The sequence below is a fragment of the Uloborus diversus genome, chromosome 9 (assembly GCF_026930045.1).
Source record: "Uloborus diversus isolate 005 chromosome 9, Udiv.v.3.1, whole genome shotgun sequence".
Taxonomy (NCBI): Eukaryota; Metazoa; Arthropoda; class Arachnida; order Araneae; family Uloboridae; genus Uloborus; species Uloborus diversus.
The window spans coordinates 47,814,352-47,958,530 of NC_072739.1; the positions used below are offsets into that span (position 1 = coordinate 47,814,352).

The 144,179-nt window shown below is 32.6% G+C and overlaps 1 protein-coding gene across 1 annotated transcript; it reads left to right on the forward strand.

The window, feature by feature from the left end:
- The first annotated feature begins 2,945 nt into the window (after window positions 1-2,945).
- Window positions 2,946-96,005, forward strand: LOC129229271 (sarcoplasmic calcium-binding protein 1-like). The gene is made up of 7 exons (XM_054863544.1): window positions 2,946-3,130; window positions 59,910-59,976; window positions 65,922-65,974; window positions 72,995-73,108; window positions 74,090-74,219; window positions 75,988-76,091; window positions 94,476-96,005. Exons 2-7 carry the CDS (start codon window positions 59,922-59,924, stop codon window positions 94,599-94,601), a joined length of 582 nt encoding a protein of 193 aa, XP_054719519.1. The 5' UTR covers window positions 2,946-3,130; window positions 59,910-59,921; the 3' UTR covers window positions 94,602-96,005.
- The last annotated feature ends 48,174 nt before the right edge of the window (window positions 96,006-144,179 follow it).

Sequence of the window (144,179 nt, forward strand, 5' to 3'; positions counted from 1 at the left end):
ATCATCTACTTTTGAACTTACTTGCAAAAATAAAGATTTCCTAATTAAATAAAAAAAAATCAACAGTGCCATAAACTTACTTGAATGTTTATATAATGGTTTACTATAATTAAGTTTAAGCTTGAAATATATTTTTACGTGAAGAAGACAGTGGTAAAATTACATCAGTATCTGTAAAAACAAAGAAGCTGTCACCACAGGAACATAAACTGGTTCATTGCTTTAAAATTTTGGCCAAGAAGTAAGACTGGTATTGCCTAAACTGGTTCATTGCTTTAAAATGCCAAGAAGTAAGACTGGTATTGCCATTACTTGATAGTTTTACTAAGATTTTTTGCTAGACGTTATTTTTCTAAAACATACCATGTTCACATGTGCCTCTATCTAGCATGTGCCCCCCTTTCCCATACTTATTTTCTTTTTCCCTAGGAGCATAGAACGCAATTCCTTACTTTCCCTTGTTAACGGGTTACAAGACGTACCAATTCTGAAATTTATCCTTTCAGGCTGGACACACTTTTTAAAGTAAAGTAAAAAATATTGTAGATTTATACTTCTTTTTGTTAGAGTTGAGGAGAGGAGGGGAACTTCTGAAAACGAGGCACGCATAAACCTGATATGTTTTACTAAGATAACCTTAAGCAAAAAATCTTGAAAATTTCTTAAGTATGTACCAGTCTTATTTATTTGCAAAACTTGAAGGAAAAAAACTTGACAATTTTTGAAGTAATGACTAATCTTATTACTTTGCAAATCTTTTAGAGCAGTGAACCAATTCGTGCTTCCGTGGTGACAACTTCTTTGTTTTAGCAGCTGTTGTATCTAATTACATAACAGTTTTCTTCAAGTAAAAACACATTAACTAGATAATAAGGTAAACTTAATTGCTGCAAAGCATTTAATGAACACTCAAGCATATTTAAGGTAATGTATAATTTTTTTAACTGAATTAAAAATCCTTCATTTTTGCAAGTTAAGTCTTAGGCATTTGTGAATGCTACATCAGGCGCAGCTGTAAACAGTTTCCAGATATTCTACATAATATTAATATAAGTGTTAAAAAAGTGTGCAAAAGTTATTAATTACCATTTTTCTGTAATAAATTTATCAATTTATTGTTAATCAAATTTGGTGTGTGCATGTTATTAAACAGATAGTCAACTATTTAGTGTTGTAGAACCGTTGTAGAAAATTTGACTGTAGGGTTATATATTTATAGAAAAAAAATATATACTTTCTTATTGATATATTACTATTTAAACTAAAGTACTGGTTGCAAATCCTTCTATGTAATTGGTATATACTGGAATGTAGAGCAAAGTGGAATAGTGGGGGAAAGTGAAATGGTGAAATATTTACCATGCTTTTAGCTGCAGCAATATAGTGATATTCTAACCATGTACTAACATATGTAGTCCATTCCAGTCAAGAAAAAAATACCTCTGAAAATCAAAGAATATGATAATTCGAGCAATTTTTAAATACTCATATTGTAATATTTTCTTGTAAAAATATTTTCTTTTCAATTATTAAATGATAAAGTTTTTGTAATTAACATTTTAAATATTAATCGCTACCTACTACTATTCAGTGCAGTGTTTATTTGTTTAATGTTAAGCATGTTTGTATTTTAAATGCTTTGTACAGTTAGTCAAGTGCATATGCTGGGCAAAGTGAAATAGTTCATTACATTTACTTACTCAATCCTTTATCAAGTCGCTTACGCATTCATTTATGAAAAATTTCATTTACGTTCCTTTATCTAATAATTCATGTATTTATTCATTCGTTCACTTATTTTCTTATTCATTCAATTATTTATTCACTCATTTATTAGAAAAATATCGTAATTTTCCCTTTTGCCCGATTAAAAAAAGGAGTCAAAAATTCTTCTTTTTTGGGAGGGGAGGGGTGCATATTTACTGCCAAAAACAAAAACTAATGTTTCATGCAAGTTTTATTTTAAATATATTGTTCTTTCTTTATGTACCAAATTTAAAATCTGTTCATTAAAAAAAAAAAGTAAATTATCTTAACTGTTTCAGTTTGCCCCAAATATGTTTACATTCAAGAAATTTTCCTCGAAATATCATGATTGTCCAGTCTTTTAATCTTGCTCATATGTGCCCAAGCTTGTTCACATGTAACCCCTATTGGTGCACATCTGAGCAATTGAAGCCTTTAAAAAAAATATCATAAAGTAAAGGAATAGTTTTATTTAAAAAATCTCAATTCCATCACACACACACAAACAAAATCAATCATGGAATGCGTTTGCTTTGCTAAATAGATAATAATATGTTTTCAAAATAAGGATATAAAAAAACTTCTTATTTCACGCTCTCCCCCCCCCCTGCATTGAGCATTTTTATTCCCAATTATCTGCCTGTCAAAGCACACTAAGTCAGAAACCGAAGTTTGGCATGCAAATAATTAATCTCTATTAGCAAATGATAATAACATTGTCGGGATGTATATTTCTGTTTTGCGAGAGCAAAGGGTTCACCAGAAGCATTGACAAACATAAAATCAAAAAGAAAGCCTCTTCTAAGTTAAGAACATCGTTAGAACATGTCAAAGATTCCATTCGCATTCTGCAGAACTTTTGATCGTTCCCATCAAGCTGAATTGTTCAAAACTTCGGCTGCATTGTCTGAGCCCTGTTAATGGGTTAATGTACTAATTTGAGCGGATTTTTTATGCTACAAACCAGCACTTTTTCGTTAATCTTGGAGCCCCAAATAGCAGGAGCATCCCTGAAAACAGCATTAAGTGCTGACAACAGAGACTGCAAGGGGTGAAGCTTGCAACAAAAAATAAACCACGAGCGAAACAAACAACACCAGGAGCAAAAAGAAAACGACGTCGAAAAACACGCGCGCATGCGCAAACCAGCTCTCGAGTCGCTCCTTGCGACTTGGTTACTTCTCCGTGTGGCTCTGCCAAGGTAAAACGAACACACAGGTGAGACGGTAGCCGCAGACGATCGTTCCAACGCCCCCTCGGAAATTTGCTTTCTGCCTGGGATTTTTCCACCTTCAACAGGTTGTCGGAGATTTCTCTGTGAGCGAACTGCTTTGCCGTGCACAGGATCGGACAAGAAAGCTTGCTTTAAGGCGAGATATAGAAGGTATTTTTTTAAATTATTAATTCTCGGAAATCTCGTTACAGTGACAGAGCTCGAAAGCAATGCAAATGATTTGTGCGAAAAGTTTTACTATTATCTGTCGGAAAATGAACTAAAGTTTTATATGCTTAAAAACTGTCTTGGTTTGATAAATAACTGAAATGTATAGCATTTGTTTGTTTAAATGTAAAATGCTTTTTTTTTCCTACGGTTTGTAGTTTTTTACTTGTTGTGCAAATAATGTTGCTTCCAACCTTCCTTTTTTCGTCTTTTTTTTTTTTTTTTTTTTTGAAAAATGAATTTTCAATGGTTTGAAATATTTTTCCTGCTTTCATATAGTTTTATTTTTGCTGCAAATAAGTACAAAATAGTAATTAAAAAGTGATTTTTTTTTTGTTTGTTTGTTTAATGTCGTAAAAGAAATTTATTTATCTTAGGTCAAAACATAGAAGGTAATTTTTGTAATAATTCTTTAAAATCTTGTTGCAGTAACAGAGTTTAGAAGCAATGCAAATAAAATATTGAAGTTTTATAGTTGTCTGTAGGAAAATATGCTTACGTTCTCCGTAGCTAAAAATTGTGGCTTTGTTCGACGTACGATCAAAAAGTCTATAAATTATTTGCTTAAGTGTCAAATACTTTCCCTACAGTTTATAAAATTTGTTTTTGTTGTGAAAGCAATGTTGTTTTGTTCCTTTTTTTAAATTGCATTTTCAGTTATTTGAAATAATTTTGCTATTGTTCTTGTAAAATCTTTGTCCCCGTATACACGAGTAAAAAATGATTCATCAACAAGATATTTCTTGTTTAATGTAGTAAAATCAAATTATGTATATTAAATTGGAATATAGAAGAAACATTTTCTTTTATTTTCTGAAATCTCCTTGCATTAATACAGCTTGGAAGCAATGAAGTGATTTGTGGAAAAATGTTATTATTATCCGTCGGAAAATAAGCTCAAATTCTTCATAGTTAAAAACTGTTTCCTGGTTCAATATATAACCAAAACTATCTGTAAATTAGTTGTGTAAGTATCGACTACTTTTTTCTTGCAGTTTCTGAATTTCGTATGTATTTGTGGTAAAAGTAATATTGTTTTGTACTCTTTTTTAAAATGAATTTTCAATTATTTGATCTGATTTTATTATTTTTAAAAACTCTTATTTTCTCTGCACCAGGAGAAAAAAAAAGATTCAGTAGCAGATGATCCCTTGTTTAATGTCGTAAGAGCAATTTATTTATCTTAAGTCTAAATACAGAAAGTATTTTTAAAAGTTATTAATACTCTAAAATCTCGCTGTACTTATAGAGCTCAGAAGCAAAGCCAATAATTTGTAAAAACCTTACTGTTATCTGTGGGAAAATAAGCTAAAGTTCTTCAAGGTTAAAAATTGTTTCTTGGTTCCACATATAACCAGAAAAATCTATAACTCATTTGTTTACGTATCCACTACTTTTTATCCTACGGTTCATGAATTTTGTGTTTGTCGTGAAAGAAATATTTTGTTGTATCCTTTCTAAAAAAGAATTTTCAATTATTTGAAACAATTTTATTATTGTTTTTATAAAAATCATATTTTCTACGCACACCAGTAAAAAACAGGAGATTTTTTGCTTAATGTAGTAAGAGCAATTGATTTATCTAAGGCTAAATGTAAAAGGTAATTTTAAAAATTCTTAATTCTCTGAAATCTTGGTGCACTTACAGAGCTCGGAAGCAATGCAAATAATTTGTATAAAAACTTTACTATTCTCTGTCGAAAAATGTGCTTAAAGTTCTCTATGGTTAAAAACGCTGTCTTAGTTCAACATGTATCCAAAATATGTAATATTCATTTGTTTACGTATAAAATGTTTTTAATTATTTAAAATAATTCTATTGTTGTTTCCATAAAATTCTACTTTCCCGGCAAACAAATGAAAAAAATATATTCATTAACAGGAAATTTTACTTTAATGTCGTGAAAAGAATTTGTTTTTTAAATGATGCATTATTAAAAACATGTTAAGTGGGATTCTTGGAAACAAGTTGTGTTTTTGTGATAATTAACAAGAAAAACTAACTACTAGTTTCCACTTAAAAGCATCGGTTTCATTCTGAAATACATGTTTTTTTTTTATTTTAATTCCGTTTTCGGTGCGTGGTAGCACCTACACTTAAATGTGTTCTTTTTCGTCTTAAAAAAATTTTCTTTGCATAGTTTCACTTCACGTTTTTGTTATAGATTGACAGTATTTACCAAAAATGTATGCAATGCTGAAAACATTCAGTAGTGTGATTCTTTCTTTGAAAAATTTTCTTTGCATAGTTTCACTTCACGTTTTTCTTATAGATTGACAGTATTTACCAAAAATGTATGCAATGCTGAAAACATTCAGTAGTGTGATTCTTTCTTTGAAAAATTTTCTTTGCATAGTTTCACTTCACGTTTTTGTTATAGATTGACAGTATTTACCAAAAATGTATGCAATGCTGAAAACATTCAGTAGTGTGATTTTGAAGATACCAAATATTTAGTTTTATAATCTCAATTAAGTGAAAGAGGAGATATGTTGTTTTAAATCAATTGCTGTTAAAAAAAATGCTCAATACATATTTTCAAAAACTGAAAATGTACGGTTGCTAAAAAAAGGTTATTGTGCTATAAAATATTAAAGAAAGTAACATCATCTTTATCCTCCTTCGGATAATGCTTTCATTAAAATAATAAATTTTTTCAATGCATTTAATAGTAGCATAAAGTTTCGATATCAAAAAAAGGAGGGGGGGGGTTCCAAATTGCCATCATAAATGAAAACATTTGATGTTAGTCTATTAGTATAAATTTTAAGAATGTTTTCAAAATAGTTTTTTCCGACTTAAGAATTTTCATATGGTGAAATTTTCTTAAAGCCAATGACTATTTTTAGCATTCTTTATTGACCCTTTATATAAATAGTAAGCATATTTTTTTAATATAATTTAATATTTGTTTTGATGTTTTCTTTACTTTGGACAGCTAAATTAAATATAAGCTATCTTATGAAACCAAACAACTTTAGTTATCGAACTTAGTATATTTTTAGACATCAAATACGATGTAATATCAATTATTGAAAAAAATAACAGAAATAGTCACGAATATGCCTCTCAATTATTATTATTTTAAATTATCTGTTTTTAATCAGTTTATAATATTCTTAATAAATCAAAACTTTAATATAACACTTAAACATAATTTTTTTAAATAATATTCTCATTTAATTTTCTTACAAATAACAGTTCGTCTAGCATAATTTTCATTATAGTTTGAAAATAACTGGTTATGAAAAGTAATTCAAATTATTTTTTAAAACTATATTATACTTTACACATATATCATCTAAAGGGTGGGCGAATGTGGGCCAAAGTGAAATAATTAAAATAAATTGCATTTTTTAAATCAAAAATTTGGAAATCTGTTTCAAAATTGCAGTACATTAAAATAGAACAGTGTAGTTAACTGAAACATTATTTTTAATTTTTTGGCAGTAAATTTGAACCTTAAATGAAATTGAAATTTTTCACTTATTTTTTCATGGAGCGAAGTGTAGCATAAAATATTTTCTTAGGGTATACTTTCTATTCAACTAGTATAAAAACTATATTAATGTCAAATGAATGAGCAAATAAAATAAAACATGAATATAGATTATGAAAAGATAGTGAAAAATAAACAAATAAATTAATGAAATAATTAGTTAATTTATGAAAACAATAATGAGTGAAAGAAATAGAGAAAAATAAGAAAATAAATTATCAAGTGAATTATTAAATGCAGATATGTAAATTAATTATTTAATTTTAAAAAAAACATAGGGAATTTTAAAAATGAATTAAGTAATCAAATTGAAATATTTCACTTTGCCCCATCAATTTTGCTTGGTATGCACTTTACTAGTATTACAAAACATTGAAAATAAAAATAAATTCAATATTGGATAAATAAATACTGCACCGAATATTATTGATCTCAATTAATATTTAAAAGGTTAAGGACAAGAACTCTACCTTCTTAAAGTAACAAAAATAATTTTTGACTTACAAAAAATAGTACAATAAGAGTATCAATGAGATGAAACAAGAATCTAACATATTCTGCGTCTTTGTTTGACGTTAGTGCATCTGTTACCTTGGAATAACCCAGTGGTAAAAAAATAACCATATGTTCTAATCCCAACGTATACTTTACTGAAAAATTGCAGTCAACTAGAGAATTGAATAAGAAAATTTAGTCCTGTAGCAACACATTTCTTTTCATTGAATTATAGCAGCAGTTACAACAAGAATCTAAGAAATAATTTAAAATAGGCGGACACACAATAACTTAAGAATGCTTAAACTCATTGTGAAAACTTCAACAAGCTAATCATAATACTATGACATATTCTGTAAAAATTTAATAGACTTTTGTAGTATGCGTTTACTGGACCTGAATTTTTAATTGTTTTTAGTGAAGCGGATTTTAAGCATTAGAAGAATTCATTTTATTTTGATAAACACGTGACGAATGCCATAATTACTTTTCCCAAAACTTGACATTTATCGAAAATAAATAAATTACCAAAAAATAGCAATTAAATAAATGTTTCAATTGAAACCATTACAAACTTAAACAATTAACTACGTTTCAAAGTTTAGATATTGGGAAAGCATGTTTTATCGGAGAAACTTAGCCCATTAAGAAACGTATAGCAGTAGATAAAACAAACTGCTAAAGTAAATGAATTCAAAACTATAATTAGCTCAAAAGCAAAACTAGATCAGTTTGTTTATTTGTTTCTTTTTTTCCGAAACATTGCAAAGATCTTTTGATATTCCATCCAATACTTAACTTTAGAAATGAAGCTAAATCAGTTTTATTCAATAATTTAAATTCTATACAGCAATTTATTTAAACTGTGCTTGGATTCAATGACTTTGAGCTTTTGTTTCTTCGCTACTCAGTAATTTAGGAATGTGCGGTTAGTTTTTGATAATTTAAATTAATTCTTGTGATTAATTGACATTACAAGGTTAAATAATTGATAACGTAAATTAATATTTTACTTATAACGAATTTTAATTTGACTTTCACTAAAAAAATTCCGAATCGTTACTGATTATTTCTGAGGAACATTTCGGAAATTCACAGGTTTTCATCCACTTCCAGGGAAAATCGAGTAACTTTGTAAAACAGTTTCCCGAATTGCTTCACGTTGCACGAATGCGGATTTCTCAATGTTGTGAAAAATACTTTTAGCTTCCAGTTTAAAGATAAACTGAGCGTATTTATTAAATGTATCGGCTTTAGTTCGATTACAGCCCGTCCAGATTTACTAAGCTCCCAATGAGAGCGAATAAGTCCCTGGATTCCGTAACTTTATTAGAGTTGCAGGCGAGTTCGATTCTTGATACTTACTTGCAATTTTTTCTTAGCTTGGGCCATGTTTACAGTAATGCTTTTGAAGCTTCCTTGGTAAATCAGGAAGATCCGAAGCTAATATATTAAACCTGCCTAATTGTTTTCGGAAGGTTCCAAAGACACGACTGGCTTTAACCAGGGAGATTTCTGAATTCTACAGAAAATTTCAGAAATGATACTAAATTTTAGAATTCTGAAATGATTCTAAATTTTGAGATGATTCTAAATTTAGAATGATTCTAAATTCAGAATGATTCTAAATTCATAAATGATACTAAATTTTAGCAAGAAATATTCCTGTTTTCTTTTTTGTAAGATGTTACTTGCGGAAATTGAACACATTATAGCTGTCCAATGATTTCCAGGAAAGTTTCTGTATTGTTTTTACAATGTGGCATTTAAAATTGCAGAATAAAAAATGTATCTCTTTCGGGCATTTTTCCAAAAAGAAAAAATAACATATAAATGTAACTAGACAATTTTTACGATGTTAAAAGCCAGAGTATTTTAAAAGCATCATTTATTTAATTTTTGAAACAACTTTAGCTGTGTTAGCAATTTTTAAAAAATTTAAACCCAATTAAATACGCTTTTCATTTAAAAGCAGCAAGATAAATGTTTTGCTGTTGCCTATCAAATAATAGCTAACGTTCTAATCTCTGTCGAAACAATTTTATAGCATTGTTAATAGTGAGAACTCGATTCTATTGGAATTGAGACATTTCCATCTCTCGAATAAGATAATAGCGTTTTCTTTAAACACACATATACTTAAAAACAATTAAGAGAAATTTGAAATTAAGCAGCTCTTAAGTGACTTGAATGCGGTCAGCATTTTGTAACAACAGTGTTTCTCAAACTTTTGACATCTAAGCTGCTGGTGGGCACCTAAAGAGCAGTAACGCCAGATTTTTCATTTTTCATATTTTTTTAATTTTATTCCATCTATTGTAAGTTAGACGTTAATCATTTCGTTAACCAAAAAACTGAACACCATACTCTTGGGATACTTTTGAAATAATTAAGAGGCCATCAATTTCATTCACTTCCTTATTCTTTTGACCTTGCACATTTTCATCTAGGACAAGTTATAGCAAAAGCGTTCGTAGTTTTTATTTGTAGGTACATTAGCCAACATAAAATTTCGTAGTAGCCCAAATCTAGTTTTTTCTGAAAATTGTATGAACTTCTTGTTTTCTAGTTTTCATAGAACACTAGAACCTTTTTTTTTTTTTCTGCATTCGTAGAAGTAGGGGTGGGGGATGACACAACAAATTACCGTCCCTGTATCCCATGAATTACCGTCCCTTTATCCCATGCTGGGTACACCACTGTATAAAGTTACTATAATATGAGTGGGACAGTTCAAAATTGGGAAATTTCGGCCCAAAGATACCCTGAATGTACTGTAAATATTTTAACTTTAAGACAAATTTTCATAAGCGCATTAAACGAATGTGTGACATGACGTATACCATTTTTAATTATTCAGATGATTTTGCCGTATTTTTAAATTACAGCAAGAAAGATAAAAACTGAAAAAAAAGTATAGGAATCTTTTGAGAATTTTAAAGGCACTTTCAAAGAATCTGAAATTTTTTACTTCTTCCACATAAAACTTGCGAAACGGCTGTAAAGCGATTGTTTTCAGATTTAGCCTTATCTGCCCACACATACTTAAAGGCCAAATGATCAACCTTCTCGAGCTACGTGATATGCTCTCAGTTACGTCAATAATTCAGAGAAAAACTGAGGCGGATTTTTTTGCCTTTGATTGAGATGTGGCGAGCATTATTAACTGGATATTATCTTTGCTTTTACTGACTCATTAAGATTTTTATCTTGGTAAATTCAATTAGATGACTTTATGTGATATTTCACCAAAATTAATGCTTAGTGAGAATGAAATTTAAGAACTGCAGAGTTCTGCATTCACGTTTGAGCTTAAGTGTACCATGAAAAATAAAAGATTTATTAAAATATTTTTATCTCCTGTAAAAAAATTCAACGTTTCTAATTTAAAAAAAATAAAATAAAATAATAATTCTGATTTTTTGAGGCAGATACCATTCACGTAATCTTTAAAAACGTTTTTGCTCAGTTTTGTAGAAATCTGTGACTTTCAAAAAAATTTTTGACTGGTTTTGAGACATCTGTCTGTAACTTTAAAAAAGGCTTCGGAGTATTTGAAACCATTTTTCGGCATTGTTAAGAAATTCGCAAAACCAATTCCTTAGAAGAACATCTGTTTCATGACGTCGCTTCCGGTTTCACTTTATCTTCTCCAACCTGTTGTTTTGCACGTAATTTCCGTTAAGTAGTTTGAAAATGACAGGAAAGTTGACAATTGATAGAAAAATATGCCTTTACAAGGTTGCTTCTGAGATTTTCGAAAACATTTTTGTTTATTCAAAAAAAGGTTTCTAAAAGTTTTTAGTGAATACACAATTTTTTAAAATGCATATAGTTTTCTATTGTAAATTTTTAACTAATCTTAAAAACTAATTTTCAACTAAGTCAATCCATGTGAGAAAATTTGTATAGCTCGAAGGATTTTTTAGAAACTCAAACTAAACTCTACATGTAAAAAAAAAGTTTGAAAATTGTACTCAAAACTCTGTTGCAACTTTTTACAAAAAAGAGAGAGATATGATATGAGAAATAAATTTAACTTACCTGCAGTGGCTCCCAAAAGTGTTCGTACACCTTGAAATTTTGTAGTAAAACCAAAATAACGCAAAGCTGAGTTCGAGTATGAAGTCCAATTTTTTTTCACACCATTCCTATGCCATTCTGAAAAAAAACCTAGTAGTTTTTTTTTTTAATAGTGCCAGATTTTATTTTTGAAATTTGTCAAAAAACGAAGAGACAAAGAAAAAATACGCTACAAAAGTCATCGTACACTGAAATATTTTTGAATAAATTGATGATTAAAATTATCATATGTGGTTTTTTTGTTATTTTTGTATTGTAATGACACTGTAAAGTCATTTGCCTTTAATTTTTTGTTTATTTATTCCCTAATATTCTGTTTATTATTTTTAAATGGCAGCTATAAGTAGAAAACTACAAACACGATTCGAAATTTGATTTTTTCCCCTCACGGTAGACATAAATTGGTTTAAAATGTCTCTAAATTAGTTAATTTATACCATTCTATAGTGAAGTGCTTAAAAAAATAATTTAATGACAAGAATCGGATCGAAAACAAGGTAAGAAAAGATCAACTGGCAAAGTTAACAAAGTCTGATCGGAGGTTTACAGCTAAAAAATTATGAAAAATACACATTTGGGTGCTGAAAAAGTTTCTGCAGAATTGAATGAAACATTTTATGTTTAATTTTCACCTAAAATTGTTCGTCAAGTTCTCTGATTAGCGGGATCTCTTCATGCAGAAATTTTCTTGTTCGTGAGAAAAACAGTAAGCTTACGCTTTCCGTCGTAAAATCAATGATAAATAAGCTCAAAACGTTTTGGAACAACTTCTTACTTATAGAGGAAAATAAATTCAATATTTTAGGTTAAATTGTTGTATATCTGTCAATAGAAGAAAAAATTAGGAATTTAATCTTAAGAACCTAGATGGATCACTTAATCAGGACGGTGAAAGTGTTCTTGTGTGAGGGTGCATAAGTGCATCAGGACTTGAAAATTTTGAATTTTTAAAAGAAATAATGAATCATGCTGGTCATTTAAATATTTTAAAACACAATTTTAAACTATTAGCCCAAAATTTGGTAATCGGAAACAACTTTGTTTTTTATCAATATAAGGATAAGAAGTTCACGTTTGTGTTTGATGTCTCAAAAATTGTCCTTAAAATTAGAAATATCTCCTAAATTGCCAGAGTTCAATTTAATGTAACATATTTAGAGATATTTGGAGGCTAGATTACAAATATACAGCTCTGAAACGAAAATAAAGCTAGAAACAGTAAAACTCGAAGTGTGGTTGAACACTTACTCAGAAATTGCATAAAAAAAGAAAAAAAAACAATGAAATCTATTCCCACACGTTTAAAAGCTGTTATCCATACTGTATGACATTCTACTAAATAATAATTTTGTAAAAAGTTAGATTATTTGCTAATATTTTGACATTTTATCAAAGTGTACGAAGACTTTTGTGAGATAAAATTTCCGGCACTTTTTGGTTTTTGATTTTTAAAAAATTAAGTTTTAAAGTTTTATTAAAAATTTTCACGTAGTTTTGTTAAAAATAGATCATAGATCTTGTAATTAAATACCTATTCCGAAATATTAATTTTAACCAATGCATGGGGCCTTTTTCATTGAAAGTCGTAGGTGTACGAACACTTTTGGGAGCCACTGTAGATCATTATGAAAAAATCTGTAAACAACACTGAAAAATCGGCATTGAAAAAAAACTGATAAAAGTTTTTATGGATAGATAAAGATTTCAATTATAACGTTTCAGCTCAATTTTATCTTTGAAAAGTAATCTTATATCAGCCACAGCATACAAAATTTCTGTAAAATGAAATCTTGAAGTTAATGAATTTAAAAAATTAGTTCTCTGTGTAACGTTATAACTATGTTACCTTATAAAATAAAATTTACATGTGGCAATTTATGCAAAATATGCATTATAAAATTCTATTGCATAAGTTGTACGTTATAGAGATTCTTTTGGTAAAACTTTTTTGAAAAAGCGAAATTAGTATTTCTCTCTTTCCAACGTTCTTCAACTTTAAATTCTCCAAATCTCCAACTTTAAAAATTCGAAAACGAATAAAGATAAAAAGATGTAGTTCGTACTAAACGGATAGAAAAGAAGCCGGGTTTTGTATGGCAACGAAATAACAATAGTTATTTTTTTCATCAATGTAACGGACAGGAAAACCTTCCATCGAGCTAAAAGATAGAGCGAAGCCTTGCAGGCGTTGCGTTGCAAGAAGAAAAATAATAACTTTAACTTTTAATTTAGAATTCCATAAATAGAAATTTAAAAAAGATAGCGGAATAAGTTTGGTGTAAAAAAGGCGCTTGATATTTTGGTGATTAATTGTAAATGAATGTATTTATTTATGCTTTTTTAATTCTGGGACTTAATATTTTTATTTATTCAACCTTCTGATTAATTGTTTCATGTTCGATGATAATAATATTCAATACATCAACAATCATCACAAATGGCACTATAGCTTTTTATTTCTCCATAATTTTTATAATATAGTTAAGCTAAACGGGCTTTCTCAACTCTGGACAACATTTCGATTGCATATTAGTTTCAACTACCATTACCTGCTGTCGTTGCTCCTTTTTATATCGTTTGTTGCTGGGCGTGATCCTACATCAGAAGTCCAACAGCGCCGTCTGTTGGTCGCCATCAGAACTATTTTTGGGTCTTCACCAGACCGAACTCGGCTTCGTTTCCATCCATTTAGTGCAAACCGCATATTTTTATCTTTATTCATTTTCGAATTATTCATTTTTAAAGATGTTCCTGACATTTGGATCACCCGGTATATATCGAGTCAAAAAACTCTTGTCTTAACTAAATATATGTCAGTATATTTTTGTCAATATAGTATCTGTATTCTTCGTCATGTTAGTTTTTTGTGCAGTGCTAAGACTGTTTCAACTTCTGATAAATATAGAGCCGAAAAAATCTTTCACAATCGACATTTTTCCACCATTATATGAGGCAGTGAGAATCAAAGGGATTAAGTGCCAAAACTAAAAAATTGGAGACAGCCAGTACAAGTAATGGGAGAACCTCTCTTTTGCTTTGAGACCCCGGCTGACTTTTGGATTACGCAGTATATATAAAGTCAAAAAACTCTTGTCTTAACTAAATATATTTCTGTATATCTTTGTCAATATAGTATCTGTATTCTTCGGCATGTTTGTCTTTTGTGCACTGCTCAGATTGTTTAAACTTCTGATAAATATAGAGCCGAAAAAATCCTTTACAATCCACATTTTTCCACGATTATATGGATACCTCAATTGCCAAATCGATTAACTCCACTTTTAAATTAAATCCTCATTCCTGCTTTAATAGTGATTAATCAAAGCTTAGAATGCGAATTTATATTAAACTTTTGGTCCAGTTCATTTCTGATCCTGCGATGGCAGAAAATGTAACACGAGGGCCCATTCACTCCTATGGATAACACTATCTTCTTCATCACTTTTCTCGACTTTTTGTTTTAACGGAGTTAATCGATTTTTCAAGTGAAGCATCCATATGAGGCAGTGAGAATCAAAGGGATTAAGTGTCAAAACTAAAAAATTGGAGATAGCCAGTACAAGTTATGGGAGAACCTCTCTTTTGTTTTGGGGGAATAGATGGTGCTAGTAGCCCTGGTAGTTGCTGCTATACAGCATGATTTAGAAAAATAAATAAATAAATGAAAGTCTACCTAGAATCTGAACTTTAAACGTATTTTACTCAAAACTTTATGAAGTCCACTTATATCCCTTTACTTCTCACTACCTCATATAGCCTCTTTTTTTGCATAAGGTGCGACTTAAGATCTTTTTAGTTCATTACAGCAACAAAAATAATTGCTTTCAATAAGCCCAAATTCAAGGATCACTGAATACGCAAATTATTTCGTATTGCTTTTTCTTCTGATTTTTAAGGATAATTCCTTCATATATTAAATCTTGTCATTTTTTGGGGGGAGAGGGAGAAGTCATCTGTATTATACTTGGTTATTATACACGATCTATGTAGACCGCAAACTCCAAAAAAAAATTAAGAATGCATGAAGTTAGTTTTTTCCGCATCAGTCAAATTTGTTTCATTTTGTAGCCAATAAGACAAATTTCTTCCTAGCTTCACTTCTTCTTTTTTGAGCAATCACATTGCTTATTGTTCTCGTTTTGAATTCCTATGATTTTATTTCCCCCCAGCCTCCCTCTGCAGCATCACCGTCGATCGACCTCACGATGCTGCTCCTCTAGCGAAAACCGTCTCCAGGTTGCATCCATATCATACACACACGCATACATACACACCTAAACACACACACACACATCTACACACCTACACACACATATACACACCTAAACACACATACACACACCTACGCACACACACACCTACACCAACATGCAACCACATACCCACACACTCATGCCTGCTCACAGACACACACACACACACACGCCTGCATAAACACACACGCACGCACACGTGATTGCAAAAAACATAACCTGAATTCAAGATGTCCAAAACTCAAATTAAATTTTATTATTATTATTATTATTATTTTGGTTAGGTGTGTTTGAGTTGTTGAGCTCAAAGTTTAAATTTTCAAGCGTTTTATTATTGCACTTCGTGCATATTTGAATATAATAAATTAAAAACACCCTTTTCTTAACACTATGAATGCGTTGATTTGATACCTTTAACACGTTTCTTTGCCACTTTTGTCGCAAAAAAAATAAAGTTGTATGAGCAATGTGTGTAACTCCGTACATTTCAAACAAAGTTTTATAAGGTGACAGAAGGTTTTCATTCAACTAAATGAATATTTCCGATGAATCCTTTTAACTATGTGCAAAGTGTTAGAGATAGCAAGAAATTCTTGGGGAAATTTCATAACATAGTAACGAAATTTAATGCGGTTGTTTTGAAATTAATGAGATTTTAGCGGAGTTTCCCGGCCCCTGTGAATAAAATCTCAGGATAATTTTATGATTTTAGCTGAATTTTGCTAGATTTTAACGAAATTTCAAAATATTTCAGTGAAGTTTCTTGAGACTTCTACAACGTCCATCGACGTTAACACGATACTAAATGTTGTTTTTCTAACATTGACTGTAAGAAAAAATTCTGTATCTCAGAATCAAAGGGACTTAAGTCACATTATGATACTTCTACAGGAGAGAAGAAAAACTTTTTTCCGGTGCATGGGATACGCGCTCTTTTATCCTTGATAAAAAATTGAAAATAATTTTTTTTTAAATTTCTTTCACATGACTCGATGCGGTTAAGCTTCTGCATACTAATGCAGTAACAAACAGAAAATCGCAATTTTTGGACATACGTCAGTCTGGCCCTGAGGTACAGAATTGATGATGAGTTTCGTCTTAGAAATATAGTTATAAAAATTACTGATTAGACAACATTATTCAAATTGATAGTTTAGTGCATGACTTTTGTCAAAATATTGATAAATTTATCCATTTCTTAATTATTCGGTTAAAAAAGCAACTATATAAATTTTATTTACACAATTTCCATTTAAAAGGAGCTGATGTGTGCATCACATGACTTCCTTTTACTCCAATTTAATGTCATTTCCCCATTACTGGCAATTTTAATGTGATTCAATAGTTTACTCTCTAAATATCACCAACAGTGGCCAAATTGAAATAGATTTTTAAAACAAATTGCCAAATTTGTCACCAAGTTGGCGACAAAACTTGGCGACCAAAATGGCGATGTACCGCCAAGAGTCCGCTAAATTATAACACCACTTGAGTTTACATCGAAATTAGCAATGATGTCCTCCCCAAAAAGGGGTAAAACGCCGCTTTAAAAACACCCGAATGCAACCAAAAGGGGAGGTGCACAATTAGACCCCACTAGGGGTCTACGTACCAAATTTCAACTTTCTAGGATTTACCGTTCTTGAGTTATGCGACATACATACGCACATACGCACATACATACATACGTACATACAGACGTCACGAGAAAATTCGTTGTAATTAACTCGGGAATCGTCATAATGGATATTTCGCGTGTCTATACGTTCTTAGGCACTTATCCACGTGTGGTCGAGTCGAAAAAAAAAACTCAATACTCATTCGGGGGTGAGTAAAATGGAAATTAAGGTCGATTTTTGAGTGAAAATTTTTTTGCGAATACAATACATCCTTTTTTGTAAAAGGAAGTAAAAAAAGCGCAATACTTTTCTTCTAAGACAAATACTATTTTGCGTTGATTTAGCGGGAGAATTACACATTTTCTAACAGTGTTTCCTCAGCTCTATTTGGATAATTCCTAGCTCCTCGTATTTTATAAAATGATAAATAACTCACCGCGAAGAACAGTCCGCTATAAATCATGGTGGAAATACTTTCATTTTCAATTACCGTCTCTAATCCCTCTAAGAATAAGTAAACACACCTGGATGAGTTCTTCACAAAGGTAAACTTTTCTTTCTGTGATCATTAAACCATGAACACTTCAAACGGTCCACTCACCAAAAGAAAAGAGAAACCAGTGTACACACAACTTTAGTTATCGCCATTTTGGTGAACGAACAGCTGTTTAATGTTACTGTTTTTGAGATTTCGTGCTATCAAAATATTTATCCAGTGTTTTAACAAGTAGCATTTCAGTTTGGCTCTAATAAGTTGGCTTCGATCGGCTGAGACAAAATCGATTCCATTTGTTAATGAAAATACTTATCTTATGTTTTTAGTAGGTAGCATTTTAGTTTGACTGTGATCAGTTAGTCGAAAAAACTGGCTGCATTCTCAGCAGTGTTCTTGTTGGTTCATATATGAAGTATCATCACCACAGAATTGACATGCCCCCCCCCCTCCCAAAAAAGGGATAAACCGGATGAAAGTTTATGAAGTAAACCCTATTGAACTGATTAATATTGCCAACACTCTCCACTTATTTTATAACAGACTAATGGTACCCGCACGGCTTTGCCCGTAGAAAATTAAAAGGTCTTTTGGTTCGCCTGTATATTTACAAATAATGTGTGGTGAATTTCTCGCCAATTGGATTGCCCATGTTACGGTTCCACGTTATGATAACTTGGTAATTTACTCGTCCATCTTATGAAATTTTTTCTCGGGAAAATGTTCTTAAACTTGGAATAGAAAACGAACAAAATTGAATTTTTGAAAAATCGCTTCAAGATGCACACCCTCATGCTACGAACTAACTTTGTACCAAATTTCATGAAAATTGGCCGAATAGTTTAGGCGCTGTGCGCGCCACAGACATCCAGACGTCTACACAGATATCCAGGCAGAGAGACTTTCAGCTTTATTGTTACTAAAGAAGTAAAATAAAAGTTTGGACTTATATACTTTTTCAAAGTTTAGAACCCATACCAAATACAAAATAGAACTTTTGAACATGAACACACTGTAGTAACTGAAACAGTCACCTGTTCTGTCCTTTAGTGATTTCTATTTTCAAATTAAGGAAGATACTTATAAGTCCTTATCACCTCCTGCCAGAATATTAAGGAGCTCCATTATGCCTCCACTCTGAATTATTTTTTTAAACTTAAAACCTGATTACTTATAGTTAGTATAACGTATAACTTGAAATAATTGTTTCACACTATAAATTCATTTTCAAAATTTTAACGCAATCGGTTGACGCGTTTAGTACTAAAACCAGGAAAAAATATTATTTTAAATCTCCACAGGAGAAATAAAAATCGTTTAAACCTTAAGTTTTTTTTTTTTGGCATAATATTTTGTTTTAAACTTATTTTAGCTTTTTCTTTAAATAGCAGTATTGCCTAACTATTTCCCAATTATTCACACATAAAAATAACTTGGATTAAGGAACTGGTTTTGAAGTAAATCGTCTTTTTTTTTAAAGTTTTCACTCAAATTCCGATTAAATTCATGTAGTGCTTCAATTTTATACCATTTACAAGCCTGAAACAATAAAAAATGTGACTGGATTAAACAATTTTTTTATAATAATGTTGCTGGTGTTACACTTCCCTTTTTCACAATCGCGATTCCATAGAAGCATGGATAGAGCTGGTTTGTAGTGAAACGAGAACTCTGCAGGGATTTTCAAACTGTTTGAGAAGGATTACTTACAAATCACTTCGATAATATTGAAAAAAAAGTAATAAAATATAAAAATTAAAAAATACTTTTGGAGGTTCTGTATTGAGCTGTATTTGATACTAATGCCTCCTATACTCGAGTTATTCTAACAGATTAAGTCATATATCGATGTAACTGGTATAGCAACGTAATGGATGTATCAGTAATACTAAAATTGCTACATTGGCAGTCATCAAAGTCACTGGTGCCCAACTTTCGGGGCTCGGGCCATATGTGCCCCGCGATGCTGATCTTTGTGGCTCGTAGATATATTAATTTTACAAATTGGAAAAGATATTGGGAACCTTCTATAACAAACATTTTACTTTCGGTGTTACGAATGATTATAGCAAACTTGACGTCAAATAGTCAAAAATTCGTTTCTACAAAAACAGTTATGGACTTTGCTTCAATAAAATAAGTATGTAAGTATAATAACAATTCCTGGTTCGTATTTTTTAAAAAACAAATTTTTAGATTTCTTTCCATTGTTATCTAAAAAGATTTAAATATATTTTAACTTTATATGTGTTCTGGCTAGAGATGTAAAATTTCCGGAAATTTTGAAGTGGTAGAAAAAAAACCGGTTTTTTACCGGTTTTTTTTAGGAAAAATTGGAAAAAATGGAAAATTTGATTTTTTTATGAATAAAATTTGGGTTTCTTAATAGCTCTGTGTTTCTAGTAACATATAAAGGGTTAAGCATTAAAAAATATATGCTATCCACACATCTTCTTTTTCTGCTTGACAGAAATACATATAAAGGTAAGATTAATTAGAAGAAAAAACCTTTTTGTTTTATAACTGAGTAGAGGGCTTTCATGGTCAAACCCAGAAATAAGTCAAGTCGTCACTCAACCAATAATATTGGGTAATGTGTGTCTAATCATAACAATTACATTTTCTATTTTAGATTGCCTTTGAAACTTCTGAAATTTTCGACTTTCAAACATGATTGATGTTTTTTTTTTTTTTTTTTTTTTTTTTGGAAGAAAAATAATACGTTACTGTCTGAAAATGAAAGCTATTGAGTTTTGATTTTTTCCAATCCAGTTTAAGTCCAAATCAAAACTAAATTGTTTTTTCTTAAGCTGAACCAAAATTAAACTGGAGTTTAAGTTTATTCATACGGCTGTGCTAAGCATAGTAGTAAAAGTAGTCATACCAGCCCTTTTGAACAAATTTGAGTTATTATAACCAAGTTGTTCTTTGTTTCGTATTTTACTTAATAAGTAAAATGTTTTAGGGTCATTTGATCAAGAGCTATTGTTTTGAAAAATCCTTTAAAAAAAAGGACATCTGAATCAAATATATGTAAGAGCCACACTTTAAAATACAATATTTCAGCTTGAGCCCAACTGCAAAGTCCCCTTTTTTGCTTATTACTGCAGCATACAGGGTGCGTAAAAAAATATCGGACAAAAATTGTATTATCGAATGGAAGAAAGGTAATTTCATTTTAATGAGTACCTAATTTATTTCTGTTTCTTACTTTATTAGGAAATAATTTACAATATATTACCTAGTTCATGTATTGTTTTTAGGTTTTCTTTAAATTTTAAGCGAGAGAAATAACTGCTATTTTAAGTTGTTTAACCAAGTAGAACGACAATTCGTTTGCTTGTTATGCCTCGACAAACAGTATTTGAAACAGCATGCCGTTCCAAGTGGCTTGGAAATGATAGTCGATGTTCGGAAAGTGTACAAAAATGAACAGTGAACATTTCAGTTAATCGTTAGGTCATCCAAAAGTGAGTTCAATGATATCCTCGGGTTTCCACGAGAGCAGTCGTTTGTGGGAATTTGTAACCGATAAGTGCGACTAAGGGACAGCTCAAACAGAAGTTTTGCAAGTTCCAAAAATTCAGGCATTCGTATGACTCTAAAGATGCCAGAAACGTTTGAGATGGGCCCGCAAGTCCACGCTTTAAGAGATACCTTTCAACCGATACCTTTCAAGATTTACCGTTCAACCGGTTCAAATACCCCAGAATATAGGATTTGGTCTGCAGACACCATAGGCTCCTATATAGGGGGGAAAGTGGGGGCTCAAGCCCCTCCTTTTGTAAAGTAGAACTTCCTCTCCCTTTTAATACTTTTTTCTTTGTAAAAATGTAAAAACAATTTTTCTCCAGTCATTAATGAATTAGTTATCGAAAATTTTATATTTTATAAGCTCTAATCTCTACTAAAGTCGGTTTCCATGGGGAAAATATCCTGCTAAACCATGGGGAAAATATCAGAGTCCCCCTACCCCTTAAATTTTGCATATGGGCGCCCTTGGTAGACACTCTAAGCACCTTAGAAAGTGTTAGATATTGCCAAAATCTGAAGTCAGGCTTGGTCTGAGATGGAATCAGGACAAGCGATAAAAAATCTCTATTTTTTTGTGGATGAGGCCTGTAAAATGAATCAAAAAGTGAACCAGAGGACATTTTAGAAGTTATTGTACTTCTGTGGGCCTAAGAGCACTTCAGCATTGTAGACTGGATATTTTCCTTTAAACGATTAATATGGCCAAAAAGACAAGAGTGGTTCAAAGCGCATTGTTTTTGACAAGATATCTTCTTTTAAGTGGACGATCTACTCGCTCCTCCTCAATCCCATCATAAAATTGAATTCTCTAAACCAATTGCTTTATAGGGAATAGGATTGATAAAAGGACTTGCCGCCCTTGAATGAAAATTTCAATAAGCAGTTGCATCTCTGTATTACTGCAAAAGGCTGCTAGTTTGAAACCAATTAAATTTAATGATTGCTAAAGGTCTTCTCATATTATTATTTTTTGTGTTTTGTTAGCTTATTTATTTTTAATAAAGTTTCTTGGAAAATTGCTTGCCCAGGTTTTTTTTGCCGCACTCTGTACATTTGGTTCACAGTCAGCAGAAACATAGTTTTGTGATTAAAGTTATGCTTGTTTGTTTTATGAAGAAGGAAAAATAAATTCTTCACTAAGGTTATTGTTTTAAGCTTTTTTGTAAAAGTATTAAACATATTTGATCTATATGCAAATTATATAGTCATACAACAACTTGTATTAACGTTAGACAGTATTTTAACATAAAACGGGAGGGGGGAGGAAATTGCATCAGAATTTAAGCGTGAGAAATTTCTAATCACTTTTTGCTGAAAATTTCAACTAAAACCCAGAAAAGTTGAAAAAATTCTTTTTTTTTTCAATTTTTCCGAAGTGAAAATTTATTCCCTCGGAAAAAACGGTTTTTTTTCGGTTTTTTCGGAAATTTTCCGTTTTTTTTCCCCGACTGTTTTCATCTCTAGTTCTGGCACGCTATATTCGTCTTAATATTAGGTGTGGCCTGTGGCATCCTGAACCAAACATTTTGGGAGGGTGAAAATTCTCCATTTGTTGAATGAAACTCCAAATTTTGCCGATGCGCACATTAGTACATCCAATGAAAAAAACCCATCCGGCTTTTTAAAAATTGCAATTATGTCTCAAAATTTGCCGAATCATTAGACAAAATTTTCCGAATAAGAAAAAGTTTGAGAAGGTCACAGTGACATCCTGTGACAAACCATACGGCCACCCATGGACGTGGCCCACAGGCCAAAAAAGGTTGAGCACCACTGATTTTCGTGATACATCAGTTCAACTGATATCAACTTACAATTAATAATCTTGATACTATCAGTTTTTTTTTAAACTATTGGTTGTTACAACTGGTACCAGCCGAAATAAAACTTAAGAAGAATGAATAATCATACTATAATCATACATAAGCAGAAAAAGCAACGTGTCAGAAACTTAAAATGGAAAAGAAAAATTGTAACAAAATGGCAAAACTTTGTATGAAGAAAAAAATCCGATCTTCACGATTCATTTGTAAGGGGAAATAACTCAAGAAAAGTAAAGAAAGCGTTGCGACTCTGCGCAAATCGTTTAAGCCACTGGATGTTTGACTGGATAGGCAAACACATTCATTTTCCTGGCAAACTTCTGTAGTCTTACGCGCTCATATTTGGTAGATGAAGAGTAGTGTAAACAGTTGAGCCAGGTTTATGCGCTCAGATGAAAATAACGGATGTATATTGTCAATACATGGTGCTTTTGAATCGATTTCTGGGACACGTGTATGCTATAATGAAATTACGAAAGATTTTCGGATTTGACATTGACAGTCAAGATTGCTTGATGCTGTTTTTCAGCGTCTCGGTTGGAAAGATATACGCTTAGAAATTCTGGTTTGCTGATACTAATTCTCTTCTAGAATTTTTTCAAAGCTTCTGGTTCTTTTATTGGTCTTCAAAACAGTTTTTTGAAAAATTGTTATTAGATTGCTGATCAATGTGTTATTCTCATTGTTTTATGTTCTTCGTTTAAGTTTATTTTCTCACTTGGTGTTGTTTATTTCCATAGTTCTACGCTTTCTTTTTCGGTGGCATTTTGAACTGCGTGATTAATATTCAGTTGTTTTTCTATGCTGTGTTCCTTGAAAAGATGGACCGAAAGTAAACAAATGGGTTGTTTGAAAGTCTGCCATTTTTGGGGGATGGCTCTGGAATAAAAAGGTATATAAATATTCACCATCTTCTTACACTTATTAGCTATCGCTCATCAAAACACGTGTTAGACGCCAACAAATAGCATTTATTTCTCTTTTTTTTTAACATCTTGTCTACCTTTTCCGTGAACGCAGAATAGAATATAGTCTTTTGAACCAAGATTTTTTTATTTACTTTCGTTAACATTTTCATTGAGAAGCTTCCTCTTTCTACGCAGAGTGCCACAAATGTTTTTACAAGCAAAAAAATGAAACAAACTAAAAATTGAATCATTGCCAAGCAATCAAGTGGGTAAAAATTAAATGATTTGATTGTTTGGCAATGCATTGCATAAAATTTAGTCTTCTCATATTGTTAATAATTAACTGCCAAAGATTAACGCAGCAGTTAGTTCAGGCTTAGTTGGATGAATAATGCTCCAAAATCTTGAAAAAAATTAAATACCTTTTCTAATTAATTTATCCCAAATGTGACCACGCGGAGAACAGAGCCATATAAAACAACTTCTGAATACTAAGTTTCACAGTTCAATGCCTTACCGTTCCCCGTCACTTCGCGATATTGCCAGCCAAAGTAGCCAGCTAACTACTTCAGACTGCGGCCAAACCTCTTGACCAGTTCACGAATTGGTCAGCCGATTTGCTTTTTGGCCAAACTTCGAGTTTCGACCGTAACATACTAATGGAAGTACTCGTGCAATGCATTTCAGCAGAACAGATCATTAAAAGTAGTTTTACAAATCAGGAAAAATTCAAACGCTCAAACTGAAATGTGTTACAATGCCGCACTAGTGACAGTTCTAGTTCAGTAATCGTTATACTTTTTAATATCACGCAGTCAATAATAAAACAGCAACGTAAAGTGATTCTTTAAAAAAAGACATAAACATACTTACAGCATTAAAATGAGGAAAACATCAAAGAAAGTTATCTCCAACGCCACATTTCTTTGATCTTTACTCTGAAAAAGGAGGAAAATTATTCTTAAATGTTGCTAAACAATTATGAATTATTCATTATACAGCATCTGTCTTGAATGATTTTATGATAATCCATTATTCTTTTAGAAATAATTTTTAAATGATGTACCTTTGAACTATCGGAGGTGATACGTTTGCATTGCAAAAGACATTATCGATTCGATAAAAAGAACTTGTATCGCAATCATTCCGTTGAGGTTTCCCTCTGTCGGCTGTTATTTTCAATCTTATTAGCATATTTACTGGCAAATGTCGCTTATTAAAGTGACATTAACTTTTCATTTAGGAGCGGACATAAAACGTAAATACTGTAAAAAAAAAGATACGAAGCATGTGAAATATCCTGCCCTGTAATGCAACTTATTCAATTAAATGAATTGGTATGAAGAAAAATGCAATTATGGATGCATTTAAGATGCATAAGTTCGTAAATTAAATTTATGATGATTTTAAAAATCCCAAAAAAAAGTATTTTTTAAAAATACATTGATAAAGAAAATGTATTTAAAGGGAGGTGTTTCTTTCGTCAAAAGTTCTATTTTTAGTCACTAAATTCGACAGAATAAGCAACAGTAATAATAATTTAACATGGTTTCCTCTTTAATTTGCCAAGTGTATTGTTTAATAATAATGATATATATTACATATAAAAAACTGAAGCATCTTTAACAGTTTGCAAAAAATATTTACTTATTTAATGCTGCAAAAAATAACATGCTGTAAAACTAAACTGCAGGAATGTTTCAACTTCTGGCCAAATAACAAGCCACTTGAAAAACTGAAATAGTCAATAATATACTTCCATGAACTTCAGAAGAAATAATTCTTAGTACTCCATTTTAAATTAAACGTCAAATTCTATTTACTGAATTGACACTAATTTCAGTAACCCTGACAGCTGACAAAGACATTGTGAATGCACTCGCGTGTATTGCAAGCACTTAAAATAATTTTTTTGAATCGCTTCGAGAACCATTGGCTTTCGAAAAAGAATTCTGATTGGTATCTGCATTTGATGTTGCCTAATATAAGAAAACAAAATGGTACTATTCTTTAGAATCAATACTTAAGCAGCTGCAATTTATGGCCTGAGCATAACAAGATAACGTTTTTATCTGATGCCCAACTTTTTTGCTAAAACAAATTTGAAAAGAATTTTGCTTTTGGCATGAAAAGCGCGATAAAAGAAAGGTTTTACAAGAAGTTTGTGACTTTATTTTTCCTCCATTTTTTTACTGGAAGACATGAATACATGTTTATGAACGATGTTGTATTTATGTGTTTTCGATTTTGTAGGAATAAAGGCTTTTATGGGAAAAAGGGAATGTGCATGCTCTATTTCCAGTGTTAAACACTCTATAAACTAGAGAAATGTAAAACAATTCCTTTGTTTATATACAATAGAAATTTGACTTTTTTAAATTCAATTTTGTGAATGAGCGAAATGAAAAGTGTTTAAATAAAACAAAAATATTACGATTTATATAGTTGTTGAAATACAACAGTTTAACGAAAATCTGAAGTCGCGAAAAACATTTAAATAGTGTTAATAACCAATTTTGAAAATGTAATGTTATATTAACGTGCCATGAAATCAGTGGTTCTTGGCGATTAAAATTGACTAAAACTATACTTCACTTACAATAATGAATAATTTTTTCTTGAAGCATTTTCTTCAAAATTAATTACGCATACCAAATTTTTGATTTTGATGCATTTTTAATTTCAACTAAAAATTTCGTAGTTAAAAAAATAAAAGAAAGAAACGAATGCTTAGTGGCCCTTGTGAAACTTTCTTCTTTACACTTCTTAATTATGACTGTTTAGTACTTATCGCAACTATAGTTGGGTCTAACCTAACCTGGCAGTATTGTGGAGGTTACGCTGGTCCTAATCAAAACAGTACGACGCTGCCAGGTTAGATTTGCCCCAACTATAGTGCGCTTCGGCACCTTGATGGTATCTCAAGTTTACGTCATTCAGCAGCCAAGTAGGTGTGGTTTATTCTCTCAGCAGAATTTCAAATGTATATGCATTCTATCGCAACCAAGTTGGCAAGATTTGGTGAATTAGCTACCACTCAAATCAAGCAAGCTGTAGTGTCTCTGATATTTCAGATTTATGTATAAAGGCAGTAAAATTGATATTATCGGTTTTCTTTGCGAAAATGTCATGTATTATCACAGTTGAATTGTCGCGACTCTTAGCAGCAGTTCAAATAAAATCTAAAAAAGTTCGATGGTGCCGGGATTATTGGCTTCAAATGCAAACGAAATACTTGTTATATTACCATGGTGCTCACTTAAAACCACCCCCTTTTTTTCTTTGAAAATCCTCGCATTTCTTCTTGAGATATAAACACTTAGGCTTTGTGAGAAAAACGTCGAATGGTGTCAACTGGTGCAATAAGTTCCAAGAAACAATCCAGCTTATGTTTTCATAGAGGTCCACCTGCATACCACATTTTGTGCGAATCCTTGCAATAGCTGTCAGATTTAGCTAGGAAAAACGTTTGATTGCGATGTCCCCATTGGAGCATCTAGTGGCAAAAACGATTTATTTCTTGTTTCGATTGAGATCCAGCTAAATGTTCTGTCCGAATTCTAGGATTATTTCTCGAAATATTGTATGAAAGCATAACGAGAAATAACGTTCAATTGTGCCACCCTTATGAGAACAGAAGAACTCATTATCAGACCTCCATCATTTTTAACCTCTTTTCCTTTCGACATTTACGTTCACATAGACTATAATTTTAAATTATAAAAAGCAAGAAGGTGAATATAAGTACTCTATTCTAAACATTCACTCTTTGCACTATGCTAAAGAATTTTTGGACGACCGTACTTCCTTCAGACGCCACCCTTGTTTGGAACAGAAGACAGAGGACCAATTCTTTATTAAGTAGTGATGCGAAGATGAATTTTTACATTTCTAGTTCCTCGAATGCAATTCCTTGTAATTGGGAAACAAAACATGTTTTTTTTCCCTTAATGAACGATAAGTCTTTTTAATTAAGAATTTTCCTCGATTACTACCCAGGTGCCTAGAATTTCGGTTTTTCGAATTGCTTTTGGCCCCCGTTAGTTCAGATAAAACAGGTCGTACAGTAGATTGGTGCCAAAATGAAACAATACCTCTTCTCTCCGACTTCAGATTTTATCGGACTCTCAGCATTACTTCTTGAAGTAAAGCAGTCTGGATTAACGAGAAAATCAGTCGATTGCCACTCCCCCCCCTCCCTCCTCTCTTGAACCGACTGCAGTCTACAGCGATTTCTCCTTCTTTTGCATAATGTATGGAAACAACATCCAGACTTTATGAGATATGTACTGTTGACATGTGAAAGAGTGATTCAAATTTGTTTTCCCTCAAGCAAGAAGTTTACTCCTCAAAGTTTTCTGTCGGGTATTAAATGATTTCAGGTAATACGAAATGATAGCAATTGATCATATGTTTTCTTGATGTACGATTCGAGAAAGATCATTAGATAAATATTGTAGGACAAATCGTTTTGGGATATTGATTGGTCAAATAAGATCCAAGCACTCTATTATTCTTTCATGAATATTGATTGCTTTTTTTTTTTTTTTTTTTTTGTAGTTTCAAACAGAACATGAAAAAGAAAAGAGAAAAAAATATTTTTATGGTATTATTAGTTATACTAAAAGGAGTAGGTATTTAAGCTGTTCTTTTTCACTATAGGTACGTCCCTTGGCTATGCAACTTATTTACTTTCTAACTTTGCGAACTTTGAAAAATTACATTTGCATTGTCGCTGTATTTACTCCTCTTTTACTAGTTTTACATTGACTTTGACTGTTCAATGTTTATTTCAGACAGTGAGAAGTAAAGGGATGTTAATGCCAAATTTAAAATTTGGGAGATAACTAGTATAAATGATAGGAGAACCTCAACTCTGTCTGCACTGGGGCAAAAAACAATACCAGTAGCCCTGGTGAGTGCTGCTATGCGGCATGGTTTAGAAAAAAAAAACAATGAAAGCCTATTTAGGATCAGGATTTTGAAAGCGTTTCTCACAAAACTTTAAATAATTAACTTACAACCCTTTGCTTCTCACTGCCTCGTTTATGACTCGTTGAACTTTGTATATTATTTAATACTTTATGTATTACTTAATATTTTATCTATTAATGAAGCATTTAAACCTTTTTTTTCTTTCTTTAACAACAGGAGTTGCATCCACTTTTAATGGCTTAATTTAATTACTAAGCGGCTTATTTTCCATTTCTATGGAACTTCTGGACTTGTTTTAAAGCTTGCTTTGTTAAAAAGCTCATTAAAAGCACAAAATAATTTAACGCTCACCAAATAAGTAGTTTATGTGTAACTTTGCCCAAACAAGGTGGCAATAAATGTTGAAATGAAAAAATAATTGGCGAGATTCAAAATGTGTTGTGACGCATCTATGACGATAAAGTACCAATCAATTTTTAGCTATTAATATTTAAGATGTAAACAAATACCCACTTAATAATTTAAGTACAATACTGTCCGCTGTATATCTGGATACGAATATTGTTACGATTTATTTTCCTCCGAAATTAAAACTGATTTCAAGCTTTATAAGAACTTATTTCAATAAAATTAAAACAAATTATTTAATTATTTACTGACACTGAAAGAAAGAAATACTAGACGTTTCTTAACCTATGGATGATTAAGCATGAAATGTTCATTTTGTTATCAGCGTTGCGTTTTTTTTTAAATCCAAGTTATTTGTAATTATGGTGTTCTTTCTCACTATTTTATCATTTTGCCATGGGAAGGTAAAAAGCAGTATCTGCAGAAATGTGTTTCTGAGATATTGGAAGAAACGCGTTTTGGTTTCCATACTAATGACAGGGAAATTTAATTTGACGTTTTTTCGTGCTTTATGTTCAGCGCAAACCTACTGAGCAGGCTTGTAAAATAAAGCTAAAAGACAATAGGTGAAAAAAATGCAAAAAAAAAAAAAAAGTCAAATGAAAAATTTGCTGATACTGCAGTTTACCTTCACGGCAGTGTTATTGTTGTTTCGAAAGGTATTTAAGAGAAGTTTAATGAAATTTCATCAAATATGCAGTGTAAAATGTCTTGGAGAATGCATCTGCTTTTTTTTTTTAATGTTTTGCTAATTTTAAATCTTTCGTGAAACCATTGGCAACACTTAATATGCTCATATTAAGTTCGCAATTCGGCAGCATTTTCCCCAAAGTTTGGTTCAACCTAGACTAAAATTTTTGTGCAACGAAGTTCATTTTTTTTCTTTTTTTGGTTCATAATAATTTTTAATTTTAAAATTCTATTTTTAGTTTAAACTTAAAACATTTAAGGGCAGTTGAGAAGAAATTATAATTATTTTACTCTAATGCACGCAGTGAGAGTTTAAAAAAATACATCAGTGATTCTGAATTTTTTTGTACTTCCGATGCAGTTATTAAACACAATTTTCATTGTGTGCCTCCCTCTCCTTATCATCTTAATAAAATAACAATATAAAGTTATTCATTTTCTTTCAAAAAAAAAAACCTATTCCAAGTAAGATAACTATTCATGAATTGTTTCATCAAAATTTCTAATGCACGCTGTATATTTTCCAATCATTTTAATTATTTGTGGCCAATAAATTCAACTGGTTTAAAGCGCATAGATAGATATACATAATTAGCGCGCATTTGTTTTTACTTTTATACTGTTTCTGACAAATCTTTATTGCTTAAAAATGCACTTTTTGTTTCGACTTTGTGTTGGCAAGAAATAAATATCCAAGATTTAGTGTTTGATTTTTCCTTTTCGCCAATATTTGGCAATCGTTTTGACTCTTCCATAATATAATTTACCACAATTTCAAGACAGATTTCATCGTGTTAAAACTCACTCCACTTTTAACTCGAAAATAGAAATCGAAGAGCATTTAATAAATGCATAAGAACCATCCCCAAATCGGTCGTTCGAACGCTTTGGAACGTACTATTACATTACGTTTCATTCGATGTTATATCACGTTCTACTTGTGGTTGCCACGACAACAGAGCAGAGGTCTTCTTCCAAATTACGGGCTCATGTGACTTCGCTTCTCCAAATAAAACTATTTGTGTGTACGTTTTTTCAGTTAGGATTGCTTAATATAGCAAATGGCGCGTTGAGCTCGGTACATCATTATCGCAGAGCGTTCGAAATCAAATGCAATCAATGGTTTCTGATATTAGAAGTTGAAGAAAACAAATTGCAGTGAAAAATTTAAAAAAAAAAAAAAGCTGAAACTGTAAACAATCACCGTGTTACTCAAAAAATCAGTAATCCAACGTCAGAAAGCACAAATATTGCAAAATATTGCAGACACGTGTTTCGGTGTTACAAGAAACACCTTTTTCAATGCAAAGAAATGTGAGCTTCTGGATGAAAAGTCATCCGAGAAAGTCATCCCTTAAGAGTCATCCCCCCCCCCCCCCCCCGAAAGAGTCATCCCTTTTCTCGGATGACTTTTCATCCAGAAGCTCACATTTCTTTGCATTGAAAAAGGTGTTCCTTGTAACACCGAAACACGTGTCTGCAGTATTTTGCAATATTTGTGCTTTCTGACGTTGGATTACTGATTTTTTGAATTTTCAGCACAAAGGTATTTATTCGTTATTTATTCGTTAATCACCGTGTTAGTTTCTTTGATAGCTGATGTCAGTTCACATTCATCGTAATGACCATGTTGAAAGATCACGAGAAACGAAGTCGAGTTTTATTTTTAAACATTTTATTCAGCATTAATGCTTAAGAAATTGTACAAAGGGTGGCCCCGAATGCCGTGTACAAAGTCGCAGAATAGGTAGAGAACACGAACTACAGTAAGAATTATACCGGAACACATGGCTGCAAACGCAATGCTGACACACTACGTGCACAGGAAACGAAAAATTATGGATGTGAAAGAGGTTCAAAATTTATTTCACTTAGAATATTTCACACAACATTTTAGTTTTTAAAAAAGGTTTAAAGCAGTTGTTAAAATTTGTGTTCTGTGGTTATAATATACTGCTCAAAACAATTAAAGGATATTGAGGTTTTTGGTTGATCCTGCACCTGGAGAACTTTTTCGACGATTGATACATTACTGACAAACGTAGCAAATTATGTGAGACAAAAATTACACTTGTTTAGCAGAAAAGATGCTTTTTATTGAACTTTTGAGTATAAAAGGAAAAAAACGCACCTTGTGCATATGAAAAAATCAAATAAAATAGGGGTTTCCTTAAAAGAAAAACGCTTTTAGTAGGGGTATGGTAACCCTGGTGGCCTGCAATGTGAAACACCTCAGAGACATGGAATTAATGAGGTTATTAATGAGGGGCTGGGGTATTCTGCCCCACTTCTCCTGAAGAGCTCTTTCCAGTTCTTGGAGAGTTTGTGGAGGTGGTAGGCGTCCAGAAACTCGTTGCCTAGAATGTCCCAAACATGCTCCATTGGGTAGATGTCTAGAGAACACGCTGGTCTTTCCATTCGTATGGTTCCTTCCTCTAAAAGGAAATCATTCACCAAGTTAAAACGCTGTTGTGTGCAATTGTCGTCCATTAACATGAAGTCATCTCCAATTGCTGCAACGTAAGGGACTGTAAAAAGTCTGAGGATCTCATCCCTACTTCAACGACTGGTCAGAGTTCCATTTGGAATGATATGCAGATCGGTGCGCCCATCAATGGAGATGCCAGCATATACCATCGCACCACCACCACCAAATCTGACACTTTCGTGCACGAACGCTGGATTGTTTCTAGTGCCACGTTCCCTCCAGATGAAAATACGCCATTATCAGGATGAAGAGAAACACGGGACTGATCAGAGAAAAGAATATTGATCCATTAATTTCTTCTCCAATTCACATGCTCTGTTACCCAGTCCCTGCGAAGAGACGGTGCCTTGCAGCTAATGTGACACACACCATTGGTCGACCAGCATACAGACCTACAGCGTGAAGGCGATTTTGGACAGTTTATGTCAAAACTGCGGTGCCAGTACCCGAGCGAAGGTGTCATTGTAGTGGAGTGGCATTCATACTTCGGTGCCTCTGAGCCGTTAAAGCTAAATAACGGTCGTCATTGAGCGTTGTTGCTCGTCTACAACCATGTCCTAAACGTTGGCCAGCATTTTCAGTTTCTAAAAAACGTTTCCATATCTTAGAAATCACAATTTGCGAATCTCCAATAGCTTCTGCTGCCTCGGCTTGTATTTGGTTCGCCTCTAACCTGCCAACAACTCTAGAAGGTTCTGATTTCATTAAATGACTTTGTTGAAGCATCGCACTCATCGAAACAACGCGCTTACTGAATGTCGATCATTCTTTTCTGCTTTATCTTACAATAAGTTTAGTGCAAAATCTCATTCTCTGCCACTAAACCGTCTTCTTCGACGTCGAACTCAAAATTTGCATACTGCGATGTTTAAAATTGAGAAAATGTTGTCTTCGTGACTCCTTTCTTCGATTCTATGCAAAATATTATTTGCTAATACCTTTTTTTTTGTACAAGACATACAATACCCTTTCATTGTTTTGAGCAGTGTATAATACAAGCATTACAATAACAACGCTGCAATCGACAAAAGCTTGTGAAAATGACTCGTCCTTGCGACGACTCGTGCGTTGTCATTGAGACGCATATAATATTGCTGCAAGTCTTAAATTTTAGCAACAGCTTTAAGCTTCTCTTAAAAACTAAAATGTTGCGTGAAATCCTCTTTGTGTAGCAAACAAAATTGCAACCTGTTTCGTATCAGTATGTTTCTAGCTTCAAGAGCATGTAGCGCGTCAGCCTTGCGCTTAGGGCCATATGTCCCACTACAATTCCTGCTTGTGTCATCGTGTTCTCTACTTCTTCTCCAAGTTGGTACTCGGCATTTGGGACACCCTTACATCTAAGAGAATATGGAGCAAAGTGAAATGGTGAAATATTTACTCTGCTTTTAGCACCATCCATTTAGTAATCTTTTAACTATGTAGTAACGCATGTATTCTATTCCTGTCAAGAAATGTTGAAGAATATGATAATGCAAGCAATTTTCAAAAATTGATACTCGTGCTGTGATCTTTTGTTGGAAGTCAAAAATTAGTTTTGCTATTATTAAATGACAAAGTTCTAGTTATTAAAATTTGAAATAATAATCGAGATCTACTAATATTTGGTGCAGTATTTATTTGTTTAATGTAAGATTATTTGCATTTTAAATACTTTGTACAGTTCGTGAAGTGCATGCGGGAAAGTGGATGGGGCTAGGTGAAATAACTAATAAATACCTTTGTGCTAAAAATTAAAATAATCAATTATCCAACGTTTTGAAGTATAAAATTACAAATTACTGCATACACGTGTTTCAGTGTAACGAGGAACACCTTTTTTAATGCAAAGAAGTATGAGCTTCTGGATGAAAAGTCATCCGAGAAAAGCACACTGTAAAAACAAATTCAGAAATGTTCCTCGAAAATAATGGGCAGCTGGTTTGCCCAATTTCTGCCGGTAACATATCTCGAAAAAGACAGGAATGTTTTCTGCGAAAATTCAGTAACGTTCCTGAAATCATCCTGGAAGCTTCCACTAAAACTCAGAAATCTTTCCATTTAAAGCCTGTCGTGTCTCTAGATCTTTAGTGTAAACTTAAGTAGGTATAATATAACAGTTCTTATTTTGCTACCAGTTTAAACTGGTAGCAAAAAATATTTTTCACACCAGTATAAAGTCTGCATTCGTGCATCTTTTAGGAATTCAGGAAACTTTTTTGCGAAGATACTTGATTTTTTGGGGAAATAGGTGAAAATCTCTGAAATCACGAAACGATCCACGGAAATAACCAGTAACGTTTCGGAATTTTTTTACAGTGTATAGTGCAGTTCTGGCTAGTTTAGCTATGATCTTGACAATGCGTACCTCTTTTTTCGGGTGACGGAGAAGGGTAATTGGCTTTGAGTTTAGTTGAGTTACTTTCGTAGTAATTTTGCTGAAATATTTCAACTCAAATTTGCGAGAAATAACAGGTTCCCTTTTTACGGAGCTTCCGAAGAAGAAGTAACGTTGTCCAGGTAACACGCGGTTGGAGTCACCACATAATTTGTTTCATTATTTACTTTATTTATCAAGTGCAGCGATTTTCAACCGGTGGTCCGGCGGACCGGCACCAGACCACATAAAACTTTGACCTGTCCGCACAAATTTTTGTTCGTCCACGTTAAAAACATTTCTTTACTCAAAAAACAAAAAAGAAATAATAATAAAAAGAAAAAAAAACGACAATAATAATAATATCCCATACGTCGTCGTGTATGTGATAAATTTTCGTAATTTTTATATTTTTCTGCAACATTTATTTTATGTCTAATAGTTACGAAAAATGCTAATCTTATTTTTATCATTTAAATACTTTTTGTAACTTCTTTAACACCAAATAAAATGTAATTAACATATGTATTAATTCATTTATTATTATTATTATTATTATTATTATTATTATTATTATTAGTTTGTAAAAAAGAAAGAAAAAATGCTTAGCAACTCGCAGAATTTTTTCACGAGCTCTTAACCGTCCCCGAATATAAAGTAGGAAAAAAAGAAAAGAAAAATAAAAGGTAAGAAGCATCACTGATCCATAAAGAAAAAAAAATCTTTTTTTCTTTACTTTTTTTTTCTTTTTTACAAAAAAAGAAAAATAAAGAAAAAAGTAAAACAAGATAAGGAAAGAAAAATCCTCCGGTACACGATTTTTTTTTTTTTTTTTGTCTGCTCTTGCCGGACTGTGGATAAAAAAAGGTTGAGAAACGCTAATCTAGTGGATCCTTTTAGTGAATAAAGTAGATTAACAAGAATAGTCGACTAAAAACCACTCTATCTCAATAACCAGTTTTAATATCTTTTAATCATTAAAATTTCAAACATATTTTGTAAGTGTTCTTCCTCACATTCTTTTTGGTGCATACTTTCTTTATTCAAATTTAAAAATATAGTCAGGGAATGATTTTTTTTTTCAGTTTGAAAGCAATGACGGGAATAATTGCTACAATTACTATTTTTTTAGCAACTTTAATGAATAATTTTCATAAAAATAATAAAGAAATGCATTTTACTTTTTTAGTAGTTCATTAGAGAATTGAAGACCTGTCTGTTTTTTGCGATGAAGGCCTCTAAAACATTGATGCAACATTTCTTTTTAAAAAGCTGACACTTCAACGGATAAACAAATGAGCACACTAAATAAATAAAACAGCAGACTTATCAACAACACAGAATCTGTTTATAAATCAAATAGTTAAACATATCTATTTTTGCAGTTTTATCTTGGGCCGTAAGGATGGATTTTATCATTTTTCGTTGGTACTTTAAGTTATCGTTCTTCTTGTGATAATATCATTTTTTCCCAGTTCCCAAAGGAATTCCAGAATGTATTCTATTTTTAAATAATCATTTTTATCCATGAATCGAGAAGGAAACACAAATAGGTAGACGTTCTTTAACGTGAGTTTTTTTTTTTTTTTCTTTTCGGTTTGAAAAACTGCATTTCAAATTCAGAAAAAAAGAGATCGAGAACGACTGAAGGTAGTTGATCAGTTTCATGGGCGTAAAAAAAAGGTGAACTCTCATTGGAAACAATGTCATATTTACTAGGCCTCCTGACTGCTGATGTAAAGATACCTTCGCATTAAAAACCATTTTACAATTTGTTGTACTTTTCCCAATTTCAGATCTAGTGTGAAATGCATTTGTTCTTCAAATGGCTAGAAGCCATTACTAGAAGCAAGGATACTTCCCAGGCCCATCATTTCGAATTTTTTAGGGAAAGGGGCGCAAATGGTACACATTAAATGCAAACTATATCGGAAAATAACAAAAAGAAACGAGCTTATGTGTGCATCACATGATTTCCTTTTACTCCAATTTTAAGATACTAGTGCCTCGGAGTGAGCAAAGAAACACTTTAAATATTTTCACCCCAAGTTTGTTGCAAACCGAAGCAAAGAAACCGTTTTATACAGATAAATGTTCGCAATATTGGCAGTTTTAATGTGATTCAATGGTTAACTCTCTAAATATGGTCAAATTAAAACCAGATAAAAAAAACTCGCCAAATTCGTGACAAAACTTGGCGACCAAAAGCTTGGCGATATATTGCCTAGTGTTAGCCAAATTATAGCACCGCTTGAGTTTACATTGAAATTAATAATGATTTTGACCCCAAAAGGTGTAAAAGACCCCCTTTGGAACATCCGAGTGCAACCAAAAGAGAAGATGCACAACTAGACCCCACTTAGAGCCTATGTGGCACATTAGTGTCTATCAGCACATTTTTTTTAAGTACAAACTCAGCAGTAAACAACACGTGTAGTATGTTCTAAATTTCGCTCTTTTGTTACTGATAAAAAATAACTTTTAAACCGCATCACTATTTTGTAATTTATAAAATTTCAAAGTTTCCATTCCGAATAGGAGTTATTCCCGTTTCAATATACATAGGAGTTTCAGATGTTTTCAAACTTGTTGCTAACTTCAAATTGTTGCTGTTTTTGAAACCTACATCAGCACTAACGTGTCAACCATTCGTCGTTGTTAAATCGCGTGACTCGGGGTCTTCGCCTCAGCATTTGCTAAGCAAATGACTACTTTCGCCTCAGTTCCGTAGTATTCTCATTCAGTGTAGGAGTAGCATCATTCAGTTTAAGAGTTAACACGTCGTTCAGCGAAAATTGCAAAGATCAGTTCGAACCTCGCTTGTATTGATTCCGTTTCCATTTCCAATGTGAGTATAGGAGTTATTCCCTATCAGTATATAATTTATATTCCTATTAAGTGCACAGGTAGCCTCATTCAGCATAGCCTCATTCCCACTTGCTTGTGTTTCGTTCGTTTCCATTTCACATAGTAGTATAAGAGTTATTCCCTTTCAGTATACAGGGTGTAACAGTACAACTTTTACAGACTTTCAGGGCAGATAGAGTACATCTAGACGATGGTAAAGCACAAGCAATGCATGGTCGGAAACGCTGTCCTGACGCGATAGCGACGGCACAAAGCACAAGAAAGACAGGACAAATAAGGGGCCATTCATTAATTACGTAAGGGTGATTTTCGCAATTTTGGACCCCTCCCCCCTCATTTTACGTAAGATTCCATTTCGTTTTTCAAAATAATAAAACAACGAATCTTACATCACTGGAATCGTTATCAAATTCACTATTATTTTTTTTTTTTTTTAAATCTTTTTGTTCAAAGAAATATTTACTAAAAAGAAGCTAGACAGACTACTTTTACGACAAATATTTTTTGTACATGATGGATACTAATTAAAAATAAGACGTGCCGTAAACAGTGCGATTCCTTTATTATATTTTACACTATTCATTCTTTGAAAAAAAAGTAAAAAACAGATCATCCAAATACTTTTTTTATCTTCCAGAAGTAAATGAAAAATGATCCCTGCCAAACCACTTGACCGCGCGATTTCTAATATAAAATGTCGACTTAAAAGTATTACGTAAGAATGGGTCTGACCCCTCCCCCCTTCCAAGTAACGGTATGTAGAGATATTTCCAACTCCACCCCCATCCCCCTCTGGACCCTTACGTAATAAATGAATGGCCCCTAAGAGAAGAAAACATGCTTATTATTTTTAATACAGCAAAAATGCTGGTAAGTTTTTGTCTGGTGTACATGATAGATATCGTTACGTAAACCGAAGCGCCAGATGACGGTGCATGCGCACACGCTGTTTTTGTTGCCGCACTCGCTTTTTCGTACGATCTTCAATGCGCCGGAAATGTGAAGCATGCATGCCCGGGGTCGTAATTTCGAACACCTTGTGTCGTCACTACCGCGCCAGGAAAGCGTTTCCGACCATGCATTGCTGTGTTTTGCCATTGTCTAGGTGTGCTCTATCTACCCTGAAAGTCTGTAAACGCTATACTGATACACCCATAGGAATTAGCGTGTCGTTCTCCACACAATGAGAAGACCGATTTGAGTCCCAATTGGTCGTATTTCGTTCTTTTTAATCAGCGCAACTTCAAGCAGCAGTCATATTTTTTAATTCAAAACATAACTTTACGGTTATTGTTCTGGCAACATAGATACCTTTTACCCTGTGGTAAAAACTAAGGCGTATCCGCTAACGGGTGCGGTGAGGTGGAGAAATTTGCTTTTTACTTGTAAAATTTCGCGCAATTTTTTTGCAGTTTCAAATTAATAAACATTGAAAGCTCAATTAAAAGCATAAATCCGCCAAATAACAGTATCAAGTCATAAATAATCATTAGGAGTGCCTTTAAAATTTTTAATTAAAGTATGGCTATCCAATATCCCGCCGAAATAATATTTTTCTGTTTTCGCCAAAGAAGGAAGCAAACTGTTTATCCAGTCTCAATGCACTTATTTTCTACACATTTATCCTTTCTTTTATTGAATTCCTACACAAATTTCACATTTTAGCATGACAAGCAAACATGAGAGTGTAAAAAACGAGCTGATGTGTGACTCACATGATTTCTATTTACTCCAATTTAATGTCATTTTCCCATTATTGGTAATTTTAATGTGATTCAATAGTTTACTCTCTAAGTATCACCAACAGTAGCCAAATTGAAACCAAATTTTAAAAAAAATATTAATTTGAATTTTTGGCATCTTGAATTCAAATTATGTTTTTCGCAATCACGAGCGTGTGTGTTTGTGTAGGCGCATGTGTGTGGGTGCGTGGCTGCGTAAGTGTATGTATGCATGTGTGTGAGTGAGTGTTGTGTACGTGCGTGTGCGTGTAGGTGTTCGTGTGTGTGTGTAGGCGTTCGTGTGTGTGTGTAGGCGTTCGTGTGTGTGTGTGTAGGCGTTCGTGTGTGTGTGTGTGTAGGCGTTCGTGTGTGTGTGTGTGTAGGCGTTCGTGTGTGTGTGTGTGTGTGTAGGCGTTCGTGTGTGTGTCTGTGTAGGCGTTCGTGTGTGTGTAGGCGTTCGTGTGTGTGTGTGTGTAGGCGTTCGTGTGTGTAGACGTTCGTGTGTGTGGGACATGGACGCCACCGCCCAGCAAAAGTGGATTTCGGGGGACAGTGCTCAGGACCAGCCGCGCCGCCGCCGGTGGACGGTGGTGCTGCAGGCCTGGTCCAAGCTGAAAAAGGCACGGACGCCAAAAACGGTCAAGTGAGAACAATAAGCAATCGTGATTGCTCAAAAAAATCGTCAAATATTTCGCCAAAATGGCGACAAAACTTGGCGACCAAAAGACGGGCGATATCTCGATAAGTGTCCTGCAAATTGTAACACCACTTGAGTTTGCATCGAAATTAACAATGATTTCCCCCAACAAGGGGCAAAAGACTCCTTTAGAAACACCCGAATGCAACCAAAAAGGGAGGTGCACAGCTAGATCCCACTAGGAGACTACTTAACAAATTTCAGCTTTATAGGACATACCGTTCTTGAGTTATGCGACATACATACGCACATACGTACATACAGACGTCACGAGAAAACTCGTTGTAATTAACTCGAGAATCGTCAGAATGGATATTTCGCGTGTCTATACGTTCTTAGGAACTTATCTACGTGTGGTCGAGTCAAAAAAAAAAAAAACTTCGAGGGTGAGATAAATGGAAATTAAGGTCGATTTTTGTGTGAAAATTTTTTCGCGAATACAATACTTCCTTTTTTGTAAAAGGAAGTAAAAATGGCAATTTATTCGTGAAACAAAAGCTGGTCACATTAAATAATTCAAGTTCAATTAAAAGTTCACTTAAGAAGAGAATGAAGAACACAAACTAAGATTCAAACATTTGCCTGCTTGTTGGGAAAAAGTTAATAAAATATTTACATCTTATCGAACTCTATTGTTAATTAAATTCCTCGTTTACAACTCAGTAAGATTTCTTTGATTACGTGAAATTTGCTTCTTTTAAATTATTTATTCAGTTTCTGATTTTGCTCTACCTGAAAGAAATTTTCTTGAATGATACTGTATCATGTAAAATTAACATGCAACTTAGATCAAATTTTTGTTCTACTTCATTAGAGGAAAGGTTTTTGTTTAAAAAAAAAAAGATCTCTTCGACAGGTTATATGTTTATTTATTTATTGATTTATTTATTTTTTTTTGTAAGCAATCACATTGCTTATTGTTCTCACTTGACTGTTCTTGACGTTTCTATGATTTTATTTTCCCGCCAGCACCCTCCGCACCATCACCGTCGACCGGCTCCTCCCGATGCTGCTCCTCTAGCGAATACTGTTTCCATGTTGCGTCCATATCTTGAATGCACACGCATGCATACAAACTACACACACACGCATATATACATACAGTTTCACACGTACACATATCAATACACTCATGACTGCACAGAGACACAAAACACACGCCTGCACACACATATGCACACACACATACTCACACAAACACACACACATATGCAAACACACACGCCTACACATACATACATACACACACGCCTATACACACACGTCTACACACACATATGCACACACACACGCCTACACACATACATACACACACATATATACACACACACGCATACATACACACACGCCTAAACACACATATGCACACACACACGCCTACACACGCATACATACACTTAAATATACACACACGCATACATACACACATATACACACACACACACGCATACATACACACACGGCTATACACACACGCCTACACACGCATACATACACACAAATATACACACACACGCATACATATACACACGCATACATACACACACATATACACACACACACGCATACATACACATACATATACACACACACACGCATACATACACACACATATACACACACACGCATACATACACACACATATACACACACACACGCATACATACACACACATATACACACACACACATACACACACACACGCGATTGCGAAAAACATAATTTGAATTCAAGATGTCAAAATTCAATTTTTTTTTTTTTTTTTTTTTTTTTTTGAGAACAATATTTTTTAAGGCAATGGAATTACTATGAATGTTTAAATGATTTCATATCTCAAAAATTTAATGTGCAAGTAATTTTTCCTTAACTGAACGTGAAGCTAATCTGTGATTATAATTTAGAAATGTTCCTGGAAAATAATCGGCAGCCAATGTGCCCAATTTCCGCCAACAACATGTCTTGCAAAAAACAGGCCACATTTTCTGCTAAAAGTCGATGGCATTCCTGAACTTATCCTGGGATGTTTCTAAGGAACTCAGAAATCTCCCGGCAAAAGCCACTCATGTCTCTGGAAACTTCAGAGAAAACTTCGATAAATTTCAAATTAACATCTTAAGAGCACCTTCCTAATTCACCAAGAAAGCTCCAAAAGCATTACTGCAACCATGAACAAAGCTAAGACAGAATTGCAAGCAAATACCAAACATTCACTAATATATATATATATATATATATATATATATATATATATATATATATATATATATATATATATATATATATCCGAAACGTTACTGATTATTTCCGCGTAACTTTTCAGGATTTCAATGGTTTTTATCCATTTCTTGAAAAAAATCAAGTATCTTTGTCAAAAGGCTTCCTGAATTGCTACAAGTTGCACGAATGCAGACTTCTCACTGTTGCGAAAAATATTTTTTGCTCCCAGTTTAAAGATAAACTGAGCGTATTTATAAGGAATATCGGCTTCGGTTCGATTACGGCCCGTTCAGACTGATTAAGCTCCCAGAGGGAAGGAATAAGTCAATGACCACGAAGTTTTGCAAGAATTGCAGGAGAGTTAAATTCTTGATAATTTCTTGCAATTCTGTCTTAGCTTTGGCCATATTTGCAGTACTGGCTTTGGAACTTTCTTGATAAAACAGGATGGTGTGAAGCTGTTATATTATACCTACTTAAGTTTCCGCTAAAGTTCTAGAAACATGTCTGGCTTAAAATAAAAAGATTTCTGAATTTTTCAGGAAGCTTCCAGGATAATTTCAGGAACGTTACTGAATTTTCGCAGAAAACTTTCCTGTCTTTCTCAAGATATGTTACTGGCATAAATTGGGCATATCAGCTGCCCATTATTTTCCAGGAACGTTTCTGAATCGTTTTTACAGTGTTTCAATTACTTGCAGTTCTTGTAGAGTTACGAAGTCCAGAGACTTCACTGTAAAAATGATTCAGAAACGTTCCTGGAAAATAATAGGCAGCTGATGTGCCCAATTTCAGCCAGTAACATATCTTACAAAAACCAGGAACGTTTTCCGATAAAAGTCAGTAACCTTTCTGAAATATTAAGAAATCTCCATTATTAAAGCCAGTCGTGAACCTTCTAGAAAAATTAAATAGGTTTAATTTATTTGATTAGAACCTTCCTGATTTACCAAGAAAGCTCCAGAAATATTAGAGCAACCACGGCCAAGCTACGCGAAAATTGCAAGCAAGAACCAAGCATATTCCTTGCCTGCAGTTCCTGCCTCGCAAAGCTATCCAGTGACTTATTTGCTCCCATTGGAAGCTTAGTCAATCCGGACGGGCCATAAACAATTTAAAGCCGATACACTTAATAAACACGCTCCGTCAATGTTTAAACTGGTAGCAAAAAATATTTTTCACACCATTGCAAGGTCCGCATTCGTGCATCTTTTAGGAAGTCAGGAAAGTTTTTTGCGAAGATACTTGATTTTTTGGGGAAATAGGTGAAAACCTCTGAAATCACGAAACGTTCCACGGAAATAACCAGTAACGTTTCGGAATTTTTTTACAGTGTTCCATTTAGCTCTCATTGGGTGTTTAGTCAAACTGAACGGACTGTAATCAAACTGAAGCCAATAACTTTAATAAATACACTCTGTTAATCTTTAAACCAGGAGCTAAAAGTATATTTTTCTCAACAGCGAGATGTCTGCATTCGACCCACTTGTAGCAATTCAGGAAGCTTTTTGATAACAATACTTGATTTTCTCAGGAAATTGATGAAGTCCTGGATCGTTTCTCGAAACTAATCTGTGATGTTTTGGAATTTTCTATCAGTGTAATGAAAAAACCCAAGACAAGCATAAGTATTGTTCAATTTCAACAATATGGTTGTACTTAAAGCTCAAACCGCTCACTTGCTGTCATATTATTAGTTGCAAAAATACATCGACGAAATGGCAAAGTTATGGCTCATTAAGTTGTTTTGTTGTGGAAATAAATAATATGACTAGAATAGACTTTGAGAAACATATGATATTTTAGTAGATTGATCGATTCTTTCCTAATGTTGTTATTCGACTCACGGCGAGCTAATAATTTTTTTATCAGAAAAAAGGTTTGGTTAAAATTTTTACCTTTCCTTTTGTGCAAAAACGATGCCTCGCCAACCGTATTCCGTAAGATATTCAAGGAACGCTGTAACAAGCTTCGTTTCAGGAGAAGTGTGGGAAAACATTACCTGTTTTGAAACTAAATTGTCTTTTATCAAAGGACTTACATTGTTTTCTTGCTAAAACTTTTTTAATTTAAGTTATTATTAAAAATCCCAACTGCATTTGGATTACTATTTTTAAAAAGCCGGACATTTTATTGTGCAAAAAAGTCAGTGCCCCACATCACTTGCTTCATTTGTCTGTTGCTACTTTCGTTATTCTTACATTTTAAAATGTGCTATTTTAACGATAAAATGCTATGATCCCAATATGCCTTCTGCCGAAAACAATGAAATAGAACCATCGGATACCACGTACGAAGGCGGAGTCAAGTGCCTTCTCGGGAAAAAAAGGATAATATTATACCGTACTCTGGCAACAAAAGAAACATAACTCAAAATTTTGGGAAAACATACTAACTATTGATTTGAAATCGAAATTTTAAAGATATTTCTCGCATAAAACTCGCAAAGTTAGCTTACATAATAGGTGCGTGGAGTTGTGAAAAATAATGTAATCGATAGTGACATATCATTAAAATTTCGTAAATTAAAAGAAATGTTTTCGAAATTTTAGTATGGCATCATTAATTTATGCAATAAAAAGTATAACCAGAAAACATCACATTATAATTTTTTGCACGTTTTGTAATAATTGAGGCAAGATCCCTTAAAAGAACTATCATTTCAGCTGTGCCCCTTGCCACTTTTGTTGCCAGGTTGCGATATGTGTTTAAGGCAAGAACGAGACAGCTCCAAGATATAACGATTATTTACAGATACGTAACACTAAATTTTATCAAAACGTCATTGAAATATGTAGGTTTCACAAGAACAGATTCAAACATACTCTACAAAGCTGGCAAAATTATTAGACTAAGACTGTTTTAAAAGCAAACTCTTTATTGATTACATAACTATAGACACATTAACGAACAGTGAAATAATTATCAAATATTTAGTATGCATTCCCTTCTTCTTGATGAGCATTTCAAGTCTTTTTGGCATACTTTTCACAAGGTTTACACCATTTCTTAACTTCTTAAAAAAGGAGGTAAAAATTGTTTATACTCACTATTGTATATACTCACATACACAACCTCACTAATCACGGAAAACTAACTTTAAACATAACTTAACACACTAATAAAAAGAACTAGTGAACTTTTTAAGCTGATTAAGGATATGTTCCTGGTAGGTAGATAAACAAAGAACATAAACAAAGCAAACAGTGCTGCCAACTGCAAACATTAAATTATGCTAAATTAACGTAATAATCAGTGTACAGTATGTACTGTACTTTAACAGTAAAATAAATAGTATTTTAGTACAAATAGTGTACAAAAAACAAAAAAAAAAACACTTTAGTCTAATAATTTGGCCAGCACTGTAAAATGCCACTAACGATCTTTAAATTTGAGTTTTCAAGAAGATTTTTATGGTTCTTGAAGTTTCTAACGTATGGAGCTGTTGCCGTATTGCACCGAGTTCATCAGTTATAAAAATATGATAATGTAAAGTACAAGTTGTGATTCGGCAAAATAAATAATAAAATGAATTTCTCATGGTTTTCTAAGTAATACATAAGTAGACTAAAAGAAAATACGCAAAGTTAAATCGCACGAATTTGCCGAAGAGAGCAGACATTTTTTTGAGCTTTTAAGGAACCTTTTTTTCACTGCAGAAAACAGAGCTTTTGGATGCAGACTCATCGAACAAAAGAGTTTCTTATTGAGACTGATATTTCACTTAGATTCTTGCGGGCTTTTGTAAGATGACTTTACATTTAAAAGCTCACTTATCTGCCTGTAAAACGGGGTTCATTGAAACCCCCGAAACACGTGTCCAAAGTTCTCTACAAATTTGATTAGTTTAACGTAGTTATATATATGTATATTTCTGACTTTTCTGCACAAAGGCACTTCTTTACTTAATACTAGCTGCATTGTATAGTCTACCTCGAAAATAAAAATTGTGTCAAGTGGTGCATATTCAACAATCTAACTTAAAGAAAGAAAAAAAAAGTGTAAAATTTCCCATAAACGTTTAAAAAAGAGAAATTTCATGACTCAAAATTTAAATTTAGACCGCTTAAGATTTTTTAAAAGCCCAAAAATTCATCCAGTATTATCAATAGGCGTAAACACTCCGTTTCACGGATTTTCGGGAGAACTTCTGTGTCAAGTGCAGCAAAGATCCGACGCAAACTGTGGATTTGTATAAGGAAAAGTCCCCCTATAGAGTTTTTTTGCTTGGCATAGGGGTTGAAAGTAACCTATGTGAATTCCTGAGCATCAGAAAACATCAGATTTGGTAAAAATCCGACGTAAACTGTATACCTCACAGTAAGACTGACGTAAGTCAAAAAATCACGATTTTCCGTTTACTTGTGTGTAGAGGCCTATTCCGCATCAAGCCAAGTGAACGTAATTCTTAAAACAAGATCCTTTCCCGTCTTTTACTAGAATTAAAAAAGCGCGCGTTCCATTCTTTGCATGCGCCAGAAAAAAGATTTTCCTCTCTCCTGTAAAAATTACCATAATGTGACTTAAGTCCCGCTGACTCTGAGGAACAGAACTGTGGAGTTATAGAAGAAACATACTCACACACGCGCGCGCGCACAAACAAATAACATTGCTTTTTTTATATGTAAATAGGTAGATTTTTTATTTAAAGAAGAAATAAGAGTCAAAAATTAATTAACCTTGTCCAGCCCCATATGCGTTCATTTATAATGAATACGTAAATGAAATTCTTCTTCGATGAAATAGTTTTTCCGAAGTCTGGTACTATTACATTTTCCTGCGTATATTTGCTTTAAACGAACCAGAAATAGCTGCCAAAGCGGATGTTAGTTCTTTCAAAGCTGTCTGCATTGTTTTCTTCAAATACCAGCCATGGCACGGTTTTATAGTGAGTCAATTTCAAAGAGCTGCTGCAAATAAATGCAACGACAAGCAAAGGCTTTCTAACTAAATTTATTTCTCGTTGCTTACCTCCGAGGCTGGATGGAATCTAAAATAAAATTTCAAAGAAGATTTTTATTATATATGAGGCACTGAGAAGCAAAGGGATGCAAGTGGACATTTTCAAGTTTTGAGTAAAACGCATTTAAAGATAACTTCCTAGGTAGGCTTTCATTGAATTTTTTTTCTAAATCATGCTATACAGCACCACCTACCAGGACTACTAGTACTATCTCTAGCCCCAAGACAGAGGAGAGGTTCACCTACCATTTGTACTGGTTATCTTTAAATTTTTAATTTTGCCACTTACATCCCTTTGCTTCTCACTGCCTCAGATGTTCAAGTGAGCTTAAAATAAATAAGTTAACTTGTCCTCCTTGAGCTCTTAATGACTTCATATTAAAACCAAATTTGGTTGTTTGTTAAATTAAACTATCAATTGCTAAATTATAGCTAAATTAATTATTATAATAAAAGCAAGTATATGGCAGCCAGTAAATTTCAGTTTTTCAACCTATTTGCCCCCTCCCTCTCTGAGTCAAATAATCAAACTTGTATTCACTTTATCCACTCTCTACTCTGTCATATGTCACTCTATATTACATAAATCTTCTTGTCACCTAAAATATTTTATTTGAAATACAAAATGTGAAGTCACTTCGTCTAACCTCCTCCCTTCTCCTGATTTCAAACTCAAAACTTCACGAATACCCCCTCCCCTCCCGCAAAGCGTGGCATCATTTGGACGACCCCTAAAAATAAATTAAGCTACTCGACTAACAGTTTTATGGTCCAATGTACTTTCAGAACTGAAAAATATTTTCTTATTTTAAGACTATGCTTCTCAGGCATTGCATGGTCTACTCTGAAAAAAAAAAAAAAAAACTGTCTTAAACACCGATTGTGCAACAATGGTTTGAATGGGAAAAAAAGGTGTGAAATTTCCAGACAAAACAAGGACAACAAATCTTAAAATTCCCTATTTGAATTTGAACATTAGTCCCTAAAACTTCACATTCAACTGAAGAAACATTGTAAATAAATTTAACGATTCCCTAAAAGTCCTTCCCTAAAAGTGTGGTTTCACGGGTCAGAATCATACCAGGCTCTGATCCGCCAGTTCACACCTCGCCACCTACCTGAATTTTTACCCGAAATAAATAATTTAAACGATTTTTTTCTCTTTTTTGATGAAATGTATTTATTTTGATGCTTTTCATTTACTTATTTTTAAAATATATTAAAATGTTTTTTTTTTTTTTTTTTTTTGATGGAATATATTAGTTGCATTATTTAAAAGAGAATACTACTTTATTTGTTTGAAATTTTATTTTTTTTTTGTACTTATTTCTTCAGATAAGAGGGGCATATTTTATTTTTAGAAATCAGCTTTAAATGATAAAAATAGTATGCTTGACATAATTTTTAGTCTTATCTGATCAAGAGGGATTGATCAGATTCTAGAAAGTGGATGTCGGTACGCAGGAAAGTAGGCTCGCTTTGTTCTAGACGGAACTTCTTGCTTTCCTTAAGTTCTTTCTTAAAAATAGCACAAAAGTATTTTTAAAGGAATTCTTCAGTTATAAATTCATGGCAGTTATAAGTCTATAGCAGTTATAAATCCATGGCAAAACATTTCTTTTTTCTCGTATTTAACTTCGTTTTTTATTTTATACAAATCCAAATTCTTCGAATGTAGACACGAAATATTTAAAAATAATTAATTAGCAGATCCCTTTACAGGATTATATTCACGCATTATATCATAAAAATTCCATCAGAAATAAAATATGTTTATCTTTCTTTGATCATTAGTTTAAAGCTAAGTAAAAAGTAAAACAAAATATTTCTTTTACATCGACGTTGATTTTGTTAAAAAAATTTTGAAAAAAAAAAGCATTTCTTAATTCTAAAGTATTGTAGTTGCTTCTATTTTTTGTAACAGACTAAGTACATTCGTTATTTTTTTCCCACAGAGCTAAAATTTATCTATGTGTGAAATATTTTTTCTTCTGTAATTAAGAATAAAATGAAATTCCGAAAACTAAATTTCATGATAATATAACATTTTTTTGTTAAGAAATCGGTATGATTTTAACTTTCTCATAATTATCCTTTTACCATGGAGTTTTTTTTTTTTAATTATCCTAGGAATGTCTTTTTTTTACGACGAAACAAAGTATTCTAATAAATTCAATTTTAATATAAATAAGTATTAGAAGGAAAATTATATGCATCATTTTTAAAAAAATTGGCTGAAGTTAGTATATAAATAAGCATTAAATATTAACAACTAATTAACATTATTTTTCAGCTAATGAAAGATTGTAACCACAAACTTCATTAAAAACTAAGAATAAAATGAAAAAAATGCACGCGATATTTTTTTAAGGAAAATCATGTGCTGCAATTATTATTTCTATTTTTGTCCTAAAATATTTTGAAAATCGTAATAAGGACGTCCTCCGATCAATATTCTTTAAGTCTATGGATTTTACATTCTCAATAGTTTTATCTTGAATTGAACATAAAAAACATTTAATTCAATTGAATGCATTTTTTCAAATTTTGGCTGAAAATGTCTCACTTTCACTACAAACTTTTAAAATGCATGTAACCTCATTTCTGATTAAATATCTTGGAAATTTGTTTAAAAGTTATTTTAAAGTAGCATGTTTTTAAAGTAAGTACCGTTTTGATATAAAAAAAGAACGAGTACAGATAGAGCAAAGAAATTAATTGCACAAAAATCTACCATCCTTACGCTATTTTTTGACATTGCTCCCGTGATTTTCCAAGCATTTGTCATAGCGTGGTACAGGTTTTTGTATACCTATTCATAGAAAATTGCCGCCTGTGTAGTCAGCCATGGGATAACATGTTCTCTGAGCTCATTATTGCTGTTGTGCCACAGACCACCTGCGAAAGACTTTAGATGCCGAAACAAATAAAAGATGTTGCGAGCGAGGTGAGGGCAGACCAGAGGATGTTCAAAAACGCCCCAGCCAAAGCCCTGTAAGAGTCCTCATGGTTGACTAAACAGGCGGTAACTTTTTACGAATAGGTATACAAAAACCTGCACCACGCTATGACAAATGCTTGGAAAATCACGGGAGCAATGTCGAGCGTAAGGGTGGTAGATTTTTGTGCACTAAATTACTTAGCTCTATCTCTACTCGTTCTTTTTTTATATAAAAACGGAACTTACTTTAAAAACACGCCTCGTATATGATAGTTGCTAATAGACTGAAAAAATAACTTGAAAACTTAAATTTAATTGTATAATGGAACCATGTATAATGTAATGGTAAGTTGGACTTCATTTGTTCTTACATTTTTATGACTACACAGATTACTTTGGGTTGAAAATGAAAAATTTGCATATGTAGTAAAAGTATTGTGGGTTTTTTACGTAAACTCACTTCGCCACGTCTCCTCGAATGTAGAGATCCATTTAATGTGGGGGTGATCGGTAAGCAATTCACACGCTTCTAAAGGAGACAAAACCAGACAACCCTAACTTGGGCGTGCATTTTAATGTGCAAAAAAGTCTTAGTATCCTTTAGATCATTTGCTTCACTTGTCTGATGTCATTTTAGTTATTATTAAATTTTGAAAACTGCTGCTTTTACAATAATATGCTATGATCCGAATATACCTTCTGCCGAAAACAGCGAAATAGAATCATCGGATACCACGTGACAAGGGAGGAGTCAGGTGCCTTCTCCAGAAAAACGGACAAGACTTCACTTGTGTGACCTGTTAAGCCAAAAACTGTTTCGTAATATATTTTGTAACTTTTTTTTCTTTTGAATAAAGTTTACCCGCCACGCTCTGGGCCTGCTTTTGAATATCAGTTTTAAAATTCTCACTTCCAGAAAAAGATGCTACGAATCTATTGATACAATTTTTTAAATATATGTATACTTTACATTCTTGCTAATTTTCTTTTAGCGACAATTTCAAAAATTAAAAAATTTGAGTGCCATTCAACAGAAAATCAGACATTTTGCACTCAAGAACTCTATATTTTATTTCAGAAGTAATATGCAAAAAAATTTTATGTTTGTTATGGAAGATAACAAACAAAAGAACACTGCTAAGTCTAACTTTTTCAAATATTAACTCAGACGTTCTAATTGATTTAGAAAATGCAATTAAAAATTTTTTGGAATGAAGAAATTTCGATTTTTGATTGGCATGAAAATCTAAGCGTTCGATGAACTTTTCCTCACAATTTGCGAAATTTATTTGAAAATCTTTCTGAAACTAGAATAAAAGAGAACAAAATCGATTTTCAATTTTATTTTTTCTTTCTTTTCGCCCGTCTACCGCACAGTACCATTCGAGCGCTATAAGTTTTGTGCCCTTCCTTTTAAATCTAGCGTTAAAAAATGTGAAGAAAATTTTTCACACTTTTGAAAGTGACGCATTAATTTTATAATGGGGTCCTTTTCGAAGTTTTAAAAGTACTTTTTTCTGAAAGAACATGCTTAATAAAATAGGATCAGACCATTTTTTAAAAAAATTGGCAGAACTTGATATTTTTTAAAAAATATTTTAATTTGATGCGCAGATTCAATTTCATTTCTAATGCTTCAGCAAATGACATCACAAGTGATGAAATGCCATTCACCGATGTCATTAGCGCAGAGCCTACTATTCAATTCGCATTTTTACTCACATGTACTGCAATGATATGGTTGATAGCAAGCGTAAAGCACAATATTTAATTCGCTTCTGAGTTATCATATCGTGAAAACAACTCCTTGTTTGAAAAATCGGACATTTAAAAAAAATAATTAAAACTTAAACGTTTTGAAAATAAGAGGTTTTCCTCGCTCCATGTTATTATTATTTATTTATTTATTTATTTTTTTTTATTTATTTATTTACTTATTTATTTATTACTTATTCTATAAACATCAGTGACTAAAAGTAGTACTTTTGACTGATAAAAAGAACCCAATTTTAAAATAAATTTTAATTATTTAACAAATACTCAAAATTGAATAATTTTGAACATTTTTTAAGTACAGTTTAGGATTTTCTGCAAAAAAAAAAAAAAAAAAAATCCAATTTCACCAAAAATCTAGAAGACGTTTCAGGATATCATTTTCATTTGTGTTTAAGAAAAACAATTTTTTTCTTGCATTTTCGCGATTAGTTTCAGCCTTCTAAAATGTGTAAGTAATCTTAGCCATTAAGGATCTTAAAAACAAGCTTTAAGAACAACCGTTCTGAGGAAATGGTAGTGGATTAGAATAACTCAGTCCTAACAAAATAAAATCAACTTACTTCCAAGTTCCAACTAGCTTTTTGTTTAGATTTGTCCTCTCCCAAATACTTTGCGGAAACGATAAAAATAAACATTAACTTTAGTCAAATTTATTTCAGTCGGCGAATTTTTTTCAAACAGGACTGTAGTTCAAGGATGGTGGAAGTTAAAGAAAAAAGGTTTAATTGTGTGTCTGATTACTGTCTCTTAGCTACTGAGCTACGTTGGACTGTTGCCAAATTTCAAAGAATGCGTAATAAAAGCTTTTAAAGAAAAAAAATCTTATAGTTGAGATGAATTAGAAGTCGCGAGAAAATGAAACCATTCTTTCAGACAATATCGATGATTTTATAGAATACTTTACACGCAAGAACCTCTTTTTTTTTTCTCTCGAGTATATATAAATATACAATTAACTAAAAGTCATGTTGCAGAAAAACAATGGTTTCGTTCTTTTGACTTATAAGTGAAGCTTAGTTTTAGATTTTACAAAAGTTTTTTATTTTATTCACTGAAAAAGATCAGGACACGAAGTATAACTTTTCATTAGTGATTTTTTTTTTTTATGACAATGAACAACACCACTGGAATGTTGTTTAAAATGAAAAGGCAAACGAAAAATCTAATATATAAAAATCTCGCGTCATTGTGTTTGTGTAAGTACTCCTCCGAAGTTGCTCGACCAATTTTTATGAAATGTTTTATGTGCATTTGGTATGTATGAGAACTGGTTGTAAAGTATATTTCATACCATTAGGTAATTAGGTTGTCCCTATCCAGAACTTTCTTTCTCTTTCTCTTTATATACAAACATCTTTAAATTTTCCTTTACATGCTAATGATACTTTTTTTTTTAATTTCTCAAAAATATCCTTCAAATAGCTAAATAAAAAAAAAACCTTTGCATGTCCATCATCAAGAGTTTTTTCCAACAGTTTGTTTGAAACAAATCCGCCTTCAAGATCAGTATAATATTTGCCTTAAATCTACCGGCAGGCGCTAATGCTAAGTGCTTTTAAACGGTTCAATATTGAACGAAAAATTGTTCAAATTAAGAAAGGGAAATACGGGAGTAGGTGTCCTCACCGAGATCAAAAAAAAAAAAAAAAAATCAGTTTGTTCAAATCGGATTAAAGATAAACCAAAAGACAAACAAACATACATTTTCCCCATCTCTGAACTCTACTTTCCAATTTATTCTTTTTTATTATTTTTAAGAGTTATTTTGCTTATTATTATTATTATTATTTTCTTTTTACTTTTCACGACGTTTTAAAAATTTGTTAAGTCTTCGTTGAAGCTTTTTTTTTTTTTTCTTTTACTTTCCCGGAAAAGTAGGCTAATGATGTTTCGCCGTTTTTGAAATGCAGTTGAAGTATGCGAGTTTTGTTATGTTTTTTTGTAGTAACGACAAATGACTCTGCTGGGCTGTTTTTTGAAATAGCGGTTTGAACGTGAGGACGTACAATCGATAAACCGAGTTGAATTTCTTATTCGAAGATTGAATATTCACGTAAAGGTTGCAATAGATCAAATTCTATAATTTGCAATAGATTTAATACTAAGAATAAGTTTTACTAAATTGTTCGTTTAATGGTTTTTAATTTCACAACCCTAATTATTGGAGTGGCACTGTTGCACAAATTTGTTTCAAAATACGTTTGCATCAATCATTGCCCCACTTAGTTCTTATAGGCCGTGGCAATCGCTGTAAACCATGGCAACAAAGAGTGCGCTACAGGGTACCCCTGTTTCCATTACTTTGTCGGATGCAGGGATTCCCTGTGGCGCCTCTTGCGGTCAAAATGGGCGACGTCCAATCAAAAATAAAAAAACTTTGAAACATTGACATCGATTGGTGGATGCATGAGCTGCATCGGTTTAATACAGAAAAGTCAAAAATTGTCAAGACCCCTAAACGTAGCGGAAATTTAATGGGGCCATGCATCAATTCAACAAAATCATTTGAAGTTAAAACGGGCGCCAAGTGGAGCGGAATATTTGGGTACTTGAGATTTTGACTCAATGGCTAAATCTTGCACAACTACCGTTCCTTCCTGAAGAGAGCGGCGAGGTTGAAAGCAATTTCATGTTCAGAATATATTATTTATTAGCATGCAATTGGAACCAGAACCCAGTGACCCCGATGGGAGGTCACTGTGGCCTCCAAAAAAATTTCCTCATTCTCCCAATGGTTCGGCAAATTTGAAGACAATATTGCAACAGTAATATTTTGTTTCCTTTTTTAAATTATATTTTAATGATGCCTAAAGTTCCTTCTCATTAAATGTAATGTATACATGATTTGTGCACAAGTTCGTATTTTATCATTCGGTAAAACTTGAATTTCATTCGGAAAATTAAGAATTTTCCCCCTCCAAAAAGTTTTAGTTCGGCGCGTAGTGAACGACTGCGGCAAGGCAGTGTTTGCAGTTCCTGGTGGTTGGTGAACGATTTCGAGCAGGGGGCGGTAACCCCATAGTAAGTTTGTAAAAAAGCACTCAGTGATAAAAAGATTTTAAAATGATGACTTGAGCCAAAAAAAAAATCTTGAAAATCTGTTTTACCTTAAGAGTTTCAAAGTCATCAGTTCTATGCTTGGTTAAGTTCAGTTTTGAAATTAATTTGTTAACATTTTGAATAATTAATTTTTGTAAAATACGAATGCATTTTTCTCCTCCGAAAGTATCTTAGCTTCACTAAGAGATGTTAATTATCGCTTGCAAAGAATTATTTCATAGAAATGAAAATTTCAGCAAATAAAGAGCAACATATAATTCTCACTACACATGAATTATTACATGCAGTTTGCTGTTTAAGTGAAGGTAATAAACGGAAAAAATATTATGTCCGGATTTATTTCTTTTTATCATGTTTCAAGTAATATTTATGGTAAAAACATTTACAATGAATATTTTGAATAAAATAGGGAATCATCTGATAGTACAAGACAGCAAGCACGTGAAGAGCGTTTTATACAGCGTAAGGAATAATTTACAAGTAGACGAACGTTTTCTTTTTTTTTATATATACAGACGATTTTTGAAGGAGCGGTCAAAAATATTTTTTTCATATCTTGAATTTTCTGTGGCTTTTTGGTTCTTATTAACTACAATATGCGTGCATTTTTTTTCAACTGCAGTATAGCCGTCTACTTTTATTTTTATCAACGGATTTTAGTGCAAAACAGTAGTATAAACTTCATACCGACGTTAAAAACCATTGTAAAAATTTACAGATAACCGTTTTGCCATGATGCCAAATAACACCAAAAAGGACGCTGTTTTTTGTTTTTCAACTGCAATACAATAGTCTATTTTTATTTTCATTAACGGATTGTACAACAAACCACTGTTATAAAATCGATGGCGAACTAAGGTATTGTCGTTCAAGTTCACGGATAGACGTTTTAACATTCGGTGAAATAATGCCAAAAAACACGCTTTTTTATTATTATTATTTATTTTTTTATTTTATTTTTTTAGTGGCAGTACAGTGGTCACTTTTATTTCCATTAACCAACTCTACTAAAAAGCAATATTATTAACTCCACGCCAAAGTAATGTGCTATCCTAAAAGTTGACAGATGAATGGTATATTAACAGAAAACTTTTCTCAATCCCATTTCAAGAGTATTTTTATCAAAACGAGCAGTGTAAAAGCATGCACAACTTTCAATTTTCCGCATTTTTTTGTTTCTAAATAATAAGAATTACTCAACAACACAAATTAAGCTGCAATTGACATTACCAATAACTCTTTTAACAAGGAAGTTGACAAAAGAAGAATTTAATACCAACACTTTCACCTCTACATTCTCCGTTTCACAGAAATATATAACATCATTTTCTTTTATTTGCTCTTTTCTTCCTTTACACTCCGGGCAAATTTCTGGATGTTGAGTAAAAAATATGAGATCAATACCACGAATCATTCCGAATTTTTATTTCTCGAATTCCCAATTTCCGCTCTGATAGATCGAAAATATTTGTTGTTTTCGGGATCTGAAAACATTACGAATCATTAATGAAGAGGAATTATAACGTGTAACATTTGGCACGTTTTCAAAGCATTTCGCATAACTTGGTAATAATGGTTGGACGTAGTTTTTGCAATCTAAAATTGAGTGCTTCAATATATGCGAATTTGTATTTACTAAAACCGAACAAAAGGGTGTATTTTTGAAAATATATGATAAGTAAAAATTATACTAAAATGTAAACAACAAGAGTGAAAATTTATGCAAAATTAAGCCTAACTTGGGGATGAATAACAGGTACGAGTAACGTTTTCGAACAACTCAACAATGGGAAAGTTTTCGACTTTTCGCCATGATTCACGCAAGCAAAATTATCCAATAACTAAGAATAGCATGAGGGCACATAGAAAGCATGGTATGAAAATTTATTTAGCTTCACATAAGTTGAATAAATTGGTCTACAAATCAAACTTCAAACATATCGCTCATACTCAGAATCCAGTCTATATAAGGGTACATCAGTTTTATCAAACAACGTTTATACTTATGATAGGGAATATAAATGAATGCTCGTTCAAAAAATAGCACGTTACTTAATTGCAGACATTACGACGTAACTAGTTAAAAAAATATTTCAGGGAATTAAAATGTATGCTAAAATTTGTGGGACGCTTCTTATTTTTGCAATATTTCCTTTATTTCAGACAAGATAGTGCAAGAAGCTCCGTCCAAAACTAAACGAGCCTATTTTCCCGTATATCAGCCTCTAAATTCAAGCATCTCATCAATATTCTCTTAATTAGCTAAGACTGTATATTATGTCAAACATACCCTTTAGCATTTTAAGCCCATTTCTAAAAACAAAATAAGTCTCTCTCATCTGAAGGGAAAATACGCAAAAAAAAAAAGAAGTAAAGGCACCTTTTCAACAATGCGGCTTATATATTTTCTCCAATAAAAAAATTCTAATCGATTTCAAAAAAGAAAAAAAGAGAGAATTAAAAATAAAAAGCTTGTCAAAATGAAAACGAGAACATTTTATCACAAAAATTCGACTGTAGCTCTTCAGACTTAAAAAAAAAGAGAAGAAAAAAAGCGCATTGGAGTTTCTTTTTTCATTTTCGCCAAAAGCGAAACAAAAAATATACTTAAAAATTAATAAGTATACTTTAGAAAAAATTAAATAAATAATAAAATGTTCTCTTCAATAAATAGTTTTCATCAGAAAAAAAATCGCTGGCACAGCTTTTCCTTTTTGTTGAAAAAAATTCTGAATTTGCTTTTACTTCCCGTTGCCAAAACTAAAAAATAAATAAATAAAAGTAGAAAATTAAAATAAAAACAAATTATCTCAACAATCATTATTTAAAAGCAGAAACCAGATCATCGGAGTCAGAGTCGTGAAATGGAAATTGAACTGGTTTCGTGGTATAGGAGTCGAGAGTCGATAGTTTTAAAATTCAAACAGTCGGAGTCACTCAGTTTTTTTCTCCGAGTCTGTGTTTCTGCCAAGGCTGTCGAGTTGCGTGCAGGGAATGAAGTCGTGAACTTGGAGTCGGACTGATTTTGGAGAGTAGGAGTCAGAGTCAGGAGTCGAAGGCTTTAAAATTCAAGGAGTCGGAAGCGGTCATTTCCCTCCGAGTCTGAATTTCTTTCTACCAAAGCTGCATAGTCGGACTGATTATGAGGCACAGGAGTCGAAATCGAAGGTATTGGAGTCGGAGTCGGGGGTTGGTCATTTTCCCACTCCGCAGTCCTGGTAAAAACATTTGCGCTTTGAATTCATTTCGTTTTGATTCAGTCGCAAGTTTACAAGATATGGTATTTCGATTGTTATTAATAACTTCTTTTCTATTTCTTGAAACCAAAAAATTTGAATATATTCAGGATCTGCTCAATTGTTTCAATTTTTCGGTGCCAAAATATAATTTTTCGTTTTGTGGTTAGTATTTTAAAAAAATGAATTGCTGAAAAATACTCTAAAATTGCTAAATCAAAAAAAAAAAAAACTTTTCTGTGCATGCTTTCCCTACTCTCCAATTTTTAATTTTTCAATATTTCTTTCATTATGTAATTTATTTTTGACTTTTTTCGTAGCGATATTTTTGGGGATAATTTAAGCTTTCTCTCGTGCATTTTTTTTTCTTTTACTTTTAAGTTAAAGTTGACTGGTAAAAGAAAATAAATAAAATGTCTTTATAGTTCAAGATTTTCAATACAGAGACACGCCCTTTGACAGTACATGGAGTTGCTTTTGTCATCAACTAAAAACCTACTGGAAGGAACAGTTTATGTCTTCCGAAAATTATTCATATTTTATTTCTTCATATCACATTTAATGAAATTTGATTTGTATAGAAGATATGAAAAATACAAGTTAAACTCTATTTCCTTACATTTCATCAGTATTCATACACATTAGTGCAGATGTTTCTTTATAAACATGCACGGTTAAAAGCCAACGAGTCATTGATAACAGCATCGGAAGATTTAATTCCGCTAAAAAGCTTTCTAAGGTCCAAAAACTCCGCCGAAACAAATACAATAAACGAAGCAGTAAAATCAATTTCCGCACCATCGCAAACGTGCGAAGAATAAATTGGTAACCTAAGTGATTTTAATAAATAAGCGACGATTCTGGTAATCTGTGCTAAACAACATCAATTTTCTATGCATTGGGAAGGAAAGATCCGTAGTCATGATGTTCCATTAAGAGGACATTACCACTATATCATGTCACAGCGTCTGCGCATGTTTCTAAGGTAATGGACACTTTTTCTCTTCGACAATTGTGAGTTTTCATTACCTAACAACTGCTTTCTATTCTTAGAAAGTTCCCCCTTTCTTGCCGATTGGAATAATTTTTAAATATCATTTACTTCGTGGATTTTGATCGTACTTTTTGTACCAGGTCTTTGAGGGATATCTTAAATAATTTTTGAGAAAAGGTTTTAGTTTTGAGATATTTACTACATTATGTTGAAAAAAAAATAGGGAAAATATTCTTATAATAAGATGGTTAAAATTTCTTTATTGTGCAGTGAATACGAAATTCAGAAGCTGTCAGTTGTTTCGTTGAATGTTTCTGTATCACGATTTATAGTTTGACTATGATAACAGAATTTGAAGTAAATAATGTTGTGGTCAACGTTCTAACGTCAAAAACTGGAGAAAAATAATTGCACTTGTTTCTGTGCAACTTCTGTGCATCAACACAAAAATACTTATATCCAGGAAATTGCTCATATACAGAGCTGTAGACTAGTTTAATACTTAAAGAAAAAATCTTCGTTATAATTCTATACATTCAGAAATGTTTTAAATTTTTATATATACCTTTTTAATATATCATATATGTTTATAAATTTTTAAACGTTATATGTATTATTTGAACATTTTACAGCAAGATTTTTATAGCATTATTTTTATTTTCTAGTTTTAACAAATAATGGATCCTTATAAATGGGACAACAGAGTACGATTCGTTGTAAGGCATATGTATGGTGAGTTGCTTTATGTTATTCTTGTCAAAACTGTTATAAAATACAGTATTTTGCGGATTTTATTTTGGATGAAGTGTGTAAAGATCATGTAATGTTTAAAGTTGGACGGGATAAAATTCACTGTGTCACTGTGTATATCAGCATGGACCTAGTTCTTTAAAATTTTAACAGCCTTTAGGTAAGAAATATATAAAGAATCTGTCGAATACATTCATTTGCATTTCATTTTATTCTTTTAAAATCTGATACCCTTGCACCAAATTCATTGTTTTTGTGTTTTGGGGTTTTTCAAATTCGTCCATTTCTCTATTTTGACCAAGGTCTTTGTTTTGACTCCCTATAAAGTTGAGGAGTAAATTAGCACAAACTGAGTGAGCCGCTAAAAGTGAAGCTCTAAAAAGTGAAGAAATAGCGAGTTGTATTTATGGTATTCTCTGATTTCCAGGTAAAGTTGAGGAGTGAATTAGCATAAAGAGAGTGCGCTCTAAAAGTGAAACTCTAATGAAGTGAAGAAACAGCGAATTGCAGTTATGATATTATGATTCCCTAATAAAAGTGAAGAGTGAATTATCATAATGTGAGTGATCTACAAAAGTCAAGCTCTAATAAAGTGAAGAACCAGCAAATTTCAGTTATGACATTTTGACCCCCTGATAAAGTTAAGAAGTAAATTAAGAACTTGGACCCTGAAAAGTGAAACAGAAGAAATAAAGAGTACTGTACAAATAAAAGAGAAGATATAAGATCTTAATGAGGTGCTTGGATATGAAACAAGAAATACGAGTTCTATTTGTACGAAACAATGTTGCATACCACTTTTGATGACTTTACCTCAACACGAGATATAAATACTTTTACATAAAACACTTTATGTTGCAAAACCAGTTGCATTTGAGCTCAAAATGAAAATTATCCACGCAGTCATATTTATCATATCCGTTTCAGAAGACCCGTGAGCTTGACATAAATTAGGAAGCATATTATTTTTGGGAATGAAATAAAACGCTAATGCCAAAGAGTTACGCATTTTTATTTGCTCGTTATAGAGACAGGTAGTATGAGCCCCACATTTGCGAAACGATGTTGCATGGTCTATATCTGAACCCGAGGAAACAACTCACGTTACTAATCATCTCAACTCTAACCACACTGGAGGTAAATGAGACGTAAATATCCAATCAGCATACACAACCCCACTGCCATTTCGTTTCTTCCTCTTGAACATTACGGATTATTGGCTAACGTGATATAGTGATGTGTATTGACTGCAAATACTGCGCAATTTGTCACCGATAGATAGATTTTTGGGTATGGGATCATCTTCAGGAAAAGCAGAAGTCAGTGAAATTGAGAAGACCAGATTTTGCAGTTCGAATTTCAGAACTTTTTTTTATATTTTGAATACAAATGTTTTTTTATTATTACAATGTCTTATTAAGTCATATCATCATATATTTGCATCTATTTTTAATGAATAAAAATTATTATTATTTTTTTAATTCACTCCTTTTTAAGCAAACTCATAAATTTATAGCCCTTCAGAATTCTTTTGGTGAAGTAGACTTTATACGTGTCTCAAGCATGAATATTTTTATAAATTTCATTTCCTATTTCGGTTTTTAAAAAAACAGAAATTTTCGTTTCAATTAATTTTGCTGATTTGTATAATCTTCACTTTCACTTCAAGCTGTGTTTCATAATAAGTTCAAAAATCTGTTCGTAATTACTAAATACTTTCTCAGTTGCATCATTAGCACTACTGTTTTTCGAGATAATTGCCCGAAATTTCAGACAAAAACGGATTTTATAAAATCCGGACGTATGGTCACGTTTGTAAAGCTTGAACAGCCCTGAACATCTCTGAAGAACTAAAAAAAATTGTGGAAGTTTCCCAGAAATTATGACAGAAACTTTTAGAGGTGTTTCCTCCATAGACCCTGAATAATGACTTACATTCCTCTATTCTGTAGTAAAACAAAAACGTCATTCGATATCAAATTTTAAAATATATTTCTTCTGAGGGCTTATTTTAGAAAAGTTGATCTTTTTCTGACAAGTTAAAATTGTGAAAATTTATTATTGCAAACAGGTTTTGAAACATTGTTTATTTACTTATTTACTTACTAGTGGTACCCGCACGGCTTTGCCCGTAGTAGAAAATTAAAAGGTCATTTGGTTCGCCTGTATATTTACAAATAATGGATGATGAACTTCTCGCCAATTTGCTGTTCTTTTGCTCGCCCATGTTATGGTAATTTACTCATCCACGTTATGGAAATTTGCTCGTCCATGTTATGGTAATTTACTCGTCCATCATTACCATTATGATGCTCGGTAAAATGTTCTTAAAATTTGAATAGAAAAAGGACAAAATCCAATTTTAAACCGACTTCAAAAACGAAGCGGTTCATACCGTATGCATGATTTTTTTTTTTTTTTTTTTTTTTTTTTGTGGAGCATTTTTATGAAAAAAATAAGGTGAAGTTTTGGATGGTAACTTCTTACTGTTGATGAAATACATTTACAACTAAAAAGAATAAAACTAAAAAATGTTGACAAAAAAAAATAGAACCGACTTCGAAATTGCTCTAAAAAGGGAAAAATAATTTTATTCTTTAAACACCATCGATAATACTTTTCAACATAATTTTTGAAGTTGGCGCAAAAACGATTGATAAAATCATTCACAGCCATAACTCAACTACAACTATACATTTTTAACCAGGCCCAGTTTCTTCACTGCCACATATATTATGCATTGATAACAGCATATTTTAGTAACGATGTAAATGTTTCGTTCTTAACTTTGGATGATTTTCTGAAAAATTATGAACGAAGCATGGTTACACTGGATTTTACTATTTGTTTTTGCGCCAACTTCAAAAATTATGTTTAAAAGTGTTATCGATGGAGTTTAAAGAACACTTTTTAGAGCAATTTTGATGTCGGATCTATTTTATTTATTTATTTATTTTTTTTTTTTTTCAAAAATTTTTTTTTATCGAAAAATCGCTTTGAGGTGCCCTTATGCTACAAACTAATTTTGTGCCAAATTTCATGAAATTCGGTCGAACGGTCTTTCGCGCTATGAGCGTCTCAGAGATCCAGACTTTCAGCTTTATTATTAGTAAAGAAGATTAAACCGTTCTTCCTTCTATGTGGCTTCTATGTTCTATAGTTTTTTTTTCTTCGTGCTTCTAAAATATAGGACTCGTTTCTGACACATTCAAGTTTCCACAAAATTGATAAGATTGAAACAAAGTTTCAGACAATATAATTTTTGCATTAATTTCGGACCCTTCCATTCTATCTGTACTAAATATCATGTAAAACTGAGCATTAATAAATTGCACAATTTTAAGAGTTATTAAATAATCCATGAAATAATCATCTCAAAAATTAAATTACCCCTGCTGTAAGAAATAAATGTTCGCAGTTGTACAATATTTTAAAAAGATAGTTGAAAAAAAAATTAATCCTTAAAAATGCTTACAAGTTCTATTTATTTTAAATTAGACAAAATAAAAATAAAAAAACATTCCAAGTGAATTCATTTATTTATTTATTTTTTTAATCTTATCTAACTAAAGAAATTCTTAAGTTAGATGCGATTTAAACAATTATCATTCACACTCACCGTATCTAAGAAGCTGTGGACATTTCGTCACATAAAGTATTCGATCGCTATCTACCAATCACAAGCGATCAATAAACGATGCAACTCACCACTTACTAATCACAAAGACAATAGATTTTAGGAACATCAGATCCCGTCGTAATGAGTCTAAGCAGACTAGATTTCTTAAAGCATTATTAAAAATGCACAGTTGGAGCTTAGTTTCGAGCACAAATCTAAAATGTTAACTACATAGTTTATTAATATCTGTTATCAGTTTATAAAACAAGAAATGGGAAGTGCTGTTTAAAATTTAATAACTTTTCAAAGTTCTGAAAGCAATTATCTTCCTTCCAAGCCGGAGAATCTATAATTGTTTCAACCAGAAGTCTGTAACATTCAACAACGAGTAAGTTGCTCACATTTAATTACGTTTCAAGTACGAAAGCATGAATATTTGCTGCCCTAGTTTAAACTAAGAATTTAACACCATGTAAACCTTTAATTATCTTGTTATTCGCACTATTTTCAGTTTACCGACTCTAAGTTGCATGCACAATTGACTCTTGAGACCCATAGTTCACCGAGAAGTATTTCAGTCTCTAACTTGAATGTTATTTAAGATTCAAAATTGACAGAACTCTCATTTATTCATACACTTTTAAAAGGGGAATCAGGTCGGGATAAAATTTTACATTTAAATTTGCATGCGCGTATTTCAACGCTTTGTGAGCTAATTCGTCAGTGCGCAGAAGTCCATGGATTCGCAAAATTTTCCGATTCTCAGCACCCGTTTTAGAATTATCATCTTCTCACGGCACTCTAGTCAATCTCTAATGTGCGAATATATTAATATCACGGACAATTCGTGGCAACCCTCGCCTCTCCGTATGGTACACCAGGGTGCCGCGACACTCACTTTGGGAAACCCTGCAATATATAATGTCCTCAAAGTGTTTCTTTACATAGAAATTTCAGCCCCCATTTGTTCCAAATGTCCTTATTGTGGTCTCAAAATGTGTATTTCTTGTAATTTGTCTGAAGTACGAAGTTTCTTTTTTGCAAAATAGGTGCACAAACCCCTCCAAAATGTGTGGCTGTACCAAGGTCGTAAAATTTGTCTCCAACTAGTTGTTAGGTTTGAATAATTTTGAACCAAATGGAACTAGTGATTTTATATAGGTTATAATCTAAACATTCTTCAGAGACTGCATAATTTTGTGATATCAATCAACAATATTTATTAACCAATCTTTCTCTCCTTCTTGCCTTAAATCAGTTCTCTCTTTTTTTTTTCTAATGGGACTACATTTGGTGCTTTACCTTTTGCAAACCTAGTGTGATCCCCCGATATAGCATCCATTCTTTCACGTGGTACCACTATCAGCAAATGATTTACCACGAGCACTTTGACGCCCAGTTTTCCCGTAAGATGGAGACATCTGGGCTCTCTTCGATGTGAAACTGCTCTGAGCTGCTGATTTAATTTTGCCCGGAGCACTCCAAACCAAACGAGTACTTGCGAAATCGTATACATGCCGCATGATCATATCACATGGGCGTTGTCGATTTTCTGCATCTTAGAAATCCACCGGCTAAAGCCCGGTTCGAACCTGCGTCTTTGGATGTAAAAGACCAACATCTGACCTCTACACCACACTGTATGCATCAGTACCAAGTTAGTTACAAAAAGGCAGGATTAGTACATTTTTAAACTACGCCGCCTTTTTTAAGAACTAATCCATCTGCAATCGCATGAAATATCTACTAGCTAAAAACAAAGAATTTATTCGAAAGCAGACTGATCACTCTGGTATACTGCTGGTGCAGTTCTTACAAGATGACTTGTGATTTAAGAGAGTGTGAACTCTGCTTTTTTTTATTATTATTGTAATCTAATTTAGTACTGATTTAAGGAAGAAATGCTTGGTAAACCAATGGTCTTGATAGATAAGATAGCAACAAATTGAAATCTTCAAACCTGGCTCGAGGGACGAAAATTTTGTTCAGAAAAGCGTAGAGAATAGGCTGTAAGGCTGCCTTCCACGGCAAGAGTTAGGAAAGTTAGTGCAAACTAAGACAAAAGTCTGAGTTAGAATGGTTAGTATGTAAGGAAGTAGCTGCATTATATACATATAAAGGTTCCAAATAAATATGTTTTCATTTTCACTGTAATTTTCCTTTCGCGACCGATCGGACCTTGATAAAATTAACTCTCGTATTTATTTATTTGTGACTACAAAAGAGATTAATACATATTTTTCTCTTCATGGGAAGTTGGGAATTTTTACTGAACTTTTCTATTCTAAGTAAGTGATTTGTCTTTCAGATACTGATAACAATGGATACCTTGATGTGAACGACTTCGAAAGTCTGGCGCTAGTAAGTGATTCTTTCTTAATTAAATATTACCATTAGTTTTTAAATTGTTTAAAGTCCAATTGAGGTAGTGAGAAACAAAGGGATGCAAGTGGCAAAATTAAAAATTTGTAGATAACCAGTACAAATAGTAGGTGAACCCCTCCTCTGTCTTGGGGCAAGAGATGGTACTAGTAGCCCTGGTAGTTGCTGCTATACAGAATGATTTAGAAAAAAAATCAGTGAAAGCCTACCTAGGATGTTATCTTTAAACGCGTTTTACTTGAAAATTAAAATAGTCCACTTGCATCCCTTTGCTTCTCACTGCCTCAATTTTCACAAAAAAGATATTTAACTTCAGAGAAGTTAATAATATTTGCTTTAGTTATTTGTATTTACACAAAAATGATATTTATTATATTCGTTGAATACAAGTGTCTTCGATATTTTAAAATTGAGATCAAAGATGGCAGGTCATCAAAACATATTACACCCCGGCAAGGCAAGTGACACAACTCCATAAAACAGCATTGGAGAAAATCTAGGTTTTACGCAGCAGTAGTTTTAAGCGAGTCACTCTCAAATTCTACAATACGCGCAAAAAAATTGTAATGCTTTTTTCCTGCTTATTTTTTGTTGTCTACATTAATAACCCATATTTAAAGTTCGAAAAACTACTATAACTACTACAAAAGCTTATTGTGACACTATTGATTATATAGTTTTTACGTCAACACGCACCAGTTATGTGAACTAACTTAGCGAGTTTTGTGGCGAGAAATAGCATTAAATTTAGATTTTAAATCAATAGCTGGCACGTTTTTTCCAAATTTTAAATTGCGTCACTTTCCCTGCTGGGATGCAATATTACGTTATATAAATATGGGGAAAATTTGATTTCTTCACATATGATATGTTAATTAAATCTTCAATCGTTTTTTTTTCTTCTCAGTGTTATAAAGTAGTTTTTTTCGATGCTATAAAACATAAAACACATTCAAGATCTCAAAGGGTGGTTTTCTCTTTCTTTCTTTCTTTTTTTTTTCTTTCTGTTTTGGAAGTCAAAAACAATGAAATTAATCTTTCAGTCTCTAAATGCCATTTAAAGAATTACACGGTGATTTTAGAAATATAAACAATGAATTAAAGCAAAGCAAAATACCCATTGTTTTTTTAACGAAAACATGAACATTGCCTCACCAATTAAATTGTTTGGAAATAAATCGTGGAACAAGTTGAGAAAACAAGCGTTTTTGTTATCCTTTTATTATATTTTCTTTTCAGTTTTAATTATTACTTTTTTTCGAAATAATGTACAGTACAACCTCTTTGTCCGGACCAACTGAAATCTAAAGCAATCCGGATAAACGAAAGTCTGCATAATCCGGGTAATAGGGATATAAAGCATAACTAATTCTTATATAAACCAGACATACCTGTTATTACAGCAAAAATCAATGCTTTGTAGTCCAATAGGATTGTTTATTTCAGCTGTTGTATAGTTCAACTTAAGGCCACTATATAAGAAAGCTGACTTAACCGACATTTTGGTTCCAAATCTGTCAGGGGGCAAAATTAGTTTTTATACAAAAGCTTCGTTGCAGAAAAAAGGTGCCCAAGCTTTAGCTGTGTTGCTTGATTGACGTTTGATTATTTTATTCTGTAAATGAAGAAGAATTAATTGATACAAATTAAAAACAAATAAGGTTTAAAAATGATATTCATTACAGTAAACATTTCCTAAAACAGTTTTGTTGAATTTGCAAACTAAGTTATCTTTCTAGATTTACCTTAAGTGACATTTTACTCAACTTATCCATTGTTTTACGACATAGCAACCAGCTAATGTGATAACGTATTAATAAATACTAGAAACAAGGTTGCATCTAAAGTTGTCCTGGAACCAAAATGTCGGATAGGTCGGCCTGTCCTTTGAAGGGGTTCTAGTTCAACTGCAGTAGTGTCGGAATGACGTTCCACGACGTCATTAAACGACGTTATTAGAACCCAAAAATTTATTGCATGATCTATTCAGAAACAGTACATTTAATGAAATAAAACGAATGTTTAGCGAACTTATAGTTCAGCTGCCATTGCATGTAAATATAAAGCTTTTTTAAAACTCCCTATATTTGATCCGGATAAACCGTAGATCCAGATAAACGGGGGCCGGATAAACGAGGTTATAGAGTATCTTTTAAGAAATATGCATTTTTTCTTAGTAGAATTTTGCTTTAAAAAATCAAAAATTTGGTGCATTTAGGATATTTAATGCACTCAGATACAAAATGCAGTCTATAAAAAATAGATTTGCATCCATAAAAAAGAATAAATGTTTCCTTACAAAGTGTTTGCCCGTAAAGTGTGAGAAACGAATGCCAGAATTCTAAACAGGAGATTTCAAAAGAAAAAAAGCCCTCCCCCCCTCCTTACCAGTGTTTAAAGTAGAGAAAATGCCTTTAGTTTATGTATTTTTATTCAAGCTGTAAACAAAGCGCTTCCAGAATTTCCAACTTAATGTCAAACTGTATAATTTATTGCCTGCTAGGAATAAAATTTAAATGGAAAATATATGTAATTTTCTAAATCATGTGAAACACGTGAAAAGAGTAAATGAAAAGAATGACGAACAAAAAGTACTGTTCTCATAAAGCTATATTTCTGTAATTTGTAATATTTTTTGCAAAAAATATTATTTTAGAAATGTTAAGAAGAGGAATAATGTACTTTAAAAGAAGAAACTTTCAAATAGCACACTGAAAATGTTTATTGCTATGAAATATTTTACATTAAATAAAATCTTTCGAATTTAACGCATTTTGCATGAGAAATTTTAAAGACAACTTTTCAAAAAAAAACACGTAATATTTGATAAAATTTCATTTAAAAGATTTTTATTTTAAGTATATTGCTTTTTCTCATTCTAATGCTTACCGATAATATTTTTCATTATTTATTTTGTTCATTTCTTTAGTAATTAATTAAGTTTTTTCTTTTTTCCCCTTTTTTTTTTCATGTTTATCTTCATTAATTTTTTTTTCTTGTGTGTTTTGTTCTTAGCAGAAGGTTAGTTTTTGCTAGAATTGAATACGTTTTTATCAAAGCTAAGTAGTATTATATTCAAAGATACATATTTTGAGAAAAATTGTATTTTTTTTTCTTTGTCTAAATGCATGCAATTTGTACTTTCATGCATTACTAGCAATGCCATACCGCAAACATTGCATTTGACTTACACATGCAGTATTAAATTTCTTATACACATCGTGTACTAAAAATATTCCAAAAAAATGTTTCAAATCATCTCAAATACAAGACTGAAAAAAAAAGTATTTTTTGTGTCTCAAGTTTTCAAAAGAAGTGAGTACCTTTGATTTCATATATCTTTAACGGAACGATGAACTTCTTTGAAATTTCTTTCAGGTGTATTTTTATCTAGAATCACAAAAAAATGGTTTTCTTTTTTTTTTCCTTGTGAGACTAGCGAAGAAAAGACAGGTTTTTTTCCACCTTCTACCTGAAAAGCCTCAAATATATACAGTCTAAGTGAAATCCAGCAGAATCATTCATAAAAATTGAAACTTTTTTTCCCCTCTGGCAGAACAAAGTTCTTTTTTTTATTCAGTTAAAAATCTCCAAAAAATGATTCAAAAATCTATATTTCAAGCAACAAAGGACATAATATAAAACTTTTTAAGTAAACGTAATTTTTGGTGTTTTTTTTTTTTCATATAATGAAATTGTATTGCTTCGATATAGATTCAGTCAACTCTCAATAACTCGAAGCCTTATAGCTCGAATTTTCCGAAATAATTTTGTGTTTTCAATACAAAGTTGTCTCTGTATCTTGAATGTATTTTTTTTGAGTCGAAGTTTTTTTGAGTTTGTTTCCATTTTATGCAAAAACATATAGCCAAATCAAGAAAAAAAAGGGGGGGGGGGTTTCCTCTGTTAATACATTGCTTTACTTATCAGCCTGCGTGAGGGGGATAATTTATAAAACAATAGTGGTTTGAACACAGTGTTGCAAAATTAGATGAGAAATAGCTGATTGGGCTACTTGTTGCCGTAGCTGACGACCTAAAATTTTATCGTGGGTAATCTTTGAATATTTGAAAGACATAAAATTTTGGCAAAATTGAAAAAAGTTGCCTTTATTTTCTGAATAACCCAGATAGTCTGCTTTTAAAACAAGAAGACCTTAAAAAGAAATACGAACTGTAATGAAGAGAAAAGAAATTGGGCCTACGACGTACAAACTTAATGATGTTTTAAGAATCAATAAAAATGTAAGCAGTCCAAAAAATAAAATTTATTCGCTGTAAAGATATTTTTGCGTAGTACTAATAATTAATTTTGAGCAAACTATCAGTGTAATAGTCAATCCATTATGCCCTATTCCTGAAAAAGAAAATAAAAATTATTCTTCAGAAGGCTGGAAAAGGAACTTTTGATAACTCGAGCTAACCGGTCCCTTGGGATTTCGAGTTACCGAGAGTTGACTAATTTATTTTTTTGAAATTAAGTTCTTATGATGTTTACTAAAGAAATGCAAGTGGTTGCTTTTGAATTGATAAAATAAATAGTTCTTTAGCTTGAGGTTTAATTGCCTATCGATTTTAAACACTTCGGATATTTCATCAAACGATATTCTTTCCATTCTATTTTTAGAACAACTATGTGTAAACTGCAAAATATCTGTACTATAGAAATCCGACCGTATCTATCTATAATATGTATGTATGTGTATATGGCAGCCTAAAGGCCGCCTCTGATTTATTATTGGGTAGATGACGTAATCACAGATTAATAAGTGATGGAGTTGCTAAACTTGGCGACATTTGGTGATTTATTGTCAACTTCGGAGCCCAAAATAAGTCTCCAAAATTTGTCAGCCCCGTGCGATTACTTCAATTTTTCACCATACCCATGTTATGCAACTGAAACTTCTTGCATAAATAGTTTTGCTGTCACTCTCTAGGATCTGCCATTGAAATACGTATTTGGGCCTGCTGTTAAATCTTATTATTGCTGCTCATATTCTGTTACTGAAACAGTTTGAATAAAGTTGTTTTCTGTCATTGACCAGGTTTTTACATTAAAATAGGATGTATACCTTCAAATATGTTGCCTACAACTACATTTCTTCCAATATGTTGTTATCGCTCTCTGGATTCCCATATTGAATCATTTTGGCCTTGCACAAAGTTTTCTGTTAAGGTCTGTGCTTGAAACAGCTCGTCTTTTATAAGTTAACTGCAGCTGTCTAAGTGAACTTAGTACTTCGATAAATACTGTATGTTGTTAGCGCTATCTGGGCATTTTGGCTTTGCAAAAATAGTTAACTGTCACTGTCTATAGGTTCTGATATTGAAATATTTTGTCCTTGTATGAATAATTGCAGTCGCTGTCCATTGAAAAATTGAGGCTCTCAAAAAATAACTTGTTATCGCTCCCTGGGATCTCCCATTGAAATATTTTGGGCTTGTATAAACAGTTTACTGTCTAGATTTCGGTATTGAAAATTTAAACCCTAATAGATATAAACTCGCTTATTGAATCAGTTTTTGCGTTATGAAAATTGCCTGCTGTCGATGCCTTGGTTCTTTCAGTGAGACATTTGGAGTTTAACATGCTGTTATTAACATAATGAAAATGAATTGCATTAAATTCGTAACGCTAGTTGAAAGCAATGCGTGTTTATAACTTTAAGCTCATAATTTAAACTTTTAAGAAATTTTTCACTTTCACTGGCCTTTTATTAAGCAACCACCGTCTTAAATATATTATCCCTGTCTCTTTCTGAGCGACGCATTTTTTTTCCCAATTTTGACACCAATCATCGCATTTTCGTATCATCAGTTCATCACTGCACAGATTCAACACAATCATTCCGATGTCTGAGTTCTTTTATGATTTATTTCATATTCTACTTCTTTGATGCTAAAATGCAATATTAAATATATTTAAATCAGGTTCTATAATTAAATTCCCTTTTATTTTGGTACACATTTTCAGTTGGAAATTATATTCAAGGTACAATAAAATCTTCAGCTTTACCTTGTTCGATAAAGAACATGGTAAATATAGACCTCGATGCTTTGATTTCTGACAAATATCCATCGTAATGGATTGCAGCTATGATGAATTGGTGTAATGTGTTTCAGCCTATATAAAAAGGGGTTGATTCACTATACTTGATCGAATTTCGCTGCAGTGCTAAATTGGGATTACCCAACGTTGCAATTTACTATGAGTACTGATATACTCATATTTCTATTGTGTATCATTAAAGTTTTGTGACACAAGAGTCATACAGAAATTTAGGTGGTGCAAACTTAATCTAGCAGCCTCATAATGTTGTGATTAGGATCTGAGTAGCCTTTACAATGCTGCCACGTTAGGTTTGCCTTAAGTATAGTATAATATGCATAAAATTAAAACATTCGAGGTAAGACATATTTAAATTAATTTGGAGTCTAACATAATATTACGAGAATCATACGGCAGCTGTTGAAAACCGATGACAGGAAAATAAACTCGGTTAGTTCTGATAGATCTTCCCGTTTTGTTATTGGATGGAGTACTTTTGTTGGGGTTTTAAAACGATGAAAATTGTTGAATTAAGAGGTATTAGTTGAAACAAGAAACGTTTAGTACTTAGTATAGTTAAACTAGTCTTTTAAAACTTGAAACATAAAAATTATTCTTTTATACTTGATTGAAATATGTATTTTGAAATAATTTTAATACACGGTTGTGGAACTGAACTCTGTGTGTATAACGAAAACGCAATGTTTGTTACATCAAACTTTTAGTAATCTATGATATTGGTGATTTTCGCCGTTTTGCAATGTTGAAGAAATAAACATTTTACTTAAAGAACGTACATTTGAATTTAAAAGGAGATACATAAATTAGAAATTAGCTTCGAATATTATTAAGCTTTTATAACAACCTATATTCCAGCTAAGCAAATAAAATGAAAATATACATATATTTTGTAGTATCCTGTTCAAAGAGGTAATTGTCTTTTCCTTTAAGAAATACACCCTCTACGAGAGCAAAGGAGCTTATAACCCTGAACTACACGAAAGCAACAAAAAGAAAATGCACGACTTGTGGTTAGAAATGTCAGAACTAGCTGATTATGACAAAGTAAGTAGACATCAAGATTAGTTTAAACGCATTTAATTTAAAGTTCTTACAAAACCGAACATTAAAAATACAGGATTAGCGTAAAAGAAAATTCCGGTTTTAAAAATTTATATTTCGTAAACTATTATACTTATTACTATAGATGATGCATAAAAATAAAGATAGACTGTCCAAGTTTTTTTGAACGTAAGTAACAACTTAAAAATGCCTGTTTCGCACTAGCGTAGCCAAAAATTCCTTTCGGTAGGGGTTTTTTTTTTTTTTTTTTTTTTTTTTTGGTCACAACAGTCCTTTCACGTGTATTAACTATTGTATTAGTTTTGGCAACAATGTTAAAACAAAGATTTCTAGGGGGGTTACCCCTTCCCCAATTCACTGCACCACTGACGTTCCGCAACGATGGATTGCCCGTGCTGGTGATAATGATTTACCCTTTACGCGTTGGCAGCCAAACGTTATGATCCTCAAACCTAATCCCATAAGGGTTTTTTTAAATGGGATTTCGTCACACATGCACACACACATAAAGGCAGTGTTAATACACCATCATTGCCTACAACATTGCAAGAACTGAAAGATCGCATTTGTGTAGCATTACGAAAAATCGACATTAAAACACTCAAAATGTATTTTATAGATGTGTATTGCGTTACGAAAGGCACTCACACCAACTATTTATGAGTGAAAAGAAACTTGGATAGCTAATCTCTATTTTTATGTATCATTGATAGTGCTAAGTGTAATAGTTTATTAAATATAAGTTTTTAAAACCGGGATATTCTTTTATGAAAATCCTGTATTTCTAATGATTTTTGAACCTGATAAATTATTATAAAAGTAAGAACTTTAACTGTCAAGAGCTTTCAACCATGAAAGCGTGTTACATTTTTTTTCCATGGATTTTTTTATTGCATTTATTTACATTTATATATTTATATGCGTGTTTCTATATCCTGAAATATGATTATTATTTCATTACAGGACGGGCAGGTGACGGTGGAAGAGTTCAAGCAAGGCGTCCAGAGTGTTTGCATGGGCAAGACGTTCGAACAGTTTCCACAGTCTCTTAAACATGCCATTAACTGCAAATTTCAAGCAACAGATCTAAATGGTGAGTTAAACACATCTTATTATTAACTATTTCATAACGTACGTTGCTTCCTCTATATTTGAACAATTTACAACTATCATTTTTCGCTCTCAATCGTCATTACTGTTTTAAAAAGTCATTTAAGTTACAAACATTTAAACGCAGTTCTGTATGTCTATTAGTGCTTTTGACTCTTCAAAAATTGTTTAGTATTTTAAAACAAATCCACATTTTAATTCTAGTTTCGTTTTCGATCGAACGTCGGTATAATCGCTCGTATTACGAGAATATTCAATAGAATGAAGTGTGGTAAATTTTACTGAACGTCATTTAAACACGAAACGAAATCCGTAGATTCCATAGTTCTCTAACGGTTAGTCAAAGGTTTAACTATCAAAAATGAGCCTAAACATTACTCTCAAAATTTTGTAGGGCTGCAATTTGCGCGAACTGCGATTGATTCTGTGCATAGTTTTAGGGTGTCGAATGTTTCCTCAGACGGTGGAAAAATTCCTCTTTTGCGGGAAAAGAATAGAAGAATGTCTTTAATTAAAAGAAAAAAAAACTATTGTAGATCGGCATATTTACAGTGAAATACTAAAAACTAAATAGGTGTAAAACTAACAAAAAAGTTACAGTAAAATCTGCGATTTTGCTGTTAAAACTTAAAAACAAGATTGCTGTTAGTGCTCTAAAGCAAAACATTCTACCCCCCATCAGCCAGTATTTTTTTCTCTAAAGCTACTGTACTTTTACACTGTGTTTTTACAGAGTGGTCATGATATTGTGATCCAAAAAACCAAAGGGATCCGTAAGTAAAATATAAGTTCGAAAAAATACTGTCTGACCACGGATTGTATGGAAAGGTAAACATCCGGTTTACAGGCGGAAATGGACGCATCTATTACTTTTTAGGGATGTCAGTTTTTCAGATGTACGTTAGCCTCTAAATTAAGCAGAGTCTCATTCAAATGAGCGGAACATGCGCATCAAACTTTTACTTTTTCTCCCTCATTCAGATAGACTCATCTTAACTAGACATTTGCCAATTCCATACAATCCGTGGTTGAACAATAAAGCGGTAAAAAAAAGTAAAAATTTAATACTGGCAAATTATTGAGAAGAATGAATATGAATAGTGACTGAAAATAGCATTAAAAAAAGTTAGACTGAAGCCTGAAACGTTTGTTAATGCTGTTTTTCAATGAATTTGTGTTAAGCATTTAGGACTTAAAAAATAACACTTTTGAGGTGGGTTTTTTTTTTCTTTGGCATAAACTACGTACCCATAATGATTTACGTTATTTTAATTTGTTATTTATTCATTTTTTATTTATGTTTATTTTATTTATTTTTTATTCATTTATTTATTTATTTATTTATTTTTATTTATTTATTTATTTTTTTGTTTTTGCAAATTTTTCTGAGATTGAGATGGGGTCCCATGGGAAACCTCATAGCTATAAGGGTTCCGAAAAGCGACGGAGTACTAATATCGGAGCATTAATCCTAACCGGACAATGATGTTTAAAGACTTTAAGAAATATATTTCTTTGGTCTTAAATAGTATTACAAGCTAATAAAGTTTAATACTTTGGCTATTCGAGGGTCAAACCCTGGGGTGAAATGCTTCTTCAACAGCGGATTCAAGAATAAAGGGGTGGGTGGAGAAAACCCAATTTGTATATAAAAATCTGAAAAGAAAACAAAAGTATTTTTGAAACTCCAATATAACTACGCAAAGTCAAATAAGAGTAAAAAACGTTCATTTATCCTTTTTTTTTTCCAGGTGATGGAAGTATTAACTTAGAAGAATTCCGGTTGGACTGCGTAGGCCGTTCTGCATTTCAAGAAATTAAAGAAATCGATGATTGCTACAACAAATTACTTACCGTAAGTCCAGATCACACAATTTTTAAAAATTAATTCATGCTTAATATGCAAACAGTGCTTTTTATTTAAGTTCAGAGAAAACAAGCTTAAACGTAAGTTTACTAAATGCAAGTCCAAAAATAGAGATTTTACGGTCATTACTGCACTGTATGTAGAATTGTATTCCTAATTCATCCAGAAGAACATTAGTATGTAAAAATAAAAAATCCTTCATTACTATTTAACAGTGTTATAAAAAGTCCCAACCGTTGTGAATTAGGTTAGTCTGACTTTAAGGCACAGAATTATGAATCGAATTCTGTATCTCAAAGCCAGACTAACGTAAATCACACTGTCATTACTTTGCATGGGAACGCAAAAGAGTTTATCTGGTGCATACAAAGATTGGGAATCTTGCTCTTTAACAGTAGTAAATAATTATAAAGGATTTTTTTTTACAGAACTACGTTGTTATGGCATCATTGCAGAAAAAAAATTCTTTTTACAATTCAGTAATTACCTAAAAATCGCTATTTTTGAACTTATGTTAGTATGGCCCAGAGTAACAGAATTTCCAGTTTTAAAGAAAAAACGTTATAAATGATCTGTGTTGGGTTTTTTTTATCGATCCTAAGCTAATTAGTTGAAAGTCTTTTTAAGTTAAAGTTATTTTATCTTTTACTTTGATTAATATGCTTTGATTCGAAGATGACATCTTTAAGGGGGAATGCGTCATTGCAAACAAATTTGAAAATGCATATGGGTCATTCTCCAGAAAACCTAACTTTTGAACGCAAATATTTTTAAATTTCAAAACCTTTTGTTCTCCTTTTTTGTTTTTCATTCTTACATGAAAGTGTTATCTACTAGAAGTAACCATAAACAATGGCCCAGCTAAGTTCCAATTATTTTACTCATAAATAAAAAAAATTAAAAATGCCTTGTTCACGAAATAAAAAATAATAAAAACTTTTAATGTTTAAAAATCGACGCCAATTTAATATCAGAGTAGTAATTTTGTTAATTGTGCAATAAGCTATTTTAATGATTAGTGAGAATATAATATTAAGCACTCTTAATTAAAGTACGGCTTAATTAGTAGTTTCAAATGTATGTTAAAAATAGTATTTGGTAAATTTGAGGATATACTGACAATTTATAATTTTGGTAGAATGCCTATTATTGATGCATTCCCCTTCCATCATTAATGTTCACCTCAGATATAATGATATTGATAAGGTCTGTCACGGAGGTGAGGATTTTTCCATTAATATTGGTCTAATTGATACATTTTTCAGGTAAACTTTTTTTTCTTCGTTGTTACAATCTGCACATATTAAGCATATGAAAACATGTTCGCTTCTTTTTTACATTAGTTTACACCACTGAAATTCAAATTCACGGAGGTGAGAAGTCAGAATAACCACACTAAGATTTTAAAGCAAAATCTATCTTCTTGCTTTTCGACAAAAGTCTCACAACTTCAATTATGGCTGAAAACAAAATATGGCTCCCTTGTAACATGGGAAATAAATCATTACTGCCACGCGTTAATGAGGAATGGCAATGTGTGTTTAGGTAACGGAGGTGAGAATTTATTTTGTGACATGACTTCTTGTCCTATTAGAACGAACTAAAACACAATACCAGAAAATTAAATATATTTAAACAATTAGTATTTGAGACACTTATGATAGGCATAATAAATAAATAGGTATATACTTTTAATTAAACAAGTTATTAAGCAACACAAACAGTCACCCAAGGTGTGTGACACGGAGGTGAGAATTCACTTGTTGTGAACCAAAAATATACAAAAAAAAATTGTTATTAAAAAATGTTTAAATAGATATATTTTTGATGAAATTAAAAATCATTGTTAAATGAATTGTTCCTTAAAATTTTTACTGTAAAAGGCGTGTGACAGGAAAGTTACACTTTTTGAAGAATAACCCATATTCAATACTTGTTATGCCAGAATTAAATATTTAAAAATGATGAGTAATACTGTGACACGTACTACTCCTCGCCCAATTACAAACTCAGCTCGTCTATCTCCTTTAGTTCTCTGATTTAGCAATGATGATAGAAACTCACGTTTCGTTTTCATTTATCCAAGACAGGAAGAGTGAAAGGCAAGGCTCGCCTTTTGCATTTGAGTTACTAAATTTTAAGAAATTATTCATCAATGGCCACGTTTCAGGGCTCACTCATAAATCTTATTTATTTTCCATCGGCAGTTACGTAAAAGTTTGCCTTTCATTTCAGCTGAATAAATAATTAACCAATGAGAAATTATTTGTCAAATTAACCCTTATTTATCGTGTTATTTGCTGAAGATAGATGAAACTCGCTTTTTCATTAATCTGACCAAAATGTCAAATATTGAAAGCTTCTACTTCATTAATACAAGAACAGCATAATATTTTATTCACCATTGTTCATCCATGGGCCTAATTTTCATTCATCATTTTTCAAAAAATTGGTCAACCCATGCTAATGACGGTTGATAAGCAGATGGATATTTTTCCCACCCTGATCAAAAAAATAAAGTAATTAAAAGCAAAAATAACAGCTTTCAAATGCCCAAATTTGCAGATAACTGCAGACACGTGTTTGGGGGTTCTAAGGAATCTACTTTTTCAATGAAGAAAAGTAAACTTTTGGATTTAAATGCATGCGATAATTCTCACTGACAATTAAGTGGTTTAAAATTTGTTACTAATAATAATGACAATAATCATTTGGGGAAAAGAATCATTTTTTTTTAAATTTCAAAATGTTTGTGTCATCTACTATAGTTGAGGAAAATGTAACCCGGTGGCATTGTAAAGGCTACGCAGATCCTAACAACAGCGTAATGACGCTGCCAGGTTTGGTTTGCCTCAACTATAGAAGAGCCATAGGGTTTTCTGTAGTACATTCTATATCGTGAAAAGTGGTCACATTCACATAAGGTGTAGAGGAAAATTCTCTGGAAGAAGAAAACTAACAACAATTTTGGAATCAGCAAGGCCTATTTTACTTCAAAACAGCTAAACATCTAAATTAGCCAAAGTTTTGTTAAAGATTGTTCCGTATGTTACTAATAAAAAATTAAAAACTACGCTACTATTTACTATTTAGCGCATGTTATTTCATGTTTTATCTGCCAAAAGTTTAGAAAATAAGTTTTCTATAATGTATCCATGTGGGGAGGGCGGATATTTAATGATTAATTTATCTCAGAAAAATGTTTATAAGGAACTGCCAAAAATTAATTTTTATCATTAAACATGTCGAATTGTTTCGTATAAAGAAATACTTTTGAAAAAGGGTTGTCTTTGGTTGCGACAGCTTCATTGAAACAGTCACGATTATAAATTATATGGCAATTAAAAGTAACATGCTGTTGTAGCCATTTTTCTAGTAGGTGTACATGTTGCATTCTTAAGTTATTCTCAACGTTTCAATGAAAAATTTAATCTGAAAAATAACAGCGTGATGATTGCCTTTACAGCCCTGCTGATGTTCAATGTTCTTTCTTTTCGAAATCATATTCCCTAACTTTGCTATAAAATGTAATTAAACGTGATTTTCGATGCAAAACCTAAACCAAAGTGACTCAAAAAGCAATCACTTTAGCCGCATTGCAATTCTCAAAATGAAATCATCTTTCCCGAGTCAATTTTTTCGCATCTATTTTTGTAGTTTTCAAATTTTCAATTGCAGACTTTTTAAAATTTTCACAGTTCAATAATCAAGTAATTAATTACAAGATTGATTTTTTCCAATTATCCCACAGAAACATCTCAAACAACTACAAGTAATCCATTTTATTCACTGTTAATAAATGATGAACCCAATCAAAGCTCAATAAATCATTTGAAACAATATTCCTCACTATCCTGACAGCTAATTTTTTTATTAATGGTTCAAGATACACGGCAAATAGCAAGGGTGAAAACAATTTTCATAGTCTGTCATACGCATTCGGAAATCATGTCAAGCTAATGAGTTAATCTAGTAGGAAGAACGCAATGGGAATCTACTGTAGCCATTATTATTAGACATTAGATTCTTCCTAATTAACCTAAACTCCGGGAAACTTGAGAGAGCTATAAAAAGCGAGCGAGGACATTAAGAACAAGGGTAATTGTCAGTTTAGCTCATGATGCTTGTTTTACTTTATTTCTGCTGATAAAACGGATTGTATGGTGAAAACGTCAGTGAGCACTTCCACTCCCAGGGATTCGAACAATACATTTTACGTGCCTTCTTTCTTTTCTTTAGTTGTAAGTATTGAGGCAGTCAGACAGTTGCCAATAAATTGGATCCTTGCAGAGTACTAACCACTGTTCATTAAGCCAAACTGTGGTGCCCGAGCTATGCCAGAAATGTTACGCTTCAATGTAGACTTTACGGGAAAGGGACAAACTCGTTTCTCGATGCATTTATTATGCAACTCATTTGGCGAACATTTACCCGAATGCGGCGATTATAGCTGATCTTTATTAGCCAAAAAGCTTGACGCATCTATATATCTAACTATTTGTTAGTTTTTTTCATCAAATAATATTTTTAATATTAACAAATTCTGTATATTTGTAACTAATGGTACACGCACGGCTTTGCCCGTAGTAGAAAATTAAAAGGTCTTTTGGTTCGCCTGTATATTTACAAATAATGGATGATGACTTTCTCGCCAATTTGCTATGTTGATTTGCTTGCCCATGTTACGGTACCACGTTATGATAATTTGGTAGTTTACTTGTACACGTTGTAATAATTTGCTCGGTGAAATTTTCGTAAAATTGGAATAGAAAAAGAACAAAATCGAATTTTCAAAAAATCGCTTCGATTTGCACTCCCCCCATGCTATAAACTAGTTCTGCGCCAAATTTCATGAAAATCGACCTAATGGTCTAGGCGCTATGCGCGTCAAAGAGATTCAGACATCCAAACAGAGATCCCGATATCCAGATAGAGAGACTCTCAGTTTTATTATTAGTAAAGAAGACAGTAGGTACAACTTCGTTTATCCGAACTACTGGGACCAAAGGCAATCGGGTTAAACGAAAATCCGGGTAATCTGAGTAATATGGGTGATAAGAAAATAAATTCTTAAATAAACAGACTTATCTTTTATTACAGCAAAACACAATCATTGAAACGAATTTACATAGGATCATATCGCGCAAGCACTGACCCTCCAAGTAAGCCATAATGTTTGTTAGGTTATTATAATTAATTGTACAATCTATGCAAGAGTTGCACACTTAATAAAAATAATCAATCTTTAAATCGCGTCAGAGTACAGTCACGAATCTAATTTATTTAAAATCGAAGCAGAGTATAGTCGTGACTTTCTTTATAGTCGTTCTTTTTAACAAGCAAGAATTTCTGGAATTGTAGCAGATCATAGTCATGAAGACTCGTTGAAGTCGGAAATGCTTTCAGGTAGTCAGAAAGAAATGCCTCCTAGTTGCTACTATTGTCCAATGAAAGTTTTCGGACTGCCTGTGACGTCAGCTCATTGGACCGTTGGTTTTTTTTTTTTTTTTTTTTTTATTGTATGCTGATTGTAATGCGCGGCAAAAACTTACGATTTTCCCTCAGGGACGGATGACAGAGGGACAGTTAGGAAGATTCTTTTTTTATGAAAACTTTATTGTTTAAAAAAAAAAAAATCCACATTTGTCAGAGGCACCTTTATAACCAATTAAATCCACACTTGGTTTGAATTTTATAGCACACAGTGAAGGTTAGCATAACCAATTAACCCACAAAACGCTTTATATGTTGTGTGGATGGTATAAAATAGATTTCACACATTAATAAGACTCATTCAATTGTGTGATTGGTTTATTTAATTATTATTATGCTGCATTAATTTAAGTTTTATGTTCAAAAAAGGAACCAGTAAGTCTTTCTGTTTTAATTGAAACGCTATGAAAAAGGAACGGTAAATACTGCAGTAAGTAGTCTTTAAAAAATGAGAAAATAAAGACGAAATAGTAAAAATATGCAAATTCATTTTTATTGCGCTAAGTAGAGGGTTTAATTAAAATTATGGAAGTCTTTAAAAATAACAGATGTGGACTATTTGCGAAAGAAATTTTACTGAGTTTAAAAGTATGACTAATTAGAAAACTAATAATTGAAAAAAAAAATAAGAAAAGAAACCGAAGTCAGAACTTTTCGTTTATTGTTTGATTTGCTAATTTTAACTTCTTCTTTATCGTTTCTTATCGAGTCTGCTGAAAGTTTCAATTAAAAAAGCATAAATGTTCAATATGTAGAAAAGAAACAAAGTTAATCTTATATATAGTTGCTAATATGAAAAAACATTTTCTTTTCCAGCAGAATTTCCCTAAGCAATTCTGTTGTATGGCATGAACTTTCTTAATTTTTGATGATTGATTTTTACTTTCCTTGTTTGCATAAACTTATTGTTTAGTTCTGAGAATTCACTTTTGAAGGTAACGTAATTTAAAACATTACGCATTACCCCGAGGTGCTTTAGTATTAATCACCAACCACTGGAAAGTAACTCATCTCATCGAAGTATTTATCGCAAGCATCCTAGTAGAAGCGAAGTGAAGCGACTAGCAACTTTTATTGCTTCAATTTTCCCAATTTTGAATTTGAAAGGAGTCTTATTCAGCAAAAACCAAATGAAAAAAGGCTTTTTCTAACAGAAATGAATTGAATCGAATACGATTAATTGTACCTACCAAGCGCGCATCCAGAGAAAAAAAATCCCCACCCTAAAGGAAATTTCTCATTACGCTATTGGTAGATAGAATTCGATCGAATCGAATAAAATTGAGTTGAATGAGCACTTGGATTTTCCTTTTTTTCTTCATTTTCACATGAGCTTTACATTTGTTTCACATATAAACACGAAACTGGGAATAGTTCAGGGAAAATTTTCGGCAAATATTCAACTGCAATAATATTATTCTCATATTAATAGTAGATAAATCCACGACTTTTATGCCAACGAACCATACTAATTTTCTTAATTTCAATGCTTTGAATTCTTGATAAATCACCTGTCTTTTGTAAGTTGATGTGCTATTTAACTTTTGAACTCCACTCAACTAATAAATAAGCAGTTAGTGAGCAATTTTTTGCTGAAAGATAGAAGAAGTGCTATTTTGTTTCATAATATTTAATACAGTACAGAACCAATTAACCGGGAAGTTCGGGACCATCGCTATCCCGGATATCTGAATTTCCCGGTTTTTTGAATCGTTAAAAACCTCTGTTGACCGATTGTTTATAAAACTGAAAGTACTATAATAAATAGTAATACATATTAAAATAAGAAGAAAACAGTTCAGAAATGCTTATAAATACTATCGAAATATTAAAAACTACTAGTGAAAGAATAATTTAAACACCAAAAAACTACAAGTTATTCATAAGGCCTGAGACCCTCACATTCAGTCTGAAAAAGGAAAAAACCACCACTTTTCGATGTTGTAAAACGAAAAAATATAATGAAGGGAAGGGCTAGAAACAAGTTTTTGAACGGAAATGTGCAATTTTCCTGCTATTCTGAATAAAAACATTTGTTTTCATAAACGCGTTTTTTTTTTTTAAATTTTTTTATAAAGATTTTGTGTTTGTGATTACGGTGGTTATTGATAACTATTGCTTTCTGCAATATCAATAGGAGTTTGATTTATGTGTTCTTGCAGCCTTATTACAGTCATGCGTTTAACGATTTCTAACTTCCACGATTCGGAAAGTTCGCGAATCTGGTTTTCGGTGTTTCCCGCAATTTCGCTCATCACTAACGTTCTAAACGGCTTTTCCCCAGTTTTACGTAATTAATATGGTATTTATTAAGAAACAGTTCATATTCTTTTAGTCATTTCAAAAAACAAAAACTTAGTTTTTCAAAAATTGCTAAAAATGCGTATTTTTAAAAAATGGCGGGAAAATCTGCAAACAGTTGCCGGTTTTCTGGTTTCCTGGTTTTTGGTTCCCGGATAAAAGGTTCTGCACTGTAACAATAAAACCTCGACTCTAGCTTTGAGCTAGATTTAAAATTGTACGCAGGAATAGCCCTATTTGAGGACTTTGAATTGCAGGGTCTATGCTTGGACACAGTTGACCGCATTTATATGCTGCCTAATGAATACTTTCGCACCATACATCATATACGCTTCAAGGCTTGTTGATATAAAAGAAACAATGAGAGGCGAAGTTGCATATTTCACAGAAGTATTCTCGCTTGGAGGAGGACGTTGACAAAAACAAATTAAAAGGGTTTAAGCTCATTATCGTGATATGAGATGATAATGATTGTCTAAGCTACTGCGTTGAGAAGATTAGAAAATAGAAGGTCTACGAATAAACTCAATGGTCTTCAAAGTTATAATAAATGTAAAAAGGTTTTTCCAAAGTTGGTTTCAGAAAATCTTTTTCTATTATTTTATTTTTAGAAGCTTTTTTTTTCAATGCAAGTGTTAAAAACATTTTTGTGTAACTTATTTTCTTTTATGTAACAGGACTTATGGCAAGCTAATAAATCCTGCAGATGTTTTGTCAAAATTAATTCACTCATTTAAGCTTATTTTTGGATTTTTTTTCCCTTACATTATTGCTTTATTTCAAAACAGACCAATAGAAGGCAGCATTATATGTCTGCATTTTTTTACCTTTAGCTTTAAATGTATGAAAATAAAATGTCAAATCATTAAAATGCCTTATCCTTGAAAACTTTTTTTCCCGCCGTTATTTATTTTGAGTCTAGTAACAATTTTGCATTTATTCCATAATTAAGTCATATGATTGGTTGAGTTCTGCCTTCAAAACATGGATTTTTGTTCTAAATATATCTCGAATTATAGCTTATATTCACTTTATTGCTTATATTCTAAGGTATAAAACGTCTAATGGATAAGAGTTTTGGCAGAAGGGGAAACAACAGGCTTCCATCAAAATGTCAAAATTAAAGTAGCAAAGATTTGGGATGGAATACATTAGGTGTTTTTGCGCAAATTGTACAGTTAAGTACCTATACTTGGGACACTACCCTTACTTGGGACATTTTGCTGAATTTTGTTTTGAGTGCTTACCTGTCAATAATCCACCAATCTTTACTAATAATAAAGCTCAAAGCTTGTCTGGATATCTGGATCTCTGTCGGGATATCACTCTGGATCTCTGTCTGGATCACTGTAACGCGCATAGCACCTAAACCGTTCAGCCAATTCTCATAAAATTTGGTACAAAACTAGTTTGTAGCATGAGGGTGTACACCTGGAAGCGATTTTTCGAAAATTCGGTTTTGTTCTTTTTCTATTCCAATTTTAAGAACATTTTACCGAGCAAATTATCATAAAATGAAAGAGTAAATTACCATGACGTGGTCGAACAAATTACCATAACGTGGACGAGCAAATTACCATAACGTGGACGAGCAAATTACCATAACGTAGACGAGCAAAGTACCACAGCAAATTGGCGAAAAATGCAGCATCTATTATTTGTAAATATACAGGCGAATCAATTGACGTATTAATTTTTTACTACGGGCAATGCCATGCGGGTACCGCTACTAAGAAATAAAGGCTGTTGAAGAATAAGTGAATAGTTAGATCTCTTTTGAAGTTACGCTGGCTGAACGGCAATGTTTCAGCCTTACGGGTAAGCATAATTATTTTGAAAATTTTGACGAAATATGCGATTTTTTTAAGTGTGGAAAAAACTGATCACCTACGTTAACTGAGCAGCATTATATAATCTCAAATTTTGTCATACTTCTTCTCGGCCATGTACTTGTACCTTATTTGTGCACATTCACTTCTGCTGAACTAATTCGGTTTAACTTATTCGTTCATAAATTTGAGAAACTGCAAATACGCTCCAAACTTGGGACACTGTTGAAAGCTTAGGAACAAAGACATAAAATGTGTCTACGAGGAATATTCAGTTTGAAAACTATAATTGTATTGAGAAAAAAATTATGTTTTTTTTTTTTAATTTTATTTTCAATAATAGCTAGAGTGAAGACGAAAAAAATGCGCTATACTGTTACAGGATAGAGAATTGTTCATTGGCAAAAAATTGGTATCTATCGATGAACAAAAGACGTTTTGCCAAAGTATTACAAATTTTACTTCTACCAACGAAAATTAGGCTCCAAGTATAGATGAGGTCAATTTATTTGATGGGAATTTCACGTACTGTGAAAGATTAAAAATGAATGTGAAAAGATGTGAAATGAGAAACATAGAGATCTAAGAATCAGCGGCTTATATAGAATTATTTGGGCTTGCCGCTTTTATGCATTCAAATGTCAAGGTAAAGTGAAATCATTACAATGAAAATCAGTAAGACAACTGTTGAAACTTTTCTGTTGTCTCTTTTCTTACTGAATATTTTCTAGGGTGAGCATACATTCTGAAATTCGCAAAATTTAAAAGACTTATTTTTAGTTAATTTTATTTTTTCCTTACTTACTTGAAAATAAATTTTTTTAAGTGATAATTGGTGTCCCAAGCTCTTATCTATTTCTTCAAACAATCAATATCTATATCCAAAGAGGCACTATAGCTAGACCACGAAGAGAAGGCGCGCGTGACGTAGTGGCTGGACGAGTCGATTACGGCGATTTGGCGTAGATAGCAAATGACTGAAAATCAGAATTACTTACTTTGGCTTCTTATCGCCTTTCTTCTCTCGCTCATTTTTTCCGAAAAAAAAACGGATTTTGTCGATTGTGAATTTTTATGCAGTTTGTAAATTAACTTGTAATCGATAGATTAATTATGTGTTTTTACTGTGTGCTTAGTAATTAAATTTAGTGTTACCAAGTACTAAATGTAGGAAAATTTATATTTGAGCATTGTAATAATGATTTCCCCTTTTTGATCCTTAGCATGCAGATTAAACTTTTGAAAAAGCAATCTTAACACAGCATTTCGAACTTTTTTTTCTGATAACAAATAATCAAACTTTAAATGTTCTCGTTATTTTTAAATTACCAATTTACCTCATGGTAAATTGATTAAAACCACCAGATACAATTTACCTCATGGTAAATTGTATCTGGTGTATTTCAGTACTTTTTATAGTAAATTTTGTTTGACGTCATAATACCTTAAAAACTAAAATTAAGAGGAATTTTGTGACATTATATTTTAATGATTCTGAGTAAATATATAATTTAACAGGAAACAGTTTATGTTTGCATGAATTAAACAGGAAATTATAAGCCTGTGAACAGAGAGGTACCGATGAGAGTTCACTGAGGCCTCACAAAAAGTCCTTATTTGACACATTTTGTCAAAAGATTTGGCAAAGTGGAAGATACCAGTACAGAGAATTGCGTTTTTTCCTCTCATACTTATATCTTCTCAGATGTAGGATGTGTGCATGCAGTGGCGCACACAGGAATTTTGGAAGGGGAGGGTCCAAGATCAAAAGCCTCATTCTCATATCGTATCCCAATACGCCGTCAAACATATTGACTTGATTTTATCGTTTCTCGCGAACGAAAAACAGTAAAAAATAAACTATTGAATAAATAATTAGCATTAATTAATGAACTGTACTTAAATACATTACCAGAAAGCAAAATAATATACGCATTAACTTTTCTCGTAATTAAAAAAATGGATTCAGCAATGCAAATTCATCGTTGCAGAAGCACCATATGATTAAAGAAGTTCATAAAATGTCACTTGATGTGATCTGTTATTACAAAACTGAAAACATGGTTATTACAGTGTATTTATTTAGTATAATCACCATTCTGCTTGTTATAGGCAATTTGTTAAAGGAAAAGTACCTAATATTTTTAAAAATCTTTTAGTATGAGGATTTTATTTTTTCACTTATTAGAACTGAAATTATTGTTACCTTTTGTTTGAAATTATTTTAGGCACAAAATACATAGAATCATAATCAATCGGGAAAAAAGCAAACCCCCTGGACCCCTCCCTTGTGTGCGCCACTGTGTGCATGTTGTATTTTAACATGCAGTAAAATTTGAATTTTCATTTCCTCCTTCCGAACATTTTGGTTCGGGGTGCCTCAGCGTGTGACCTGTACTTTATTTAATCTTTATACTGCTTTTCGTATTCAAAAATACGTCCGTAGTTTAATTTTATTTCACCAAACAGTAAAATAACCATACATTTAACAAAACTAATTCTAATTTTTTTTTAAAAAATAAGAAGAGAAAAGGGTCGCAATACATTTTACATAAATACTATAATTTTGGCCTAATCGAATCGTATGCCAAGACGGTCGTGTTCGTAGTTTACACAGTGGCCTCCCAAGAAGGTCAGCATATTTAAAATATAAGAAAAGGATGGTAGGAAAAAGAGGTTTCCTTTGGGAAAAGGTACACCTTGGGACAGCTCTATTTTCCCACATAGATTTTAAAACGTTCTAATTTTCAAATACACTAGTACTTTGATTCCACTGATTAAGCAGGTAAGTGGGTTTTTTTTTTTTTTTTTGTACAAACATGTCTTATAACCTTCTCCTGAAATTTTTATAAGTTGCATAGTGGGTTTGACAATGACGGAATAATGTATAACAAAATTAGAAAAAAAAGGAGGAAAAGTGTATCAAGGTGAGCCCCACCCTCCTTTCCACACACACATTTAAAAATAATGTGAATTAAATACTTATAAATAAAAAATAGAGCGTTAATACGTATATTATTTTGCATTTTGTTGAATAAGAAATCAAAACAAGTGTTATAATAATGATGTTTAATCAACTAAATAATAATTCCTAAGAACAAAACAAATGAATAAATAAAAAGGGCGAGAGAAAAAGTATTACTGGAAGTACAAAATATATGGTAGCGAGAATCATGGGGGTAGCATTAATTAATTAAACAAGATCAGCAACATTCAAACATTATGAATATCAAAGAAAAAAAAAATTATAGGAAGAATGCATTTTAACAACACCTGTTGGTAAATTCATCAAAATTTTAGAGGATAATGCTGTATGAAGCTTATGACATTGAATTGCAATGATAAACTGTTTCGTTCTACAGATTGTGCTTCTCTAAATCCCTTCCAGTGGTTTACAAAACGAATTGTTCCACTCCTTCCAATCTTATGAATGTGCAATTAAACTTATGTAGTCATTTTTTTTAAACATTCATGAAAATTGTTCCGATCTTAAAAATTTTCTACTTAGATTACAAAATATTGATATATTAGTAAGAAAGCACATGTACAACTTATAAATGGTTGATTTCCGATACATTGATAGAAAATTCCTCGTTTATACTGGAATGGGTAATATGTCAAGGAAAAAAAAAAACAAAAAAACAAGGGCTCTGGAGGATTGCAATTCTTCCAATCCCTCCTTAAAATAGAGCAGAAAATAAGCACAGGTCTTCAATCGTGAACTTGTATAAGTGTTTTTTTTTTAAATCTTGAAATCTGTTATTGAGAATTGATGACAAGAATGCGAAAAAAAAGGGGGGGGGGGGGATCTTTGAAGCCTTTTTTCGAAATGAAAAAGAAATGTAAATTTCCGAAACAGAATGGGTCATCAAACTAAGATGTGAAAACAATAAAGCTATTGCGAAAAAATTTAAAAGATGTGGATGGAATTGCGAAAACATGAAATATTTAACAGGATAAATTGCTGAAAATGTCTCATTCCCAATCCATTGAGCCTGTTTCGGAAGCTGTATCTGTTCCTGACTCTGATTCAACCGTGAAATTTAGAGTTTCAACTACATTTTCTACGATTCCGTCAGTGTCCCAATATTTCGTCTCCAATTTTTCAATGTGGCTACAGTATTTTTCCCAGTAGTCACTGGAAATACTTTGAATTGCGTGCGTTGTAAGTTCTTCTAGAGTTTTGAGACTTAACTCAGCTTCAACGTTTCTATTCCTTATAAAGCGCTTGACAGCTGCCCAGGCTAACTCGATCGGGTTCAAATCACAATGATAGGGGGGCAATCGTAGAGCCGAGTGTCCATGCTGTTTTATAAGTTCATCCATGCTATATTTTTTTGTCGGTGAAGCATTTGCTTGAATTATTTCAAAAATTTCCGGTTTTCTCAAATTGCTGTCATATGGGATTGAGTGTTCGTCTAGATACTGACGCATCACATATTTTGTTGCATATTTCGATGGTACAGGGTCTACAACCTTCGTATGGTACGAAGCATTGTCCATTACTATTACAGAGTTAGGGGCGATGTTTCTTAAAAAAATTTCTCGAATATATTTTTCGAAATTTTCAGAATTAATTTGCCCATGGTAATCACCCTTGGCACATCCTGCTTTGAAGACCAAACCTGCATTGGGTATAAACCCTTCTTTAGATCCTGCATGCACTACTATCAATCGACTTCCTGCTCCATCTTTGACAGTAGCTCCAATTTTTCCGTCTTGCCAGCATTTGGAAAACGAAAGAGTATTGTCAATCCAAGTTTCATCAATAAACACAATATTCCTTTGATTTTGACGATGCTTTTTTATTTCTCGTAAGTATCTGCATCGCCATGAAATGATGTCAGGTCGTTCAATCAGCACTTTTCTCCTGTTCTGACATTTTTTCCATCGAAATCCAATTTTGTGTAAGATTTTTCTTAGCGTTTCCCTCTTCCAGGGGAAATTAATTTTATCTCTTAAAATTGGCAATACTAATCGTTGTAGGCATATTTTTTGATTTATAAAATTCATTTATCGTGCTCCTCACAACACATAAGTCAAAACTATCCAAAAACGCTTTCCGATCAACAGGTTGAGGGCGATGTTTTCCAGGAGATAACAACAGGTCATTCGAAAGCGATTCTTTTTTATACGTTGGATAGTCCGAACTGAAACTCCAGTTGCGGCAGATATTCTATGCTGCACTTTATGAATTGAAATTAAAAGTTTGCCAGATTTAGCTTCTTTTTCAAAAAATCTTCTCACATTATTAACAACGTTCCTTTCTCTAGAATGCAACGTTTTTCCTTTTAAAGACATTTTGTTCTGAAAAGAACAGTTTAGTTTTATCACCTGACAAGCTCCTCGAGGCAGAGTGACAAGAAGAACCCATTAAAGGGGGGGGGAGGGCAGTTGCATAAATAGAAAAAAAAACAGTGGCGAATTTACAACAGCGCAAATCATGTAATTGATGCAAGTGAAGCAGACTGTTCTACTTTATTCAGATTATTTGTAGCAGTAATATTACTCTGAATTTTAACTTTCACAGTTCAGTGAGCTTTTCATAAAAAATTGTTATGCTCAGAGCGTAATTACTGTACGATTGTTCTGCACTCCCTAATTTTTAGAATCAATGTTTTCGCCATCGTATATTGGAGAGATATTAGCATAAATAGTGAGCAGTTGCATATGGAATGAATGCATGTGTGAAATAATATAAGTAATTTAAATTTTGCTACCACTTAAGAATTTTTAGATATCATTGCTAATTATGTGTTTCATTGCACATTATTTTGTTGGACTACATTCAGTGGCGTGCACGGAAATTTCGGGGCCCGTCACAAATGTCTTTTACGGGACCCCTCTAAATTGTTTACCCGTACGTCCCCACAAAATTTCACCCTTTATTTTAGAAATCTCTGGCTCATTCAGGCTCGATCCCGGGCCGACAGGTGTCCTCCCCCCCCCCTCTCCGGTGGCGGTGCATGCCCCTGACTACATTACTTTACAGTTCTTATTTTAAGAAAGTTTCACTTCAGTTTAAAAAGCTTGGTTTAAGTTTGGGGCTTAAGTAGTGACAACGCAGTCATCCTCGTCATTTCGAAGTGTTGGGGGGGGGGGGGGGGAGGCAAAGGGTATATACTCAATTTTTATAGGTAAAAAAGCAATATAATCCAGGGAAGGGGTTGAAATGACCCCCTGATCTTCCAAATGACGGACCTGAAAACAATATCAAAACGTAAAAAACAAAACAAAAAAAAAATGAAAATAAATACATCTCTTTCATTTCTTGTTTCCGCAAAAGCTAAATTATATTTTAAAACTTTTGGAAACAACGTTATGAAAACAAATTTCTGTATTTTTTTAATAACTTTAAAACCAGCAGTATGGATTATTTATGGTGGTTGTAAAATCGTTGAAAATGCTATTTATTTTTCCTCAATACACTTTACTGAGCGCTAGATTGGAGGGGTGTGGAGGGGTTAATTATAAATGAAATTAATTTAAAAAAAATAACATGAGGGGAACGGGGACAAACTTCTAAAAAGCACCTGATTTAAAGCCTTATTTGGGGGCATTCACAACAATTTAACTAGAATAAAATGGGACCATGTTTCACTGTTTGCACTAAAAATGAAGCCTAACATTACATAATCTGGAAAAGGTTTGTTGCAGAATTCGAGAATGGAATAGAAACTTCTTCGGGCTCTTTGTCTTTTGAAGATTCCACCTTCTTCTAATCATAAACTACTCAGAAAATATTTTTCAAACTTACTATGATGGCATTAAGGAGATTCTTTTGTTTAAGGAAATTGAGCACTTTTTAAGCATTTTGGGTAAAGCACAATCTAATCATACTTCGTTGAAAGGACTTAAGAAAAAATATGGTCGAGGAAGATAATATAAATTATTAATAATACTTCACGGGGCTCTAGACACAGAAAATATTGGAAACCCCACTAAAACTTGCATTGAAATATTGCACCTCCAACCTTTTCTCCCACTTGCACACACTGCAACCTGTTGTTTGGTCATACCAAAGGGGGCTTTCAAGTGTTTGAAATTTATTTATATCAAATTGAGAGCAAGTGCACACGCGCGAAAGAGAACTCACAGGTTTACAGCCTTCTAAAACTTATTTCAGTGCTACTATGCGCATTTTCAATCCTATCTTTACCAGGAATTCTGTATGAGTATTAAAAACTTTTGCTATACCATATGACCCCCCCTCCCCCAAATTTGTCTTATCCCCTTTGCCCTACTTATTTATTTATTTATTTTAAATTATTATTTTTATTATTGTTTTGTTAGAAACGTTCCGTGCTACACCAATAACACACACATACACACAAAATAATTAAATAATTAAATAAATAAAATTACGTTGAAATTAAATAAATTAAAATAAAATAGTAAATGAAATAGTTTACATTAAAAATAAATCAGCAAATAAATTTAAATAAATAAATTAAACATTTTAAAAATCCCCCCCTCCCCAATTCTCCAAATGTGTGAATTCGCAACTGCGAAATATCAACGCATCTTCGCCAAGTAACCCCTACTCCGCTTGTGCGCTCTCACTCACACTACCTATTTTAAAATGAAGTGTCCCATTTCCGCTGCCAGTCCACGCGCCTTCTCTTCTTGGTCAAGCTATACCACACAAAAATAGATATAAGATTAATTTAAGCCCGGTGTTTTTTCTCTATATGTCTCAATGGCACTGAAACTACGTTGAATTTTCATCAGCAGATTTTATATTTAGTAGGGTTCTTTTAAAATTTAATGCGTTGATTTAACCGTTATTTGATGTTTTCAGTATCAAGTTTTAAATTCATTGACGGTCTGTTAAGAGTCAGTGCATTGCAAGCAAATCCTCATAGGGTTTACTGGATCCACAGCAAAACTAGTGATAGTTAAACATGCGAAAACCGCAATCATTTTTTATATAAATATCATTAATCCCCTTACATTATTATGCCATCTGTCACCTAGACGCTTCTAATATTGAGTACCAGCAAAATTTGTTGAACTTCTGAAGCTGGTAGCCACGAATTACGGTAAAGATAAAAATTATAAACTCTGCTTTGAAGCATCAATGTTGTTAATGTGTTTCTTGAGATCTTTAGTAATCGGTTATAAATATCCGGCTTTGAATTTAAGTCAGCTACAGCCTGAAATACAATTTAAACTGACGTGAACTCATACAGCGAAAACCAGAACTTGAACTGATGTGAATTCATACCGGTGGAAATGAGTAATAGAATTTAAGCTGGCTTGAATTCATATCAGGATACTCAGGAAGAGAATGTGACCTGACTTGAATTATTGTCAGCGGCAACCAGTTGTAGAAGTTAAACTGACGTGAATTCATGTCAGTGGCGACGAGGAATAGAATCTGAACTGACGTGAATTCATATCAGCAATAATCCGGAATAGAATTTGAATTAGTGTGAATTTCTGTCAGCGGACAACCAGGAATAGAATTTGAACTGGCTTAAATTTAGGGCTGGAGCAACCGGAATAGGATTTGAAATGACATGTACCGGTGGTAACCAGGGATATAATTTGAACTGGCGTAAATTTAAGGCTGGAGCAACCGGAATAGGATTTAAAACATGTACCGGTGGTAACCAGGGATATGATTTGAACTGACGTGAATTTACAGTTTGCAACAACGACAATAAAATATTAAATGACGTATATTCACGTCAGCTGTCGCGAATATGTTAAGTTATAAGTATAAAATAATCTATCCCTTTTATAGGATGCTGATAAGGGCAAGGGAATTTCTCTGGCTCGCTACCAAGAACTATACGCCCAATTCATTGGCTGTCCTGACTCTGATGTTCCTGGAGCTTACCTTTTTGGACCTCTGACTGTGTTCGAGTGATGGAGAGAAAATTATCAATGATCATTGGTTCTTCTACCTGTTTTTGTTCGAAATCCTGTTTTTACCGATTTGATTAACTGTTGGTTCATTGTCTCTTTGTCTCAGTGGGTACAGTTGCACCCTGTATTCAGATGTTGTGTTCTGTAAGCTGGATGGATGTTAAATTTATTAAGATCATGGGGATGGATTTAAATTTTTGAAAAAAAAATTTTGTTTTAAAATCTTTTTCTTCCCATTTGGTGGATGTCATGCAGCTAGCCATTGTTAATTTGCAATTAATGGGACCCTAAACCAGAGCTTTTCTGAAACAGTTCATTAATTCTAATCGAAAATTTGTATAAAGAATAAAGTTCAAAAATAGGCAAAGATGCATCAAGAGAATATTGATATAATTACATTAGACTGTCTATATCTAGAAACCTTTCAACCAAAAAAAACTTGTTTGCTATATTTGTGATTCAGAATACCAAAAAGAATACGTAAAGTTCATATTTTAAAACTTTTTACGTGTTTTGCATATAACTAAAATGTAATATCAAAACCAAAATATTTATTTCTGTTTGATCAATTACAAAGAACTAAACATAATTAATTACAGAAGTATAGTAACGGTTTAATGAAGGTAGAGCCAACGAGCAAATTTATTTGCTATTTTGTTTAAGGCAGATAAATTGTTCTTGGAGATGTAAACGTCAAGTCCTATAGCCTAAAATACAATAATTAGCAAGTTATATTACAAGTTGGCTGCCTCAATCTTCCAGGCTATTTGAATAACTTTCGAGATCATGTCTACTACACACGGAATTAATGTTCAGTGAGTGTGGTTTTTAAGAATTTCCTAAATATTTCAGGATTGGCTAGATACTCAGAATATTGAACATCAAGTTAACGGTCAAATTCATCAACTGATTCGACTTTCGGCTAGACAGCCATACCGCAGGTTGGAACTCTTTTCAACCAATAGCAGTTGAAGAAGAATCGGCAATTCAGGTGTTTGACTGAAGGTTGAATCGTCTGACGAATGCGAGAGAATGTGATTGTTTGAGAATTTTGTAAAATATTTAACCATTAGTTAGATGCTCAAAATATTTAACATCAATTTAAGTACACTAACGATTGATTTCACCAGTTGATTCGACATTCCGTCAGTCGGTCAAACCAACGGTCGTAACCTTCATCAACCAATAGTGGTTCAAGAACCATTGGCTTCAACCGGCGCTTCAGGTGTTTGACAGAAGGTCGAATCGTCTGGTGAGTGCCAGAGTGTCGTTGTTTGAGAATTTTGTGAAATGTTTAAGCATCGATTAGATGCTCGAAATATTTAACATCATGTGATTTCACCAGCTGGTTCGACATTCCGTCAGTCAGCCAAACCATCGGTAGCGACCTTCTTCAACCAATAGCGGTTAACCCTTCAAGCGGCCGTGACGTAAAATTCCTTCACCCAGCGATGTATCGAAGAGCGGCCGTGTCGAAAAATTTCGCCATGAATATTCTTCCATAGAATTTTACGCCGCAGCCGTTCTCGAAGCAGAATATTCAAGGCCAAATTTTTCGACACGGCCGCTCTTCAATGCATCGCTGGGTGAAGGAATTTTACGTCACGGCCGCTTGAAGGGTTAAGGAAGAATTGTCTTCAATTTACGGTTCAGGTGTTTTACCGAAGGTTGAATTGTCTGAGGAATACGCCTGTTAAACAACTGACAGTAAAATTTGAATAAATGCTCTCTAAAATCTGTATCTGTAACTAGTATTTAAATGCTGCGGTATCTTTATATGTTTTCATGTTTCACGAAAACTGCACCTAATCTATAAATTCAAGAAATTAGCATCGGTTAGCGCATGCCACGGAGTTGAATTTTCTTGTCGAGAGTTAGCTTTGAATATTTGCACCGGCGCGTTGACCACGGTAATGTGTTAATCATTTGCTTCAGTTCAACATTAACTTCACTGCCATTGAAAACCCACTTTTGTGTCTCAGATATTATTTTTAAACGTATCAAAATTTTTCTTATATGTATTTTGGACCATGTTTTAACTCATACGCTAATGTTCTTGGAAATATAAAATTTATTTAACTCATGCATAGAATTGTTTTGAAATATTGCAACGCGTAAAATAATCCAGCAAAAAATGCCACTTATATTATTTTGTATCAAATTTATTTTCGTTGGCTGTGATACATAGTAATAAGGTCAATAAGTCATGAAAAATGTAAACATTTCAAAATAAATCTATACAAATCCGATGACTCCTAATTTCAGTTGTTGTATTTATTTTTGTTTGCAACTCATTGCAAAATGCCTTATACTTTGCAATGGTATTTTGAAATTTATTATTTTCGTTGGTTGTCCTACACACTGATTAAATAAATAATTCATGAAATGGGGATACAAAGTTAAAAAATATATGGATATAAATATTGTGACTCCTAATTTCATTTCTTGCATATTTTTTTTCGTATGCAATTCATTGCAAAATGCCTTGTACTTTAAAAAGATAGTAGCCTACTAAAGATGAATTAGCTGTATGCTAGATAAATATTTTATAATTAGAAGTTGAAACGTTCTAAAATATTTCCTAAAGACTTAACTATAAGAATAAATATAGACACTATCGCTTATCTACAGACCAACCCTCACACGAAGCGCGCAAGCAATTATCGCGATCGTGGGAGCATTTTTCAAAACTGTACTTTTCTAAGATTAACAGGTAGTTGTTCTGAGAAGAACTAATTAGCTGTAAGACATTTTCAGGTAAATTTTCAGATACGGCAACGAATATATTAGCGGAAAATTGTGCATGATTAAAGTCTCAAACTTTTTCTGCCATTTACAATTTTACATCTATTAATTACTGATAGGAAAAAATGATAGTTATATACTCTTAGTTAAGTACTCTTAAACAGGAAAAAGAACTTCCAAATTTATTTCATTGCATACAAAAATGGTTTATTTTTAATAAAGCCTCATCTGTTTTAAGGTTGTCTAATTAAATGTTTTGTATTAATTTGAAATAATATTTTCCTCAGGTAATATTCATATTATATCTTCGACTAGATACTACAACTAGGTACCAATAATGAATTTCGAAAAAAAATAGTGTTTCCCTTTTGTTGAAACGTTTTGTTGAAAAAAAGACATAACTGCGTCTAATCTAATAAAATTTAGAAATAGTAGTTTAAGAACATCTAAATCAAGTCTTTGCATTCAACCAAAATCGTAAAAGATCATTGTTTTGTTAAATTTAACTCGAATTAGGATGAAAAAGAAATTGAATCGTAGTGACTTACTTGTAACATTCACACCACGATATGTAAAAGTATACAATAAAAAGCTATATTTTTTAACGATACATTGTCATTTAGTAACATAGCGCTTAATTTTATCTTTCATCGTCCAGAAAAAAAGTTACGCTGCGCAAAGTTACATGGGACAGTAATACAGCATAGTTTCATTTAAATGTTTTCCAAAGATTTAATTTCTCTCATGTAATGGCTTCACTATTGATAACAATATATCTTGAAATATGCTTTGAAATTTTCGTTTGTATAATTTACATAAATTTATTTAAAGTCATATTTTTATTGCTTTTGTCCAAAAATCATTTTCCTCAGATATCCATTAACTTGAGATAAATGGTTTAATAGTTGAAATATGGTTGATATTTTTATGTCATATATGTATCATGGTATGAAATAAAGTGTATTCCAATATAATTCTGAGTTCGTGTGTTATTTTTTTCAATTTTTGTGATTTAAAAATTTAGAAATTTACGTTAATATCCATCCTTTCCTCATTCATAAGTTTTGTATTATATGCATAGGCTCGGTGGTCGTAGTTTTTCGGCATTGGCCTCACTCCTTAGGGAGCAAATTCAAACACAGATCCTGTCTGTGAAAATTCAAGATACAGAAAATCATATGCGTCCATGTGGTATGATTATGCGCCATACCAAAGATTTCTTGAATATTCATTTCTCTTGAGTACCCCGGGAAAAATGTAATTCAAGCACATATTCACATCGTAAAAGCTCAGGTGCCACATGAAATGAGTCATCTGGTGGGAACTGAGTGCCTAAATTCTTAACAGGTTCGTTTCCGAAATTTTAAAAGCATTTTTCTGAAAGAGCATGCTTAAAAACATAGGATTTGACCATTTTTTGGCAAAGTTTACTACTTAAAAAATATTTAAATCGGTTCGCATATTCAGTTTAGTTTTTAATGCTTCTGTGCATGAGATCACAAATGATGAACTGCCACTCACTGTTGCCATTAGCGCAGAATGCAATATTTAATTGACTTGTTTATTCATATGTAGTGGCAACGATATGGTTGATAGCAAGCGCAGAGAGCAATTTTTAATTCGTTTCTGATAATCAAACCTGGAAATACGGTAAGCAGCAAGCGTAAACATTCAGCGCGCCTGTGGAATTCGCCAAAGTACATCATTTGTGACGTCATAAAGATCACGTCTTGTTTGAAAAATCGAACATTTAAAAATATTAATTAAAAAATAATTGTTAGGAAAATAAAAGTACTTTCTGGGTCCATGTTATTATTATTATTACTTTTTTTTTGCTCATTCTATCAACTTCAGTGACTAAAAATAATACTTTCGACTGAAGGAAGCAACCCCATTGGTAATGTAAATCCGCCTATATTGTTGCAAAATGAAACAATGGATGCCAATTCTGCCCTAGGTCTGCAAACGTCGAAGATCTAATCCGCGGCCCCACTATAAGAAAGAAGTTTTATTATTATTTCGAACTACGCAATGTGTTACTTCAGAATTTATATTTACTTACAAGCTGCGTGCCCGGCGTTGCACGGGCTACTTGAAAGAGATGTCCAATTGATGTTTTTGTATTACTCTGACATCAGTTTCTAAAGCTCTAAGGAGTAAATAAATACGCGTCATGCAAGGTTTGCAAAACACCAGTTGAGCATATTTTTGACAAAAACCTCTTTAAAGTTAATCATAGTTATCAATGATACAAGTTATGAGTATTTTCAATTAGTACAAAAGATGAAAATATATGCATTATCAACTATAATCTGTGCTCACATTAAAACGAATTACATCTGATAGACTATAGCTGAAATATTTATGCACAATTACAATCAGCTTTTTACATAAAATGACACACATTTTTTAGTTGATTACGTGAAACTAAAGCACCAAGACTAAATAAATACCAATAAGCATAAATTTAATACCAAGTCATCAGATTCCAAGTTAGCTTTAGTTAAAATCCTTAAAAATAATATATTTTCTTCAACTCCGTTTCACTTATAGAAATCCAAACAATCGTAATTTAACATGTTTTTTTAACGATACAAACTGTATTTCAAAAATAGAAACAGGAAGGAAAAAGAGAGTTATTACAATTCGAAAACTCACCCATGTGACGGGAAAAAGTCCAAAAAAATAAACATAATTAGTCGCACATCCTAAATGTACCAAAATATGAAGCCCGTGAATGATAAACTTACACTACAATCAATAAACATAGCTCAAGAAACAACCCTCATATGCTGAAAAGAGTTAAGAACGTTGAATGTAAAAAAAAAAAAGACAGACGATAAAATAAAGGCTATGTCCGAATAGAGCAACACAATTTTAAACTAATTTAAAATGAAATTCTAGATGGAAACGTTGTTTTACGATTTGGACAGCAGCCAAAAAAAATCTCTTTTAAAACAATTATTAGAATTTTACTTGCTTACCCATATGCAAAATGGCAACAGGAAAGAAATAAAAATTCCTGAATAATGTTATGTTAATTACCGCTTTAATTAATATCTCCGCTAATTAAAATTCGCACAATTGCGAGATTGGTCCCATTGTTTTTTTTTTTTTTGGAAAATTTCGAATTGATCGGTATTTTGTTTGACTCTCGATTCGCAGCGGCTCTCGAAAAGATCCATCTTCAGACAGACAGACAGATGGACGCGATCAGATTTAATATTATAGTGGATGGATGTTGTTTTATTTGTTTCAATATCAAAAAAAAAAATTCTAAATGATCTCTCCGGCCACTCTAACTTTTTTATCATTACTCTTTATAAAACCACAGCTCTTTAAGCAGTTTTAACTACTGTTTCTCAAATTAATGTCTTTCCACTTAAGTTTACATTGCTTTTCAACGTTTTGTTCTATAAACACGATTACTTGAGTCATCCAGAAAATAAAAGCTACGTTTCTCCACTTTTCCCAGAATTTTTTGGTCTCTTAAAGATTAGCCAGCAACGAAATTTCAGGTTGTCAGCCACGGGAAAGAATCGCCCTATCAGCCACTTTTCGCGCAATCTTGCAACAAGGTGCGCATTAAGGAGCACTATTGTAAATAAATTATGCCCCTCATACAACCCAAATTCAAAATAAGAGAATATCATAACTGTTTGAACAAAACTTGTCCCTTAGTCGGGAGAAATGAACGCATGCAAATTAAAAAGACTAAAACTCGTTATTCATGAATGGGTAAATAAATTTAAACAACTTTTCAAATAGTATTTCAACAATTTATGCATCATTTACACATTGGAAAAATAGATTTTTTATATGGCTCAAAAAATTAGAATAATCTATTCATTCAATGTGAATTTTAAAAAGCAGTGAAAATATTTGCATACCTGTTACCCTATAGCTTGTCACAAGTATGGAGCTTGGCGCCCGGATCATTTTACGCTCTTTTAAAAGCCTTTTCTTGCTCAAAATGTGTCGCTAAGGTGATAAATAGGAAAAAACGAAGTTACATATTGTATCATTTTTTAAAGTTAGAAAAAAAACTATCCAACTCAATTCAAATGAACGTTTTACAATCTATGGTATTTAAGATTGTAAAGGAATATAGGACTGACCAACTAAAAAGTAACCGAAGTAAACAAGGTAGAAAAATTGTAACACCTGGCAGAGATGAACCCAAATTAAAATAAATTTTCCAAAATAATCGTTGAAAAATGCTTCTTACGTCCAAAAGTGTTGGACAAAATGTATAGTTTTCTTATCCACGCCAACTAGACATGGACGGTTGCATAAAATGCATTTAATTGCGGATCTACGAAGTAAGACCAAAGATAAACAAGAAGCAGAAACGTGCTTTATTCTCTTGGAGCAAAGAGAAGCTCAAACAGGGGCAACAAGGTTGGAAAACTATTATATTTAGTGATGAATCTTTTTTGAAATATCTGTGGACAAAGAAATGTGTTCGGGTTTGGCGTTAAAAAAGAAAAGCGTATGAGAAATCTTGTGTACGACGTTCTCTCCACTTTGACCCACCCTTCTTGGTTTGTGGGTGCATGAGGGCTGTTGGAATTGGGAAGTTATATATATCTTAAAATAAAACAATGTATGACATCCGATGTTTATCAATAATACTGCATGATACTTTATGTGAGGCACAACAGTAACACATTTAGTGACACATTTTATCTTTCAGCAAGAATCTACTCCTGTTACATCTCTAAATCGACTCATAGATTTTAAACAGAAAGAGGAATTTTGGTAATAAACTGATCAAGCAACTCTACCAATCTCGATACGATCAAGAATTTGTGATACAATCAAATCTAAAGAAAGAAGCTCAAGACCTGGTGCCCACCATCAAAATTGAACTCGTTGCCGCATTGAAGAGGGTATGGAAACAGTGTCAGAAACGATTAATGTAAACAGGTGGTAGAATCCGTGTGAGTAAGGATTAAAGCATTCAGTCCAGCAAAAAATGACGCATTCTAGCATTGATTTTTTTTTTTTAAGTGCTTTCCCCCTTTAATTTGAATACTCTAATTTTTTGACTCAATGTAAATCTTCATCACTATAAACTTTTGGATTATTCTGTCTAAGATTATGTTTAATTGAGTATATTTGAAATAAAATGCACATTTTAAGGTCTAAGAAAGGTGGCACGTTCATTTAAATACCTAATTTGCCCTTATATTTGGTTAGAATAAACTTTTTTCTAAAAAGTGGGAAGTATTCTATTATTTTGAATTTGGGTTGTACATGCGGTAAGCAAAGCAGTGTGCTAAAGGAGGAAAAAATACAATTTTATTTTAGCTGTATTATTATGCATAAAATAAATACGAAACTTCCATAAAAATTTCGACTTCAAAGGAGTACGTTCGAGATACAGAAAAAACTTTGCATTGAAAACACTATGTTATTTTGGAATCCAATGAAAATAACACTAATATTAGTATATATTTTATATTTTTTTAGCATTTAGGTAAATAGCATTTAAGGATTTTTTTTACATATAGACTTGCCTATTTTCAAGATTTTTAGTGGACATAATTTGAGCTCTATTCAGAACCTTATTTAGAGAGTGCAGCGCTAGGCTGGGCCTGCTACTTTTATTTATTTATTTATTTATTTATTTATTTTGATTTTTTTTTTTTTAGTTATCTATACTACAGAACTCGAAGCAGCGCAGAATTAAGAGTTAACCAGAATAAAAAAAAACTATATCAATTGTATAACATCTGATTTTAACACTGAATTAAAGTGAGTCTCTTTAATTCAATGAGTTTTATTTTCTCTACGCGAAATGCTTTCTTGGTGAAGCTAACTGCTACCGAAAAACAATTTTCAAATCTAAAAAGGAAACTCTGAAGCAACTGAACTTTAGCTTTAAGTGATAAAAAGCAATGTGCAATAGACCACATTGATAATTTTCGGTCTGGTGCCTTTAACATAATTGTTATCTTTCTCTCTCTCTCTCTCTCTCTCTATATATATATATATATATATCTTTCCTTTTTTTAATTTTTTTGGCATCGAAAAAGCTGTCCAAAGCACTCAAGTAATTTCCCTCTGATGTCGCTATAATTATAATAGGAAGTAATTGATCTAGTGATAAAAAGTAGTTTCGATATCCTTCCTCCTTTTCATGTGGTTTCCTGGAAACGAACAAAGGACTTCTGAGAAATATGTCAATATAAGATTCAGCTTTCGATTTTCAATAAAATTATATACTTCTATGTACTGCAGTAAGGCCATCCCACGAAAAAAAACGGCCATTTTGTTCCACATGTGAGAGTTCATATAGTATTTCATTAAAAATAACAGTTGAAAAGAGTAACGAACAAACTTTTGTTGCTTAAGAAATGCAAAACCTATGTGTAACTTCTTAAGAAAATAGTTTTGCTATTTAAAGCAATATAAAAAAGCTATGCACAATCTTTTGGTGCTAAAGAAATCCCAAACGAATGTGTTATTTCGTAAGTAAATAGTTTCGTTTCTTACCCTTTAAAGTAATTTAAAAGAGTAGAGGAAAAAGTGTAAAAACGAGCACAGATATAAATATGGGTACCCCTTCCTAGTGGCTATGGATGGTACTGAAGACTGTCAGCGAGGACTGTAGATGGTGTCATTTACTAATATAAGAAAGCAGAGAGCAGTTGGAGACATTCTTTCAAGTACAGTGCCCGCCGCTTATTAAAATCACCTTCGTTCTGGGGACATTTGATTTTATAAAGCGGCTGATTTTATAAACCGGCACTCATGCACTGAAAAAAAATAAAATGTTTTTAACTAGAAATACTCTAAAAAAGAAATAAATTACAATTAGTTGTATTTTATTTTTAGTCCAGTTGTATTGTATTATTTTAATTCAGTTGCAAAATACAGTTGACATTTTAACTTTCATAAGGTACATTTTTAAAATTTCTCAAGGGTCTTAAAATATTGACTTATTGTTGTTTGAATAGGAGAATTTGAATGTAAAGATTGAGAAATCCCTAATTTAATTGCAGCATCACACTAACTACATTTAGGAAGCTTGTCATACTAATTAAATTTCGAATTAATCTTTCACACTCAAGTCGTCATGACTTTCTAGCTAACAATTTTAAATCAATTGTAAAAATGAACTGTCAATCCCTGTAGATAGCTGAATGAGCACGAACTGATTGACTCAGTGGTGAGTGAGCAGGGCTGCATGTCGAAACAGTTCTGCGAAGTGGAAACAGGCAGCACCAACTAAATATATGGCTCTGAAACAATTCTCCTGAGACTGCTTTATTTTTCTTCTTTTTTTTCATTCAACTCCCCCCCCCCCCGCCAAAAAAAACGAACAACCTTCACCTTTTTTTTTGTTTATGTGGAATTTGTTATTTTATTAGTACTGCAATGTTTTAAATCCTTGAAAGAAAAAATAAAATCCTGGTTCTCTTCAGAGAAGAATTAACATATGCTCTCCAAAAGTTTGATTTTATAAAACGGCAAGGATGATTTTATTGAAGGATAAACCTAACATGTTTTGATATAGAAATGATTCTGTTCTTCCAGATTTGATTCTATAAAGCGGCTGATTTTATAATCCAGTGATTTTATTAGTGGCGGGCACTGTAGTATGTATGTAGCTTGAGTTATTATACAAATTAGTACAGAAAGAAAGTACAGTGGCATCAGGCATTGGCGTAGTTAGAGAGGGAGGTAGTAGCAAATCAACGGCTGCATGCGGAAAAAAAATGAGTATTACATAAATATTCAAAATGTGCACAAAAAAATTGTGCTACAAAGTATTCTAAAAGGGTGGGGGGTTGCGCGAGTTGTACATTCGCGTCTCCAAAAGGATTTCATATTATTTGCTACACTAAATGCGTTTTCTGAAAAGTATTCACAGAAGTTTTTCGAAACCTTTTCCAAAAAGTATACTACAAAGTGTTCTGAAACAGAAGACAAGTGTATGTGCATAAAAAATGTTTTCAGATGTGCTGTGAATAATATGTCCCAATGGTATTTCTATATCGCTATGCAATATATAACAGGTGCATTATCAGTTTTAATATTTACCTTTTTTAATTCCTTTTACAAAAATGAAAGTATTGTATTCGCGAAAAAATTTTCACTCAAAAATCGACCTCAATTTCCATTTTGCTCAACCCCGAATGAATGTTGAGTTTTTTTTTTTTTTTTTTTTTTTTTTCGACTTGACCACACGTGGATAAATGCCTAAGAACGTATAGACACGCGAAATATCTATTTTGACGATTCCCGAGTTAGTTACAACGAGTTTTCTCGTGACGTCTGTATATACGTATGTATGTACGTGCGTATGTGCGGATTTGCATATCTGCGGATGTGCGTATGTGCGTATGTATGTCACATGTCACATAACTTAAGAACGGTATGTCCTAGAAAGTTACTCGTAGACTCCTAGTGGAGTCTAGTTTGTGCACCCTCCCCCTTTTGGTTGTATTTGAGTGCTTTTAAGGGGGTCTTTTGCCCCCTTTTGGGGGATATCACTGTTTATTTCGATGTAAACTCAAGTGATGTTACAATTTGGCGGACACTTGGCGATATATCGAATGTCTTTTGTTCGCCAAGTTTTGTCGCTAACTTGGAGACAAATTTGGCGATTTTTTTTTTAATCTGGTTTTAATTTGGCAACTGTTGTTGATTATATTTAGAGAGTAAACTACTGAATCACATTAAAATTACCAATAATGGGAAAATGACATTAAATTGGAGTAAAAGGAAGTCATGTGAGGCACACATCAGCTCGTTTCTTGCAAAAAACAGATGTTGAGTAACTAACTATTTTTTTATGCATACTGACAAATTAAAAGACAGTAAGAAACAATAAAAAGAGATATGTGTTTCCAAACTAATGGTGCTTATATTGACAAATGATCAACAACCTTCTATGCAGATCTAAAAACAATTTTATTAAACTTAGAAGACTTACTCTCTAAATCTGCTGACGTAGAGCTGTCACTATTTAAGAGATATGAAGCACAATCTTGTTGGTTTGCGAAAAAGTAAATTTTAAAAGCTTTTATTGCTTTAATAAATAGCTCAGACCTTTAAAATTCATTGATGAAAGTTCAAATAAATACCTTAAGTTTCTATAAACTAGCTGATGTGTGCATCACATGACTTCCTTTTACTCCAATTTAATGTCATTTCCTCATTATTGGCAATCTTAATGCTTTTAATGTGATTCAATTGTTTACTCTCTAAATATCACCAACAGTGGCCATATTGAAACCAAATTTAATAATAAAAAAAGGGAAAAATTAATTTGAATTCTGAAATTTTGAATTCAAATTATGTTTTACGCAATCATGAGTTGCGACAGGATCCCACCCATTGGTTACTACCCTACTGACTTGTTTCTAGACATGGCTTTTGTCCCTCCAAGTCTACCTCTCCTCTTGAACGGAGACGTGTGTATTAGTTGTGTATGTGTAGGCATTTTTGTGTGATTAGACCTGTGTGTATGCACGTTAGCGTGTGTGTATGCGTGTAAAGGCACTGTGTGTATGTGTGTGAGTGGGTATGCGTATGAGCGTGCATGTGTGTAGGACGCCACCGACCAGGAGTGGCTACCGGAGACGGAGTCGCACCTGCAGGTGGCGTGTGGGGGCTGAAAAAGGCACGGACACTAAAGACGGTCAAATAAGAACAATAAGCAATCGTGATTGCTCAAAAAAAAACATCGCAAGATTTGTCGCCAAGTTGGCGACAAAACTTGGCGACCAAAAGACTGGCAATGTATCGCCAAGTGTCCGACAAATTATAACACCACTTGAATTTACAGCGAAATTAATAATGATTTACCCCAAAAAGGGGCAAAAGACCCCCTTAGGAATATCCGAATGCAACCAAAATTGAAGGTGTACAACTAGGCCCCACTAGAAGTCTACGTACCAAATTTCAACTTTCTAGGGCGTACCGTTTCTGAGTTATGCGAGATACATACACACATACACATATACACGCATACACACATATACACATACGCACATACATACGTACATACAGACGTCACGAGAAAACTCGTTGTAATTAAATCGGGGGTCGTCAAAATAGATATTTCGGGTGTCTGTAGGTTCCTAGGCGTATATCCACGTGTGGTCGGGTCGAGAAAAAAACTCAACATTCATTCGGGGATGAGAAAAATGGAAATTAAGGCCGATTTTTGAGTGAAATTTTTTTTGCGAATACAATACTTCCTTTTTTGTAAAAGGAAGTAAAAATGCATGTTATACAATACTCAGTTTTGTCTAATGAGCGAATCATTCACAGCTAGTATCAAAGTCATGCCCTCTTTAGTTGGTTTGATTGGGTTTTTTGGCATAAGAGTCTCAATAGGCTATACTGCGCCAAACGATTGTTAAACTGTGGAAATAAGAGCCAAAAAAAAGAGTTTTACTACGGAGCAAAGGACAGAGAATTTTTAAAAAACATGTAAACAAAGTTTTAAATTTTGAAAGACGAGCCGAAAGGAATAACTGAGAAAAAAATTGAATAATATAAAAAATGTTAACAACCAAACAAAGGCAAGACAAAAACAAGGGCATAAGAGTGAACACTAAATAAGAGACAAAAATCAAATCTCCTGAGGGAAGGGAAGCAATTTAGGAGGAGGTGTGTCCCCCAGTAGTTCCTTCAAAGGTGGATGAAGCTGATTGAAAAATTTGAAACGAGTATGATTAAAATTTGGACAATGGGACGATATTATGCAACACTATCTTATTGACATTACATATGTTCCGAATTGGAGCTGGTTCGCGGCAAAAGCTGTGCTTTAATCTGGTACGACCAATACAAAGATGGGATATTACAACTTGTTTTCTTCTGGTGATCTTTGATGACTTGAAACCTTTCGTTGAGGGCAGGGTGGAGTGCAATTTATTTTGCGTTTCTCTCTTCCAACTCCGTTGCCAATAGTTGGAAAGACAATCACAAATTGAGTTTTTGATGCCATCGAAAGGAACAAGATCATCGACCTGAGCACTTGCAGCTCTAGCAGATGAGTCAAGTCATGCCCAGACAACATGTCACGGCAAAATTATCATGACGTCACGGCAAGTCCCAATGGTCTCCAGTCACAAAGTGTGACTGACGTGATCGTCTCACATTAGTCGCGCTGTGACGCATTTGTGACACCGTTCCTGTGACTTCACTGCAACAGGTGTTTATTGCATATTCTAAGTTAAACACAAATTAGCCCTAACTCAAATTAATTATGAGAGTATTATTAATTGTCTGTGTTATAAACTTAACAAGGGAAAAAAGTACGGGATGTTTATTTTACTTTAAACTTTCATTAGTATTTACACACATTCAAAAATATTTATTTATTTTTTTTTTACAGAGCAAGTTCTACATAGTATGAAGTTTCAAAATATAATGCAGATAATTTTCAAATCACATGCATCGATGAAAGTCATAGTTTAACTTCAATCATTAAGTGTCCTTTAGTGTGAATTCAAAATTATTTTGTTTAAGAATCAATTCATTGTAAAGCGATTCAATTACTTCAAAGTTATTAGCAAATCGCTTTTAATTTTTAATTCGCAAGTTCACCTCTGTATGAATTAACCTAATGTTTACTGAAGGAGAAGGAAATAAAGTTTAATTACATTTACGCTTGGCTTTTCGACATCAAACGGTTATTATAACCCCAAAAATAAATAAAATAAAATTGAAGAAACAATACAAAAATGAATAAATTAAATCAAATTATAGACACTTGTGTACTTATTTCAGTTTTAAATGTCTTTGAATGAATATTAATGACTGTTTTAATAACAAATCTCCATTTTGATGTCTTTAGGTAGCATAAAATCACGTTTTAGCAAACTCTGCTTCTCTTCTTTTTTCAGAGCTAAAGTGGATGAAGTTCCTTTCGATTTGATCAACCAAAAAAAAAATCATATATTTGGAACACAAGTTCATATTTAAAAAATAAAAGATTCGGGAAAAAAAGTTTAAAATTTGGGGAGCCCGCTCCCATGAGAACATTTTTCATCCAGTCGAACTTCTAAGCATTTTTAAAGATAAGAAAAGCCGTTTTACGGTGTTATTACCATGAGATTTAGAGATTTTGAGGACATATTTACATTGAAGAAAGAATTTTTTTTTAATCAAAGTATAAGTATATAAGATGTCAAAGTATAAGTATATAAGATATATCAAAGTACATAAGGTGCCCTACTAATAAAAAGAGTTTATCTTGCCAAAATTTTGTGCACTTAACTCAGATGAGAAATCTCACCTTTTCACCACTATTTCTACGCAATTCATGAAATTTAATTTTGGGGGGGGGGGCACAATTACTGCATAGTAATCCAAAAGTAACGTAATAATTAGTGTGCCACCCCAATGAATGCGCCCCAGAACAAATTTTACAGCATTTTCCAATGATCCGCGATATTAGTTCGTTTTATCTTTCAGTCATTTGCTTTTCCCTCGCTATTTCCAAAAATAAATGAAATTAACAAATAACTTTTCGGTATCTTCATAGACTACCAAATAATTCAAAACGGAATCATGAAATCATTATATGATACACGATAATAGGTAACCGTAATTATCAGTTTACTGAAGCATAGCAACAGAATTTGCTTCGCAAAAAAAACGGGACACATTACTTTATGTTGAATTATTCAATAAGCAATAAGCAAAGCTTGTAGTTTGCGATCGAATTATGAGTAGCTATTTTTGCACTTCATTTGTTTTATATGTTTATAAAATACTTTGTTTCCTTAGATAGTGTTTTTGATTTTAAGTTATGAAATTTAACTTGCTCTTTCGTGGAAAAATATGCTAATGCTAAACTCGGTGCCACTGTTTACTCGGTGCCACTTTATGAGGCACTCGGGGCCATTTTGCAGTACTGAAGACGGAATTCCGACTTCAAAAGTATTTATGAAAAAGGTCTAGTGGGAAAAAAATTCACAATTTGAGATTTCCCGAAACTTTCGAATACGATGTAAAATATGCGATTGAAATTAAGAAACACTTTCATGCTAAAAAAATTTCGAAGCTCTCTCTCTCTCTTTTCATACATTTTTCAAACAAACATTTTTTATTACTAGTTCAGAAGCTTTTAAGAGTCAAAATGAAAAAAGTATACTATTCCATTTATCAATAAACAGTAGATTTTTTATGAAACAGGCAATCTCAATTTAATTTTACCCAAAAAGAATAAAGATAATGTTATCATTGCTCTCATTCCCCATTGATTTATCACTCCTGTTTCCTTGCATTACTACATACTACCCATGATATATCATGCATGGGAAACATTTCCGAATGCTCTAAATTCAAAAATCTTTAATGGAAAACTGAAGGATCAAAGTAAAAATCTAAAACTAATGCACAATAAAATTGAATTCATGGTCGAGATAATGAAATTCGTTCGGAAAAATAGGGTTTATCTTTTTACGATCTCTTAGCGGAGTCGTTATAGTATCCGTCATGCGTATTTTAAAATCTTTCGAATGAATATTTATTATTTTATCGTGTGTGATGCGAGCATTTTTTCGTTTTGGGGTTTATTTTGACATGGAAAATGTTTTCTGACTGTCTCCTAAAAGTATAAAACCTTTCCGATAAAAGTTATTTGGTTTTTCAATTTTGTCTGATATGATGTATAAACTTTCACTACTCAATATTTTTATTTTGAAAGTAACAAAACAAACAATTATTAGATAACCGCATCATCAGCTGTTTGTTTTAAATACAGAGTGTCTGGGAATGATCTTTATTAATTTTAACATTAATAACAAAAATATTTACAAGGAAAATGAACGCAATTTTCTGAAGAAGGGGAAAGAAACCTAAAAAATTTTTTCTAGAGTTCCTTACGTTCAATGTAGATGTACGCGAGCTCGTTAGTTGCAAGAAAAATGTTGAGTCTATACTCGATTTTTCTCTTAATGCAGCCTTTACGATGTAATAGTAAGAATTGCTAATTGTATCCATCCTTTTAAAAAGAGTATGCCAAAATCAGAGAATGCTTGAAAAATCTACCTTCATCATAATAATACAAACAGAAATCCAGTGCAGTTACGTCAGGAGATCAAAGAAGACAAGATGTACGTCTTCCACTATCAATCCATCGTTCGGGAAGCACTTGTATATCTCCATATACTCCAAGCAATTGATACGAGATATATATTTTATATTTCTTCTGCACCCCTCCCTATTTTTTTTACAGAAAACTACATTCCATTTCACACCTTAGCATTTTTTTGTACCTAAGAAGTAAAGAACATTCAGCCGCTAAAACAAAGTTAGCCAGGAGATGAGTTATAAGATTTTCTTTTTGATGATTTGTCTTCCTATACCGCCATTGGCGTACTTAAAAATAAAATTTGTTTAGTAAAATCTTAGAGCCTTCTACCTTTGAGTAGAGCATAAAAGGTTAAGTTAAGATGGTGCTTTAATTCTTTTTTCTTTTTTGAAAAAATAGACATATTGCTCTTTGCCTCCCACGTTCAGTTTTGTTATTAATGTTTGGAAAGATTAATATGTTTCTCGCAGACGCTGTATATATGTGTTATAAACTATCAGGACATTAACTCGACCCCTCCTCCCTCATCTCTCTCTCTCACACACACACACAAAAAGCAAGGATGCATCGCGTGAGAGAAACGAAAGCTTTTTGTTACAAGTAGCAAAAAAAAAAATATGTTAGCTTTTATCGAAAGTTTGATGCTTAAATAGGTTTTTACTGTTTAAACGTAGTTTTTTGCATCCATAAAATTTTGTTTCTGGGTGATTAATGAAGAAATGATCAAAAACGATGTGAGATAAAATACGAATAAAATGAAGATTAAAAAAAACATAAATAGAGCCCAAACACTCGCAGCTTTCTTACTGAACAGAAATAGAACAAAATAAATAATCCAGAACAAAATAAATAAATGCAGTTTCTATGAAAAATTCAGTATGTATATAATTTGTTTTTAAAAATTTGTTTACATTATATGATAAGCTATGTTCAAAGTTGCCTAGCTTCTCCTTTGGATTCTAAATCTCAACAGCAGAGACAACGCAATATATCAGTTTTTTGCTTTATTAAACTAAATTACTAAGCAAATTTAATTATTTACTCTAAAAATGTCAGTTATTTTGCCTTTTAAGGAAATCGCGTTTTTTCTTTATGACAAAAAGTGTTCTCTTTTTTTTTTTCTGTCATGCTTTATAACCTTCCTTTTTTAAAACCTTGAGTGCTCTTTGTAAAACGTCAACCATTTTTAACCTTAAAATAAATAGTTTCAGATTAAAGCTAAGAGAGTGAATGCTGCAATTGCATGTCCACTCACATTAAAGAACTCGATTTACTTTAAGCACAATTTAGTTTTAACGAGTTCTATAAATAAGAAGCAATTTAATGTCGAAGTCATTAAAACGCGTAGTCACTGAATTGGTTACTGTAATTATTGTAATTATTATTATTTATTTCATAATTTTTGTTTTCATTTATTTATTGTTTGATTTATTTTCATTTTAATTAATTAATTTATTTATTATTTGATTTATTTTCATTTTAATTAATTTATTTATTTATTGTTTGATTTATTTTCATTTTAATTTGTTTATTTATTGTTTGATTTATTTTTATTTTTTTATTTAATTGAATTAATTAATGTATTTTTTATTTTTTTATTTCAGATAATAACAGGTAATAACATAAAATTCAGGTAAATATAGCATTAATCGTTGAAAACAACAGCGATTTTTTTTTCTTCCACCAAATATTCAATCAAAATGGCACTCCGTCTCTGTCATCTTCTAATTCATCCTTATAAAAAGTTCGTTTCTTAATGCAATCGATCCCTATTTGGTTTTTACGGTTCAAATATATTTCACCCCTCCTAAATAAATTTCACTCCTGTAAAAAGGTCAAAGAGTATTTTCACACTTTGAGAAAAACTATAGATATATCTCTGCATAGCGATGTTAAAATTCAGGTAAATAAAACATAAATCGTCAAACAAAACAACTTTTTTTTTATTTCTTCTACCAAATATTCAATCAAAATGGCACTCCGTCCCTATCATCTTCTATTTAATTCTTATAAAAAGTTTGTTTTTAAATGCAATTTATCCCTATTTGGTTTTTACTGTTCCAATATATTTCACCCCTCCAAAATGAACTTCCCTCCTTCAAAAATGTCAAGGAGCATTTTCACAGCTTAAGAAAAACTCTAGATATATCTCTGCGTAGCAACTGGAGCTGTGGAGTCGAAGTCGGAGTAGTTCGAAAACATACTGACTCCTGGTTCCTTTTTTTTTCTTTAATTTTCACTCTCTCCTTGCATTTTTAAAAAAACTGATTACCAATTAATTTAATTATAAGTATATAGGCCTACTAATAAGAAACTAACTGTCTTTGGGACAACCAGCTGGCTTGATTGTATATCGAACTTTCTGTAACAGCTACCTACGCCATCTCCTAGTTTGCCTATTTTTTAACTTTATTTTACTGATAGCAACGGCCAGTAAACAGTTTTGTTGCCTGACATTTTCTAAGTAATCACTTTCAAATAAAAATAATAATATTTTTTTACCTCGATCTCAGTTATAAAATAGCAAAAGGAATTTATGTAATAGCTTGAGCAAGTCGCGAAACTTCTGAGGGTGTTTGTAAAATCAAATAACTGTTGGCACAAAAGCGAAAATCCAAAAAATCCGATAAAATATTTTTTTTTGATCTGAAGACTTTTTCTGAGAAAGCTTGGTTATCACTGAAAAGTACAAAATAAAACTATTACATGATTTATTGGTTAAAACACTCAATAATTGTTGTTAATCCTAAAATCTTCATATTAAGGTTAATTCTAAAGGTGAAAGTAAAATTAAAATTAAAAATTGAGTCAAGAAATGTAAATATAGTAAAAGCTATTATTCGTAAAAATCTGTATACCGCCGCAATTTGTGTAAAGTTTACTTCAGACGTACATGTATCCGACCTCTCTCCACAATATAGTGCAATATTTTTGTTGAAATTTTTAAGATGAAATTTAAGATTTGTTATTGGAAAAAATTTTCAGAATTAAAATATTTCAATTTTTATAAACTCCGAAATGAAATTGAGGTGTCACCCACCAGATGCGTGTTACCCGATAGGTGGGGGGACCGCCTCCTTTCAAGTTTTTTGACTTTTCAAGAGAGTTTTTTTTTTTTCCCTCAAAACTCTTCACTCACTCTTCAATGTGCTTCCCTTTACAAAACTGAAAGCGCAGGATTTGATCAACATCTATTTGTTAAACATTAAAGGAGAACAAATTAATCCTTTTCATTTTTTTAAATGGGATTTTCGAGTAATCTCACTTTAGAAGTCGCAACTATTGGATAATTTGATTTTCAAATTGAATTTCTCACGTTGTATGCATAGGTTTACAATAAAATACAATGCGAAAATTTCTTAAAAAGACAGTAATATTTCAATCTCTGTTTAGGGGTTTTTCCCCTTTCCCATGAGGGGTTGGGTGATTTGAAAAAAAAATAAAAAAAATAAATAATAAAAAAGCCGGAGTCGGATGTTTCAAAATCCTGGAGTCGGAATCGGTCATTTTTCTTCTGACTCCGCAGCCCTTGTAGCAACGTTAAAATTCTGGTAACTATAGTATAAATCGCTGAAAGAATACAACTAATTTTTTTATTTCTTCTACCAAATATTTCAAAGAATTTGTTACTAAAAATCTTCAGAATGTTTTAAGGAAAGGGAAAATTCAATTTTGTTTCAGGATGCAAAGAATGACAAAAAACGTAATACATTCATTCTCTTTGTATTCGAAAGAACTGAAAGCATTATAAAAAGAGATTTCTACACTATTCTTACTTTATTTTCATACCAAAAGGTACGCTTGGAATGCTGCTAAATATTAACGATTCATCATTCTTTTGTAATCACAAAAGTTTTTGTCCTTACTCAAACAATCAGCATCTTCTTCAAATAAATATAATTTCCATTGGCAGCGGAAAGGGAAAAAACTCAAAGCCTTTTGTAGAGTGAAGAAGTGTAATCATAAACCATCCATTATCCTAGTAAAAAATTACTTCTAGGCTAATTAATAATGTCTAATTAACTATTTTGGTTTTAATAAGAATTAAGGCCATCAGTAAAACAGTGCAAGGTTTTTTTTATTATTTTAAAGAGTAGCTTTTTTCCTTGTTTTCAAAGCAAATACTTTTTCAAAGCATTTAAATATAATAATATTATTTTTATTTCCAATCGCACAGTTTTGAAATTGTGTTACAATTTTTTCCTTCAACCGTAGTTAATTACATATGAATTTGAAAAGTCGAAGATGAAATTAAAAGGCGAAATAGTCAAGATAAATTATTTTTCAAAGTGAAAATAAAACGAATATTGGAAAACGGAAAACAGTGGGAAAAAACGAAATAGTGTAATTTTACAATGGAAGTTGTATTAAAATGTTGTTTTTCATTTTTTAGCAGTAGATTTGAACTTTCAAATAAAAGTTTAAAAATTAACCCTTTGTCCCATGAATGGGTCAACGTAATAATTGAAAACAAATTTTAATAACTTTTTTTTTTTATTATTTGACTACTAAAAGTATTTTTCCTTGAATTAATATAACATGAATAAATAAAAGACTAAACGAATAAATAAATGAAATAACTAAAGATGAAATCCAAAAAAAATTAGATAATAAGTGATTAAATAAGTGCCCAAGTAAATTAAGAAAGATGAGTAAATTAGCGAATAAATAAGTAAACTGATGTTTGAAAGTTAATTAATAAAAATTAATTAAATAACGCATCCACGAATGCTTAAAAATGTTAAACTCATTATTTTATTATAAACTAGCTACATCGCCCGGCCTTGCTCGGTCTACCTCGAAAATAAAAGTTATGTAAAGTAAAGTTCAACAATCAGGCTTGAAAAAAAAATCTAAAATTTCCCGACAGATAGCGGAAAAATTAATAAATAAGAAATTTTTTAAATCTTTCACAATTGCAGGTAAAACCTCAAAACGAAAGCAAAAATTTTACTGTTTCATTTGTTCACAGTCGAGAAAAAAATGGTAACAGATCATTCTTTGATTTTATTCACGGTAATTGAAATAGAGCTTGCAGCAGATGATAAATTTCTGATTTAATATTGATGTTCCTATACTTAAAAATGCTTATAACTTTTCTCTTGGTGATCTTACAGCCTTGGTCGTTTTGAAATCGAAAAAGTAAATCTACTTCAGGGGTATATTTTGCGGGCTATCGAGTGAGACTGAAACCAGTTCAATCGGATATTTTTCGTGTACAAAGACTCACTTAATGCCGTTTTCGGATCCTAAAATTAGAATTCAAACTGTTCGGTACTTTCTCAGCATTCCCCCGCCCCCTGCCGTACACACACACACGTTCCTTCTTGGATTCTCAAGAGCTTCCCCACCAAATTTGGTCAAATTCTGACCTAAACAGTAAAACGGATTTCGTTACTCCAAAGACTATCACAAAAAAATGTAATTGTGCAGACTTAAAGGGCGTAACTACTCTGCAGGAAAAAATAATGGTAAATTTAATTAATCCATTTAATTAATCCAGCATTAATCAAGCATAAAATTGCAAAAGTTTTGCATTCACGCATTTTGGGGTCTCAAAGCACCGCTATATCAAGGCATATAGATGAGTTTTAAGTCAAAATCTTGAAGCGTAAAAGGTTTTTACAAGTTTGCAATCCAAAATTTTATAGCCTTCTGAAAAGTAATACACGAAATAAAATAATTAGCAGAAACAAAATATCAGAATGCCATTACTACTTTTACCAGTATTTGACCTATCATATGCATATTACATACGCTGTCCCGCCAGCCAGACGCTTTGATTGGCAGTTTTAATACCTATAATATCCAGGCGTCCATAAACTTTATTTCCTGGTGCATTCAAAAGAATAACCCTAAACTTCACGAAATGATTTCTGGAAAAGATGACATTTTTTCGCATCATTATTTTTCTTCTTAATTTCTTCTAAACTATCAAGCGTACTTTTTGGCACGCTCTCAACCCTCATTAACTGTTATAGCCCTATGTAAGTTCCTTATTTAAGTACATCTGTGTTAGTCTCATTTCTTATATCATTTGGGTCAAGATATTTATAAAGACGCAAAGCAACTGTATAATTACGGAGATTCGAGATTGCTGCGGCTCCAATTCCGGATCAAGACACAGAGCTAAGATATTATAAACCAAGTATTATTAATAAACCAAAATGATTCTGTAATCAGCAAGGATTTTCTGATAGTTAATTACTTCTTGTATTTTTTTATCATTTATGTAGCTTTTTGTGCAAATAGACAAGAAATTTTATCTTTAAGCAAACCCGTCATTATTGATTTATCATGCTCGGTAACACTTTTTTTCTAAAAATACAGGGTTAACACAAAAGAAAAACTTTTGTTTCAATCAAAAGTATTTTATGTTTCTCTTTTTTGATTTGTTTTTCCGAACGTAAAACTCCGTTTTGTGTGTTTGAAACTTTGTCAAAATTTTAGCAGTTATATGTCCGTAATACATTATTTCAATTTTTTGGCATTTTTTCACTAATTTTCTACTATTTAACTATCGTGTGGCACAATATAACCTATTGAGGCTCTTGCGACATATATATAAAACCCAATGCAACCAACCAACCAAAAGAATAACTGGATTTTTCGATCACATTAAAATAATTGATGCGCTATTCTACACATTAAAATAATTGATGAGCAAAATTAAGAAAAATTTAATCCATGGTCCCCCCCCCCCCTCTTTTTTAGTTACAAATGCACAATGTGTGATCCTTTGTTACACGGCAGACATCTAATCTAGTTCAGTCGTTTCACAAGTTTTCTAGTAACATACTGTCAATGATTTATAATGGGTAACTTCAAAGACACTATTAATCAATGACATAACATGCCGAAAACACTTGAAGAAATCATTTATTTAACAGTAATGGAACTTCAAGAACGGATTTGGGAAGCATTTCAAACTATTAATAGGGTGGCACTATAAACGGTGTGGAAACGAGCTGGATTACAGATAAGGAGTTTGTTGTAAAACAAAAAGCTCATACATTGAATGCATGAAACTGAAAAAAAACTTGATACAGTATTCCTTAATTTCGAGTATCAAATATTTTTGTGTAATAATTCCAAAAGTTAAACTTTGAAATTCCAGTCCCTGTACCCCCTGTAATCCCTTACTGTCGTTTTCTTTCACACACAGTTTTTCAGATCCTCTCCGATTTTTCGCATTTCAATCCTATTCGTTTCAAATTCTTCATTCAGTTCCAGCCTTCTTTGAAGGAACTATTATGAGATACACTAACTACATCCTAAATAGTTATAATTCCGTCCAGAGATTGGATTTTTGTCTTCATTTTGTCCTTGTTTTCATCTCGTCTTCGTTCTGTTATTAATGATATTATGTTGCTCAAAACTATTTCTCAGTTATTTCTGTTGCTTTGTTAATCAAAACTTAAAACTTAGTTTCACGTATTCACTTCGGCAAAGCTTTTTCAAAATTCTAGAAGTTTTATGTCCTTTATCCCTTAAACACTTTCACTTTTTTTAGCAACTTTTTCTACTGTCGGACAATTGTTTGGCGCAGTATAGCGACTAATGCTTTCGCGCTAAAAAAAAAATCGAACCAACAACTGTATCACACTAAATTAACAATGAAGCATGCACTTATTAAGTTGTGCACCAAATTGGGTTGATACAAATATTTGATTGAATGACGGAAAGGGATAATCGCGTTTTGCTATGGCAATGACCGTAGGTGGTTGAGTTTACCAAATTTGTTGATTTTTCACAACGAATTATATCGAGCGTTCGTCATGCTTATGTACTGTTCAACTCTGAGAAGTTGAGCTATGGCTTTGTGAGCAAGTCCATTTCTTTCAAGGGAGAGCAATCAGCAAGAAGAGGAATTGTTAAGCCCAGAGTTGGGCTACCATTGCAACCCTTTTAATGGCGAGAAAATCTTGTACCGCTTTGCTACTTTTCCTCACCCCTATTTAAACAAATGGAGTCCTTTAATCGGTCGTTCAGCGGAGCTCAACTTGCCAAAGGTGGACAGTAGTAAGACTGACTCTCACAGACAGATCAAAGTTCTCAACCAGAGGCCTCCCTGGTTTAGATCCAGGGAACTGCTTACTCTGAGTAGGAATGTCTGTTGGGTAACTACCTGGACACTGCTCTCTTAATAGACATCTTAATCTGATGGGTGTTATCTGACGATCCATCGTATAGAAGATGCCATATGGCACTGGCAGATTAAGGCGACGACGATATGTACGAGCCGACGCATGAGCTTATGATAAGCCATTTTGGATCGGAACGCGTGTTTAAGTGGTTGCTTTTTGTGGCAAGTTAACGCCTTTGGTGATTGTTTGCTGCGATCGATTACTAGTGGCATATGAATTGTTTATTAAATAAAATATTATTTTCGGCAAATATGGCGAAACCCGAAATTTAGCTCTGGTAACCCTAGCAGCGCAACAATGAAAAATTCGATCCAGAATGGCTTAACTTAAGCTGATGCGTCGGCCTAACGGCTCTGTGACAGATGAAAGCTCAATTCATATAATGTGTGAATGTGCCTACTATTCTGTGAAAAGATTTGAACATTTAGGATACCACTACGTTGATCCATAGGAACTAGCAAACATTTCGGTTAGACAACTGGTGAAATTCGTTTCTGTTATTGGGTTCTACAAGTGGTCCTAGCGGGGATAGTACAATAAACCAGTGATCTCAGTGCTCGCGCTTGTTTCAAGTGCCTCCTTTTTCTCTTCGTACTTCATACTTCAAGACTGTTATCAATGAAACAAAAACCTAGATCTGCAGAAGTGTAAATATCCTAACTGAGAAGGACCAGAGAAAACATGCAAAACTTGAACATAAAAATCACTTCTAGTTCAAGCATTTATCACCGCAGTCCCTTAATAAAGGACTTACTCAGCCTGATATTGTATTTATTGCAGGAAGAAGCAAAGGGATTTAAGTGATTTTGTTTAAGTTTCGAGAAAAATGCATTTGAAGTTCAGATCCTAGGTAGGATTTCATCAATTTTTTTTTTCTAAATCGTGCTGTATAGTAGAACCTACCAGGGCTACTAATACTATCCCTTGCACTAACACAGAAGAGAGATTTTCCTACCATTTGTACAGCTAGTTTTGAAATTTTTAATTTTGGTACTTACATACCTTTGCTTCTCACTGCTTCAATTGTAGACAGGAAAAGATCCTATCAAGAACTAGAGATCACTTTATGAAAATTCTGGAACGTCACAGATTTTTCCACATAATGATCAGGGATTTCACTAGTTTCTTGTGAAAATCAGGTACCTTTGCAAAATAGTTTCTGAATTGCTTCAAGTTGCATGAGTTAAGATTTCTCATAGTTGCGAAAAATGTTTTTATCTCCCAGTGAGGGAATATACTCAGCCTTTATTAAATGTTTCTCCTTCAGCTCAGTGAGGGACTTTTTTGATTGTCTGAGCCCTAAATAAGGGCAAATTCAATCTCTGGATCCTGAAACTTTGAAAGAATTTCAAGCAAAGAAGGCGTTTTGTATTTGTTTGCCATTCAGCACCATCCTTGGCCTTATTTGCTATGAATGGTTTAAGAACTCTCTTGGTTTATTCTTGATCTATTCCAAAAATGTAACAGGCTATTATTTGGAGGGCTTCTGAGTTCTTCAGAAAATTCCGGGATCATTTCAAGTAGCTTAATTTTATCGAGTAACTTTCCTGTTTTAGTCAGATATATTACAGGCAGAAATTAAGCAAATTAGCAGTCCATCATTCTTCAGGAACACTTCTGAACTTTTAGAAACTGTTAAAATTCATCTTCTTAGAAATGAAAATACTTATCTCCTCATTTTTTCCAAGCAGTTCTGACTTAAAAATAAGTAAATGTCAAATTTAAATTCAAGTAAGGAGATTATCTTAAAAATAATGCATGCATAGAAATGAAAGCGAGAAGTGAATTTCTCAGTTTCTCACTACAGACCTTTCACTGTTTTGGAAAATATTTTTATCACCCAGTTTAAAGATTAAGTGATCGTATTAACAGTATATCGCTTTCGGCTTCAATTCGATTACGACTCGTCCAGATTGTTTAAGCTCCCAAAGGGAGTGAATAAGTCCATGGTCTACTTAGCTTTACAAGTATTACAGGGGAGCAAAATACCAAACTCACGAAGGGTACAACATGTGCTTATTTTTGAGACATTCGTATTCTCAAACCAATTCGACACCAATTTTTTGAAATATCCATATTCTCAGAAATGATACCGTCTCTGCTTATTTCTGAGTAGAATTGTATTTCAAAAAAGAGAACATAGTGAATCGTTTTTGAGAAGAGGGTATATTCCAAAAGTAAGAACTCTTGCTTTTCAATTCTAAGCCAAATTGTCTCTCAGCTATTTTGAGTAAGTGATGTTCCCAAAAATTCGCGATTTTGTCTCAATTTTAAGAAAGGTGTTTTAATTTGTAAGTTGTAATAAGAAATGTTTCTCCCAATGTAATTTGGAATTGGCACCATTGCATAATTAATATCGTAACATGTGTAATATAGAACGCATCTGAATATTTTCATATTTCAATACTACAGTTTCCCTTTAGCCATTCAACAATGACTATAAGATATTCTATGCATAATATATTGGTTAACGTATAAATGGAAGGCATTGATGTCCGCACTTGTGTCAAAGGAAGACATCAAAGAAAATTCTCTTTTCTCCCAGCTTGTCATCCTTCTTCGCAAACGCATTCACTATCCAATCGATTCGAGTTTCGTGAGTTAAAAAGGCAACAAAACCGTCTGCGCTTCGGCCTTTGGGGAAGTGTCAAATTTCCGGTTCGCTTATATATTTTGCAAATAATCGGAGAGAATTGTTTTAAAAAGTAGGAAGCTTTGAGAGGTCTTGAAAAAGTTTTTTTTCTCACAACATATTCTATGCATCGTTGTGAGTATTTTGATTTCTGTAACTTTTTAAGTAGAAGTTGTAGTATTACTTTTTAAAATTGTCTACGTGAAAAATATTGACAACCATTTTACCGTCTCTATTTTTTTGCAAATTAAATTTTTTGAAATTTACATACCTAATTTATAGGATGAAAATTGTATACTCTCGTGAGCAGGTAAATGGCAGATTCTGCAGAAATAAGTTTAAGAGTTATTTGAAGAAACTCGTTTGGTTTCAATACGTTTATTTCGATTAGACGTTGTTTTCGTACCCTTTTTTCAGAGGAAACCAAATAAGCAAGCTTGTACAGTAAAGCTAATGTACGATAGATGATTAAAATTCAAAATTTGAAAAATGGAAAATTTGCAGTTACTTGCTTTTACTTGCTCACGGTAGAATGTATTTGTTTTTATATTTCAGAATTCTAATATTTTTATACAAGTTAATTTCAAAATATAACTCATACATTTAATGAATACAGTGGTACTTTATCTGGAAAATTGAAGTTACTGCAGTTTTTCTGTGTTTCGAAGTAGTACTAATGATAGAACAATTGGGCAAAAGCAGTTTGCAATATTTGGTTTTTACGCATTACATCGGGTTTGAGTGGTGCACGTACATTGAGTATATTTCATATAGTATCATATATCCTGAAGAAGTAAACTCATTTTTACAGTCTACTCTAGTACAAATTCAAACGTTCCGTTGATGGAGAATTTATGAGTGCACCCTCGATTGAAACTAAAGACGATTCATGTTTATTAAATACTTTGTGTATTAAAGATACAGTTGATTCTCTATTTATCGACTTTCAAGGGACCACAAACAAATGTTCCTTAAATAGAATGCTTCTAAAACCACAGTAAAGTTTCCAGGACCGTGAAACAACTTACAAAACATTTCCAAAATGCTTCCAAAAAGTATAATTTTGAGTAACGATTTGTTAAGGAATAAAGCAATTAGATTAGATTACGTTGAGACACTAGATCTCAGTCAAAATAAAAAGACAAAGAAGGAAGGGGAAAAAAAGAATTGGTATCTATTGGACTAATGGAAATACACAAGGTGATCTAAAAATTACCGAACTTTTTATTGCTAGAATAAAATAAGCATGGTAGTATATTTTAAAGCTAATATTTATTCAGAAAAGGGTCCATTTAACTCAATACAACGTTTTGAACGGTCAGCAAATTCATCCATAGACTTCTTAAATTTTTTCTTGGGAATGCACCTGTGACACGGCTGCTTCAATGGCTGGAACGTCATCGTAAAAAACTCCTTTCATCGCAGCTTTAATTTTCAGGAAAATAAATTAATCACACAGTGATAGATCTGGGGAATACGGCGGGTGATCGAGGACAAAAAGCTTTTTTTTTCCCCGAAACTGAAAACAGCAATGAAAGAAGCTTTTTATGATGATGTTCCAGCCACAGGTACGAAAGAACATTCACAAAACTGAATTTAAGGAGTCCATGGATAAATTTGTTGACCGTTCAAATTATTATATTGAGTAAAATGGATCCTATTTTGGTTAAATATTAGCTTTAGAGCATATTAACACGCTTATTTTACTGTATCAATAGAAAGTTCAGCTACTTTTAGATCTCACTATAGAATAAATTTCCTTTGCTATTATTTTTAACGAACAAAATCATTATAGACTATTACTATTTCCTTTCGCATTCAAACAGCAAAATTGAATTCTAACTTAAAATTCCATTTTGGCTTTAAACACTTCAAAAATTTCTCACACAAAGATCAACATTTCAGACTTAAGTGCCTCAAGAACACGAACAAAGTATTCTTTAAAATGTCAGCAAACACAGATCTGCCAACACAAAGTTTAACTTTGGAGTTCACTTGCGTTTACTATTCTTGTGAAAAGTAAATCTGATCACTTTAATGCAAGAAAGACACCATCCCCGAATCCTCGAACAATTTTCTAAAATACCTTGGCGCACCCTGCTTTTGAATTCTAAAAGTTCATTAATGCGAAATAACTAGTTAAAATGTATCCAAATAATCGTGAGATTGAAATAAGATTATGTATATGATCTTTCCTTATGATAAGTTATTCAAAGACGTTTACACATTTAGGAAGAGAGATTAATTTTATCATTACAGTCCTTTGAAGAAGATCTTAGTAGAAATATAATATGAAGTTAATCAGAGGGCTCTATAAAAATTTGTTCTTAATGTTGACAGGCTACTATGACGTGAACCACGTTGCAGAAAAAAAATTCTGAAACGATCCTGGAAAATCAATAGGCTACTAATGCACCTAATTTATGCCAGAAACATCTCTGACAAAACACAGGCGAGTTTCTAGCTAAAAATTCGGAATTTTTCTGGAGAAATCAGTAACCTTCCCAATAATAGCCGGTCACGTTTTTGAAATAAATCATAAACGCTCTAAGAAAATATAGATATGTTTTTAGTAATAACTTGACGCATTCCTTATTCATTCGGGAAACTCCTAAATAATGTAAAGCAAATGTAGCCAAAGCTAGGGCAGAACTGCAAGCAAGTACAGTGGCTCCCAAAAGTGTTCATACACTTTGAACTTTTTTAGTAAAATCGAAATAACGCAAAGTTGAATTCGAATATGAAGTACCAATTTTTTTCACATCATTCCTATGTCATTTTAAAGAAAACCCTATAGTTTTTTCAAAATATTGACGGATCTTCTTTTTGAAATGGGTCAAAAAACGAAGAGACAGAGAAATAATACGCCACAAAAGTCATCGTACACTCAAAAATTTTCGAATAAATTCATGATTAAAATTATTATGTGTCGTTTTTTTTTAATTATTTTTGCATTGTATTGACCCCTAAAGGTCATTTGGCTTTAATTTTTTGTGTATTTATTCCTTAATATTGTGCTTATTACTTTAAAATGGCTGGTATTCGAAAAAAAAACACAAACACCATTCGAAAGTTGAATTTTTTCCCCACAGTAGAGGTAAATTGGTTCGAAATGTCTCTAAACTAGTTAATTTATTCCATTCTGTAGTGTTTGATACAATGCTTAAAATAAAAGAATCGGACCAAAAACAAAGTTAGAAAAGTTCAACCAGCAAAGTTGACAAAGCGTGATCGGAGATTTACAGTTAAAAAAATATGAAAAATACACATTTGAGTGCTTTAAAAGTTTCTGCAGAGTTAAATGAAAATTTTTACATTTAACTTTCACCTAAAATTGTTTGCCAAGTTCTCTGATAAGCTGGATTACATGGGACCTCTTCCCGCAGAAATTTTCTTGGCCGTGCGAAAACCAGAAAGCTTACGCTTTTCGTCGCAAAACCAATGATAAATAAGCTCAAAACGTTTTGGAATAACGTCTTACTTACACACGAAAATAAATTCATCATTTTTGGTTAAATTGTTGTATAATTGTAAATAGGAAGAAAAATTAGGATCTTAAACTTAAGAACTTAGTAGGACCAGTTAATGAGGACGGTGAAGGTGTTCTTGTGTGAGGGTGCATATGAGCATCAGGACTTAGCAAAGATGCGAAGAGTAAGTTATTAGCTAAAAATATTTTTCATAACAAGCTTGCATTTATGCAACTTGGAGCAATTCAAGAAACATTTTCGTAAAGGCACTTGAGTTTCACATGAAACTGATGGAAACCTGTGAAATACCAGAACATTGTTGTCCTGTGATGTTTGAGTATTTTCTTACAAAGCAAGCAAATCTGAATTACCTAGAAATTAAATGCACAATAGTTTCGAATCGACTTGATAGAGTTGTCTCGGTAGTGGCTTGAAACACGCAATGCATAACTTTTTAATCAAAGCTAATTGTTTCAATTTCATCAAAGTAGTCTTTAAAGCTTATCGCAAAACCTGTACAGACAGTAATATTTATATGAAGAAAATTTATTTATTTATTTTCTTTTTATGTCATTGTAAATGTTATACGAGAGTTCGTCGATTCATGGGCTCCTAACAGAAGATACCCTTTGATGTTTATCGCTTTCCAAATTCAATTTACCATGCCCGGTGTCACAAAATTAAAATCTTATATAAAAGGCGAATTTGTCTTTTATTTAAATAGTCAGCAAGCGATGTCACGTACACAAGAACGCAAGTGACTTTCTTTAGCATTATTTTTGTGTGTAACACACAACATTACGCCCCAGAAGAAAAAAATCCGTTTGATGTGATATTAGACAGTCTTGACTGCTACTCTTAAAAACTTTGCCGACCCTTTTGGTGGAAACCAGTATAATGAGCTTTAATTGTTTCATTGAGGGATCCATTAAGCAGTCAGTCTGAAAAGGAGTCGTCTCAAACAACACTTGGAAAGAAAAGAAATATCAAAAACAAATTAAGAGTAAAATTACTCGTGTTCAGAAAAAAATCATTTCTGATTCCCTTTGAGTTAATTCTTATGTTTGAAATCCCGTAGAAATAGATGTGGTTCGAGAAAGTAGAGCAGTCGTCTAAACTTCATCGTGTTACCAAAGAGCTAGAGTTTAACTTGAGCACTTGCTACGGTTATATCCTAGTTGAACGCATATGAAGGCGACTTTTACCACTACCTCTTTGCGAACGTATCGGTCTAAACCGCGGGAACTTAGTTCAACACGTACTTTTAACTTCATCGTGATGTTATGAGAAAGAAGCCAAATCTAGAACCCCTCCCTTCCCCCTCTCATTTGACTAATACTTTATCATCATTTTCTCAGGCAGTTTTTGCTATCTGGATAAAGAAGCACTCACTCTGTACTCGATTCGCCGAAACGATAGACCGAAAGTAAGTAAACGGGTTTGCTGAAAGTTTGTCACTTGACCGTTTTTGGAGATTTTTTCTGGAATGGAAAAAAATAATAATAATATTCGCTTTTGCCGTCTACTTGGCACATATTTGTTCTTGTACAAACCAAGCACGCGATTTACGTCGCCAAATGGCGCGTTACCTTCTCTACATCTAGACTATCTTTCCCGTGAGCGCAGTATAGCTGTACCCTAGCTCTGTACGTGCTATCTGCTTCATCGTAAAAAACAACTGTTCCACTCAGGAGCTCTTCACTAAAAAACCATGAAGGATAAAACTTAATTCAGCAATCAGCATTATGTCCCGGTGAGATACGCTGTTTAACCCAATATAGAGGAGTTGGTGGCCTAATCAGTAAGGCGTCGGGCTCATAACCGAAGGGTCCTGGGCTCGATGTTGAGTATGGCAAGTTAAGTACGTCATGGTCATAAAGTCCTCCAAGTGAATCAGTATCCCTGGGGGTTCGGGACCAGAGAGTGTTCAGCTTCTGTCACTAAACAGACCTGTCTTCAGGGGCCAATCCAACCGGTTAAACCGCAAAAAGTGATAGGTACAAGGGATCTGGAGTGTGATATGATATGATTGCTTTAATTTACCCCAATTAAAACAAGCCAATCAAGTGATAAGCGTGAAAATCTTTTAAAATTCCAAAAGTTCAAAATTTTATAAGCACTTATGAGAGTGGAAACATTGGAAACAATGGAGACATTTTCTCATTGATTTCTACCGATTTATCACCACCTTCTCCTACTACTATATATTACAAGTAAAAACAAACTAATCTCTCAAATCTCAAAAAAAAAAGTTTATTAAAAAAAGCTAAAACTGAGACTGCCAAGAAAAATTTTCATTCTCGGCATCACTTTTTCTTCTTTGCTGGGATAGGATTACTCCTCTGCTTGGCAAGCTTACTTTCTTTGTTTTATCTACTAGTGATAAAGCTTATTTTTGTGACAATTGCGACTTATCAGCTTTAGTTTCCATGGAAACAAGCTTTCCTAAGATCTGTAACTGAAAACTTTGCACAACTTGGATATCATCTATTAAAACTTTTTTGAAATATTTCTTCTTATTGAATCGTGCGCTTTAATTGCTTAAAAATTTTGAACAGATTCTAAATTGTATTTTTTTTAATTGCAATTACCTCAAGTTGAAATGCTTACAAGTCTTTAAATCAAGGGGTACGGGGAATATCGCGCCGGCATGTTTCGATTGGTTCTAAGGCATCATAAAATAAAAATTGCTATGTTTGTGTTATTCAAGCAATTACTGTTAATACAGATATACAGAGAGTTTATAAAATCTTGCACAGATAAAGAAAATGCATTAAAAAATATATTTAAGATGCATCCAGTTCCAACTTCACTTATTCGTGACAATTCTAAATCTTGTTTCTTAACATAATTTTGATAACCTTTCAATCACGGTTATAATATTCCGTTTTGTTCGCTATTCCAAATAGTTTTAACGATGACCGAAGCTTTGAATAAATTTCCGTGAAATAGTCCCTTCAGATAGAATAAAGGCGTCTAGACTTTTTTGAGCTTCATTTTGCTTTGTCTGCTGCGCAATCATAGTTACAATGAGGACCTTTACAACTACAAAGCAATTCTACGCTACCTCTATTTCAAATATATGCTTTACGACTTCAGTTTTTCAGTTGTAGCTATCATTGAAATTGCATTTTTAAACCTTACCAAGAGCAGTCTGGCAGTAAATTATCTGATGATTGTCTTATAAAACATTGGTTGGTTGGTTGTTTCTATTGGGTTTAAAGGTACAAGAGCCTTCATATGCTATCCTGCCCAAAACGATTGTTTTTATATAGCTCAATGACAGACAAAGCGTAGTGAGAGTAAGAGTGGGTTTTAGAAAGAAAGATATGAACCTTCTGCAATTTAAAGTATGTTGCTGACATAAAAAAGTCAACAAAGTCTTAAATTTAGAAAAAGTGGTCGAAATGTAGAAAAACCTGCAAGATATTTTTAATGGAGAAGGAAATGAGCAACATGACGAAACAGAAACAAAGATAACGAGACAAACACTAAATTAATGACATAAAATCAATCTCCTTAAGGAAGGGGAAGAAATCAGAATGGAGTGGGTGCCCTAACAATTCCTTCAAGAATGTATGAAAATGGTTGAATACTCTAAAGGGAATACAATCGAAACTTAGTACATTGAACAAGGTGGCATATAGTAAGAATGTATAAATAAAATCGAAAATTTAACTTTTTTTTTATTTAGCGATTTGAATGGTTTTATTTTCTAACTGCAATTTCAAATGTTATTTTTGAAAATAAAGCAATACTGAAATGTAAAGCTGTAATGCACATAAATTTTCATTGTATTTTTTGGGGAAAAACAACTCCGTAGATCTTTTAGAGGAACAAAAGAGGTATTCAATTAAAATTTTCAAATACCTATCAACAATTCCAGTACATTGAAACAGGAAATCGCATGCTTTTCCTGAGTATGATCAAAGATAGAAGCATTGTCTAATCTCTTTTATTTTTCAATATCTACCACGATTCCTAAGCAGATACAATAGGTTCAAAAAAAATTATATAAAATGGATTTTATCTCTGAAAACATGTCAAATGAATTTTCATCATATTCAAAGATTTAAATTCTTTTTATTGTGTGCTAATATTAAATTTGTGCACATTTCTTACTAATAGCGTAGATTTTTCTTTCAAATCTGACTTTTTTATTTCTCAAATGCTAGGTCAATTGACCTTTAGGTCATTAGACCTCAGGTTCTCCAATATCTCTCGATAACACAACTGAAATTATTTAGTGCAAAGCAATTGTTCAGATGAGCAGCGTCCATGACTTTCCCAGAGTTACATAAACAGGTCGGAGAATCCATCAGGTGGAAACGATACAAATTGGCATTTAGACAATCATGTCTTGTTGAATGTCTAAAAACAGCCACAGCAGCAGCTCAAAGAGAAGACAGAATGCAGTGGAATGTCTCGCACAATTTTCTTCAGGGCAAGAGAACCCCCTCTCCCCTCCTGGGAATACCCCCCCCCCTTTACCCTCAGTAGCCTGGGAGACAACACGACGAAACGAATATTTGTACATTATTTTTAGTATTTCTGTAAATTAAAATTCTATTCTCAGTGATCCACTTACTCGTTTCTGCAAAACCAAATTCAAGATCAAGTTACAGCCATAAACAAAGCCAACTTGAACGGCAAACCTTGGGCCGAAATTTAAGAGATGTGAAGGACTTATTGTAATAAACTTCGAGCGGAATCTGTGGCCCTTTTTAGGATCTTTACAGGCCATGATTGCCAGGCTGAGCACCTCCGCAAGATAGGTATATTAACATCTAGAACCTGTCTAATTTGCGGTTCTGGCAACATGAATGCTACTCATTCTCACTCCTGCTCGAAGCTTCACCCAACTGATCAAAATCTAAAATTACTCGGACAGCTTTACTGGTCTGCGCGATCTGTCATCGACTCCCTGAAATGACTTTCTCTTTATTTCTGCTACAATTAAGGCAGTGAGAAGCAAAGGGATGTAAGTGGACATTTTCAAGTTTTGAGTAAAACGCGTTTAAAGATAGTATCCTAGGTAGGCTTTCATTGAAATTTTTTTTCTAAATTATGCTGTATAGCAGCAACTACCAGGGCTACTAGTACCATCTCTTGCCTCAAGACAGAGGAGAAGTTCACCTACCATGTGTACTGATAAACTCCAAATTATAAATTGAACTTACATCCCTTTCCTTCTCACTGACTCAATTATGAAATCCCCTAATTTACAGATTTCTTTTTGATTTTAAATTGTTACTTTTGTTGTATGTTCAATTCTTAATTGTAATTACTTTTCCTGTTCTTAACTTCCTTTTAAATGGTTTAATATCTTTCTGAATAAAACCATATGTAACAACTACATTTTTATCTCCAATTTAGCCGAATGAAGTGGCAGAAGCTGCAGAAAATTGAGCGTTATCCAGAGTGCACCACGAGGAGGCCTGCTACGTTAAATCTCCATCTAATTTTATGTATTACTAGTGTTACTCGCACGGCTTTTCACGTACTAGAAAATTAAAAGGTCATTTGGTTCGCCTGTATATTTACAGAAAATGAATGTTGAATTTCTCGCCAATTTGCTCGCCCATGGTACGGTTAAACGTTATGATAATGTAGTAATTTAATCGTCCACGTTATGAGAATTTGCTCGGTAAAATGTTCTTAAAATTGGAATATTAGAAGAACAAAATCGAATTTTTAAAAAGTCGCTTTGAGGTGCACACCCCCATGCTACAATCTAATTTTTTGCCAAATTTCATGAAAATTGGCCGAACGGTCTAGGCGCTATGAGCATCACAGATATCCAGACATCCAGACAGAGAGAGATCCAGACGGAGAGAATTTCACTTTTATTATCAGTAAAGATGATATAACTTTCAAAATTTTTGGATTTATTATTGTTCTTTTTTCAACAAATTCAGTGTGAACGAAAAATCTAAAAAGATAGCGTGAAATGTATGCACATTTTTAAAACATGGAGTAATCAACTAAAGAACATAAAATTTTGAAAAGAGAAAACGAAATGTTTTAAAAGATGCAATAAATAAATAAAATAAACTTTAAAAAATAACACTATTGCAAAAATCCTGCTTGCGAAAATTTAAATTTATCAGAAAAAAATCCTATTTTTGAAAAATGTTTTGTCATCACAGATCAATGAACTCCAAAGATAAGATTGAGCGAAGAAGAAAGAGTCCCTGAAATATCTGAACGAGAAATTTATTTTTTAATCAATGTAGAATCCCGAAATGTATTTATTTTTCTTGTTTCATCTTGACAAATTTACATGGACTGCATTTTCGGAAAAACTCATTCATCTTTCCTGCTCAGAAAATTGCATTTTTCAAAAGAAGGACACATTTTCAATCTCTCTAATCAGCATTTGAATGCTTTAACTTTGGTTGAATTTCGTAAAAAACCGTATTTTAATTTTTGTCGTAAGCTCTGAAGTTTCTTGAAAAAGATCGATTGCTGTTTGAAAATATCAATCAAGGAGAGTTTGTGTCTAATACCATATAGAGGGAAAAGAGGCATGTTGAAACAGTTGAGTTGGTTGGGAGGTAGATAATTCTTGTAATATGTATCTGGTGTATCTTAAGTACATCTCTTATCCTTGTTGTTTTAGGACTCTGTCTTTATTCCTTTTAGGCAGATAGATATTTCTAATTTGAAGCAAGATAAGAGTTTTTTTTTTCATATTTCTTAAAATATTGATTTACTTTTGAAGTGTGATATTAAGCTGATCTGAAGTTATACTGCCATATTTCTTAAAAATCAGCTTTCTTTGAAATCAGAAGTGTATTTTTTTCATTGAAGACACTTTCATGTAACCACAGTTATTTTAGGCCTAAAACAAACATGCTCTATAGTGTAGTATGGAACACGTTTAAGCATTTTAGAAAGGGCATGTTGAAGCTGTTTATTATGTCCCCTTCTCTTACCTGTCCTTACTTAGGCTGGTTCGTGGCTTTCCACCCCATGGCGCAACCCCTCGTGACGTTCAGGGGTGCCCACTTCATGGGAGGAAGGGGTCTTGGCGCAGACTGCGCCATTGAAATTTTTAGGGGGTGCCCAAATGGATATTTTTTGGGAGGGCTCTTGCTTTTGAGGGTCTTTACTATATTTAGAGGTGCATCCTTGCTCTAAGGGGGGGCACCACTGGGTTGGTTGGCTCTATTGGTTTCTATGGCGCAAGAGCCTTAATTGGCTATACTGGGCCAAGCAATAGTTTTGAAGTTTTATACAGGAGTGATACATAGGATTCAGAACGATTTCTTGAAGCTCTGGCTGATAGGGATGAACTGAGCCCGGTCGCCATTGGAAGTGCAAATCCCCCATTCCTTTTTCCCCCTAGTTGGAGCACGTTGCACAGTCGCGTCAGAAAAAAACATTTTCATTACTTTTACAACATATCCTGTAGATACGATAGTGCTTTCATTGCAAAAAGACAATAGAGCATCTAGTAGCTGGTTTTGGAACCCAGAAGAAAGCCTAATGTCCCCGTTTTCAAAGGTGATATTAGGGCGGCAAAGACAATGATGCCCCATTTAGAAAATTCGCCCCGGTTGTCAGAACTGATTTTTTAACATCTTTTAAATTTTCATTCGCTTACAATCGCTTCTAAATAATACTATCGCACACAAGAATTGATGCCATTTTCAACCATTTGATTTGATAATATTCCGCAGACGTGACATAAAAATGATTTTTCTGGGCGAAATCGGAGTCCTTTTTTGCAAAAATATTCTCTTACGGAAATGAAAGTATTACTTTTCTATGAAATTGATCTGAAAAAGAACATTTCTGCAATAAAATTTACATTATAATCACGACCAGCAAAGCACTTCGAACTAGATTTTTCAGCAAGTGAACAAAGGGAAATTTTTTATATGGGGTAAAATTATATTTCCGAAAAGTATAAATATTTCGCCGGAAATCACGTATATGAATGAAATCATATCTTTATACTCATGTGTCTGTTGAAAAAGGTATCATAAAAGACCTTTATTCAACTTCCGCCTGCGTCACGTTAAAAGAAAATTGTCCACATTTTAGAACTGCGTTTCAAATTTCCAGAAATATTCCGCATTTTTTAGAAAAAGTGAGATTGTTTCTATATTTTTTTAGAGGATTGACAGCTTATATGATGGTATTTTAGCTGAAAAAGATTTTGTATCGAATATAGTTTAAGCCAGCGTTTCTTAAATTGTGTTCCGCGTAACCCTAGGGTCCCACAAAGATCACTCAAGTGCCTACAAAACTGACATTCTTTCTTTTTTTCAAATTAAACATTTAAAAAACAAGGTTTGAGTAAAGTTTTATAAGGTTTTTTCGAATTAACAGCTGAAAAAATACCTGTGAATTAAAAATTCAATAACTGTCAATACCGACAAAGTCTTAGTAATAAAAACGAATGCAAGATTTTATTTTTTAACACTCAAGTGCCAAATGCAAACCAATAATATTATTCAGCAACTGCTTTACGTCATCTCAGACAAAAATTCCCACAAAAAGGAATTTTCACTAATTTAAAGTTGCTTCTACAGCTCTTTTTCTAGTCAATTTAGGCCCTCTAAGTTTCCGAACGCATGCGGGAGGAAAATGTCTTAGGGGATTTTTTTTACGCGCTTTTCAACCATGCCTGGCTCAAAACACTATTTCTGTGTAGAAGGAGTATTTTTATATTTCAGAAGAAAATCAATTGAAATTTGATGCTTCACACTCCTTATACACTGCTCAAAACAATTAGGGGAGCAATCAAAAATGTGAAGAAAACCGTGCGAGACAGCCACATATTGGCAAACAATGGATAGTACACACGTATCAATGCGCAATACAGAAAAAAAAGGTAAAAAAAATGGAATTACGCTTTAGTTCTTGGAAAATATGGAAAAAAACATGAATAGATTATCTAGGGCAACAATTTGGCTATATGAAAACGATGAAAAAATATACTGTTTAGAGATGATGCATAAGTTTTAATAGGGAGTATGGTCTCCTCGAACAGCTAAGACTGCTGCACACCTGTTTACTATGGGTGCGATGAGGTTTTTGATCTGACTGTGGAGAATACTGTTCCACTCCTCAAGAAGTGAAATCTCCAAGTCTCGAACAGTAACAGGCGGCCTTGGTCGCGCAGAATTCGTCCTCTGAGCATGTCCCAAACATGCTCGACTGGATTCAGGTCAGGAGAGCACGCTGGCCAATCCATACACTGTATTGTTTCAGTTTGAAACATGTTCTCCACCAGATGATCTCTATGCGGTCGGGCAATATCATCCTGGAAAACAAAGGAATTTCCAATGGCTCCAGCGTAAGGGATGACATAACGTCACAGTATCTCGTCTGCATACCTTTGGACCGTCAAAGTGCCATTCCGAAAGATATGCAGGTCCGTACGTCCACCTATGCTGATTCCACCCCATACCATCCAACCAACTCATCTGTATTGTGACCTTTCACGAATGAATGCCGGGTCATTTCGAGTGACCCCGTACCTCCATACCAGAACACGTCGGATGTCGCACTCCAGACTGATTTGGGACTCATCTGTAAATAACACTTGGCTCCAATCATGTTGCTCCCAATCTCGATGTTCAGCAGCCCATCTTCTTCGGTTCGCACGATGGCGTGGGGTCAACGGAATGCAGACCATTGACCTATGTGCATAGTGCCCTCCCTCATGAAGCCAATTACGTACTGCTTGGCTTGACATCCTTCGTCCTGTTGCCAAGAGCAACTGTCTTTGCAGCTGTGTAGCATTCTCTGTTCTGTTTGGACGGGCTGTTAACAGTATATACCGGTCATCAGTTGCTGTACTGGCTTGTGCCCGACCTTGCCCTCGTCGACGTCTAACATTTCCTGTCTCTTGGAATCGATTCTACAGCCTTGCAACAACACTTCTGGAGACTCCAACAGTGTCTGCGATACTACGTTATGTTTGCCCAGATTCCAGTTTGCCTATGACACGCCATGTCATGGATTCCGGTAAATCACATTGTTGAGACAACCTCAATTAACCTTGTCTAAGAAAAAATACTGCGTAATCAAATTCCACAGTTACGGCAATAAAACAGACTTTTCTACAACATCCCGATTTCTGCCCTTATCTCCTTTTTCTGGTTTTTGACGTCATGAACTATGATTTGCATATAAAGTTTTCTTCTTCCGTTTTCTGGTAGGATTTAAATTATGGATTATTCATTGTATGTTACTTATTAGTATGCATCTTTGCGTAATTTTGTTAAAACCATGTGCTCCCCTTATTGTTTTGAGCAGTGTAGCTCGCGTAAACAATGAAGAAAAAATCATTTTTTTGAAATTATGAGCTTTGCTAAAAAAAAAAACGCTCATTACGTTTTTGCTGAGAAATTTAGGCGGTTCGAACTTCGACACTTTGTAAAAAACATTCGTTTGGAATGTTTTTACTGGTTTTTAAACCGTACCGAACTTGAGAAGACAGTATAATTTTTGAGGCAGAGACGAGCGTAAAAACGAATTTTTAACTGATATCTCTGTCTGTTTTCAAATTTTTTATTGATAATACTAAATTTCGGCAATAGCTACTAAACAAAAAAGAACAAAGGAAGTCAATTAACAAACAAAGGAGAAAAAGGTACCCAACGTTTTTCCTTCTCGTATTTACTTATGAAGATATTTCAATTCTAATGATAACATCATGAGCAAGTACTATAAGGTGAAATAAAGCTTTTTTAAAACGTTTTTAAATTTATGACTTGAATCGAGAAAAGCCTCAAAAACCTAGATTATTTGCAAAGTTTGAAATTTTGAAATCCATAATTCACAATTTATTGTGTGCTTGCTTAAGTTCAACTTTGAGATTAGTTTGTCAACATATTTAGGAATTAATTTTATGATTACTATTTTTTGGCGTTGATTGAAAGCTTCACCCCAACCGGTGTCCCTGCCTTTTTACAGACATAAGATTTACTTCTCCCCTGTTTTTTTTTCTTTTCAATCTTGCCTTTTGTGTTTTCCTCCTTCAATTTTTCAAATGAGAGGTTGAAAGAAATTTTAGTGTCGACGAAACGCGGGGGAAAACATGACCAAATCACGTATAAGAAAAGCTTAAAATAATTGAGTTTAGTCCAATATTTTTGCTCTTTGTAAATATTTCTTTGATGACAGGTATGATTCAATCCAATCAATATGTCAAACCAGAAACCTTATTCTTAAACTAGCAAAAATCATGTAATATCGTGGCCAATTAAGTATACATTTATTAATCATCGCCTTTTTTAGCCGACTTCAAAAAAGGAGGTTATGATTTCATCTTGCGGCTTTTTATATATGTTTTCTGATTATTCCTAGATTACTGGACAGATTTGAAAAATTCCTTTTTTGTTTGGAAAGGTATACTTCCCAGATGGTCCCATGGTAATTTGGTCTGGATCTGATTAGAGGTCCCGGAGAAATCCAAGAAACTTTAAATTTCACACGTTGTAGCTACGTAATCCAGCTTACGCCCCTTGCGGAATACGTCATACATCACGTGGTTTTGCAGTGACCGGGTGTATTTTCACAGTTAAGATTTTGCCTTCGTCTTGAACGATATTTAATTCTCGCGGCACATGGATGATTAATTTTCACGACACCGCCTGTTCAGATTAAAATGAAAATTTTGAATCAAGGATTCTCTGAAGCAAACATAAAATTCATTCTAGTGGAATTTTTTATCTTCATGTGTAATGGGGCCATGTGAAGAAACATACGAATTTTATCCAAAGTTATATGACACGTATTGTTGTGAAACGCAAATTACAACTTAAAATGTTACAATTTACAATGTTTAAAATGTTAAAATGTACAAATTTTACAGTTACAATTTACTTAATGTTTTGACTCTGCTGAGAGCTACGCATACTCGTCCTTTCGCAAAGTTATTTTTCCTAAATCTATGACAGCTCTATTGAGGGTTGTGTGATACGTATTATTGTGAAATATAAATTTCAATTTACAATGTTACGTTTCAAAATTTACAATTTTACAACTTACTATTTTTCAATTAAAGCGATTTCTGATGGTTTTTTAATGACTCGTGCGTTCTTACTCGAAATGCACGTAAGAAAGACTTTAACGTCATGTATCGCATACTCTATCCTACGTACTTATTTTATATTTACACCACTAAAAAGCAAAAAGTAAATTACTTTAAAATTTAAAAAAAATGCCTTCAAAAAACACCTAGGAATTAAAAAGCAAAAAATAACCGATTACACTTACATACTATTTCCTACCCAAACCTAAGAAATGAAACTTATTTTACAATTCCAGTGCAAAAATCAACTAAAATAAACACCCAATTACAAAATAAACAGCAATTTAAATTAATATATGATGAACTGTTTTAAATAGCTATCTAATTATATATGATCTCTTAATTTTTAACAACCTTTTGAAGTCGGGGCCTCCTGTAAACTACTACGTAAGGTAACTGGCGACCCACCGGATCCTGAATTAAACTCTAATTTATTTAAACGCGATATTAGTCTTTAAAACTAAACCTACTCAATTACATTAGGTAATATATATAGGAGGCTCCGACTTCAAAAGGTTGTTGAAAATTAAGAGATCGTATATAATTAGTTAGGTATTTAAAATAGTTCATCGTATATTAATTTAAATCAGTGCTCATTTTAAAACTGGGTGTTTAGTTTAATTGATTTTGTTTTGAAACTGTAAAATAAATTTCATTTCTATAGTTTTGGGTAGGAAATAGTATGTAAGTGTAATCGGTGTGCTATTTTTTGCGTTTTAGTTCCTAGGTGTTTTTTGAAGGCGGATTTGGTTTTAATTTAAAAGTAATTAACTAAAAATGTGTGATTTTGTTGAGCGAAATTCAGCATCAATTCATTTTTTCAAACATAATTTTAAACCATTATCCAATACATCTTATACTTTAAACTAACGCAAGAAACAGTTCTGGAATATTCAAAAACACCTGTTCAGTATACTTTATCATTTCATTTACTTCCGTTTGAGGAAATCGATTTTTCGATTTTTATCGAACGTTTAATACTTTCAGAGAGTAGTCGAGTTTCTCGAATAAAAGTCATTTTAGTTGTCTCCGTTTTTTAAATGATATATTAATATTACAGTTACTGCTAATTTAAAATGTTCAAGGAAAGAATGCATTTATTAGCTCTAAAGTTCGATAATCTATAATTTTTATTTACTAGTTGTGTTTATAATTTCATTATTAATATGAGGCAGTGAGAAGCAAAGGGATGTAAGTGGACATTTCCAAGTTTTGGGTAAAAAGGGGTTTAAAGATTTTCTATATCATGCTGTACAACAGCACCTACCAAGATTACCAGTGCTATCTCTTACCCCAAGACAGAGGAGAATTTTTCCTTACTATTTGTACTGGTTATCTTTATTTTCTAAATTTTGCCACTTACATCCCTTTGTTTCTCACTGCCTCATACATAAGATTACTTGAACAAATACTTTACGGCACACTTTCTACTTACCCTTCTAATTTAATTGTTATTCCTTTCTTGCTCAGTGAAAGATAATACACTAGCCTTTCTGTAATCCGAGTCTCAGTAATCCGGTTAATCCGAGGCGGCTGAAATAATCTATAACCTTCTCTTTCTATCTTCTTTTATTCCCGTTTCAGTTAGTAAAGTAAGTTGCTTAGAAATGATTTTGCTTCTGTAGTAATTCTGACTTGAACCCTGAAAAAATTCGTCATGTTATAACCCTAGCAGCGAGCATTTTGAGAATTTGTCTCTCCTCATATTACAGATGCGACATCGATTAGAACTCTGATGTTTCAAATTATCCCATTTGAAAATTAAAAGGAGGATGTCATTGATCAGTTCTGCTAATGGCTGGTTTGTTGGTCGTATCGTTTTTTTTTCGGGCGAAAGAGCCTTATTAGGCTATACTACGCAAAACGATTGTTAAAATTCAAAAAAAAAGTGCCAAAGAAGATAAATTGTTTGCGAATAAAAGACATACATTTTCTGAAATTTTGAAAAGTTTTGCCTAAATAAACACATGAATAATGTTTTAAATTTAGGGAAGCAACTAAAAGAGTAAACTGAAAAATAATTTCGAGAAACATAAAAGCATTAATAACCGAAAAAAAAGCGAGACGAAAGCAACGCCAATGAGACACAATCTTGTGCTCATAAAATTTTAGATGTCAAAGATCTAGGAAAGAATACCTAAGATTATGTAACTAATAATTCTCAAAAGTGATTCACCTTTCGTAACTGTTGCTACAGAGAAACCCCGATTTTGCGATTCTTAAGGGAGTGGGTTAAAACGTGAAATATGTGGAAACGTTAAATGCGGGAAATACATAGCAGAAAAATAAACCGATGAAAAAACGTTAAATGCGGGAAAACGTAGATTTGGGGCAAGTAAAATCGGGATTTCTCTGTATTGTAATTGGTCGATTATCAATCTTAAAAGTGATAAAGTAAAAAGTATGATTACACCAAAACTTGTGTTTCAACAACTGTTTCTTAGGAACATGTTTATTAAAAAGTGACTTAAAAATCTTCTGCTACTGCTGCTGCCTTTAAACTATCAAAGATGGTCAAAAGGCAGCATTTGGGAAGCTTTTATTTTGAATAATTCACTCTGATCCCCTATTTTGACCGGAATATACTTGTTGCCTTTCTCAGCTTTCGAAAATAACACCCTGATAAACCAGATACTGGATTCGTCCTTGTAGAAGGCAAGAATTTAAGCTCAACTTAACCAGTAAACTAAAATTTATGTTTGCCACACATTTGAGTTAGCCATATCACCAAATTATTGGAAAAAATAATAATTGGGGAAACAATGATTTACTGAGATAGTTTAAATTATAAAACAATTATCATCAATCTATTTAACTGCGTCACAAAACCAGCTCAAAAATAACTCTTTTTTAATTTAATTAATCTCGGTAGAACGCAGGATATCCCTGCCTGTGTGCATTTTAGAAATGAAGTAGTTAAAGCATCTGCAAAAACACCGTTCCGTCTACAAACTGCGAAACTCTTGCAGTACATCCAAGGAGTTTCACTTCAATAAGCCAATAAAGTATTCATATACGACAGATTAAATTGAACTTAAGCATCAAACGCTTATTTTCACCCTAATGAAAAATTAAGCATTGCAGCGAATATTGTTTGAGTGGATTTTAAATATTAAAAGAACTGGAGTTGAAGTGATTTAAATATTCACAACGAAAATTTTCCTTGCTGCTTAGACATTTTCGAAACCACGGACGATTAATTAATATTTACAGAGTACGGATTTCTATTTCGTCTACGTAAATATTTGTAAAATTATGTAGTCTAGTGTCTCGTCTGTATATTTTTTTTTCTAAACGCGTGTTATGATTTTAAACGTGTAAAAACCATGCATTCAAAATAGTAATGGTTATAAGTTTGTCTTTTTTACGAAAACATTAAATTTTCTTTCAATAGACATTAAATTTGCTTCAAATTAATGACGACAAGACTCGGGGTTGTTTGGCAACAAACATTTATAAATCACTGTAGTTCTAAAATTATCAAATGAAGAATTTCAGTTCTCATAAATTTGTAGTATGAAAATTCTTACAACTGTATTAAATAAAGAACCGTAAATTTTTTACGTAAAATATTTATAAATAAATTATGTTCCATCTATTTCAAACAAAAGATGAAGGTTTTATTGAATGAATGAATTTTCTGTTATTTCAGCTTTCAACTTTATAAAATAAAAAATCGTGGTTGTTAAGTGCCAAACATTTAAACATTTAACTAAATATCATTTAAGCTGTATCAAACGAGCTGATGTGTGCATCACATGACTTCCTTTTACTCCGATTTAATGTCATTTCCCCATTATTGGCAATTTTATTGTGATTCAATTGTTTACTCTATAAATATCACCATCAGTGGTCAAATTGAAACCAAATTTAAAATTACAAAAAAAAATCGCCAAATTTGTCGCCAAGTTGGCGACAAAACATGACGACCAAAAGACTGCCGATATATCACCAAGTGTCCGACAAATTATAACACCACTTGAGTTTACATCAAAATTAACAATGACTTCCCCCCAAAAAGGAGCAAAAGATCCCCTTAGGAACATCCGAATGTCACCAAAAGGGAAGGTGCACAACTAGGTTCAACTAGGAGTCTATGTACCAAATTTCACTTTCTAGGACATACCGTTTTTGAGTTGTGCGAGATACATGACTCAATCATAACATTCTCGTGACGTACATACGGACGTCACGAGAAAATTCGTTGTAATTAACTCGGGGGTCGTCAAAATGGATATTTCAGGTGTCTGTAGGTTCCTAGGCATGTATCCACGTGTAGTCGGGTCGAAAAAAAACTCAACATTCATTCGGGGGTGAGAAATATGGAAATTAAGGTCGATTTTTGAGTGAAAATTTTTCGCGAATACAATACTTCCTTTTTTGTAAAAGGAAGTAAAAACATAATTGAAGAGGCTAAATAGACAAAAAAATATCTAAGGTATTCCAACTTTATGCAGCATAATGTCAAGTTTGTTTTATTCCATACAAGCATTTCGATATTTCATAGCTATGATTGTGATTTAAAGGGGAAAATTTTTTTAACTTTTAGAATTCTTTTGATTGGCTAAAGATTTTTTTTTTTTTTTTTTTTTTGTCAGTGTAAGTTATAAATGATGTGCACTAGTTTCAAAGCATCGTCAATCACAGTTTTCGCTTTGAGTTAAATTAGCTTTTATTCCTAAAATACTGTTTCATGTTTTTATTTGGTATTAACATCCTTCGTGTTGCTAAGTAAATATGTAAATCACGGATGTATATTTAAATATTTATGCTGATTGACCTAAACACTACAATTACATAAATCCCTAAAAGTTATGGAACAAGCTTAAAACTATTGTTTTTTTCTTTTATTTAAATTAGCATGTTCTGAAAAAAATATCCTAAGTACTGAAAATTAACTCTTTACGATTCATTATAGATACGTATTACTTTTTCCGAATGCATTTTTTTTCTTTAAGAGGGAATCAAATGAAACAGGGAACCAAATGAAAAAATTACTTGAAGTGCTAATTAAAAAATAGCGAGACTTTAAATGATGAAATTAAACACAATCGCGAGGTAAAGTTAAATTAGCGTTGACATGCTGGTGTTCCTTCCAATAAAAACATTAGAATGGAATTATTTGCTAAAAAAGTTTTTTAAAAAATGCACAAAAAAATTGATTTCGAACGATACAAAATAACTGGTAGTAATTTTTAACTTTACTTCACAATCCAACGAGTTAGAAAAAAAGTTTAGTGTACACAGTTTAATTTCAATCCAGTTCTCTTTTTTTTTTCTTTTCTCTGACGTAGAACCTTTTTAATCGAAGAAGGTTCATTTTTATAGATTATTTGAAAATGGTTATCAAAAGGGGGGAGAGGGAAAACGCTACAACTCCCTTAGTGTTCGTCATGTATTGAGTTATATATGCTATTGTAAAGGACCGAAATTAGAGGAAGTTAAACTTCAAAGATGATCCACGGAAAATATCCTATCTTTAGCCTGTTTTTTCGACATGTGAATGTTGGCATTCACCGGCTAATATCGACATTTAAGAGATTTAGAACTTTCACAGCAATGTAATAATGAGGCCAGAATTTTTATCCTCATAAAAATAAGATGAGAAATTAATGCTGATCTATTCTTACAAAGTGCCGGAGAGTTGGTATATGAGTACTTCGGAAATCTGGTCCCTGCACTACATTATACGTAATGAAAGACCGTAACGAGTTGGCACTTGACTTCGCCTCGTTTCAGTAGAGTCAATTTTCGTGAAGGTGCGTAAGGTAGAGGAAAAACACAGAATGGTATGAGAGAGAAATGGTTGCTTTAAAGAACTCAGACCCAATTACTCTTGCGTTTTGAAAACGGAAATCGGTTATTTCCGCTACTTGAACTGCATTTATCTCTTGCTCTTTCTAAAAATCAACGTATTAGGTGATCAATTACGTATCAGTTCTCAAAATTACGCATGTAATTTTATACGTTGTTTAAAATAATTCAAAAAATGACAAATTAATTAATTATGCAAAGATTAAAGAGAACAAAATAGTAAAAAAAAACGAAATCTAACTTTCTATATTATTGCCAAGTCCCCCAGTTTGCACTTAGGGAAATAATCTACATTGTAAAATAATATCAGAACAAAAAGTTTTGAAACATTTATGACAAAAATTCATAGAAATAATTCGCGTTCAAAATTATTAGGGACCGTATAGAAGGTCAGATTGGAACTTAACGCACTTTCAGAAAAATGACGTATTAACGAGGTAAAAATATATATATTTATATATATATATATATATATATATATATATATATATATATATATATATATATATATATATATATATATATATATATATATATATATATATATATATATATATATATATATTATGTTTTGATAAGTAAAAACACAGTAAAAAATCGTCGTAAAGTTTGAATAAAAAAACCTCGAAGTGCACATTTAATTTTAAA

Excerpts from the sequence above, each read along its gene's own strand:
- LOC129229271 (XM_054863544.1), top strand. The coding sequence starts at position 59,922 with ATGGATCCTTATAAATGGGACAACAGAGTACGATTCGTTGTAAGGCAT. Across the intron at positions 65,975-72,994 it reads ACTTCGAAAGTCTGGCGCTA|AAATACACCCTCTACGAGAG; the intron begins GTAAGTGATTCT and ends TTTTCCTTTAAG. Across the intron at positions 76,092-94,475 it reads GCTACAACAAATTACTTACC|GATGCTGATAAGGGCAAGGG; the intron begins GTAAGTCCAGAT and ends TCCCTTTTATAG.